Source organism: Bos indicus x Bos taurus, chromosome 1 (genome assembly GCF_003369695.1).
Source record: "Bos indicus x Bos taurus breed Angus x Brahman F1 hybrid chromosome 1, Bos_hybrid_MaternalHap_v2.0, whole genome shotgun sequence".
Taxonomy (NCBI): Eukaryota; Metazoa; Chordata; class Mammalia; order Artiodactyla; family Bovidae; genus Bos; species Bos indicus x Bos taurus.
The window spans coordinates 134,748,933-134,891,234 of record NC_040076.1 but is presented as its reverse complement, the minus strand read 5'-3'; the positions used below and the strand labels follow the sequence as shown (position 1 = coordinate 134,891,234).

General features: G+C 48.0%; 1 protein-coding gene and 1 pseudogene across 1 annotated transcript; both read right to left on the bottom strand.

Moving 5' to 3' along the window:
- Positions 1 to 38,799: 38,799 nt before the first annotated feature.
- SLCO2A1 (solute carrier organic anion transporter family member 2A1) lies at positions 38,800 to 128,164 on the bottom strand. Its single transcript, XM_027545666.1, has 14 exons — positions 127,739 to 128,164; positions 82,495 to 82,632; positions 77,584 to 77,746; positions 61,315 to 61,542; positions 60,192 to 60,290; positions 57,375 to 57,511; positions 55,124 to 55,202; positions 54,467 to 54,631; positions 52,804 to 52,993; positions 51,033 to 51,198; positions 48,341 to 48,504; positions 44,186 to 44,250; positions 41,651 to 41,774; positions 38,800 to 40,771 (listed from the first exon to the last, which is right to left on the bottom strand). Exons 1-14 carry the CDS (start codon positions 127,832 to 127,834, stop codon positions 40,651 to 40,653), a joined length of 1,935 nt encoding a protein of 644 aa, XP_027401467.1. The 5' UTR covers positions 127,835 to 128,164; the 3' UTR covers positions 38,800 to 40,650.
- Positions 110,970 to 114,064, bottom strand: LOC113895030 (annotated as a pseudogene).
- Positions 128,165 to 142,302: the final 14,138 nt, after the last annotated feature.

Below are 142,302 nucleotides of genomic sequence, written 5' to 3'. Positions count from 1 at the left end.
GCAGGGAATGCAGGCCCCTCTGGGCACTCTAAGCCTCTGCGTCAGCTCAGTTGCTTACCAGCCCCAGCAGGCTGACCGTGGGCCAGGATGCACCGTGGGGCTCTGTCAGAATTCTTCCAGTTTAAGTGACAGAACCCTGACTCCAGCTACTTCACACACAGTGACGTGGGCTGGCTCAGGTAGCGGGAAGAGACAGTGGCGTTGCTCACAGAACGTGGTCATTGTGCTGTGGGACTCCTTATTTGGAGTCTTGTCCTTAGCCTGCCCTGGAGCAGACAGGCTTTTTCCAGGTGGCAAAAAAAAAAAAAAAAAAAAAAGAAAGAAAGAAAAAAATGAAGTGTGGCTGCTGTTACACTCAATTTGGCAATCTCACTGAAACAAGTTTCTTCCACATGGCATCCTTGTGTTCCAGTTTTTAAAATTATGTTAAGCTTCCTGTTGAGGCTGACAATGTATATCTAAGTTGTAAAGAAAACCTGTCGGACTTTCCTGGTGGTACATGGGGTAAGAATGTGCCTGCCAATGCAGGGGGCATGGGTTCAATCCCTGGTCAGGGAAGATTCCACATGGCGCAGAACAGCTAAGCTCATGTGCCGCAACTACTGAAGAACTCTGTGTACAGAGCCTGTGCTCTGCAACAAGGGAAAGTACCACAATGAGGAGCCTGTGTAACGCAACTAGAGAGTAGCCCCTAACTCCACAACTAGAGAAAGCCCACACGCAGCAGCAATGAAGACCCAGCACAACCATAAATATATAAAATGTAAAAAAAGAAAGAAGAAAACCTGTCACTCAGTTCAGTTCAGTTCAGTCTCTCAGTCGTGTCCGACTCTGCAACCCCATGGACTGCAGCATGACAGGCTTTCCTGTCCATCACCAACTTCCAGAGCTTAATCAAACTCATGTCCATCCAGTCGGTGATGCCATCCAACCATCTTATCCTCTGTTGTGCCCTTCTCCTCCCACCTTCAATCTTTAACAGCATCAGGGTCTTTCCCAATGAGTCAGTTCTTCACATCAGGTGGCCAAAAGATTGGGGTTTCAGCTTCAGCATCAGTCCTTCCAATGAATATTTGGGACTGATCTCCTTTAGGATGGACTGGTTGGATCTCCTTGCAGTCCAAGGGACTCTCAAGAGTCTTCTCCAACACCACAGTTCAAAAGCATCAATCTTTGGTGCTCAGCTTTCTTCACAGTCCAACTCTCACATCCATACATGACTACTGGAAAAACCATAGCTTTGATTAGGCGGACGTTTGTTGGCAAAGTAATGTCTCTGCTTTTGAATATGCTATCTAGGTTGGTCATAGCTTTTCTTCCAAGGAGCAAGCGTCTTTTAACTTCATGGCTGCAGTCACCATCTGCAGTGATTTTGGAGTCCCCAAAAATAAAGTCTCTCACTGTTTCCCTTGTTTCCCCATCTATTTGCTATGAAGTGATGGGACTGGATGCCATGATCTTAGCTTTCTGAATGTTGAGCTTTAAGCCAACTTTTTCACTCTCCTTTTTCACTTTGATCAAGAGGCTCTTTAGTTCTTCTTCACTTTCTGCCATAAGGGTGGTGTCATCTGCATATCTGAGGTTATTGATATTTCTCCTGGCCATCTTGATTCCAGCTTGTGCTTCATCCAGCCTGGCAAAACATACAGCCTTGATGTACTCCTTTCCCAATTTGGAACCAGTCTGTTGTTCCATGTCCAGTTCTAACTGTTGCTTCTTGACCTGCATGCAGATTTCTCAAGAGGCAGTCCTTAGGTGTGCCTCCACCCAGCTGAAGCAATCAAGCATCACAATGTTTTGAGGCCTCTGTTGTTTCCCTCCACTGCATTCCGGTCTCTTCCTCCTTCCCCTACGCAGAAATACAGAACCCCAGCTGGCTTTTCTTTTAGTTTTATCACATTTTGATGTGCCCTTCAGGAATATTTTCTTTCATTTGCATCTTTTGAACTTTTTCTAAGGAATCAAATGACATGTTTTCTCCTATGACTTGCATTTTTCTTACATTATGTTCCTACAATTCGTCTGTGATAGGTATCACAGAAGTCCTTTCATTTTCACTGTGATTTTGTATTCCACTCTATGGTCTAATTTTAAAATCATTTTCAGTAAAATGTGTCCAGTTTAAAATGTGAAATACTTTCAGATTCACGATAACATCTTACATAGCCATAGTACACTAGTAAAACCAGGAAATTAACAGTGAAAAGTGCACCCAATTTTCCTTCTGCTACTACAGATAATGCTGCTGTGAACATTCCTCATGTGTCTATTGATACACCTGTGAGTTTTTCCAAGCTGTGTACTGAGTAGATAAACTAAGGTATAAAACCAGGAATGCATTTAACATTATGCCAAACTATTTTCCAACAGTCAGTTCAGTCAGTTCAGTCACTCAGTCATGTCCAACTCTTGGCCATCCCATGGACTGCAGCACACCAGGCCTCCCTGTCCATCACCAATTCCCGGAGTTCACTCAAACTCACATCCATAGAGACAGTGATGCCATCCAGCCATCTCATCCTCTGTCATCCCCTTCTCCTCCTGCCCTCAGTCCCTCCCAGCATCAGAGTCTTTTCCAATGAGTCAACTCTTCTCATGAGGTGGCCAAAGTACTGGAGTTTCAGCTTTAGCATCATTCCTTCCAAAGAACACCCAGGACTGATCTCCTTCAAAATGGACTGGTTAGATCTCCTTGCAGTCCAAGGGACTCTCAAGAGTCTTCTCCAACACCACAGTTCAAAAGCATCAATTCTTCAGTGCTCAGCTTTCTTCACAGTCCAACTCTCACATCCATACATGACTACTGGAAAAACCATGGCCTTGACTAGACGGACCTTTGTTGGCAAAGTAATGTCTCTGCTTTTGAATATACTATCTAGGTTGGTCATAACTTTCCTTCCAAGGAGTAAGCATCTTTTAATTTCATGGCTGCAGTCACCATCTGCAGTGATTTTGGAGCCCCCCAAAATAAAATCTGACACTGTTTCCACTGTTTTCCCATATCTTTCCCATGAAGTGATGGAACCAGATGCCATGATCTTCGTTTTCTGAATGTTGAGCTTTAAGCCAACTTTTTCACTCTCCTCTTTCACTTTCATCAAGAGGCTTTTGAGTTCCTCTTCACTTTCTGCCATAAGGGTGGTATTATCTGCATATCTGAGATTATTGATATTTCTTCCGGCAATCTTGATTCCAGCTTGTGCTTCTTCCAGCCCAGCATTACTCATTATGTACTCTGCATATAAGTTAAGTGATCAGGGTGACCGTATACAGCCTTGACGTACTCCTTTTCCTATTTGGAACCAGTCTGTTGTTCCATGTCCAGTTCTAACTGTTGCTTCCTGACCTGCATACAAATTTCTCAAGAGGCAGACCAAGTGGTCTGGCATTCCCATCTCTTTAAGAATTTTCCACAGTTTGTTGTGATCCACACAGTCAAAGACTTAGGCTTTCCAATGGTAGTCCTCAGCTCATATAGCTCTATCAGTTCAGTTCAGTTCAGTCACTCAGTCATGTCCAACTCCTTGCGACCCCATGAATCGCAGCATGCCAGGCCTCCCTGTCCATCACCAAGTCCCGGAGTTCACTCAGACTCAGGTCCATCGAGTCAGTGATGCCATCCAGCCATCTCATCCTCTGTCGTCCCCTTCTCCGCCTGCCCTCAGTCCCTCCCAGCATCAGAGTCTTTTCCAATGAGTCAACTCTTCGCATGAGGTGGCCAAAGTACTGGAGTTTCAGCTTCAGCATCATTCCTTCCAAAGAACACCCAGGACTGATCTCCGTTAGAATGGACTGGTTGGATCTCCTTGCAGTCCAAGGGACTCTCAAGAGTCTTCTCCAACACCACAGTTCAAAAGCATCAATTCTTCGGCACTCAGCCTTCTTCACAGTCCAACTCTCACATCCATACATGACCACAGGAAAAACCCTAGCCTTGACTAGACGGACCTTTGTTGGCAAAGTAATGTCTCTGCTTTTGAATATGCTATCTAGGTTGGTCATAACTTTCCTTCCAAGGAGTAAGCATCTTTTAATTTCATGGCTGCAGTCACCATCTGCAGTGATTTTGGAGCCCCCAAAAATAAAGTCTGACACGGTTTCCACTGTTTCCCCATCTATTTCCCATGAAGTGGTGGGACTGGATGCCATGATCTTCGTTTTTTGAATGTTGAGCTTTAAGCCAACTTTTTCACTCCCCACTTTCACTTTCATCAAGAGGCTTTTGAGTTCCTTTTCACTTTCTGCCATAAGGGTGGTGTCATCTGCATATCTGAGGTTATTGATATTTCTCCTGGCCATCTTGATTCCAGCTTGTGTTTCTTCCAGTCCAGCGTTTCTCATGATGTACTCTGCATGTAAGTTAAATAAGCAGGGTGACAATATACAGCCTTGAGGGACTCCTTTTCCTATTTGGAACCAGTCTGTTGTTCCATGTCCAGTTCTAACTGTTGCTTCCTGACCTGCATACAAATTTCTCAAGAGGCAGGTCAGGTGGTCTGGTATTCCCATCTCTTGAAGAATTTTCCACAGTTTATTGTGATCCACACAGTCAAAGGCTTTGGCATAGTCAATAAAGCAGAAAGAGATGTTTTTCTGGAACTCTCTTGCTTTTTCCATGATCCAACGGATGTTGGCAATTTGATCTCTGGTTCCTCTGCCTTTTCTAAAACCAGCTTGAACATCTGCAAGTTCACGGTTCACATATTGCTGAAGCCTGGCTTGGAGTATTTTGAGCATTACTTTACTAGCGTGTGAGATGAGTGCAATTGTGTGGTAGTTTGAGCATTCTTTGGCATTGCCTTTCTTTGGGATTGGAATGTAAACTGACCTTTTCCAGTCCTGTGGCCACTGCTGAGTTTTCCAAATTTGCTGGCATATTGAGTGCAGCACTTTCACAGCATCATCTTCCAGGATTTGAAATAGCTCAACTGGAAAACCATCACCTCCACTAGCTTTGTTTGTAGTGATGCTTTCTATGGCCCACTTGACTTCACGTTCCAGGATGTCTGGCTCTAGATGCGTGATTACACTGTTGTGATTAGCTTCATCTACATTTTTCATTTTCTTCAGAAAAGTCTGGACTATTCTCATTCTCAGCTCTTTGCTATTATATGCAAGTTTTAAAATCTTTTTAAAATTTGAAGTTTGGTTGATTTACAGTGTTTCAGGTGTACAGCAAAGTGATTCTGTTATGTATATTATTATATGTGCTTTAAATTAAAATTTTAATTTTGAGATCATTATAGATTCACAACAGTTGTAAGAAATAAGATAGATCCTGTGTGTCATTTGTCCAGATGCCCTCAGTGGTAACATTTTTCAAATCTATAGCATCATATCACAACCAAGGTTTCGACCTTGGTCCAGTCAAGGTGCAGAAAATTTTCATCCCTGCAAGGGTTCTTCTTGAGGTCCTTTTATAGCCACACTCACTTTCTCCTGCCCACCCCTTTCCTTGTCTCTGGCAACTGCTAAACTGTTCTTTGTCTCAATAATTTTGTCAGTTTAAGAATGTTATGTAAGTGAAATTATACAGTATGTAAACTTTTGGGATTGGCGTTTTTCACTCCCCATAATTCCATGGAGATTCACCCACGTTGTGTCTATCACCAGTTGGTTCCCTTCCACTGCTGTCTGGTATTCCATAGTAGGGATTACCACCGTTCATTTACTGCTCGCCCATGTAAGAGCATCTGGGTAATTTCCAGTTTGGGGCCATCACAGATAGAGCTATTATCAGCATTCCTGTATAGGTGTCTTTCTTCTTTTTTTTTTTTTTTCTTCCCATTTACTTGTTTTTGTGTGAATGTAAGTTTTTATTTCTTTGAGATAAATACCAAGGAGTGTCATTGCTGGGTCATATGGTAGCTTCATGTTTAGTTTTTTTTCTTTTGAAGGAACAGCCACATTGTTTTCTGATCAGCACCTCTTTACATTCTCATCAGCATCATGTGAGGGATCAGGTATTTCCACATCCTTACCAACGTTTGGTTTTATCACTATTTTTTTAAGCTATCCTGTGAGATGTGTAGAGACATCTCACTGTGTTTTAAAAAAATACTTATTTATTTTTGGCAACATTGAATCTTAGTTGCAGCACCCGGGATTTTCATTATGGCATGGGGGATCTTAGTTCCTGACCAAAGATTGAACCCATGTCTTCTGCATCAGAAAGTGGATTCTTAACTACTGGACCACCAGGGATGTCCCCTCATGTGGGTATTTTTTATTTTTAATCCCCATGCTTTTTGTTAAATATGTTTTTAACAATGAAACAAAGATGAATATTTTTAATGATAAAAGGTACAATTCACAAAGAAGATAGACATCATAAACCATTAGACACCTAACAACAAAGAAATAAAGATACATAAAGCAAAAACCAGAAGATATATAAGGGAGAAGAAAAAACATATAATTATAGTGAGACATAGTAATATTTCTTTAAGAATATTTTATCAAGTGCAGAAAAATTAAGAATAAAAGCATCTCTTTTTTAAAGTAAAAGAATGACTTTATTCATTCACTAAAATATTCATTTGGAGATTCTTATATAAAATAATCTTTATAAATATATTTTTTAGATAATAAAAGAAAAATATTTTTATGTGAATTAATTATATGTTTTTTGAATGTATTTATTTTTAATTGAAGGATAAGTGCTTTACTGAATTTTGTTGTTTTCTGTCAAACCTCAACATTAAAAAGCCAAGGGATATATATACTCCCCTAATAGAAGCATCTTGAATGATATCATAATAATTTAAATATAATAGATTTCTATTTATATTCATTTATAAGATGGTCAACACTGAAATCAGATTGATTATATTCTTTGCAGCCAAAGATGGAGAAGCTCTATACAGTCAACAAAAACAAGACCAGGAGCTGACTGTGGCTCAGATCATGAACTCCTTATTGTCAGATTCAGACTGAAATTGAAGAAAGTAGGGAAAACCACTAGACCATTGAGGTATGACCTAAATCAAATCCCTTATGATTATACAGTGGAAGTGACAAATACATTTAAGGGCCTAGACCTAATAGATAGAGTGCCTGATGAACTATGGACTGAGGTTTGTGACATTGTACAGGAGACAGGGATCAAGACCATCCCCATGGAAAAGAAATGCAAAAAAGCAAAATGACTGTCTGGGGAGGCCTTCAAATAGCTGTGAAAAGAAGAGAAGCGAAAAGCAAAGGAGAAAAGGAAAGATATAAACATCTGAATGCAGAGTTCCAAAGAATAGCAAGAAGAGATAAGAAAGCCTTCCTCAGTGATCAATGCAAAGAAATAGAGGAAAACAACAGAATGGGAAAGACTAGAGATCTCTTCAAGAAAATTAGAGATACCAAGGGAACATTTCATGCAAAGATGGGCTCAGTAAAGGACAGAAATGGTACGGACCTAACAGAAGCAGAAGATATTAAGAAGAGGTGGCAAGAATACACAGAAGAACTGCACAAAAAAGATCTTCACGACCCAGATAATCACGATGGTGTGATCACTGACCTAGAGCCAGATATCCTGGAATGTGAAGTCAAGTGGGCCTTGGAAAGCATCACTACAAACAAAGCTAGTGGAGGTGATGGAATTCCAGTTGAGCTATTTCAAATCCTGGAAGATGATGCTGTGAAAGTGCTGCACTCAATATGCCAGCAAATTTGGAAAACTCAGCAGTGGCCACAGGACTGGAAAAGGGCAGTTTTCATTCCAATCCCAAAGAAAGGCAATGCCAAAGAATGCTCAAACTACAGCACAATTGCACTCATCTCACACACTAGTGAAGTAATGCTCAAAATTCTCCAAGCCAGGCTTCAGCAATATGTGAACCGTGAACTTCCAGATGTTCAAGCTGGTTTTAGAAAAGGCAGAGGAACCAGAGATCAAATTGCCAACATCCGTTGGATCATAGAAAAAGCAAGAAGTTCCAGAAAAACTCTATTTCTGCTTTATTGACTATGCCAAAGCCTTTGACTGTGTGGATCACAATAAACTGTGGAAAATTCTTCAAGAGATGGGAATACCAGACCACCTGACCTGCCTCTTGAGAAATTTGTATGCAGGTCAGGAAGCAACAGTTAGAACTGGACATGGAACAACAGACTGGTTCCAAATAGGAAAAGGAGTATGTCAAGGCTGTATATTGTCACCCTGCTTATTTAATTTATATGCAGAGTACATCATGAGAAACGCTGGGCTGGAAGAAGCACAAGCTGGAATCAAGGTTGCCGGGAGAAATATCAATAATCTCAGGTATCCAGATGACAGCACCCTTATGGCAGAACGTGAAGAGGAACTAAAAAGCGTCTTGATGAAGGTGAAAGAGGAGAGTGAAAAAGTTGGCTTAAAGCTCAACATTCAGAAAACGAAGATCATGGCATCTGGTCCCATCACTTCATGGGAAATAGATGGGGAAACAGTGGAAACAGTGTCAGACTTTATTTTTTGGGGCTCCAAAATCACTGCAGATGTTGACTGCAGCCATGAAATTAAAAGACGCTTACTCCTTGGAAGGAAAGTTATGACCAACCTAGACAGCTTGTTAAAAAGCAGAGACATTAGTTTGTCAACAAAGTCTAGTCAAGGCTATGGTTTTTCCAGTAGTCATGTATGGATGTGAGAGTTGGACTATAAAGAAAGCTGAAAAATGAAAGAAAGAAAGAAAGAAAGCTGAGTGCTGAAGAATTGATGCTTTTGAACTGTGGTGTTGGAGAAGACTCTTGAGAGTCCCTTGGACTGCAAGGAGATCTAACCAGTCCATTCTAAAGGAGATCAGCCCTGGGATTTCTTTGGAAGGAGTGATGCTAAAGCTGAAGCTCCAGTACTTTGGGCACCTCATGCGAAGAGTTGACTCATTGGAAAAGACTCTGATGCTGGGAGAGATTGGGGGCAGGAGGAGAAGGGGACGACAGAGGATGAGATGGCTGGATGGCATCACTGACTCGATGGACATGAGTCTGAGTGAACTCCGGGAATTGGTGATGGACAGGGAAGCCTGGCATGCTGTGGTTCATGGGGTCGCAAAGAGTCAGACACGACTGAGTGACTGAACTGAACTGATGTATACAAGAGCTTTTCTACTACACTTGATAAAGACTTGAGAAAAAAAATTAAAAAAAAGAAGAAGAGATGGAGAAATTGGAAAACATAAACTAAATGAAATGGGAACACTGAATATGAAATAGAAAAAGTGAAATAAACTAGATGAAAATAAAGGATTCTCACATATGAGAACTGGACCATAGTCCAGTTGTTTTTAAACATGGCTACTCTTTAAAAACATATCCAAAGCTCTGGCAAATAAAATAACACCTGGGCAATTGTATTTTCCAAAAAGTTCCAAGATAATTCTGATATGCATCTGCATTTTAAAGTGATTATAGGTTTTTCTATTAAATGGTAGTTTTGGTGGTATAGAATTCTATTATTTACCTGTTGACCAGTCATGATACAATGGTATTAAGTCAGTAATAGTTACATAATCACAGTAGTGAAAGATATTTATCAGTTTTCACAATCAATAGCCAGACCCTCCACCAAAAAAGGTAATTACAATTGCAAGCCATGATGATTAACATGATTAACCTAACAATATAAAATAATTACATACAGTTTGAGGAGGTCAAGCAGAGTGATGTGGTTAGTGGAAGTGCATACATGCACCTGTTTTCATCTGCTCAACCAGTCTCTGTCTTTTAGTTGGTGCACTTAAGCCATTTATATTAAGATAATTATTGTATGTATGATCCTTTTACTGTTTCAATTGTTTTGGGCTTATTTTCTGTAGGTAGGCCTTTTTCTTCTCTTCTTTCCTGCCTAGAGAAGTTCCTTTAGCATTTGTTGTAAAGCTGGTTTGATGATGCTGAATTCTGTTAACTTTTGCTTATCTGGAAAGCTTTTGATTTCGCCATCAAATCTGAAGGAGAGCCTCACTGGGTAGAGTATTCTTGGTTGTTGTTTAGTCGCTCAGTCATGTCCGACTCTTTGCTGCCCCAGGGACTGCAGCATGCCTGGCCTCCCTGTCCCTCACCATCTCCCAAAGTTTGCTCAAGTTCATGTCCATTGCACTGGTGATGCCATCCAATCATCTCATCCTCTGATGCCCTTTTCTCCTTCTGCCCTCAATCTTTCCCAGCATCAGGGACTTTTCCACTGAGTTGGCTGTTCAAATCAAATGACCAAAATACTGGAGCTTCAGCTTCAACCTCAGTCCTTCCAATGAGTATTCAGGGTTGATTTCCCATAAGATTGACTGATTTGATCATGCTGTCCAAGGGGCTTTCAGGAATCTTCTCCAGCACCAGTGTTCAAAGGCATCAATTCTTTGGTGTTCTACCCTCTTTACAGTCTAGCTCTCACAACTGTGTGTGAACACTAGAAATACCATGCTGCTGCTACTGCTGCTAAGTCACTTCAGTCGTGTCCGACTCTGTGCGACCCCATAGATGGCAGCTCACCAGGCTCCCCCATCCCTGAGATTGTCTAGGCAAGAACACTGGAGTCGGTTGCCATTTCCTTCTCCAGTGCATGAAATACCAAAGCCTTGATTATATGGACCTTTGTCAGCAAGGTAATATCTCTGCTTTTCAACACACTGTCTAGGTTTGTTACAGCTTTCTTCAAAAATTAGAGATACCAAGGAAACATTTCATGCAAAGATGGGCACAATAAAGGACAGAAATGGTATGGACCTAACAGAAGCAGAAGATATTCAGAAGAGATGGCAAGAAGATACAGAGGAACTATACAGAAAAGATCTTCAGATAACCCAGATGACCCAGATAACCATGATGGTGTTATCACTCACCTAGAGCCAGACGTCCTAGAATGTGAAGTCAAGTGGGCCTTAGGAAGCATCACTACAAACAAAGCTAGTGGAGGTGATGGAATTCCAGTTGAGCTATTTCAAATCCTAAAAGATGATGCTGTGAAAGTGCCGCACTCAATATGCCAGCAAATTTGGAAAACTCAGCAGTGGCCACAGGACTGGAAAAGGTCAGTTTTCACTCCAATCCCAAAGAAAGGCAATGCCAATGAATGCTCAAACTACCACACAATTGCACTCATCTCACATGCTAGTAAAGTAATGCTCAAAATTCTCCAAGCCAGTCTTCAATAGCATGTGAACCGTGAACTTCCAGATGTTCAAGCTGGATTTAGAAAAGGCAGAGGAACCAGAGATCAAATTGCCAACATCTGTTGGATCATAGAAAAAGCAAGAGAGTTCCAGAAAAACATCTACTTTTGTATTATTGACTATGCCAAAGCCTTTGACTGTGTGGATCACAACAAACTTTGGAAAATTCTTCAAGAAATGGGAATGCCAGACCATCTATCTGCCTCCTGAGAAATCTGTATACAGGTCAAGAAGCAACAGTTAGAACTGTATATGGAACAGCAGACTGGTTCCAAATTGGGAAAGGAGTACATCAAGGCTGTATATTGTCATCCTGCTTGTTTAACTTATATGCATGCAAAATGCCGGGCTGGGTGAAGCACAAGCTGGAATCAAGATGGCCAGGAGAAATATCATTAACCTCAGATATGCAGATGACACCATTGTTATGGCATAGAGCGAAGAAGAACTAAAGAGCCTCTTGATGAAAGTGAAAGAGGAGAGTGAAATCGTTGGCTTAAAACTCAACATTCAGTAAATGAAGATCATGGCATACAGTCCCATCACTTCATGGCAAATAGATGGGGAAACAATGGAAACAGTGAGAGATTTTATTTTTTGGGACTCCAATATCACTGCAGATGGTGACTTCAGCCATGAAATTAAAAGATGCTTGCTCCTTGGAAGGAAAACTATGACCAACCTAGACAGCATATTAAAAAGCAGAGACATTACTTTGCCAACAAAGGGCCATCTGATCAAAGCTATGGTTTTTCCAGTAGTCATTGATGTGAGAATTGGACCATAAAGAAAGCTGAGCACCAAAGATTGATGCTTTTGAACTGTGGTGTTGGAGAAGACTCTTGAGAGTCCCTTGGACTGCAAGGAGATCCAACCAGTCAATCTTAAAGGAAACCAGTCCTGAATATTCATTGGAAGGACTCATGCTGAAGCTGATGCTCCAATATTTGGGCCACCTGATGAAAAGAGCTGACTCATTTGAAAAGACTCTGATGCTGGGCAAGATTGAAGGCAGGAGAAGCAGATGATAGAGGATGAGATGGTTGGATGGCATCACCGACTAGATGGACATGAGTTTGAGCAAGCTTCGGGAGTTGCTGATGGACGGGGAATCCTGGCATGCTGCGGTCTGTGGGGTCGCAAAGATTCAGAAACAACCGAGCAACTGAACTAACCCCTGCCAAGGAGCAATCATCTTCTGATTTCATGGCTGCAGTCACCATCCACAGTGATTTTAGAGCCCAAGAAGAGAAATCTGTGACTGCTTCCACATTTCCTGCTTCTATTTGGCATGAAGTAATGGGGCCGGATGCAGTTCCTGGGTACAAAAATGACAGAATGATCTATTTGTTTCCAAGGCAAGCCGTTCAGCATCATAGTAATTCAAGTCTATGCCTCTTCCACCAATGCCAAATAAGCTGAAGTTGATCAGTTCTATGAAGACCTAGAAGACCTCCTAGAACTAACACCAAAAAAAGATATTCTATTTATCATTGAGGACTGGAATGCAAAAGTAGAAAGTCAAGAGATAATTGGGGTAACAGGAAAGTTTGGCCTTGGTATTATGGTTTTCCAGTTTGTGGGTCACTCACCTGGAGGGTATGGGACTTGATTTTATCATGATCGTGCCCCTCCTGCCATCTTGCTGAGGCTTCTTCTGTGTCATTGGACATGGGGTAATTTTTTTTTGATAGGTTCCAGCATTCTCCTGTCAATGGTTGTTCAACAGCTAGTTGTGATTTTGCTGCTCTTGTAGGAGGAGATGAGTGCACGTCCTTCTACTCAGCCAGAAGCCCTCACTGTGGTTTTTAATCTGCTTTTCCTTAATGGTTAGTAGTGTTGAACATCCTTTCATGTACTTATTTGCCATCTGTATATCCTCTGAAATAACTGTTCTTGTCTTTTTTCCGTTTTTAAATTGGATTGTTTGTTTTTTACTGTTACATTTTGAGAGTTCTCTGTATATTCTAGATATTAGTCCACTGCCAGATATATGATCCACAAGTATTTTCTCCCAGTCTGAAGCTTGTCTTTTCATCCTCTTAACAGGATGTTTTGCAGAGTAAACGTTTTCAAATCAATAAGATGAAGCCCACCTTATTGATTTTTTTCTTCTAAGAACTGTGCTCTAGCTGTCATGACTAAGAACTCTTCACTAAGCTCAGAGTCCCAAAGATTTTCTATGTTTCCTTCTAAACATTTAAAAACAGAGACTTCCCTGGTAGTCCAGTGGTTAAGACTCTGGGCTCCCAATGCAAGGGTTGAGGTTCAATCCCTGGTCTGGGAACTAGATCCTACATGCCCCAGTGAAGAGTTAGATGCTGCAACTAAAGATCCCACGTGGCACAACTAACACCCAATGCAGTCAAATAAAATAAAATAAATTAAAAATTTTTTAAGTTTAAAAATAGTTTTATGTTTCACACTTCAGTCCATGATTCAGTTTGAGTTAAATTTGTGTGAACTATGAAAAGGAAATGGCAACACACTCCAGTATTCTTGCCTGGGAGAATCCCAAGGACAGAGTAGTCTCACAGGCTACAGTCCATGAGGTCGCAAAGAGTTGGACACGACTGAGTGCCTGAGCACATGAGACTTAGGTTGGAGGCTTGTTTGGGGGATTTTTTTTAATCTATGATGTCCAGCTGATTCAGCACCTTTGTAGTTCCTCTATTGAAATTTTTGACCCTTTGTCAATGATCGGGCTTCCCTGATAGCTCAGTTGGTAAAAAAAAAAAAAATCCGCCTGCAATGCAGGAGACCCCACTTCGATTCCTGGGTCCAGAAGATCCTCTGGAGAAGGAACAGGCTACCACTCCAGTGTTCTTGGGCTTCCCTTGTGGCTCAGCAGGTAAAGAATCCACCGGCAATGTGGGAGACCTGGGTTCAATCCCTGGGTTGGGAAGATCCCCTGGAGAAGGGAAAGGCTATCCCCCCCAGTATTCTGGCCTGGAGAATTCTATGGACTGTATAGTCCATGGGGTCACAAAGAGTTGGTCATGACTGAGTGACTTTCACTTTCCCTTTGTCAAAGATCAGTTGGGCTTTGTTATTGTTGGGGAAGGGGTGAACATCTGGACTCCCTAGATGGTCTTTGTTGACACTGCAGGCAGGAGGTACTCCCCTCCGCACCCCCAGTGGGGACAACAAGCCCAGCTCCCACCTTGGCCTTGAACACCTCGAACTAGCTTAGCAATGATAGAAGTCTATACTCACCACTTGGACTTTGCTGGGGCTGGTAGCTGGAAGTCAGAGGCCCTCACAGTTTTCTCTGCAGTGTTTAACTACAAGTTTTCTATATTACTAGGCTGCTCCTTTCCTGCTTTATTGACTAGAGAGGGCAAACTTTGGTTCAGGTTTTATTTTCGTCTGTGCTCAGTGGCATTTCTGAGTCACTAGTTTCTTCAGCTCCAAATTCAGGACATATGCGATAACAAGAAAACCCAGGGAACGCATCACTGTGTCTTCCTCAGGTCCCAAGGTCCAAAGCTTGTCTACCTTCTTCTACCTTTTACAGTTTTCTTATGTTTGGGTTTTTTGTAATTATCTAGTGTATTCAATTGTAATTATCTAGTGTATTTAGCAGAAGGAATAGGGAAAATTACGTTTACTCCATCTTTCTACTAACACATTTTAATGTAAATTTTTGTTGAAATATATTATGCATGCATAAAAGTCAACAAATCACAAGTGTACAGCTTAATGAATTTTTGAAGAGTGAACATACCTATCAAAGCATCACTCAGATGAAGAAAAGGAATATTACATATATATGTGTGTATATGTAACTGAATCACTTTGCTGTACACTTCAAGTAACCCAACATTGTGAATTAACTATACTTCAATCAAAAAAAAAAGAAGGAAAGGAATCTGAGAGATCTCTGTAATGCCCCTTCCAGGCATCATTCTGCTCCCACAAAGGAAAGAACTAATCAGATATTTCAGCAAAGATTGGTTTTGCCCATATGTAAACTTTGGAGAAGTGGACCCTATGTGTACTCTTGCATCTCTGGCTTCTTTCATTAAATACTGGGCTTTGGAGAGTTGCCATGGTGTTCCATGTAGTAGCAGTTGTTTCATTTTCGAGGTTGTATAGTGTTCCAGGGTGTAAATATATCAATTTATCTATCCATCTATTATAAAGGGATATTTCCATTGTTTCCAAAGTGTAGTTATTACATATATCAGTGTTATGAAAATTCTTAGATGTGTTTTTTTGATGCATATATGTGCCAAATGCACATGTATATTTCCTCTGGCTTAAAACTCAACGTTCAAAAAACTAAGATTTTGGCATCTGGTCCCATCACCTCATGGCAAATAGATGGGTAAACAATGGAAACAGTGAGAGACTTGATTTTCTTGGGCTCCAAAATCACTGCAGATGGTGAGTGCAGCCATGAAATTAAAAGACGCTTGCTCCTTGGAAGAAAAGCTATGACAAACCTAAACAGCATATTAAAAAGCAGAGACATTACTTTGCCAACAAAGGTCCACCTAAGTCAAAGCTATGGTTTTTCCAGTAGTCATGTATGGATGTGAGAGTTGGACTATAAAGAGAGTTAGGCAGTGGGAGGATTTATGAAAGGTTTGCCCACAATAAAAATATCAGGCCAATGTCAGAGGAGGTCTAAAGCAGTCCAAATATGGGCAAAATTTCTGCCTCGTGGTCTGTGGCTGTAATCTTTGTGATGATTCACCAATAAAGAAGAGATCTGGTACTGTAAGTTTAGAAGGTTCAGTTATTGGGGAGATTGTTAACAGGGGGCCCCATGCTTAGTAGGGTATATCTTAAGATCCACAGTAGCTATTGTAAGAATGTTCATATGGCTGAGAGACAGAGTATGAGCTCACTGACCTCTTTATTGCTGTCATGGAATGCTGTGATCTTCTCTTGACAATGGGAAAACGGAATGAGATCACAAGAGAATTTGAGGATACTACTCCCTGTTCTGTGGAAGGTATGGGTTACAGAGTTATCTGTGACTGGATAAATTGACACCCTGGTTGGATGAGTATTTGAATTAATAGAAAGGATGAGCAGATCCATGAGAGACAGAATGGACTGATTTTTGAATGAGTGGCTTTGTGGATGAATAGATGAATGTCTGAAACAGTAGATATAATTATGTATGAATCTATGTACTTGGATGGATGTTGGAGTAAATAAATGTAGATAAATGGATAGATGAATGGAAGGATGGTGGGTAAACTGACAGAGAAAACGGGGTTAGATAAATGGCTACATATATATGCATGTAAGTTTGAATCATATATGTTACATATATATGCATATAAGTTGTGTGTGAATGGAGTGATGAAGAAGTAGATAGATGGGTGTTTGATGGATGGATGGGAATAACAGATCAGAGCTATATAGCTGGGAATGATGATAATGAGCAAGTGTATAAGTGGATGAGGGCAGCGGATAATGGATGGATGACAAAACGGTGAGGTTTGAAATTAGGCCTGTATTTGCATCTTGACTTTGCATCATAGTTGTGTGGCACTAGGTAAAAAATTTTAATTTGTGTAACCCTTGGGAAATTTTTAAATATTCAAGAAAAAATAAATCACAAGTGAAAAACTCAAGGGGAAGTATTATTGAAAATAAATACTTTTGAGAATAAAACCATTCAAGAAATAAATATCAGGGAGGGATTAAGGTCTTATTTGAAGTTAAATGTTTATAAATCAAAATGATTTCATGAGTGAAGAAACTGTGCTGAGATTTGGAAACATTTAACTATGAAATAGTAGTAGTATAAAACATTTTACAAATTACAGTTACAAACTAAAATATCTGCTAGCACCACCTGGAAAACTCACAACTAAAATATAAATACTATTTATATAATCATATAATATTACAACATGGGGGATAAAAGGCTCTGGATCAGATGACCTCAGCTTTCACATCAGAGAGTCCAATGATAATGCCTACATTGAAGTATGGATTGTAAAAATGATTACCCTCATATCAATATGTTTTTTTCCTCCAAAATCTATTGTTGTCAGGATGGGGAACACAGGTATACCTGTGGCGGATTCATTTCAATATTTGGCAAAACTAATACAATACTGTAAAGTTTAAAAATAAAATAAAACAAAACAAATCTATTGTTGTAATTACAGAAGCATCTTGTACTTTTGCAAAACTCTTTTTATTTTTTTTAATTAATTAATTTGATTTTTTGGCTGCGTTGGTCTTCCTTGCCGTGCATGGGCTTTTCACTACAGTGGCTTCTCTTATGGCAGAGCTTGGGCTCTGGGCACGTGGGCTTCAGCAGTTGAGGCACACAGTCTCAGCAGCTGCGGCTCACAGGCTCTGCAGCTCTGGTGAGTGGTTGTGGCACCCAGCCTGTGGGATCCTCCCAGAAGAGGAACAAACCTTGCATCGCCAGGTGGATTCTTAACCACTGGACCACCAGAGAAGTCCCTACAGAATTCTCTTGAAGTGAACAAACACTTATTTGAAATTTTATCATTCTTTCATGTTCATTTTGATTTTTTTCAAGTTTTAACTACAAATGAATTCAAATGCAATAACATTACAAAAACATATTTAAAAAATCACGTTTATCAAAATACTTAAATATATCTGCATTTGATCTTAGCCAAAAGGTTGAGAAACAATAAAATATTTCAGTATATCTATTTAGCTTTTCTTGAACACATACATGGAATGATGTTTAGAATGATACCCTCCTAGTGTAAATACTAATTATTTATGAGCAGTGGCATTTAATTTTTTTAACCTCTATGCAGTGCTTGAATAATTTATAATAATATGCATTCTTTTACAAAACTCATACTTGTTTTCCTTTATATAAAAGAGAAATTTTAAAAAAATTAATGTTCTGCTTATTCAAATTGTTTCATCACTACCTTAAGTAGTTTATTTGTAGGAGCACCCTGCAACCTTCTAACTCTAGGCTTACTGTTAATTCTCTTTGGAATGTAACCTTTAATCTCAGGATGCAGAAATGCTATGCTGACTTTATATGTTTGTTAGAGAAAAGTGTTATTAAGATATTTATTATAAAAATTATTGCAAACTGTATTTGTGGTAGGAAGATAAATTTGCTCACAATCCTTGAAAAGTAATCATTGACTATGTCCCCTCTGACCCTGTTATAATTAACCTGAGAGTATATAAACTAAGTAGAGTCTATGGAGAATAAGAAATTTAATGGTAAGCTTTCTCTTCTAAAAATACATAGGAATATTCACTTTTAAATAAAACATAGAATCCGTTTTTGACAATCATGGATTCATGGGGAGTGGGGGTGGATGGAGCCAGCTCCCCAGCCTGCGGCTCCATCAGGTCTGGGTGCACAGCAAACCCCCTAACCAGCTCAAGGCTAAGAGGTGGCTCATTATGTTTTATAACCACTAAGTCGTATATAGAAAGGAAACGCCTGCCAGCTAAATGGGTTGAGAACCAACATTTTCGAAACTATCACGAGGAAGTTTTCTTTAAGAATTTAGGGTTCTGGCTGAGATGTGGTATACTAACTCTCTTTGGCTGCTGTAACAAATGACACAACTTTGGTCAGAATTTTTTATAACCAACAGAGAGTAAGAGAAATTTATTCTGACAGTTCTAGAGGCCAGAACTGGGCTGAAACTAAGAACTGGGCTGGGGCAGCCCGGGTGGGGGTTTGAAGAGGGGGGTGCGTGGGGCAGTGCTCCCAGAGGCTGAGGGGAGAATTCAGTCCCTGCCTCTTCCAGCTGCTGCTGGCTGCCTGCTTCCCCTGACTTGTGGCCTCTGCATCACCGTCTCTACCTCCATGTTCCACTGCCTTCTCCTTTTCTGTGTGTCATCTTCTCTTCCCCTCTCTTAAAAGGACACTTGTGATTGCATTAGGGTCCACCCAGGTAATCCAGGATAATCTCCCGGTGTTAAGATTCTTAATTACAGCTGCAAAGATTTGCCATATAAAGTAACCTTCACAGGCTCAGAGGATTAGGACGAGGATGTGGGGGGCCATTTAGCATACCACACAGCCTAAGACGGAGAAACAGCTAGCAAAGTTTTCCTCTTCTCACACTGTATAAATTAAGGACTCCATCTGAAAGCTATGAATGTGTGAATTTACTCTGATCTAAATTGTGAAACCCTGACCTGGTAGGTTTCCATCTCTGCCCCAGACCAAGGCAGAGGCCTGGCTCTCCTCAGCGCTCCCTTGGCACCCACTGGCCTCTCTTCCCTGAAGTTTCTCTGTGCAAGAGGATAAACCCTCACTCTGAGAAGACGCCTATGCTGGTGCTCTGAGTGTTTGCTCTTCGGGGCCCTGGGTGAGGACCGGAAGTCAGAAAGCAGTGTATTGATCCAAAAATGGCCACCCTAGGGCTTGTTTCCACAGGAGTCTGTTCTGACCACATGTGTGTCTCCTTCCTTTCCCAAACTGCCCTTGGGGTGTTCTGGGGCAGCATCATTCACACGGAAACAATGGGGCCCACAATGAAAAGGGGACGCTTGCTGTGTGTATCTCAGGATGTGTAGCGTCTTTCTGGATGTGTGCCCTCTGCTTTGCACCCCACGAAATACCCAAACTTGATGAAGTCCCGGCAGCACCATGCTGGTTGGGAGGGTCTCCTGTTGCTCTCTGGCTGCACCATGGTTACAGCTCTGTTTCTTTTGAAAGTGTGAATTATTTGTGCCATGAACATCCCAGCACAGGGAGGTGGTAGGAGAGAGGAAGGGGTGTCTCCATGGATCCTTACTCAGCACATATCATCATGGTCCTATGAGGTTACCCATCCAAAGACATGGAATAGGATTCAAGGGGAATTCAGACAGACAGTACAGTGATTGGTAGATTCCTGACTCGTTGCCTTAAGGATCAATGAAACTTTCTGTTCAGTCCCCCTGCCCTCCCCCTTGCCCTCCTTTGCAATCTCATACAAAGGCCAGCGGAAGAGCGTGATTTTCAAATTCTAAAATGTGTTCAAGCATATTAAATGAGTTAAGAAAATTCATGGTTAGAGAACTGAACTTTATAAAATAAAAACTTTGTTCTTAAAAAAGGCAGATTTTGAGAATAAAATTAAACTATGTATTAACAATTAAGATCCCTTATTATAAAATTAATTAATTAAGCTATTAATTAATTATTAACAATTTAAATTGTTAAACAATCTAACAAGTAAATAATGTGCTCTGAAAGAGAGAACAAATGTATGCATATATTTTGGGGTAAAAAGCTATTAATTAGAACATCATAACTGCCAGATGAAGTTTAAACAATAAAGATTAAAATTTTTTATAATTCATGCTGAATGTTAAAACTGATAATTCAATTTTTTTCCCACCTAATTTGTTTTCTCCCCAGTCAGACAGTACAGACTGAGAAAGCAGGGAATAAAAAAGTCACTTATTTTCTTCATTTTTTTAAGTTACAAAAAATAGCAGACTTTTGGCTTGAAACCCTCTCTGTCTAAAATAAGTTGCAGAGCAGGTGGTGCTGTGTAACATGAGAATACTGGCCTTCATTTAAAAAAATCATAAATACAAAGGTAAATTGGTGAAACTTTTACAGTTGGAAATGCTTTCCATTTGAAGCACATCAATACAAAGACTATTTATTTAAAAAGATAGTAACATGTTCAGTTCAGTTCAGTCGCTCAGTCGTGTCCAACTCTGCAACCCCATGGACTGCAGCACACCAGGCCTCCCTGTCCATCACCAACTCCCAAGGTCTAGTCAAACTCATGTTCATTGAGGCAGTGATGCCATCCAACCATTTCATCCTCTGTCGTCCCCTTCTCCTCCCGCCTTCAATCTTTCCCAGCATCAGCGTCTTTTCAAATGAGTCAGTTCTTCACATCAGGTGGCCAAAGTATTGGAGTTTCAGTAACATGTTACTGTATAATAAAACCATGAGTGTTGATTTTAATACAGAATTTACCAAAAGGCCATAATTAAATAAAACCTTGGAAAATCAAATCTTAGATGTGAGTTTTATCCCAAGGATGACTCTGTGTCTCATCCCTGGGTCAGCAGTACAGTTATGATGGATCCCAACAGAGACAAATGCCTGCTATTTTGACACTTTATACTGTGAATGATGATACACAGATGCATATGAAACATAACTGTATGGCTCAAGAATTATCACAAAAGAATATACCCACCAGGCATTCAAGAAGCAGAACATTGCTACAATCACAGCAGTTTTCCTCACTCCTTTCCCAGTTACTAAGCTTTCCTTTCTTCCCAAACATAAATGCTTTTCTGACTTACAACAGGCACTTTCATTTGAGTAGTTCTGGAAGCCCTGTGTATGAATTCTTTTGTGTCTCAGTTTTTCACTCAATTAAATGTTTGTAAATTCATCCATGAAGGTATATTAGTTGCTATATGTGTTGTGTCTGTATGTGCTCTTATATATATATGGCGGGTTTTCCAAGTGGGGTTGTTATGAATGATTTTATTATGAAACAGCTTGCCTGTGCCTCCTGCACAAAGGCGGTATCTTTAAGTGGGTATATACCTAGGAGTGGGGTTCTGGGTCAGATGATATGCATGTGTTCAACCTCAGTAGAAAATGCCAAAATGCATTCAAAACGATCATACCAATTTACACCCCCAGCAGCAACATATGAGAATTCCTATTCTTACTGATCCCAAAGAAAGGCAATGCCAAAGAATGCTCAATCTAACAATAATTGCACTCATTGCACACACTAGTAAAGTAATGCTCAAAATTCTCCAAGCCCGGCTTCAGCAATATGTGAACCGTGAACTTCCTGATGTTCAACCTGGTTTTAGAAAAGGCAGAGGAACCAGAGATCAAGTTGCAAACAACCTCTGGATCATCGAAAAGGCAATAGAGTTTCAGAAAAACATCTATTTATGCTTTATTGGCTATGCCAAAGCCTTTGACGGTGTGGATCACAATAAACTGTGGAAAATTCTGAAGGAGATGGGAATACCAGATCACCTGACCTGCCTCTTGACAAACCTATATGCAGGTCAGGAAGCAACAGTTAGAACTGGACATGGAACAACAGACTGGTTCCAAATAGGAAAAGGAATACATAAGGCTGTATATTGTCACCCTGCTTATTTAACTTATAAGCAGAGTACATCATGAGAAACGCTGGGCTGGAAGAAGCACAAGCTGGAATCAAGATTGCCGGGAGAAATATCAATAACCTCAGATATGCAGATGACACCACCCTTATGGCAGAAAGTGAAGAGGAACTCAAAAGCCTCTTGATGAAAGTGAAAGAAGAGAGTGAAAAAATTGGCTTAAAGCTCAACATTCAGAAAACGAAGATCATGGCATCTGCTCCCATCACTTCATGGGAAATAGATGGGGAAACACAGTGGTAACAGTGTCAGACTTTATTTTTTGGGGCTCCAAAATCACTGCAGATGGTGACTGCAGCCATGAAATTAAAAGACACTTACTCCTTGGAAGGAAAGTTATGACCAACCTAGACAGCATATTGAAAAGCAGAGACATTACTTTGCCAACAAAGGTCTGTCTAGTCAAGGCTATGGTTTTTCCAGTAGTCATGTATGGATGTGAGAGTTGGACTGTAAAGAAGGCTGAGCGCTGAAGACTTTATGCTTTTGAACTGTGGTGTTGGAGGAGACTCTTGAGAGTCCCTTAGACTACAAGGAGATCCAACCAGTCCATCCTAAAGAAGATCAGTCCTGGGTGTTCATTGGAAGGGCTGATGTTGAAGCTGAAACTCAAATACTTTGGCCACCTGACATGAAGAGCTGACTCATTTGAAAAGACCCTGATGCTGGGAAAGATTGAAGGCGGGAGGAGAAGGGGACAACAGAGGATGAGATGGTTGGATGGCCTCACCGACTCATTGGCCATGGGTTTGGGTAGACTCCTGGAGTTGGTGATGGACAGGGAGGCCTGGGGAGAAGGCAATGGCACCCCACTCCAGTACTCTTGCCTGGAAAATCCCATGGACAGACGAACCTGTTGGGCTGCAGTCCATGAGGTCGCTAAGAGTTGGACACAACTGAGCGACTTCACTTTTACTTTTCACTTTCATGCATTGGAGAAGGAAATGGCAACGCACTCTAGTGTTCTTGCCTGGAGAATCCCAGGGACAGGGGAGCCTGGTGGGCTGCCATCTATGGGGTCGCACAGAGTCAGACACGACTCAAGTGACTTAGCCGCAGCAGCAGGGAAACCTGGCGTGCTGCAGTTCATGGGGTCATGAAGAGTTGGACACGACTGAGCGACTGAACTGAACTGAACCGAAGCAACACTTAGTATCACCAGTCTTTTTGACTGTAGCCATCCTGGTGGAGATGTAGTAAAACCATGTTGGAGTTTTACTTTTTATTTCCTGAATGACTAATGATATTCAGTTCAATTTAGCCACTCAGTCATGTCCGACTCTTTGTGACCCCATGGACTGCACCATACCAGGCTTACCTGTCCATCACCAATTCCTGGACCTTGCTCAAACTCATGTCCATCGAGTCAGTGATGCTATCCAACCATTTCATTCTCTGTCATCCCCTTCTCCTCCTGCTTTCAATCTTTCCCAGCATCAGGGTCTTTTCCAATGGGTCAGTTCTTCACATCAGGTAGCCAAAATATTGAAGCTTCAGCTTCAGCATCAGTCCTTCCAATGAATATTCAAGGACTGTTTTCCTTTAGGATGGACTGGTTGGATCTCCTTGAAGTCCAAGGAGATCCAAAGTCCAAAGTCTCAAGAGTCTTCTCCAACACCACAGTTCAAAATGCATCAATTCTTCGGTGCTCAGCTTTCTTTATGGTCCAACTCTCACATCCATACATGACTGCTGGAAAAACCATAGCTTTGAGTAGACAGACCTTTGTCAGCAAAGTAATGTCTCTGCCTTTTAATATGCTGTCTAGGTTGGTCATAGCTTTTCTTCCATGGAGCAAGTGTCTTTTAATTTTATGACTGCCATCACCATCTGCAGTAATTTTGGAGCCCAAGAAAATAAAGTCTCTCACTGTTTCCATTGTTTCCCCATCTATATGCTAAGAAGTGATGGAACTGGATGCCATGATCCGGTTGCTGTGATGTCCGGTTCTAACTGTTGTTTCTTGACCTTCATTACAGATTTCTTAAGCGGCAGGTCAGGTGGTCTGGTATTCCCATCTCTGAAAAATTTTCCAGTTTGTTGTGATCCACACAGTCATAGGCTTTGGCATAGTCAATAAAGCAAAAGTAAATGTTTTTCTGGAACTCTCTTGCTTTTTCTATGATAAAATGGATGTTGACAATTTGATCTCTGATTCCTTCTTCTTGTCTAAAACCAGCTTGAACATCTGGAAATTCTCAGTTCATGTACTGTTGAAGCCTGGCTTGGAGAATTTTGAGCATTACTTTGTTTGCATGTGAGATGAGTACAATTGTGTGGTAGTGTGAACATTGTTTGGCATTGCCTTTCTTTGGGATTAGAATGAAAACTGACCTTTTCCAGTCCTGTGGCCACTGCTGAGTTTTCCAAATTTGCTGGCATATTGAGTGCAGCACTTTCACAGCATCATCTTCCAGGATTTGGAATAGCTCAACTGGAATTCCATCACCTCCACTAGCTTTATTCGTAGTGATGCTTTCTAAGGCCCACTTGACTTCACACTCCAGGATGTCTGGCTCTAGGTCAGTGATCACACCATCGTGATTATCTTGGTCATGAAGATCTTTTTTGTACAGTTCTTCTGTGTATACCTGCCACCTCTTCTTAATATCTTCTGCTTCTGTTAGGTCCATACTATTTGTCTTTTATTGTGACCATCTTTGCATGAAATGTGTTCCCTTGGTATTTCTAATTTTCTTGAAGAGAGATCTAGTCTTTTCCATTCTATTGTTTTTCTCTATTTCTTTGCATTGATGGCCGAGGAAGGCTTTCTTATCTCTCCTTGCTCTTCTTTGGAACTCTGCATTCAAATGGGTATATCTTTCCTTTTCTCCTTTGCCTTTTGATCTCTTTTCTCAGCTATTTCAAGGTCTCTTCAGACATTTTTGCATTTCTTTTTCTTGGGGATGGTATTTCAAGGTCTCTTCAGACATTTTTGCATTTCTTTTTCTTGGGGATGGTCTTGATCACTGCCTCCTGTACAATGTGACGAGCCTCTGTCCATAGTTCAGGCACTCTGTCTATCAGATCTAATCCCTTGAATCTATTTGTCACTTCCACTATATAATCATAAGGGATTTGATTTAGGTCATACCTGAATTGTCTAGTGGTTTCCCCTAATTTCTCCAATTTAAGTCTGAATTTGGCAATAAGGAGTTCATGATCTGAGCCACAGTCAGCTCCCAGTCTTGTTTTTGCTGACTATATAGTTTCTGCATCTTCTACTGCAAAGAATATAATCAATCTGATTTTGGTGTTGACCAGCTGGTGATGTCCATGGGTAGAGTTTTCTCTTGTGTTGTTGGAAAAGGTGTTTGCTATGACCAGTGTGTTCTTTTGGCAAAACTCTGTTAGCCTTTGTGCTGCTTCTTTTTGTACTCCAAGGCCAAACTTGCCTGTTACTCCAGGTATCTCTTGACTTCCTATTTTTGCATTCCAGTCCCCTATGATGAAAAGAACATCTTTTTTTTGGTGTTAGTTCTAGAAGGTCTTGTAGGTCATCATAGAACTTCAGCTTCTTTGGCATTAGTGGTTGGGGCATAGACTTGGATTACTTTGATATTGAGTGGTTTGCCTTGGAACCAAACAGAGATCATTCTGTCATTTTTGAGATTGCACCCAAGTACTGCATTTCAGACTCTTTTATTGACTATGAGAGCTACTCCATTTCTTCTAAGGGACTCTTGCCCACAGGAGTAGATATAATCGTCATCTGAATTAAATTCACCTGTTTCAGTCCATTTTAGTTCACTGATGCCTAAAATGTCATGTTCACTCTTGCCATCTCCTGTTTGACCACTTCCAATTTGCCTTGATTCATGGACCTAATATTCCAGGTTCCTGTGCAGTATTGTTCTTTACAGAATTGGACTTTACTTCCATCACCAGACACATCCACAACTGGGTGTTGTTTTCGCTTTGGCTCCATCTCTTCATTGTTTCTGGAGTTATTTCTCTACTCTGGTAGGATATTGGGCAACTACTGACCTGGGGAGTTCATCTTTCAGTGTCAAATCTTTTTGCCTTTTCATGCTGTTCATGACTAATGATATTAAGTACATTTTAATGTATTTGTTGGCATTCGGATATTCTTTTTTGAGAATTATGTGTACAAAGTCCTTTGCCCATTCCTCTGTTGGGTGTATCTGTTTCTTATTTTCTGTATAGAATCTGGATACAAGTGTTTTATCTATTATATAAGTTGGAAATCTCTTTTCTCTGTGGCTTGCTGTTTTACTCTTTTAATGGTGTTTTTGATAAAAGAAAGTATTGAATTTTCATGTAGTTCAATTTATCAATCTTCTTTTATGGTTAGTGATACTTGTATTCTATGTAAGAGATCATTCCTGTGTTTTTCTGCCTCCATTTCAACTTTGGAAACAGGTATTAATAGTTTCTTATGAAGTTACACATAAACATACCCTTTGATCTAGCAATATTTACTCCTAGGTTTTTCCCAAAGATAAATGAAAACATAGATCAATAAAAAGATATGTGCCCAAATTTTCATAGCACTTTTACTCATGTTATTCTTGTTTGGTCACTAAGTCATGTCCAACTCTTGGCCATTCCATGCACAGCAGTGCACCAGGCTTCCCTTGTCCTTCACTATCTCCTGGAGTTTGCTCAAGCTCATATCCATTGAGTTGGTGAAGCTGTCTAACCATCTCATCCTCTGCTGCCCACTTTCTCCTTTTGCCTTCAATCTTTCCCAGCATCAGGGTCTTTTCCAGTGAGTCAGTTCTTTGCATCAGGCAGCAGAGTATTGGAGCTTCAGCTTCAGCATCAGTCCTTCCAATGAATATTCAGTGTTGACTTCCTTTAGGGTTGACTGGTTTGATCTCCTTGCAGTCCAAGGGACTCTCAAGGATCTTCTCCAGCACCACAATTCAAAAACATCAATTTTTCAGTGCTCAGGTTTCTTTACGGTCCAACTCTCACATCAGTACATGACTAATGGAGAAACCACAGCTTGACTCTATGCACCTTTGTCAGCAAAGTAATGTCTCTGCTTTTTAATATGCTGTTTAAGTTTGTCATGGGCTTCCCTGATAGCTCAGTTGGTAAAGAATCCACCTGCAATGCAGGAGACCCCAGTTCGTTTCCTGGGTTGGGAAGATCCACCGGAGAAGGGAAAATCTACTCACTCCAGTATTCTAGGGCTTCCTTTGTGGCTCAGTTGGTAAAGAATCCACCTGCCGTGTGGGAGACTTGGGTTCGATCTCTGGGTTGGGAAGATCCCCTGGAGAAGGAAAAGGCTACCCACTCTAGTACTGTGGCCTGGAGAATTCCATAGACTGTATAGTCCATGGGGTTGCAAAGAATCAGACACAACTGAACAGCTTTCACTTCCTCCTCCTCCTGGGTTTGTCATAGCTTTCCTTCCAAGGAGCAAACATCTTTTAATTTCAAGGCTGCCGTCACTGTCCACAGTGATTTTGGAGCCCAAGAAAATGAATCTGTCACTGCTTCCACTTTTCCCACTTCTGTTTTCCATGAACTGATGGAACTAGATACCATGATCTTAGTTTTTTGAATGTTGCATTTGAAGCCAGCTCTTTCACTCTCCTCTTTCACCCTCATCGTGACTCTTTAGTTCCTCTTTTCATGCTGCCATTAGAGTGGTATCATCTGTGTATCTGAGGTTGTTGATATTTCTCCTAGCAATCTTGATTCCCGCTTGTGATTCATCCAGCCTGGCATTTCGCATGATATACTCTGCATATAAGTTAAATAAGCAGGGTGAGAATATACAAGGCTTGGCATACTCCTTTCCCATTTTTGACCTAGTCCAGGCTTCCCAAGTGGCGCTAGTGGCCAAGAACCTGCCTGCCAATACAGATGATAAGAAACTTAGCTTCCATCCCTGGGCCAGGAAGATCCCCTAGAGAAGGAAATGGCAACCCACTCCAGTATTCTCGCCTGGTGAATCCCATGGACAGAGGAGCCTAGCAGGCTACAGTCCATGGGGTCACAAAAAGCTGGACACGACTGAAGAGACTTGGCACACATGCGTGTGGCTTCATGTCTGGTTCTAACTGCTGCTTCTTCACCTGCACACAGGCTTCTCAGGAGGCAGGTCAGGTGGTCAGGTATACCCATCTCTTTAAGAATTTTCCAGTTTGTTGTGATCCACACAGTCAAAGGCTTTAGCAAAGTCAGTGAAGCAGAGTCTATGTTTTTCTGGAATTCCCTTGTTTTTACTATGATCCAATGAATGTTGGCAATTTGATCTCTGGTTTCTCTGCCTTTTCCAAATGCAACGTGTGCATCTGGAAGTTCTTGGTTCACGTACTGTTGAGGCCTAGGCTTGAAGGATTTTGAGAATTATCTTGCTAGCAAGTGAAATGGGTGCGATTGTATGGTAGTTTGAACCTTCTTTGACTTCGCCCTTCTTTGGGACTGGAATGAAAACTGACCTTTTCCAGTCCTGTGGCCACTGCTGAGTTTTCCAAATTTGCTGGCATATTGAGTGCAGCACTTTCAAAGCATCATCTTTTAGGATTTGAAATAACTCAGCTGGAATTCCATCACCTCCACTAGCTTTGTTCATAGTAATGATTCCTGAGGCCCACTTGACTTCACACTCCAGGATGTCTGGCTCTGGGCGAGTGACTACACCACTGTGGTTATTCAAGTCATGAAGACTTTTTTTGTATAGTTCTTCTGTGTATTCTTGCCACATTTTCTTAATATCTTCTGCTTCTGTTAGGTCCTTACTGTTTCTGTCCTCTATTGTGCCTATCTTTGTATGAATGTTTTCTTGGTATCTCCAATTTTCCTGAGATCTCTAGTCTTTCCCATTCTATTGTTTTCTTCTATCTCTGCATTGCTCACTTAAGGCTTTCTTATTTCTCCTTGCTATTCTCTGGAACTCTGCATTCAGATAGGTATATCTTTCCTTTCCTCCCTTGCCTTTTGCTTCTTTTCTTTCCTCAGCTATTTGTAAAGCCTCCTCAGACAACCACTTTGCCTTCTTGCATTTAGTTTTCTTTGGGATGGTTTTGGTCACCACCTTCTATACAATATTATGAACCTCTGTCTATAGTTATTCAGGCACTCTGTCTACCAAATCTGATCCCTTGAATCTATTCATCACCTTCACTGTATAATCATAAGGGATTTTATTTAGGTCATACCTGAATGGTCTAGTGGTTTTCCCTATTTTCTTCCATTTAAGCCTGAATTTTGCAATAAGGAGCTCAGCCTTATTGCAAAAACAAAACAAAAGCAAAAAACTGAAAACAACTTAAATACCCTGTTCATTCATGAATTCTAAGTCACTTCAGTGGTGACTGACCCTTTGGGGCCCCATGCCCTGTAGCTTGCCAAGTTCCTCTGTCCATGGGATTCTCCAGGCAAGAACTGGAGTGGGTTGCCATTTCTTCTCCATAAATGCCCAGGTGAATGGATAAATTATGGTATGCTCATGCAACAGAATACTAACCAGCAATAAATAGAAGAAACTATTACATATCCACAACCACATGAATGCCTCTCTGAAATATGATGCTAAGCAAAAGAAGCCCTACCCAGAAGACTATATGAAATTGTAGAACAAGTAAAGTTATCTGTAGAAATAAAGCAGATCAGCAGTGACTGGCATGAGGAGGGAGGATGGGTTAGGGAGGTGAGGGGAGTACTGGTGGAAGGGTATCAAAAAGCTTTCTGGCAGTTGTGGAAACTATGTATCTGGATTCAAAATTCACTAAATGAATTCATAATTCATTTAAGTAGGCTTAAAATGAGTGCTTTTTGTTATATGCAAATTACATATCAGTAAAGTTGACTTTTTTTTTTTTAGAAAAGCTTATTTTCTACTGTCTTCAAGTTTTTGGTCTAATCACTAGAAGGCTGGATCATCAAAAAAGTAAGAGAGTTCCAGAAAAACATCTATTTCTGCTTTATTGACTATGCCAAAGCCTTTGACTGTGTAGATCACAATAAACTGTGGAAAATTCTGAAAGAGATGGGAATACCAGACCACCTGATCTGCCTCTTGAGAAACCTGTATGCAGGTCAGGAAGCAACAGTTAAAACTGGACATGGAACAACAGACTGGTTCCAAATAGGAAAAGGAGTCCCTCAAGGCTGTATATTGTCACCCTGCTTATTTAACTTATTTAACTTATATGCAGAGTACATCACGATAAACGCTGGACTGAAGGAAGCATAAGCTGGAATCAAGATTGCCGGGAGAAATATCAATAACCTCAGATATGCAGATGACACCACCCTTATGGCAGAAAGTGGAGAAGAACTAAAGAGCCTCTTGATGAAAGTGAAAGTGGAGAGTGAAAAAGTTGGCTTAAAACTCAACATTCAGAAAACTAAGATCATGGCATCTGGTCCCATCACTTCATGGGAGATAGATGGGGAAACAGTGGAAACAGTGGCTGACTTTATTTTTTGGGGCTCCAAAATCACTGCAGATGGCGATTGCAGCCATGAAATTAAAAGATGCTTAGTCCTTGGAAGGAAAGTTATGACCAACCTAGATAGCATATTCAAAGCAGAGACATTACTTTGCCAACAAATGTCCGTCTAGTCAAGGCTATGGTTTTTCCAGTGGTCATGTATGGATGTGAGAATTGGACTATAAAGAAAGCTGAATGCTGAAGAATTGATGCTTTTGGACTGTGGTGTTGGAGAAGACTCTTGAGAGTCCCTTGGACTGCAAGGAGATCCAACCAGTCCAACCTAAAGGAGATCAGTCCTGGGTGTTCATTGGAAGGACTGATGTTGAAGCTGAAACTCCAATACTTTGGCCACCTGATGTTGAACAGCTGACTCATCTGAACAGACCCTGATGCTGGGAGGGATTGGGGGCAGGAGGAGAAGGGGACGACAGAGGATGAGATGTTCAGTGGCATCACCAACTCGATGGACATGGGTTTAGGTGGACTCCGGGAGTTGTTAATGGACAGGGAGGCCTGGCGTGCTGCAGTTCATGGGGTCGTGAAGAGTCGGACACAACTGAGCGACTAAACTGAACTAAACTAAACTAGAAGGCTGGAGTGCTGTTAAGTGAGATGGGAAAGTCAGTGAAAGGATGTCTGGGGAGAAATATGGGCATTCTGTTTGGACTTCATCCTCCAGTGGGCCCAATCAGGCACCTGCAGTCACTTGTCCCTCACAGTTTCTCCCAGACAGTCATCTATCCGGCTATTATTTCTCAAACACAACTTTTTGCTTCTGGACTGGCCCTTTCCAACATTCACCCAGATTTCCGTGGCTTGGCTTGATTCTTTAAGGGTGTGGATATGTGTGGAAATTTAAATACCCAAAGGGGCTGAGCAGGTGATGTGGGGATCCTCAGTAACCCTAAGAATACAGGGACCAGCTCCCAAGATTGTCTCTATTCAGCTGCAGTGACTTGTTGTAGGACTTGAGTGCTGGTCCAGGTTTTTTCAAAGAAAAAATCCCAAGATTCAAACTCTCTCAATGTTTGCGGATAATTTAAAAACGTGTCAAGTGGGCCAATTAGACCCCATGTGTTGGGCCCACAGACAGCCAGTTCCCAACATCTGCTCTTTAACAAGGCACATTCTGGTGCAAGAATCTACTCCAGCACGTCTCACGCTAACTCCCAGTACTCTGGGCAGCTCGGCCTGGCTCCAGGGAGGCGCCTGGGAGGCTCTTGCTGCTCACTGGTCCTGCCCTCCGCTCTGACCTGTTGGAGCCCCTTGGCTCGGATCTCCTCCTGTGCCCGAGCCCCCCAGCAGCCACAAAGACAAGAAGGAGGCCATCTTCCTAAGAACCTACCTGTGCCAGCCAGGCTCCCTTTCCCAAGTACAAAGCAGCCCCAGTGGCTTTTGAAACTCAGAAATCGGGTGGCATCTTGCCTCTTAAAAACCTGTTGGTGGCTCCCCATTATCCACAGCAGCATCCAGCCACTGAAGGAGGTGTATACACAGTAACCCTCCCTCTAGAGCTTGCCTCCCACTACACTCCACCTCCAGCCATTTGTAACTGTGCTTCCTCCCTGCTGCCCTCCAGGCAAACACACCTCAAGCATCTCACCTGTGAGACTCCAAGCCTGAAGTTCCCTCTGCCCAGAACACCTTCATTCTGAGGCCCCTGCGCCATCCTTGCTGCCATCCTTCATGATGCAGCTGGAGTTCCCCTCCCTACTGATCCTTACCGCACTAAGAAACTGGCTTCTATCACCTTTGTGATATCACCACACATACCTCTCCCCTCTGCATTCTGATGCAGGCATCTGTCTGCATCTCTCCTCCATGGCACTGTTGCATCTGGAATGATTAGCCAATCTCAACCACACAGTTTGTGTGCCTTCTTGGATATGTCTTGGTTATGCTTTCCTTCCCAAACCGTAAATTCCCCCAGGGAATGGGTTCTATTTGTCTTGTTCACTGCCTGCCGCCCCCCACCCCCACCCCCACCCCAGCACCTGCCGGATGCTAGAGTCTGCGACAGGATGGGCAATCGGCACTCCTTGAGATGGACAGGGCCTGGATCTGCGGTTTCTCTCTGATGCCCGCTTCTGTTTCAGGGTCAGGTCCCACGAGGTGCTCTGGGAGCCAGCGGGAGGAAGGAGGGATGGGAGGATACCTGAGCGCCCTGCAGCCACAGAACGATGGTTCCCAGGCGGCGGCTCCATGGGAAGGCTGTGACACCCTCCCACTCCCCTTCCCCCGCCCACCGCACTTTGGAGGGCGTAGGGAAGCAGTGTGTGCTCCCCGACCCTCTCGGGCTTCCTGGTACTTTTTCCTCTTCCTTCCTCGTTCTTGAATGTGTTTATTACACTCTCGTACAAAAAATACAAATAAACAGACCAAACGGTGCTTTATCGCGCGGCGCGGGTGGGACATCTTCTCAAGGACACGCAAGGCTGGCGCAGGCGGACTCAGACTGCGGACAGATTCGCGGTGGCCAGGATCGGTGGATGCACGCTGGGGTGGGGTGAGCGAGTGGACGCCAGGGCGGGTACGCTGGGCGGCAGGAAGTGGGGCTAGTTGGCGGCGGGGTAGGGGAGCGGGGGCGCGGGGGCGCAGAGGACGCGCCCAGTGGGGATGCAAATCCGGTCTTCCTCGCGCCCCTTCCACGCCCGGGCCGGTGTGGCGGGTGGCGCCCCCTGGTGGCTCCCACGAGATGCAGCTCTGCAGACCCCGGCGCCTACCCTGGTGCCTGCCCAGCCCGCCTTCGGCGGAAAGGAGAGACAGGAGGCTCTGACCACAGTTGTTCAGACACGCAGATGACCCCACCCTTATGGCAGAAAGTGAAGAAGAACCAAAGAGCCTCTTGATGAAAGTGAAAGAGGAGAGTGAAAAAGTTGTCTTAAAACTCAACATTCAGAAAACGAACATCATGGCATCCGGTCCCATCACTTCATGGCAAATAGATGGAGAACAAGAGAAACAGTGAGAGACTTTATTTTCTTGGGGTCCAAAATCACTGCAGATGGTGACTGCAACCATGAAATTAAAAGACACTTGCTCCTTGGAAGAAAAGCTATGCCCAACCTAGACATCATACTAAAAAGCAGAGACATTACTTCACCAACAAAGGTCCGTCTAGTCAAAGCTGTGGTTTTTCCAGTAGTCATGTATGGATGTGAGAGTTGGACCGTAAAGAAAGCTGAGCACCAAAGAATTGTTGCTTTTGAACTGTGGTGTTGGAGAAGACTCTTGAGAGTCCCTCGAACTCTCCGCAAGGAGATCAAACCAGTCAACCCTTAAGGAAATCAGTCCTAAATATTCATGGGAAGGACTGATGCTGAAGCCAAAACTCCAGTACTTTGGCTACCTGATGCGAAGGACTGATTCATTGGAAAAGACCCTGGTGCTGGGAAAGATTGAGGGCAGGAGGAGAAGGGGACAACAGAGGATGAGATGGTTGCATGGCATCACCGACTCAATGCACATGAATTTGAGCAAGCTTCGGGAGTTGGTGATGGACAGGGAAGCCTGGCTTGTTGCAGTCCATGGGGTTGCAAAGAGTCAGATACGACTGAGTGACTGAACTGAACTGACCACAGTTGGCTATGCCTCAGGTTCCTCATGGGAAATGGCATGACAATTGCATCTCTTTGGTGATGAATGAAGGTGCAAACTTATGTGAAGCTCTTAGGGCAGAGTCTGGGTGCTCAATACCCTGAACTGCTAAATGCTGGGCTGCAGGAGCCCTTCTGGAATCTCAGAGTGAATAGAGAGGAAGCTGAGGTCAAGGAGCCAGATAAGAAGAGTGTGAAACACACCTCAGATTTACCCAGTGGGGACCCAGGGGAGAGCTTCTGCCTCTTCTGGACTCAACTGCTCCCTCTTCTGTAAGTTAAAGTCAGTGAAGTGTAATGAGGGCCAAGGTTTAAACAAATGTTGGGCCCCGTCTGGAATCTCTGAGGTCACGTTATGGATCTGGTGTCTGTAGAAGGGGGTTCCTGTCCTACCGCACATGCATGGACCACAAAAGGGAGAAGCGGGCAGCAACACACTGGGGACCGCATGGACGTTCCTTTAAATTAGCTGCCATTTTGTGCCCTGAGACTCAACCTTTCTGACTCCCAGCTCCAAGCCTGAGTTTCTAGGGCTTGGGTGGGAAGACAGGAGACGAGAGGGGATGAGAGGGCATAGAGAAGCTTCCATCCCACCCTGGGCTGGGGCAGCCTTGGAACTCTGGCCAAGAAGGGGACTGCAAATGGGCAGTTCCTCCAAGCTCCAGAGGCGGGACTTCCTGGGAACTGGTGGGCAGGCTGGCATGGCTGGGGTGTCAAGAGGACCACACCTGGAAAGGTGAAAGGGCCCACTCGGGAGCCTCTTCCCAGTGTAGACAGAGTCCAGGAGGGGGCCTGAGTTAGGAGGACCTTCCTGGGATGTGTTGGCTGAGGCTTGAGGCCCTCTGTCGGGCCCAAGTGGGAAGAGGGGGGCCTGGGCACTGCCCCAGGAGCCAGAGGTGACCCCAGCTCTCCTTCATGCACCCTATGTCCAGTGAGTTCTCAGAACTCCTGGAATGTCTTCTCTTGCACCTTGCAGTTTCTTGAAATCTAGTCCATCTTGTAAGGATGGATCAAGCCCCTTCTCTGATCACTTGGTTGAATGTGCTCTCAGCCCTTGCACCTAATTCTTGCTTCTAATTATGTGACCTTGGAGGTTAGGAACCATATGTGCATCATCTTTTGTCCTCATCTACATCGGGGACTAAGTGAATAAATAAATAAGGCACAAGTGACAGCTGGGAGGGGACTAGTCCTACTGGCCTTTCAGGGCTGGTGGGAGCTCTGGCTGAGATTCCTCCACTGAGGATCGACTCACCCTCTCTTCCTCCTTAGGGCCTTTCTCTGGCTCTTCAGCCTCCCTGAGTCTTTGGCCTTTTGCCCCAGCAAGTCTCACCCCAGGAGACCCCTCTCCAAACCCCACATCTCCCTCTGCCACTACACCATCCGCTTCCTCTGAGCCAACCTCCCTCCTCATCTCCTCGTTCTTCTGCAAACTGCCTGCAGGTTCAGCCTTGCCTCAAATTAATCTCCTCGCCTTCGGGGACCCAATGTTCATGTCGCCGCCTTCAGAAAACTTTCTTCTGGCTGCACCCCCTCCCCCAGCACCTGGCAAACTTTGCTTACGTGTTGCAGTGAGCACCTGTCTCCATCTAGGTTTGCCCCCGTGGTGGAGGAGCCTAGAGCTTGTCCATCATATCTGCTTTGTCTCTTCTGAGCTCACAGAAGGATTATCTTTCCCCATCTCTGCGGCAGTTAGGCAGCAACAGCAACTAGTTCTGGCCAAGGGGCAGGAAGCGGAGGTGAAGCGTGTAGCTTCTGTGCCAGAAGTTTACTTAGCGGTGCAAGATTTTCAAAGACTCCCTGGCACTGCCTCATCTGCCGTGGCAGTGTGTTATGTAAAGGAGGTACCGAGCCACTGCCCTGAGAGTCGCCCAGACTGACGGTGGACTTTGGGTGAGCAAGACGTGAGCTCTTGTTGCGTCATGTGACAGTTGGTGAGATTTGTTTGTTTCCCAGCACAGCCAAGCCTATCCCGAGTTCCCAGTTAAAGGAGTTTGTTAAATGAGCGGATGGTGTTGTGAGCTGTAAAGATCTGTGTACATTTTGGCCACTGTCATCAAGCTGAAACAGGTGCCCGCGGGGCAGGGACTTCATCAAACTGCGGTGACCCCCTGTGTGGTGTGGCAACAACACGGCAGGGTCAGGGTGGATCGCAGCGGATGAGTGGGCAGGGTGTGTCCTGGGAGAAAAACTTTCTCTCACTTATAATTTGCCAAGGGCTTGCCCACAACCTGTATACATATTTAATCTCTGATGAAAGGTTACAAGGAATCCTGTGCTGTTGGCAGGAGATGGACATTTCTCCCAGGTATTTAATTCTTGTGGTTGTAAAAAGATAGTGTTTTTCTGTTGGATTCACAGGTTTTTTGGTTTGTTTTCTTTCTCTTCTCTCTCTCTCTCTCTCACACACACATAGCCCCTGTCAATCTCTGGGAATCTATAATATAATATTTTAATAACAGTTTGATACTGACCAGATTCAGCCCCCAGATTAACTGTATCTCTCCATCTTTGGAAGCAGCTGGAGAAAATCACAATGTCGTTTTGTTTCCTAAGCAAAACCCTGCTGACTCGTCACCAAGTGGGGGTGTCTCCTTGAAGGTCTGTCTGCCTGTAGCTCTTCCAAGGCTTTTTCTCTTTAAAACCTTTTCCTCTTTGTCCCTTTTCTCTGTGACTCTCTTTAAACTCGTGGTGCTATAAGGCTGACGTGGTCCTGCTTAATGAACAGCTATAATGTTCTTGTTACTTGAATAGAAGGTGGGTAAGTGAAATATTACCTTTTCTCTCCACCTCCATTAACAACTTTACTTGGCCTTCAGTAGATTTCCCCACCTCTGTCTTGTGGTCCGGTGGACCTCCATGGGAACTGACTCAGTAGGGGAGCTGGAGCAGAGAGGGCTGGACAGCCTGATTGGAGTCCAGGCCCAACCAGTTTTTATTTGCATAAAGTTGATCACATGGTTACTTCCTTAATTTCAGATTCCTCATCTTCAAATGGAGCCTTAAGACCAATCTGGCCTCCAACATGCGGCTGTGGCAAAGATCACCCAAAAGGGCTTTGGGCCAAAAGATGATTTATGGAGATATGGCATTTAATTCTACTGCATTTTCCCTCTCCTGTGCCAAGAAGGCTCAAAGAAGGATAAGACAAAAAGGTTCCTGCAGACCCTTCCTTCTCTGGCTTTTTCATCCAGCCCCTGAAGGGCTGGCAGGGGAGTGGTTTTCCTAGACTGGATGGGGGTGGAGGGGGCATCACTGGGGTACACAGGACCCTAGTCTTGGGATCCAGCCTCTGCAGAGTTTCCAGGCTCAGGGGAGAAACCGGGCTTCTAGGGGCCTCAGACCAGGAAAGGACCAAAAACCCACAGTGGCAGGACCCAAGGACATGTGGATGGCTCTGAGAGCCAAACCAAGGCTGACTGATGTTGACTTTCCAGCCAGGCAGCACCATGAAGGCCTGAAGTCAGACACAACCAATATAAAGAAATGACTGTGCCGCATTTGCACTTTCAGGCTTGCAGAGGGAGAAGTCCACTCTCAGGACTGATAGAACCTAATATAAATGTGGGCTCTTGCATTGTTTTCCATGTCCACTAGCCCCTGATTGGAGCCACCCAGGAAATCAGTCACCTCCACTCACATTTGAGCGGACCAAAGGCCTATTGTCAATTTCTCAGTGGTCCAAGCCTAAGTGGGCATCCCTAAGGCTCTGATGACCCTCACACAGGGTTTGACAACCACCCACATCAGCCTCACACAAAGGACCTGTTAAAAATGCCACTCCTGGTTTCCCTTCAGCCCCATATAAATAGCAGCTGGGGCAGGGTGGAGAGGGTTGCGAATCTGCACTTTATTTTATTTATATATTTTTTTAAATTTTATTTTGTTTTTAAACTTTACAATATTGTATTGGTTTTGCCAAATATTGAGATGAATCCTCCACGGGTATTTTATTTGACTGTGCTGGGTCTTAGTTGCAACACGTGGGATCTAGTTCTCTGACCAGGGATCGAACCCAAACCCCTGCATTGGGAGTGCAGAGTCTTAGCCCTTGGACCACCAGGGAAGTCCCAGAGATCTGCATTTTAACGACATGCTCTATGAGAGTCCAACACTCAAGGAAGCTTGTTAAGCTTTGCACCTGAAGGGAAATGAAGGTGATACCATTACAGGTCCTGCAGGCAGATTTGCTGTAGGGTAGTTGTACTGGCTGTGACCAAGTGATCAGTGATGACTATGATATTAGTTCCACATCATATCATGGACTTAGCTGTCTGTGTCTTACCCCACTTCTGCATATAAACTCAAGGGCAGGGATCAGAGACTCTGAGAGCCCAGCACTGTGGGGTCTTGACTGAAGGGACTTCACTGAAAGGACAAGAGGCACCTGCTGCTTCTCTGTACCAGCATGATAAGTTGGGAGTCGCATTACCTCCCATCCCCATGGTCTTAGGCCCCCAAGGATTGGGCAAGGGACAGTCTCTGGCCAGAACATATAGGTTCTGTCTGCTCTCTAGCAAATATACATGACAGTACAAATTCATGACCAAGTTACATTATATTAATAGAAATATCAAAATAGAAAAAAGGCTTGGAATAGCAACCATCTTCTAGAATCTGAAGGCTGGCATTCATTGTTCATGAGCTCGGCTAAAGGCAGTGCCTTCAGAATTTGGTTAAACTGCAGAGAGAAGAACCAGGGTTAATTGCAGAGAATCATTTTCCAAGCATGACCACTGAAAGGGCTGAAACTGGCTTCTGAGGTTGCATGGAGCTTCCCTTCCTGAGTGAGATCTGTGGAAATAGAGCTGGTGGCTTTGGAATCAGGCTGTCTGTGTCACAGTGTCAGTAGCTTTCACAAAGACTTCAGACGATGGCACTGTGGCCACTGAGGTTCCATCATATGAGGCCTTTCCAGAGGTGGCTTCTGGAAGGGTCTTCTAAGAGCAGTGGCACTCAAGAGATCTGCATGTGACCATGACCAATGTCCAGCAACTCCAGAGGACATGGTAAGTCAGCTCCCTATACAGTAAAGGCCAGGAGCAGACTCAGTATGCTGAGGCATGGACGGTCAAGGTTCTGTTGATAATCTCCAGGTTCTTGCTGTGTGTCCCTCCCCGCCCAGTGAGCCTGCTCTGGGAGGCAGCCTTAGTGTAGATGGAGGGCAGGGAAGCTCCAGGGAGAACCATGCCCCCCCAGTGCTGCCTTGCACAAAGTTGGTCTCCAATAAACATTTGTGGATGAAAGGAGTCCTTCGTTGGCTTCTGACTCTGAACCTCCACCCAGGGCAGCAGTACCTCTCAGCCCAAGCCCAGGGAAGGCACCCACCTCACTGGAGGCAGTGAGAAGAGGCTGAGAAAACGCTAATAAGCACAAGCATGTTCAAAACCAGGAAAGTCAACCTCTCAGGCCTCTACTCTGTGGGCTACAGGAGACCAGACAGCTTGACGGCTTTTGACATTCGCTGGACTTCCTAACCTGATTGCTGACATCCCTGACAGCCTCTCTTTACTCCACGACCCACAGGCTAAAGTCCAGATGGAGAAGCCCATGTGAAGCCACCTCATCTGCACCCGAGTCAGCTTTGGGGAGGGTGGTCCTCCCATCACTCTGAGATGAGGAGTCCTGTCTCCCCACTGTGGTGTGGGGGCCAGGTGTCATGGCCATCCACAGCCAGCCACAGGTCTTCACCACCATGTGACTTTCTTAGTGTGAGACATACTCCTGGAAAGACGGAGATAAACCTACACAGAGCTGGGTACAGAAGAGTCTACAGTTAACGTGAACACCATTTGGATGGCCTGTCTTCAGGTGTTAGTCCGAGCTCTGGTCCTGAGCGTGGGTAGCTGAGAGGACCCACTGGCCATACTTCCCCATGAGAGCTTCCAAAGCAGCCTCTTGGGCAGGAAGCGAGGATCGGAGGGGAAGCAAGTCGGTCCTCCTAGGCTCTGTGCTGGTGTTGAACCCAGATACAAAAGGGACTGCAGCCAGCCTCCCCTCCCCTAGCCTGGCTCTGGTCAGTAATAACTCACTCCCCTCCCTCTTTCCTCTGGGCAGATACCCAGAGGTCTCCCCACAGAGAAACCACAGAGCTGGTGAGGGACCGGCGGGGCTGCGTCAGTGAGCATCCCCATCGCGCAGGACGAAACTGGGCTTGTGGGGGCCTCGCCCAAGGGGCCAGGAGAGACCCAGCCCTCCAGCTCTGTGCCCATCAGGCCCCTGGGCACGCTGGGGGTGCTCCGGGAGGAGGAGACAGGGAAAGCTAATGGTGATGGGGTTTTCTTTCTCATTTATGAAACAGAAAGGAGGCACCGTGGTAACGTTAGTAAATATGGGCAGGTATGGGGGCAGGTCCGCTCTCAGGAGCAGGGCAGCAGCTGAGGCCGAGGGTCAGATGAGGCTGGCCGCCTTCTCCTGCACATTGTACTCTTTGTTCTTCTTCACCCGCCAGCTGATGAAGATAAGCAGCACCGAGCCCAGAGCCTTGTAGGCCACCTGCAGGCCCAGGTACCTGTGAAGCAGGAGGCAGGACACGTGAGGGGTATGGCGACTCTGAGGCCAGGGCCACTGAGCAGAGCAGAATCATTGTCACAGTGACCCGGGGTCATGTGTCATCACCACTCAGGTAAGGATCCGTCCCCAGCTGAGTGGGAGCCACCTTCCTCATCCCTTTTGTACACAAGCCTAGAGAGGCTTGTAGGACGTGGGAGCTACATGGGACTCCCAGTCCAGTGCTCCTTGTTGCCACCTTCCTTGGTGCCCCTCACCCCCCAGAGGGCCAGTGAAACACTGCAGCACCAGCCATCTGGGAGGGTGCTGTGTCCCAGCACAGCCAGGAAGGGGGCCTTCTCCCTGCCCTCTTGGTCTGCCCTCCTCCTGGACTTCTATGCCCCTCCCACAGCATTTCCAGACCCCGTCCAGGCCCCTGAAGCCCACTCTCCCCACTTTGTTTGTGACAAGACAGCAGGTGAGGTGGCTGAAGGGGTGCAGAGCTCAGTGGTGCTGCAGCTGGGCTTGGTCCCACCTGCCCTTGGTCTCTGCCAGGAGCTATGATGGGCCACCTCTTTCCGAGCAATAGGAGGCTGGCCTGGCATCATTGTTCCACAGCCATGACCTCTTCCTTTAATAACCCTCTTTGTGATGCTGTCCCTCTCGAGGGCCAGGGGGGCCTGAAGACGGGGGCCAGGACACATCAGAGCAGCCTCTGGGTCTTGTTACTTGGATGGCTCTCTGTGAGCCTGACTTGCTGGTCAGTGGTGGCCCCCACTCCTGCCCATGGCAAGTTCCCCTCCAGCTCTCCCTCGCAGGCCTGAGAGCCTCACAATTGCCACTGGAGTGATGACCGCCCTTTACTCGGGCCTGGGGCCTGGCGCATCGTGCAGGCTCTCACCTGTTCCGGAGAGCATTGTTGTCATAGTAGACACAGGCCCCTCTCCTTCCCGAGCACTTTGCGCTCCACAGGATGCAGGAGTAGTCAATGGTGAGGCCATAGAGGGCTGGAGACGGCAACCAGGCTAGCATCAGCAGGAAGAGAGTTGAGAGAGCTCAGGTCACTTGGAGCTGTCAGCAGAGGCACCAGGGCAGGGTGGGGAGCCAGGTGCCTGGGGCCCCTACACAGCTCACAGGCATGAGAACAGCTCTGCCCCAACCCTGGGAACCACAGTGACTTTGGAAAGCAGACTAGCTTTCTGTGAAGCCTGAATTACTCTTTCACTGGAGGCTCAGAAGAGAAGAGGGACCTGAGCCATCCTTCCAGGACAGTGAGCTGCAGGTGTCCCCTTGTACCAGCTCAGACAGGTACCAGAGTTCCCACGCTTGGGATTGCTGGGCTCACCGGGTGGCAGGAGAAGGCTCTTGAGGACACCGACTCCTCAGGCCCTCAGGGCAACCCAGAGGCAAGCAGGTGCCCTCATTTTAATGGGGAGGAAGGTGGGCTCGGCTGGCTCACCTTTGCATAGCCAAGCAGAGTCAGGGCTGGACTTGGAACCCTAGTTCTCGGAGGTTCGAATCCCGCGTTCTTCCACAATGGCAAGCTGCCCTTAGACAGCAAGCACCACCTCCAGGCCCCCAACACCCTGGGTGTTCAGAGCCTCTGCCCCAAAGCTGAGTGCTGAGAACTGGTCCAGCAGGGGCCGTGCCCTATGGCTGCTGAATATTCAGGTCAGTCCTGCATCCTTAGCTACGGGTCTAGACAGGGGCAGGCTTGGCCAGATCCACACCCCGGTCAGGCCACCCCATTCTCAGACCCACTGAAAACAGCCTCCCAGACTCTGTTTAGGGCCCTGTGAGAAGCTGCTTCTGGGGGGAAGAAACAGGCAATGTTCTGCTTGTGGCTCTGCTGTGAAGTGGGGACCTTTAAGAACCAGCCTCTGTATCAGACCTGCTTGCTCCCAAATCTCCAGGTGAATGGGGAATGGAAGTTGGCCACAAGGAATGACCTTCCTAAATGATGTTCCCTGAATAGAAATGAAGTCCACAAAAATTTCTAACTAAGTTCCAGTGGGTAATTTGAAGCTGGCCAAGTCCTTTTCTCTACCCAGGGTGGAATTGCATTCTTGGGTGATGAATGGATCCCTCCAGCCTGCAATTTCTATCTGTGATCTCACATTGAGTTATCTGAGCTTGAATGAAAAAAACAAAGGCAGCAGGTGCTTTGAGCACAGGAGGGGGTGTTTTCACAGTGGTGGGAAGAAGCAGGGCGAGGTGCTCCAGAGCCTATCCTAGCTGCTGTTGAGCTGGGTAGAATGTAAGGTTTCCTTCCCAGTGGAGGTTTCAGAGCAAGTTATAAATGATAAGTTATAAATGGAAAGGCACTGTGGTGACAACTGTGCCTCTGCCATTAGGACAGGGTAGACCCTGGTGCTTTGTGTCCTCGTAATATAGGCCAGAGGAGCAGAGTCTCAAGAAGGGGGCTTTCGGAGCAAGTGGCCAGAGACCAAGAAACTCCACTGACAGAACTGGCTCACTCCTCCTTATCCCACACTCACCCAACTTTGGTAGGAGAGGGCCCCCGCTGGTTAGGCCCAGGAGAGACATCACCCACACACCCCAGGGTGATCATGGAAGTTGCTACAGAGTGAAGCGCAGCCAGGCTCCCGAATAATAATGCACTGCAGGCTTTTCAGGGATTTCAGCATTTAAGGTCAGAAAGTGCACTCTGATGCCAACTGAAGTCTCGTCACTGAAGTCAGCATATTCCCCACTGCAGTGGGAACCCCCAGGGTCCTTAATAAATCCCTCCTCCATCAGTGCCTTTATTTCCTGTACCTGTCACTGCAAGTCTCCATATGAGTGCCTTGTGTTTAATCCAGTGCCTGGAGGCAGCCAGAGGGGACAGTCCAGCATGAGCAGTCTGGGAAAGGACCTGCAGCGTCCTCATACCTGGGGCGAGCTGGGTGCTTGCAGATGCCTGCAGACAGCGCATTCACAGCCAGTCCTGATCCCTGGGCACAGCGCCCTTCCTCCTCGGGCTCTCACTGCTTTGGCAGGGTTTGCCAGCAGAGGGCCCCCCTTTGCTGAATAGAGGTAGGAGGAGTAGATTTTGTAAAATGGAAGGGAAGCCAGGGCTGGGCTCTGCTGCTGTTCTGGCTGCGGCAGGAACGCGAGGTTTTATTCCTACAGTGAATTCTTGGAGAGAGATGAAAAAATACCTACACTCAGCATTCTATTAGGCATTCGCAGCTGTGTCCACTTTTCCTTCTTACACAGTTTTGTTTGGAATTAATGCCATAGATGGAAACTTTCCTAATCTCAAGTGATGCGGAAACAGTCCATATGGGATTTGGCATTTGCTGTTGTGCTTATTATGTACAGCTTCTTATGACAGAGATGAGATGGGGCTTTTCCCCTCCGCACCCCACACCCCACAGCCCTCTGATTTCCCTTAATCTGGGGCCACCAGGAAGGGGGCGTCCCTGATACTCACCCAGCAGACGCATCAGCAAGAACTGCACTCCGATGGCGAAGGACTTTTCATCCTGGTTCACCACACTGAAAAGGCAAACAGGAAATCAGCCGGGGCAGGACTCAGGGCTGAGCCTTCCCTCTGCTGGTGCAGTCAGCCTCAGGGCGCATCAGACCTGCCCTCGAGAGGCCCCCCTGGCTTCCCCTGGGCCCTGTGCTCCTATTGTTCCTCTGGTGGATCTCACAGTGTGATCATTGCACCAACAGCATCATCAGCATCCCCTGGGAACTTGTTAGAAATGCAGATTCTCAGGGTGCACCTCAGATGAAGAAGCAGATGCTCTGGGGGTGAGGCCCCGCCCTCTGTATTGTAAGAAGCCCTCTAGAAGATTCTGTGCACACTCAGGTTTGAGAACCACTGGTCTCTGTGATTTTCAGGGCTGCCCAGAGCTCCCTCCAAGAGGCAGAGGACAGAGCATCTGGGAACCAGAGGATACTGAAGGCTGTGTTTATGGCAACAGGTCTGAATAGCTCTGGTGGTGTTTTACAGCAGTAGAAGACAGCCCTGATGCAAAGTGTAGCCAGAGCCCCTGGGCTGAGGGCTCCTTTGAGCAGCTAACAGAATCCTCCACTTTGGGCTGGGGCGGTGGGCATGTGACCTGTGTGGCCTTGCCGGGCTCCACACTCCGAAAGGCCCCATGTTCGCTTCAGTGCTCTGCTGTGGCTGGCTTGACATTCTTGATAATTTTGGAACCAGGAGCCTTGCATTTCCATTTTGCACTGGGTCCTGCAAATTATGCAGCCAGTCCTGCCCCCGCCCTTCTTCCCTCTAGAGGAGGAAAGCACTTGCCTGAGGAAGGAGACTGAGAGAGGAGAGGGAGGCTGTCTGGAGGAGGAATTGCTGGGCCCTGCCATGCCAGCTAGGCAGGGAGAGGAGAGGAAGGCCCCCATCCACGACATGGGGAGTCAGGAGTGGGCCAGCCAGGGCACCAGGCTTCCATGTGCCCTGAGTGCACACTCCTGAGTGGGAGCTGGTTGGGGGAAAGCATTCAGAGCTGAAGGGAATTCAGATCTCCACACACATATTGTTTTATTTCCACAGTTCTGCTAGCAAACTGGAAAGGGACCATCTTTCAGCTTCTCAGAATCCCCACTGGGGTGAAGCAGGGGAGAGGTACCCACTGGGAGCCCCCAGTGGAAAGTGCCTCAAATCCCAATCTAATGGACACTCCCTTTATTGAAATAAGTCCCTTCAATGGGCCAATCCACAATAGATGGATTTGTTTTGGTCCTTTGCTTCCATGTTTTGGTCCTTATCTCTGGATAGACTCTCCTGGTTTCTCAACTAAATGGGACTTGGGAACCCCAAACTGGCTTCTAACAGAGAGTTTGAGTTCCTTGTGATCTCTGCCCCTTCACCCCTGAACTAACACTGGCTCTCTGACCTCTGTCTTGTGATACATTATTGGCACATCTTCACTCCCAGACTGTATTTCCATGCCTGCTTGAGGGCCATGAGTGATACAAATAAGGTTTGGGCCACGTACAACATTGGCTTTACCCCTCACCTTCTTTGCACTACATAGCATCCATTCTTTCATCTTTCCCAGGGGAATTTATCTTTAAATTATTTGGGGATACTGGGGCCTCTTCTTCAATTTCACTCCAGCTCCTGACCAAACTTGGAGGGGATAGATTTTTCTAAAAAAGCCCACCCTGGGGTTCAAATGGTGCTTTCCCTCCACTACTTCCTCATCCCTGATGAGTGGCAGTCCTCTGGGAGGCAATCTAACAGCAATGCCCTTCTCCAATGTTTGGGGGCTTCCCTATGAAATTTCTTTATTCTATTCCCTCTCTTTGTCATGGCCACCCACATACCTTTCTCAGAATTACTGGGTCCACTGTGGTCCATCTGACCTGGAGTGCAAGAAGGGACCCACACGCAGGGGCCTTGAGTGAAAGCATGAGTACTTGGAATGCACAGATGCAGAGCGGTAGAGGAGAGGGTGGCGACGGTGTTGAGACAAGCAACCTACTCTGAGCACCCCTACACATTCTCGTGGAGTATGCTAAGAATGTAAGGGCCTGACTGTGTGCTTCCTGGGTCATTTCCCAAGGGTGTGGTTGCAGTGAACAGACCTAAGGCATGAGGTAAAAGCTGCTAGACCTGCTGCAGGCTTGGTCTATAGAAGCAGTAGCTCTCCCAAGCTCAGTGCTCCTCAGCTGTGCCCTACACCCACTGCAGTGACACATACACCTGAAGCCCTCCACGTCACCCAGTAGGACATGGGGTCACAAATAAATGATGCAGCATGAGCTTCACATTGCTTGCTGTCCTGTGAGCAACAAAGTCCTTTGCCTTTGACCTAGGAGTCTTCCGGCTTCTGCCAGCATCCTTATGAAACAGTAACAGAAACAGGAGCTCGGTAGTTTGCAAGCTAACTTGTAAATAGGATAAAACCCCAGACTCCTCAACTCCTAGTCTTCTGGGGAAACTAGCTGTTGATAAGAATAGTAATAATAATTTGGTGGTAATAATTCTTCCAGTAGTCATGTATGGATGTGAGAGTTGGACTATAAAGAAAGCTGAGCGCTGAAGAATTGATGCTTTTGAAATGTGATGTTGGAGAAGACCCTTGAGAGTCCCTTGGACAGCAAGGAGATCCAACCAGTCCATCCTAAAGGAAATCAGCCCTGAATATTCATTGGAAGGACTGATGCTGAAGCTGAAACTCCAATACTTTGGCCACATGACGTGAAGAACTGATTCACTGGAAAAGACCCTGATGCTGGGAAAGATTGAAGGCAGGAGGAGAAGGGGATGACAGAGGATGAAATTGTTGGATGGCATCACCGACTCAATGGAAATGAATTTGAGTAAACTCTGGTAGTTTGTGATGGACAGGGAGGCCTGGTGTGCTGCAGTCCATGGGACTGCAAAGAGTCAAACATGACTGAGAACTGAACTGAACTGAACTGAATAATTTGGTAAATATTGATAATGAACCATTATGCAGAGCAAAGCAATTTACAACCCCCACATGAATCCTTTGAGGCCAATATCATTAATGCCCTTTCATTCATGAGGAAGGGCTTCTTAGGTGATACAGTGGTAAAGAATCTGCCTTTCAATGCAGGAGACACAGAGATGTGGGTTTGATCCTTGAGTGGGGAAGATCCCCTGGAGTAGGAAATGGCAACCCACTCCAGATTCTTGCCTGGAAAATTCCATGGACAGAAGAACCTGGCAGGCTATGTCTATGGGGTTGCAGAACTGGACACAACTGAGTGACTAAGCACACACATACATGAGGAAATTGAGACTTGGTGAACTTGACAACACTGAAGGACATTTAGCCAGTTTATGGTAGAGCTAGGCCTTTGACCCTGGACCGGGTCTTTCAAATCCTGTTTTTCCATCTCTGTTGCCAGACTGATAAGGACAGGAGGGAGGTAGGCAGGGGTAAGTTATGCCAACTTGGTTGAAACCTTATTTTCTCCTTTCCAGAGGGTGAGGTGAATGGAGGGTCATTTCATGTCAACACCTCAGGGGCAGCTTGGTGTCACTGTAACAGGACACCTGCCTTGGCCTGCCGCCTGTCCTGCCCTCCCTTCTGACCTGGCTCCTAGTACACCGGGGCTTTTCTCATTGTCATCCTTTCCACAGTCCTTATTCTGTCTCTGGAACTTTTCTCGTTTTCCTTCTCTGATTTTATGCCTCTAACTGAATTCTCCTCCCTCCTCTCTGTTCTTTGAGAGTTAAAGATAGGTGAATCTACAGGTGTGGAGTCAGCGTGGAGCCTGGAAGCCTGGAGGGGTCACGTGGCTCAGCCGGCAGGCTCCGCCTCCTCTCCAGGCCCCGCCTCCTCTCCAGGCCCCGCCTCCTCTCCAGGCCCCGCCTCCTCTCCAGGCCCCGCCTCCTCTCCAGGCTCCGCCTCCTCCTCCCTCCTCATACAGGATGGAGAGGCAGAGACACCCACCAAATGAGGCTGCAGTATGGAACTCCACACGGGCTGGCACCAAAGCCCTGACACTGGCGCACTAGTATTATCTCCCTGCATCACCCCAAGAATATCTCATGTCCGAGGACTCAGAGGACCAGGAGAGGCAGGAGAGCTGAGAAGGGGGCAGCTGGACGTTAAGTGAGGGGAGCGTTGGGAAGGAGAGGTGCACTCACCGCAGCACCATCATGTAGAGGGGGTTGTGCGAGATGCAGGCTATGAGCGCCGCAAAGGAGATGAGGAAGATGGTTGGGAGCAGGAAGTGGGCGCAGGAGACGGGACACGGGCCTGTCTTCGCTGAACCAGATCCCCTGTTAACGCAGCTGCAGTTCAAGTAGATCTTGGAAGGAGATGGAGGGGAACAGGGGAAACCTGCTGTTATTATTTCGAGTCCACACACTTTAAATGCCTGCTCCAACGGTCACCCCTCTGCCCTCCCTGGGGACCTGGTGATGCTAGATGCAGAGACTGGAGAAGAGATGAGGTGGGGATTTCAGGTGCCCCGGGGATCTCGCTTCTGATCACTGGGCAACAAACAGTGTTTGTTTCACCAAAACCAGTCGTCCGTTGTGCGCTGGACTCCTCCTGCAATTACACCACGAGGGGGTCTGCAGGATCCCGCTGCCAGGTATGGTCCACCAGTTGCGGACCTGGGTTTGGGAGGGCCCTCCTCTGGGCCAGGCCACCTGCTGCCCAGCAGTAGTGGTTTTCTGGGTTTTTGTTTTTGCTGTTTGTGTGTTTATTGCAGGGACATTAAAGGAAGATAAAAATAGGAGGAGATACCAGTGGGAATGGACTTCCCAGGTAGCTCAGCTGGCAAAGAATCTGCCTGCAGTTCGGGAGACCTGGGTTCAATCCCTAGGTTGAGAAGATCCCCTGGAGGAGGGCATGGCAACTCACTCAGTATTCTTGCCTGGCGAATCCCCATGGACAGAGAAGCCTGGCAGGCTACAGTCCATGAGGTCGCACAGAGCCTGACACAACTGAGCGACTAAGCGCAGTGCAGCACAGCACCAGAGGAAACACAGTGAAATCCACTGAACTTTCTGCCTGAGATAAATTCCTCCTTCCTCTAAAGGTCTCTGTCTCAAGTCTATAAATCCATACAGCTCAACATGGTTGTACAGCTCACCTTGGTGGACCCTGTCTGTCAGGTGGCTTCATCTTCCCTCTCACATCATCTGATGGACCAGCCTATGGTCCAACTGCTTTAAGTGTCAAAGCCATTAGAGGGCAGAGATTGGAACTAATAAACTGGTATGCTTCCTTCTCCCAAGGACTGGAACTATGGACCTTCTTTACTTGGGCTGCTGGGAAGCTCATAATTAAGTTGTATACAATGTTGCTGCTACCTTCCTCAGTCTGGATTTTTTACACATATATTCCCTTATAATTTGCTATTTTTTTCTTGATATTATGCTGATGAACCTTGGTCTTGATGTGGTTGTGCTGTTATTGGAAACTTGTCAAGATTATTTCTGGAGGTAGACAACTCAGAGGTAAGTAAATAAAGATAAGAAAACCACAGAAGCCACCACAGGCTCTTCCAACAAGAAGGCGACTGAGAAGGCATCTTGTCCAAGCTCCTGGTCCTTGCACCTCCTAGAACCATGCTCCTCTGCCAGCGGAGGTGGCCATGGAAGCAGCTTTGCCTGTCGTCTCAGGGAAGATGGCTAGCCTTGCCCATGCCCTCCACACAGGTTTAAAGGAACAGGCTGCATCCTCTCCCTAGGGAGCTGCATAGACTTCTCGTGCTCTTAGGATAAAGAATGTCCAAGTCTGAAGCCTGAGCCCTGCCTGCTCCCAGGCCTAGCTGGGTATGACCCTCTTCCACACCTTGTGCCAGCCCTAGCCTTCTCGCTCTTCCCATTTGCCAGATCATTCATGCCCTTGGGTCTTGCTCTTGCATTTGCTTCACTCCCAGGTCTTCATAGGGTTTTCTTCCTCTGGTGGTTCAGTCCTAACGTCACCTCCTCTGGGAGGTCCCCAGATATTCTCTGTCTCATTAAGTCTCTTCGTGGCATGGGTTACCTTCTAAAAACACTCTTGTGCCTTTATTTGGTGAATACAAGTTCATGAGGGTGGGGACATGGGCTGATGGGTTCCCCACTGAATCCTCAGCACCCACGAATGTGTCTGGTGTTCACTACGTGTCTGTTGAATAACCACACAGACAACTGGAGTTGGTTTGCTGCTGTCTGATCTGGGGAGGCAGGGAGCACTCTGAGGGCCGGCCAGGACCTTGCCAAGTGAGTATCGTGAATGTGAGCTGTGTGAGTGGGAGGCTGTGGCTGGGAGACACCTGATCTTGCACAGACATGCCCTGGGCTGAGGCAGCACCCTGGGTTCTAGTCCCAGATCTGCACCATGAATAGCTACAGCCTTCAAGCCAGTCGTGTGGCCACAGCTGAGAGTGCTCAGAAGGGTTGAACCAAAGGGCCTCCTTCACCACTTCCGGCTCTAAACTTCCAGGTCCACATCACAGAGGCCCTCTGTCCTCAATCTATGTGGGCCTGTCCATATGGCTTTGCGACATAACAAGGTTGCAGGATGCTGGTGTGCCCAATAAGGACCCATCAGGGTGAGACTGGCAGGCTTTAGCGGAAGGAGTGCTCTGACTTGTTTCTGCTTTGAGCATTGTTAGGCTTCAGGAATGTGAATTCATTGGACATTGGCCAGTCTTTAATTGACTTTGGGCTATAAGCATCTGATCATGACCCTAGGGTATGGGAGGTGGAGAAAAGGTGGGTGTGGCCCAGAGGCCAGGATGCTGGGAATGAGTGGGGTGGAGCCCTGCCCATCCCAAGTGGAGGAGCAGGCTGTCAGAGCACACACTAGGCAGAGACCTGGGGCCCCTCCGGCCCTTACCGGTTGCTTGAGAGCTATGGAGCTGAAGTTGACTTCACTGCAGCCAGCGTGGCACGGGGAGAGGTATTCAATCCCATCGTCTCCACAGACCGGGTGGAAGACAGAATCTGGGCACGAGCAGCCCTGGCGGCAGGGGAGAGGTTGTGGACGTATAGAACTTGATGTGCTGCCAGCAAAACAGGAAATGGGAATCAAACAAAGCAAGACCAAAGGAAAGCCTCGCCACTCCAGCCCAGCGTGACTTCCCTGCCTGGTTAGCGTGCTTGTGCTTCTCTGTTTGTCTTGGGCCAGCGCCACCCAGAGATCTGAATCATGTCTACTGGAGCCAAGGGTCAACTTGGCCGGTGTTCATGGCACCTCTGCTTCTTCTGCCAGTAGGAGCCCAAACCTACCAACTAGTCATTGGGAATGCTTGGTTGGCAAATCCCCCACTGCAGAAGGGGTCGAGACGAACAACCTGCCAGGACTCTGATGAGAGAGAAGGCAGATGCTATGGGAAAGTCACAGGTGATATTTCCCTTCCTTTCTCTTTCATGTGGGCTCGGCTGAGGCCCCTTGAGGTCATCTAGGGTCTCAATGGCTCCTGTCTCTGGGTCTAAGTAGCCATCGCCCAGGTTACTGCATCCACCTGAGCTTTAACCCAGTGGTTTCACTGGCTGGTCACACCAGTCTCTCCGCCCTCCATATCCAATATTCATGATCTCCTCTGGGAAGGGTGGGGGTTAGGGGCTGATAAACCACAGTTCAGAACTTTGCTAAAATAATTATTCCAGTGCTGGTTAACAGTAATGGGGCATCTCTCATGCTCCAGGCACTGTGCCTTAGGGCTTTTCATGCACTGACACCACAGTAAATGTTCTGATAATGATGCTCCCTTTGTGGATGAGAAACCTGAAGTAAATTTCCCCAACTAGGAAAGAGCAGCACCAGACCTCGGACCTGGTCTGATGACAAAGCCCTGTGCTAAACACCCAGGAAAGCATTCTTGGCCTCTGTCAACCACAGCCAGAAGAGAAGTACAAACTGGGAGTGGGCCAGCGTGTGGGGAGGGGCAGTTCCATCCTGAATAACACTACCCTCCTTCATACCCTCTGGAGACAGGAGAGGTCCTTTCACAGGCAAGGATAAAGCACCAAAACTGAAAAGTACGCTATCTTCCGGTATTGCAACCTCACTGGGCAAAATCTAAAAGAAGAGGTGTGGAAAGGTGGCTCTGAGGGAAAAAAGCAAAAAAGCACATCCCCTCCTTGGCTTCAAAGCCCTTCCTGAACATGAAGCCAAACTTAGAACTTAAAACCATGTCACTTTATGCAAGCCGACAGGTATCCTTTACCTGCCCTCTTCCTCACCTGCCCTAATTTTTTAAGTCTGCCATCACTTTCATTGTTCTTCTCCAAACCTTTTCAAGTCTCTGTCTCTCATCTTTCCTCAGCAGCTCAATAAGACTCTGTAATTCTAGCTGGTAGAGAGCAGATGCTAAACATAGCTATTTCCTGGTTCCTGAGGCTCACAGCACTACAGATTCATCTTGAAACCAAACAAATCAGTTTCTATTGCTTCTTAAAACGCAGAACGCTAATCCTGATTGCTAGTGGCCCACTAGCACTCTCTGATTTCTTCTCATAATTGAGCACACTAAGACCTGGCTTTCTCAGTCGCCACATACGAGATCAGATCAACAAGGGAAAAGGAGAGAGGACAGTTGAAGAAGCAGAAAGAAGATGTGGCAGCCATCTGCAGGTTCTGGACTCCTCACCCTCGCTCCCCTTACCTCGGGGGGTAGACCTCCGCCACGAGCGGGGTGGAGCAGCCCATGAAGAACAGAGGGGCACAAAGGATCATGGAGATGATGATGATGGTGGCAGCTACACGGGGAATGGTTTGCAGAGAGAAAGCACAGCGCTTCATGAGGATCCCTCCAAGCAGCATCCCCAAGGCCGCAGCAGGGAGGTTCACAGCACCTACAGACAGAGAGAAGCTGGTCTGGGCGCAAAGGCCTTGGAGTGCTAATGTGGACCACCGAGAAGGGGGCATGGCTTCCTGAAGGGACATTCAATATGTTTAATTGCAACAGTAATAGATGACATTAATTGAGCACTTACTGTTTGCCTGGCATACTGACAGAGTTATCTTGACATGGAGGATTGCCCTGCCGGTGCAAACAGTAAAGAAAGAAGTGGGACCCTTACAACCAGAGATGTGGGTTGAATATGCATTTATTAGAAAGTGAAAGTGTTAGTTCCTCAGTCATGTCCAACTCTTTGTGACCCCATGGACTCTAGCCTACTAGGCTCCTCTGTCCATGGGATTCTCTGGGCAAGAATACTGGAGTGGGTAGCCATTCCCTTCTCCAGTGGATCTTCCTTACCCAGGGATAGAAGCTGGGTCTCCTGCATTGCAGGGAGATTCTTTATAGTCTGAACACCAGGGAAGCCCAAAGAACTCTGTGCGGGCATAGTTGCATCCAATTCTTTGTGATCCTGTGGACTGTAGGCAGGCACAATACTGTCCATAGTACTCTCCAGGCAATAATACTGGAGTGGGTTGCCATGCCCTCCTCCAGGGGGTCTTCTGGACCCAGGAATTGAACCCAAGTCTCCTGCACCTCCTGCATTGCAGGCAGATTCTTTACCCGCTGAGCCACCTGGGAAGCCCTTATTAAGCCTTTCATTACCTGGCCCTTTACTGCACTGTAACCACAGGAGGTTAGCAAGGCTCTGGTGGTGCTTCCTGCTTGATGTGCTAGTCAGAGGCCAAAGGCTAGAAGGGTGAAGTCACAGCCAAGAGCCACACAGGAGGTCAGGGGTCATGCCCTGACCACCCTGCCACATCCACATGGTCAAGTTCACCAGTGAATTGGCCCCCATCATTCCCTTGGGTACTTGATGGGACTGCATCAGTATTTTGCAACCTCAGCTGCCAAAAACACACGTGCTGGATGCTGGCACCCTCTGCCAGAGATTCTGCCCTCACTGCTCGAAGGTGGGGCCTGGGCATCTGTATTTCTTAAAGCTCTCCTGGGGAGCTTAAAGTATAGGGGCTTGAGAATCACTGGGCCCCACAGTCCTTATCCAGGTGAATGTCTTCAAGCCCTTGGAGAAGAAAAACACCCAGCGGCATCTTGCCTAGCCCCCAGCTCAATCCGTGCTCTTTCCTCTCTTGTCCTTGATGATGTCAGAGCCTCTGGGAGACAGTCAGGCTTTCAGCCCCTCTGACAGGGAGGAAACAGCCCCCAACCTCCACCCACTCCTGCCCAGAATTATAGGGGCCCAAGAAATCTGCCAAGAACATTCTGGATTGCCAACCAGGAAAAATGTCCTTAAAATCCTTTCTCCTGGGCAAGAACCCGCTGGCTCCTGCCCTTATCCGGTCTGGTGGCGCACCTCCCTGGATGAACGGGGGAAGGCCCAACTGCGGCAGCCCTGGGGACTTACCGATGAGGAAGTTGGCATAAGCTGCGGAGGCGCCGTACTGCTTCTCCAGGAACTTGTTGAGGAACGTAGAGAGGCCGGCGATGACGGAGGAGAAGGTGCACTGAGCCAGGACTACCAGCATGAAGAGTGGGTTCATCAGGAGCCTCAGGAAGATGCGGGGGAACCCTGTGGACAGACTGCTCTCAGGGCTGCGCCTCCAGGCAGTGGTCACTGGGCTCCGCAAGCCTGACCTCTGCCCTTCCTGCCCCCCCGGCAGTTCCCCTCTCTTCCTCCGGACAAAAACCCAGGCCCCAGGCTGCTCAGTGGCCAGCTGGGGACACAGAGCCACTCAGGATCCACTCAATATGCTCACGGGCTAAATAAAATGAGGACAGGCCTGGAAGAAATCAGGTGGCGGGTGATTACACAGGACAGCCGCATCAATGTGAAGGGAAGAGAGAGGAGGATGTGAGCCAGACTGTGAGGGCGGGGCTGCCTCTGCCTGATTTTGGGTCTCCTGCTCTCTGCAAAGCAGCAGTCGGCAGAACCTCTCATGAAGCGATGGGCCAGTGTTGCTCTTACTGCCACTCACCACACCCAATCCCACATGGGCCAGGTGACCCTAGACCACCCCCACCCCAAGCCAGCCCACCCAGGACTGCCAGGTCACTCAGTTACTTTTAATGAAATCCACCAGGGATCTTCTTGACTTGACCTCTTCCATATTCCTTGCTTCATCCACCATGGGATGAGTCCTCTGAAGGCAGCAAAGGGGGTGAGTGTTAACGACATCCTTGAATGTTAACAGGTTCCTTACAGCCATCTTTCCCAGGCCCTTGATCCTTCTGGTCTTAGTGGCTCACGGCAGGGCGGTGCTCAGCCACCCTGGAAGTGCATGGAAGGGTGTCCAAAGCAGTCACCACATGCATGTCAGTGAGCCTGGTGCTTTGGCCACTGGCCAGAATGCATCCACACTAGGGCCTCCCAGATATGATTTCATATCTGTGCATATTATTTCATGTCTAACTGTTGGCTGATGCCAAGAGGCATGAGTGAACATCAGCCTTTGTCTGTCTGTCATGGCTACACTTCTTCCTTGTCCTCAGGTTCCAGGAGCTATGGGCCTCTGGGACGCTCTGGTCTATAATGACCTCTGTTCCCAGCTCTCTCTTTCAGTCTCCTCTGTGGAGTCCCTTCGTTCTTCTGGCCCAAAGTTGGATCCTGTCCAAGGCTCCGACCTGCCTCTTGGCCTGCACTTTCTGTGCAAACCCCCTCAGTGAACTCGCCTTCCACTTCTGAACTTGTCAGCTGCAGCCCAAGGCCCAGCTCTGAACCACTAAACAGATGCAAGGCCCCCGAGCTCAGACACTGTTGGGATCCCCCAGCAGACTCATCACCAGGTGCAGGCGCTCCCACTTATGTCATGCTTCCTCCATGGTGGGCCCCGTGCCCAGCATTCTGCATACACTGTCCCATTCCTCACAACCTCCTCCTCAGATAGGTGCTCTTATCTCTGGTACTTTTGTATTTATTTTTATTTACTTATTCGGCTGTGCCAGGTCTTAGCTGCGGCATGTTGAATCTTAGTTCCTAGACCAGGAATCACTGAGAGCACAGATTCTTAGCCATGGGACCCCCAGAGAAGTCTCTATCTCCAGTACTTTAAAGTAGAGGAAACTTAGGAGCAAGAAAACTTGCCTAGGATCTCTCAGCTAGTTTAGAAGTAGCAGAGCTAGATTCAGACTCAGGTTTGTCCGACTCCAGCATCCTGATGATGTGCTGCCACACTTTGAAATTCTTCTTCAAGACAAGTTGAGGCCGTCTATCCCTGCCCCACCCCCGCCCCGGCCAGGCCTAGATTTCACCCAGTCTCACACACCTTATTGCAGAACGTCCAGCTCAGCCTCTGGCTCTAAGCCTTGGCACAAACTTCAGCTGCTCACGGCTAAGTCCTTCTGAGCAACCCCTCCGAGGACATCTGTACTGCCCTGTTCCAGGTGCCTGGCAGCCAGGGCCCTGGTCCTCAGCTGCATCATCTCCACACTGGCTGCATCACGTCTCCAGGCTTCATTCCTTCCCGACTCCCCGGCCACAACCCCATGTAGTTGTCACCCAAGTGGGCTCCAGTCACTTAGAACTTCACGAGATCAGAACAAGTTTCAGATCCTTCAGGCTAATGTCAAGGCCCCCACTCAGACTTCTCCCCACTGCTTTCCAATCTCATCCTTCCCTGATTTCTTTCCCCAACAGATATGACTGGAAGATGCATGCAGGTCAGTCTGCTCAAAGTATGCTCCACTCTCAGCCCAATCTCACACTCTTCAGCACTAGGAATGTCTTTTTTACTCAGTCCTTTAGGATTAGACATGACCAGCCCTATTACATGCAAAAGTCAACGGCTCCAGGTCACATATTCAGTTTTTATTGACTCTTAATTCTTTATCTCACTTTACATAACTCAGAACTTCCCCCAGACTATATTCCCTGGAGCCCTCCTAATCCCTGAGATGCTACCATGGTCAGGGAACACATGAAATCACATCTTTGGGAAATTCACAAGCACGCTCACCTTTCAAAGCCTCTGAGAAGTCCTGCATCAAGAAACTTGATTAGATTTCACCCAGAATTAACTTACTGAAACTTCTCAGCTTTATTATCTACCCCTCCATACCTCCTGGTGGCTCAGATGGTAAAGAATCTACCTGCAGTGTGGGAGACCCAGGTTTGATCCCTGAGTCAGGAAGATCCCCTGGAGAAGGAAATGGCAAACCACTCCAGTATTCTTGCTGTAAAATTCCATGGATAGAGGAGCCTGGCAGGCTGTAGTCCATGGGGTCTCAAAAAGTCAGACAGGACTAAATGACTGACACAGTACCTCCTTTTAGGAAACTCTTACAATAGGTAGAATTGTGGGTTCTCAGAAGCTTACCTCCATTTTTGTGGGTATTGCTCGAGGAAAGAAGAAGAAGGGGAAAGAAGTGACAACCAAACAGGCAGAGGAAATGAGCAGGCCCAACCACCAGGCTCCTATCCATCGGGGGTCTCCAGGGCTCAAGTTAACCGAAGCTGAAGAGAAAGCACAGGACACAAGTATTTGTTGGATGAATGCATGATCTCACTTTACTCATCAAGGGAACTAGCACCTTGGTCAAGACAACATCCGCTCTTTCTTCCCAGAGAACAGAGGCCTGTGGGAGGATCAGCGAGGTTAACCTTGCCCTGCAAGCACCATTTCATTGGCCAGTTTCAAACCCATGCATTCCTGGTTTCCAAACCTGCACTCTTAATAACTGAGTGCTCTGCCTCCCACTTTTGTTAACCCCTAAAGAAGGAGGCCTCGCAATTCTTAGAAAATCAAAAAACCACCATGAACAGAGTAGGCTCTTGGGTAAGCAGATGCTTTCTCCTGTGCAGTCTCCCATCCACATCCAAGGGTCTGCTGTTGTGTTTCTCTTTGTAAGTAAAGAAGCCACATGGGCATGCAGGGAGAGAGAAGAGGGAGAACACTGTCCTGGGCCCTGTCCCTGGTGGACTGGGAGCTCAGGGGCCAGTCTCTTTGGGTAATGAAGAGCTAGGACCCAGCTCAGGAAGTGCCAATGAAGGGCAAGCATGGCTTGACCTCGAGCAGACAGCTCCTCCAGCTTTGCCCTTTGATTTGAAGTACAGGTGGATGACACTGAGCAGATGACACTGTGGTCTGACAGTCCCAAGGTCAGGAGTCTGTGGTGTCTGGCAGCATGATCGCCCACATTCTTTGTGAGACAGGCAGGCTCTGATCTGAGTGCCTGGCACTGGGGTGGGGATGTTATTTCTGAGGGTCTGGCAGACCTGCCTTCCAGCCACATCAGGCCTGCGGGAATTTCCATACCACGCACACACTCCCCGTGCATTCCCTGTCTTGACTTTGTCCAGATGGTTTCCTCTACCTGGGAAGGCCTCTGCCACCAGCCACCACCAGCTGTGGAATTTCCACTCACATGGGATGGAGACACACATCATCTCCCTGGGAGGCCCTCCCTCATCACCTCATGCAGAAGCGCTTTTCTGGCCTTGGAACTGCCAAAGCACTTTGCCTGTCCCTCTGTTACGGTGCTGGCCCTCTCTGCCTTGCAGAAGGCTGGGGGGTGTCAGGCAGGCTTACAACAGCCATATGCCCTTGTAGGATTCATCCCGGGGTCGGCTCCCTGAATGGTTAACTCAGTACATGTGCTCTTGTCTGTGGATTGTATTTTCTCATCCTGAGATAGAGAGGCTTAATCCATATCATTTTGTTAATAGCTCACTTCTGTCAGCCTCAGTATATATCGGCCATTTTTAAACATCACAGCAACTTTATTTCACTATCATTAGCCCCATTTTACAGATGAGGAACTGAGGCATAGGAAGATGAAGGTTTGTGCCCAAGATCAGTGGAGGTGGTAGAATTCAGCTAGTAGAGGTGGAACCAGGATTAGACACAGGTTCCCTGCTATCTGTGTCCACATGGTTAAACTCTGTTACACTCTTCTGTGTGGGAGTCATAAGCCATGTGTATATTTCACATACTGCTTCTTCCTTTCCCTTAAAGAAGTCTTCTCAAAAAATTTTAAACAATCAAAGCCATCTTAGAATCAAAGAATTATAGAGTTATTTTTAACACCATGACCTCAGAAGGCAGCTGTGATAGCAACACCTGAAGCCCTGCCCAGGTCGCAAGGTTTCCCACTGCAGAAAGTATGTTTTCTTAGGGAAGAAAGTGTGTTTTCATGAGGTACCATTTCATGCCAATCAGAATGGCTGCAATCCATAAGTCTACAAGCAATAAATGCTGGAGAGGGTGTGGAGAAAAGGGAACTCTCTTACACTGTTGGTGGGAATGCAAACTAGTACGGCCACTATGGAGAACAGTGTGGAGATTCCTTAAAAAACTGGAAATAGAACTGCCTTATGATCCAGCAATCCCACTGCTGGGCATACACACTGAGGAAACCAGAAGGGAAAGAGACACGTGTACCCCAATGTTCATTGCAACACTCTTTATAATAGCCAGGACATGGAAGCAACCTAGATGCCCATCAGCAGATGAATGGATAAGAAAGCTGTGGTACATATACACAATGGAGTATTACTCAGCCATTAAAAAGAATACATTTGAATCAGTTCTAATGAGATGGATGAAACTGGAACCTATTATACAGAGTGAAGTAAGCCAGAAAGAAAAACACCAATACAGTATACTAACGCATATATATGGAATCTAGAAAGATGGTAACAATAACCCTGTGTACGAGACAGCAAAAGAGACACTGATGTATAGATCAGTCTTATGGACTCTGTGGGAGAGGGAGAGGGTGGGGAGATTTGGGAGAATAGCATTGAAACATGTATAATATCATGTATGAAACAAGTCGCCAGTCCAGGTTCAATGCACGGTACTGGATGCTTGGGGCTGGTGCACTGGGACGACCCAGAGGGAGGGTAGGGGAGGGAGGAGGGAGGAGGGTTCAGGATGGGGAACGCGGGTATACCTGTGGCGGATTCATTTCGATATTTGGCAAAACTAATACAATATTGTAAAGTTTAAAAATAAAATAAAATTTAAAAAAAAGAAAGTGTGTTTTCCTCAGCGGCAACTCCCGCTCCATGATAAAGCCTGGCCCTGGAGAGAGGAGGCACATGCTGTCTGCTCTCCACTATCTGAGGCCGGCTGACAATTGCAGGTGGGAGGGAGGGAGTGGGGAGCGAGGGAGCCCTGGCACACACTCACCTGTGTCCACCCTGCCATAGTCTACAAAGATCTGCAGCATGACCGAGCCCAGCAGGTACCCGAAAGCTGGTCCAAACACGGCGATGGCAAACAGGATGGCTGGAGAGGGGAGAGAGAAAGGCTGCTGAGGGGTGTGAGAGGACTGAGGGGGGCACCCAGGCTCTTTCCCTCACCGAGGGGTTCCCGGGACATTCCCCAGTCTGTCCCCTGGCCCTGACAAGTCCACACCTGTAGCATTTCCCACAGACAACGCCAGAGCCACTCGAGACCCTGGAAGGTGTGGAACCCAAGCTGCTTCTCCTCTGGCTAGATGCCAGAGCGATCTGCTTGCTGGGAGAGAAGCGGCCTCCTGGGCATTTACAGATGAAGGCCCAGGCGTGGGCTGGGGGCAAGGATCCTTGCAGGTATGATGTGGCAGCCGTGGTGGGAGCTTGTGGGCCACAGAGCCTCTGGATGTGGCCTGTCTGGTCTGGGCCCTGAGGATATGCTCAGTGTGGCTTGTTCTAAGGGAAGAATTTGGTCATTTGCTATCTATTTTGGGCTTCCCTGGTGGCTCAGATGGTAAAGTGTCTGTCTGCAATGTAGGAGACCTGGGTTCGATCCCTAGGTCAGGAAGATCTTCTGGAGAAGGAAATGGCAGCCCACTCCAGTACTCTTGCCTGGAAAATCCCATGGATGGAGGAGCCTGGTAGGCTACAGTCCATGAGGTTGCAAAGAGTAGGACATGACTGAGCGATGTCACTTTCACTTTATCTATTTTGCATGTTTTTCTATGAGGCCAACTTGTCCTATGGGTGGCTCAGAAGACACGTGTGCTGGCCGGTGCCTGGTCTGGAAAGCAGTGGTGCTGCTCCTGACCAGTAGCTTGACCCGATACTTGACCACGTACTGCTGGTCAAGGAGCTGCCCTGTTCCTGGCCCGGGACCAAGGGGTCATGCAGATACCCTCGGGGACTCCCACGGCTCCAGCACCCAGAGACCGTGGGCCCTGTCCTTCTGGTGAAAAGCTGCAGCCTGGGCTGGGACTCAAACAAGGTGCCTCAGGTCCCCAGACCTCTGTATGCCTTGGCTGTGCCATGTGAGGACCCGCCCCCAACCCAAGCCCTCTTCAAGCCTGACTCACAGATGTACAGGGGCGAGTTGTTGGGCTCCGAGAAGTCATCCACGTAGGAGATCCCAAATGGCTGGATGGGCACCGTGCCGATGCCTGCCAGTAGCTGGGCGATCACCATCAGGCCCCACATGCTGCTGGTCTCCTTCTGAGAGTCCTGGGGGCTGCTGTGGCACTTGCTGGGGGGCAGGCCCTGCCAGGATTTCTGACAGAGCTCGGTCTGGAGGTGGCTGCTGTTCCCTGCAATGGGAGAGCACACACCCGTCACCGCCACCCTGGTGTCCTGCTGTGGCCTCTAAACCCGGCCTTTCTCCCAGGCCTTCTTGGAGTGGTTCTAGAAACAATGGTGAGAGGAGGGGAGAGGCGGACTCCCTGCTCTAAGGGGACCTAGCCCGCATTGGATGGGAGAGGCATCTTCCTCTTCTCTGGGACCATTCTTTCCCCTGTCTGGGTACTGGCAGGGGGGTGGTGTTAGTAACACGAAGCTTCGGCCCTGGAGGTAAGGCCATCCAGCGGGGAAATGGGGAACCAAGATCCACATCCAGGCTTGTGGGCCTTCAGCGCCCCTGTGGGCAGCTTCAGGCTCAGGCCCCCAAGATGTGTTTTCTCTTTAGCAAGACAGAAGTCATTCTGTACCCCAGAAGACGGTGTCGCCTCCAGCCTGGAAGGCTCCCAGGGGTCATGACTCCCAGAATTCTCCCTCTTGGATAAGCCACACATTGGGTCACACTAAGGAGCCCTACTGCCAAAGGCATTGAACGTGCTACCCAGTCTGGCCAAGGATCAAGAATTTGGGATGCTAAAGGGATTTTGACACCCTCTGGTTCAAACTTCCTGTTCCAGATAGGGGCTGAGGCTGCACCCACAAGAAGAGCCAGGCTGCACCTACTGTGAGGGCCCCAGAGGCCCCATCGTGGCCTGTGGGCACCAGTGCCCATGGCTTTGGGGACCTGGCCAGGCTGGCCTGCTGTTCCCATGCGCTGTTTCCAATTTGGCCCACACTAAACAGACAGCACTGCCAGCTCTCCAAGGCCCTGAGGGCTCCTTTCCACGAGATGCCTTCTTTCCCAGCCTTGAAGAGGCCAGTGGAAACCACTAACATCCCTGACCCTGCTCCGTAGGGTTCAGTTTCACTCTCATTTGTCTTTTCAGAGAGGACATAGCTCCGAGCTGGGTGGACCTCAGAGTCCCGTGGAGAGGAACCATGAGGGCTGTGGACAAGATCAGTCCATCCTCCTCGACTCTGCCTGGTGCTGTTGAGCTCAGGGCTGCTCTGGGCGGTGGGGCTGGTGAGGGGTCTGCCCTCCTCATCTCATCTCCCCTCCTCTTCACCAGACACACATGCTTCATCCAGCCAGGCCTCCCCATCTCCCTTCCTCTTCACTGGAGTTTGTGTTGAACACGTGTGAAAACTGCTGGCTTGGGGGTCCCCTCATCAATCAGGGAGGCCTGCTCAGTAAAAGCAAAGGAGGCCAAGATGTCATCTGGTCAAGGTCGTCCAGACCTGATAGTAGCTGCACGCAAGGAAGCTCTGTGCACCCAGCCTAGCGCCCAGCCCCTTTGGTTAGTGTCCCTCCATCCCATCCATTATCCTGCCTTTCAGTGCAGGGTATGGGGTTTGGGTAGAGTGGTCCAACCACAAGGGTAGGTGGGAGACAGACTCTTAGAGGGAGGTAGCTTTGCTGACATGGGAAGGAAGCTATAACATCTTGTAGATTCAAAAACTACCTAGTAGTTTGGAGAAGAACATGATCCCTAATTTGTAAAACTTATGTGATCTCGTTGAATATGCAGAGAAAAACTGGAAGACCATGGCTGTTCCAGGGTGATGGGATTGTGGCATCTTTGCATGCATGTGTGTTTGCCTCTGTGTACTTTCTAATTTTTCTATAAGGAACACATGATGCTTTTGAAATGAAGCAACAGCGAAAACTTTTCAATTAAAAATATTTTTCATAAAAAGTATATAGCCAAACTTTAACAATCATTCTCACTTCTTATTTCTTGGTTCCAGAGCTGTTGCCCTGGGCCTGCAGAGGTGTGCTTCACACCAGAGCCAAGTTTCTCTGACACCCATCTTCCCCGAGGCCTCTCCTTGGTGGAGTGCTGGGCTCTTCTCTGAGTTACATGCTCTCCTGTAAAGACCCAAATTCCAGCACCAGAATTTTAAAACTTCCCCTTACTGCACAAGCAGACACTGCCAAGGCTGTGACGTACTTTGTGTCCCGCCTAGAGGTTACTGGCCCATCTAAGTGGCTGCTTTGGGGCAGAGCTGGCATTTGAACCCATGTGTGCCTGATTCAAAGTCCTTAATGAAATCAAGTCTGAAATGGCAGCTCTGAAAAGATCCAACACAGGTTTTGCAGGGATGGGGGAGGCAGGTCTGGGGTGATTCCTCTGCTCCTCCCTAGTTACATTCAAGCACATAAGCCCTCTGATCTCTGTAGGTGGCTGGGAACCTCCTCCCAGAAAGAGGTATCCTGGGAAGGGCTGGCTGCTGGGAGTTCTGCTGAAATCCGAGACAAAGAGACAAAACGAGCAGAGTATAAAGAGTGAAGAAATTGGTTTTGGTGAAATTAGCCAAACACGGAAAGGCAAATACTGTATGATCTCACTATACATGGAATCTAAACTAGTCAAATATATAGAAGCAGGGAGCAGAATGGTGGTTGCCAGGGACAAGGGGAAGGGAAAAGGGGAGGCTATGGTGAAGAGTAAGAAGCTTCAGTACTGTCAGAGAAGTTCTAGAGATCTGCTAGATGGCATAGTGCCTATAGATAACAATACCACACTGTAGACTCAACATTTACTTACAGGGTAGATCTTAAGTGTTCTTAACACACACACGCACACAATAATAATTATTATTATTAAAGGAAATTTGGGGACATGATGGATATGCTTTGACGGTGATGACAATTTCATGGGTGTATACTTAAACTCATTAAGCTTTATATATTAATATGTATAGTACTTTACGTGTCAATCACATCTCAATAAAGGCATTTTTTTTAAAGAAAGAAAAATTGATTTTAGCCCTAAGTAGCTGTGTGATCTTAAGCAAGTCTCTGACCCTCTCTGAGCTTCAATTTCCCTTTAGGCAGAGACCATAATGTGGCTAGATAGGGACAGCTCCTGTGGGTCACTAAAGGGCTAGAAGGCAATAGTTGCAGAAGGGAGCAGGCATGAAAAGTCAGACCCGCTGGTCAGTCAGCATGGCTGACAGATGTGCTGGCCCCCTTGTAGGAAGGCTGGTATGACCCAGCGGTGCTGCAAGGCTTGACTCTCACTTTAGTCTGGAAGCACAAAACTGTGAAATGTTCCTGCTGAGAAGGAGGAAAGCCCTTCACTGCCCTCAGGAACCCTGTCACCAACACTACCCCATGTCCAGCTCTCAGAACCAGAGGTGTGGTTCTGGCAGACTCATGCCCACCCCCAGGAGGAGGCCCAGCTGGCCATGGACAGGCAAGACCCACAGATGTTGGAATGGCTGGATTGGGGGCCTGGGATCTGGGTCCTAGTCCTGAATCTGACTCCCTACATCTGTGACCTTGACTTTGAAAGACCTCAGAGGATTCCAGGGAAAGGGCCATGCACAGAGGTGGGTGGTTGCTGGTGAGCTCACAGCTCACTCTGGGCCCTCAATTTGGCAGCCACTGGGACACCCCAGCTGATGAGCATTTACACACGGTGGGCTGTGCTAATCTTTAGAAAAAGACCCCACTACCCTTCTCAAGACCATTTGGACAGGTTCAGGAATGAGGCCAGAGCAGGCCGCCTGACCTGGGCCACCTTCTAACCCAACTGGCCAGGTGCAGCTCTGTGGTCACTCAGTCGGCACACACACCCTGCTCACCTCCTTCTGCCAATTTTGAGCTGAAGCATGTCTAAAGGACTGATAAGTAAAAAAGCTGCCACCAAGTTCTCAAATGGGCATTTGTTCTTAGAAGATTCAAACAAATTTCAAGTAGATTTTGCATGAGGAAATGAGCAAAGTTTGGAGTTCCCTAAAACCATGGGCTGTTATCACTTGCAAATGTGCTTGGCTAAGCTGCCTGTCCCTGTCTAGGTGTGACAAAAGCTCCCTCTCAGTGTTGTCTTATCAGCTATGGGGTGGCAGGACCAGGCCTCCCTTTTGTGCTAGGTGGCAAATGACCACACCGGGAAAGAGGTGCGAAGCACTGGCCCCTGCTCCTAGTGCAGCCACTGAAGAACCACACCCAGGCCTGTCAGCTTCCGTGGACGATGCCTGCCTCACTCTTGGCTATTCAGTTACTTGGTCAAGCGTGACTGGGGGCAGGCACTCTGCTGGGGTGACTGAGACAAGCCCAGGAGCTGCCATTCCAAAGCCTCTGACTGCTGTGGGACACTCATCATCAAAGAAGCAACCACAATATTGTCAAAATATTGGTCAAATAAAAATCCCATTGAAATACCACTTGCCACCCTTTGAAAAACAGAAAACAAATGCTGGGCACTGCTGGTAAGAATGTAAAATAGCGCAGCCACTGTGGCAAATGGTATAGTTCTTCAAAAAGTTAAAAATTGAACTACCATATTATCCAGCATTTACACTTTGGGTAAATAGTATTTTACCCAAATACCACTCTGGGTATTTGCCCAAAAGAAATCAAAGCTGGGACTTAAAGAGATATTTGTACACCAATGTTCATAGCAAGATCATCTGCAATAGCCAAAAGGGGGAAATGATGCAAATGTCCATCAACGGATGAATGGATAAACATAATGTGACACACACATACAGTGGAATAACACTGAGCCTTATACACCTGCTCCGTTGCAAATGAATGAACCTTGAAGTCAGGCTCACTGAAATGAGCCTGACACAAAACTACAAATATTGCATGATTCCATTTACATGAGGACCCTAGACTAGATAAATTCATAGAGACAGAAAGCAGAATGGTGGCTGCCAGGCAGGGGCTGGGAGGAGGAGGAAGAGGGAGTTAGTGTTTAAGGAGTACAGTTTCCGTTGGGAAAGATGCAAACGTTCTGGAGATGGATGGTAAGAATGGTTGTACAATAGCATGAAAGTGTTTAATGCCCTGAACTGGACACATTAAAATGGCAAATTTTATGTTATGTATAGTTTACCACAATAAAAAAATACAGCCTGGTATCCACTGAGTTGGGCTCCCAGGTAGCAGTAGCAATAAAGAACCCACCTGCCAATGCAAGAGATGTGGGTTTGATTCCTGGGTTGGGAATATACCCTGGAGGAGGGCACAGCAACCCACTCCAGTATTCTTGCCTGAAGAATCCCAGGGACAGAGGAGCCTGGAAGGCTACAGTCCATGGTCACAAAGAGTCGGACATGACTGGGGCGACTAGCATGCACACTCACATCCACTGAGCTGGAAAGGAAAGTGTACCAGGGAGCATGTGGGGGAGGCGCCAAACCCAGGCTCACTGGGGAGAGGATTTGGGAAGGATTCCTGGAGGACATGGGCTCTGCACTGAGAAGACTCAATAGGAAGAGACAGAAGGGAAGAGCGCAGAGGTTTGGTGGGGTCAGTGTGCAAACACAACTACGGTGAGGCCTGGCCAGCCCTGGAGGGCTGCTGTGTCCCATGAAGGGGCCTGGATTATATCCTAATGAGAACCCAGAGGGTCATGATCACGAAGGGGAAATTAACCAGTGTTCAAGACCCATGTGGAAACAGCGGAATTGACCCAGCCAAGAGCTACTTGGATAGTAAAACAGGTGAGGCTGCGTGCTACGTGAGAGGCAGGCAGGGGTTGCTGGTCCAATCCACGGCTGTGAGCACAGGATTGCTCAGCCCAGGGTGGGTGTGCAGCAGATACACAAGGCCAGGCTTGTTGTATGGGAGCAGGAGCCTGAGAAACAAAGGGCCAGAGAAAAAGTACTTCTTTTAAGAGTTCTTGTTTTTAATTTTACTGATTCTTATTATTCAACTAAAGTCATATTCATTAGAACATTGTTGCTGGCAAAATTATTTTTCTGTGAGCCATTTAACAGTGATCAAAGCTCATAAAAATGTTGACTGGCTTATTAAGCCTTTACATAGCATGTTGCACGGTACACCAAGGCCACAAAAGTCCTCATGAAATTTCACCTAATGAAGTGTCCAGGAAGCAAAATTCTCTGGGGATCTTTTAACTGTTTTACATTAACTTTTAGAATGTTAGATTACCTGTCAGAAACTGCCTTTATTAAACATGCGCATTTTCAAAAATAGTCAATCGGCCCCAGTTAAATCCAAGTCTACCGAGTTCCTCTTGGAGCATTCTGCACTCCAAATTGATTCAAGGTCTCCCAACAAACTTTCTTTTCCTTATGCCAGCCCTAAATGGGGCCAGCCCTAAATGGGGCCACCCCACCCTGACCAGGCTGTGACACAGGTGAAAGGGAACGAGAAGTTCCTCCACCTGGGAGCACCACCCTCAGGAAGGGAAGCGGCAGCTGTCTGTCCCGGGGGCAGGGTGCCCTGGACCCAGGTAGAGTGGTGTGTGGTGGTGGGAGAGACCACTGCTTCCTGACTTATTGTGGAAAAGGTGTCTGCATCAGAGACAGAATGTGGGCCTTCCAAGAGCCCATGCCTGGGCCTCCCTGCAGTGGGCAGCCATGGCCAGCTCACTCTGGTGAAGACAGTCTTCTAGAAGTTAAAATATTAGGCTCTTCTCTTAAAAAGAAGACAGTGATGGAGTGACAAGACCTCGTATCAAGACCCTTTGGCAGAACTGGGGGGCTCAACTTTCTGCAGCCCACCCCCTCCTCTTCCCTGGAGCGAATTCAGGAGCTCAGCCCATGTGAAGAAGCAAGAGCAGCCTCTCTTCATTTTTGGGGCATTTCAGCAAAGGCCAGGCACCCAGTCTTCTCCACTGACTTACAGAACCTCATTGCCCTCCTCCTCCTCAGACCTGCCCACCGTCAGATCCTGTGATAAGGTCAGAGAAAAGCCCACCAATTCCAGCCACAGTCTCAGGGGCTGCCTGCCTCCAACTTGAGGGGCCTGGGAAAGGGAAGGAGGGAGGTGTGTTCATTAGCTGACTGTCAGTCTATTTCCCATCTTCCCTGAGGCCCACTTCTGGAAGGCTCAAGCTTATCAGAGCACATTCTTCTTCCCACAAGACACCAGAGATCTCGCTGTGCCAGTTATCACAGGGCTGCGAGATGCTAACTTGAAACAGGCCGGGACCTCTCCCCTCCTTCAGCTACCCCCCATACCAGCCCAGCTGCATGCCAGTCAACCCTTTGACTCACCCCACAATTTAAATACACAGAATTTCAGCTCTAATTTCTAAACAGCTCCTCCAGTTTGGAAAGAGGGGACGTAGTAGGGCTACCTTCCTGGAGCAGGACCCACAGAGATGGGCGGATCTGGGCAGACCAAGGTCTGGCCTCTTCACTGTTCAAGGACACACAGTCCAGTGTGGCCAGGCTGAGGTAGTAGGCTATCAAGGGTCTAAATAAGAATCTCTGCACAAAAATCCAGCCCTGGGGCTATGAGAGGATGCCAGAAGGTTTGAGCAACACAGGAAGGCCATGGCAGGAGCGGGCTTTCCTCTGACTAATCTTTCTTGTCATTCTAGTAGAGGAAAGAGAGAATTCTTGCCAGGAAACAGGAGGGCAGCACCTTTAGAGCTACCCATTACCTCCCCACTCAGAAGGGGGCACTGCTGGTGGGTGAGTAGGGCCAAAGGAGGAGGAGGTTAGCAAGACCTCAGAAGCAGCCCATAAGAGTACAACAGAAAAAGGCAGTGGTGCTTCCGGAGAGTTTCCTGGAAGCACACCCAATGTGCCAAGCTTCACTGGACTATCAGTAAGCTCCTGGACCCTCATTCAGAATGTTCCACTCTGAAGGACCTATTTCCTCATCCTCCTAAATTCGGCTACTCAACAGTTCTTCCTGGAACTCTGGCAACACCCACCAGGAGGCCTGGAACAGGCTGTCCAAACTCATGATGGAGATCTCCAAGTCATTTATAAAGTGACCTGTTTGCAGAGCAGAAGTGGCTGGGTTCCTTGTCAATCCATCATGCCCCTGTGACAACACGTGTTCTTTTCCAACTAGACTAAGCCTCCCCTTAGACAACAATTCCTATGGGCATGTGCCTTCTGACTTTCATTTTGGGAATCTAAGAGAAAACATTAAGAGAAAAAAAATTAAGATAAAACATTCTTCTGCACCAGCAGAAATGAACAGAGTTGGGGTTGACAGCCAGAGTCACATGCTTGAGCAGTGCAAGGAATCGTATTTTGAAATCAGACAGACCAGGTTCAAATGGGAATTCTCAGAACCTTAGTCTCTTCATCTCTGAAATAGATATAGATACTAACATCGACTTTGTAATCGTCTTATTCAGATTAAAACTAATAACAGTAACAAAACCTGGGATATGGTGATTACACAATAACATCAATTTTCATTCAAAGTTTCAAGCCAGAAACTTTGAGAAATTCAGACAGATGAGAGAGATGTCAGAACTCTTGAGACAGGCATTGTTGCCCAGGTTTTTAAGACTTGGGAACTGGGTCCAGAAACCAGAAACAAGTAAGATCAGTGCTGGTCACTAGAAATGAATGGATATAATAAAGGAGTTGAGGGCAAGTGGGTTGCTTGCAAGGATTCACATCCATGCAGGGAAAGAGTGAGCTTAGGGGAGTGGAAGAAGAGGGTTCCTTTGCTCTGTTCTCAAGACTGGGTTTCCAAGGCTGAGACTGAGGCTGGACACCCTTTCCCACACAGCTTTTCAGTACTAAAGAGGCCATGGGGAAATGCCTACTTGTACTGAGAAGGCCATAACCAGCGAGGTCGGTGTGAGAGGGCAAGTCCATTATGCACAGGGTGATGCTGCAGACAAGGGGCGTGCCTCCAGCCTGTCACCCCCCTCCTGCACACCCACCTGCTCCTGAGGAACTGCCATCAGACCAGGGAAAGAGGAATTGCCTGGGTCATCTTGCATCAAAATTGTTTCTTAGTGGATAGGAAGGGAAGAAGACACACCTGACGGAACAGGAGGGAGGCTCAGAGCCATTTAATTTTAGTATTCAAAGAGAATGCGTGCTTAATTTGCACACTCCCAATTGGGAGTGAAGCAGAATTTATTGTTCACAGATTTATTAACAGGCTGATGAGGAGCAATTTGAAGGGGAAAAAATGGGATGAGCTGAGCCAACATGAGTTCATCAAGAGCCAGTCATGCCAAACCAACCTCATTTCCTTTGTTAATGGGGCTCCGAGACCGGCAGGAAGCCGTAACACGGTGTTACTTGACTGGAGGAAGCCTTTTAACAAAGCCAGTCATGATATCCTGACTGATATACAGACTAGATGCAGACGCGTGGCTGAGCGTCCTCTGGGGAGAACGTCTCAAAGCGTGCCCGGTGCAGGCACGGACGGGCCAGGGTGACCTGGAAGACAGTGGCTCTCGGGTCCATCGTGCAACTCAGCCCTGGGCACGGCTGAGAACAGCTGACATATTTGTGAATGACATGAATGGCCTGAGGCTGGTATCAGTGGTTAATAAGACAGTCCAAAGGTTGAAAATTCAAAATTAAGACCCAAGGTTATGAGGAGGGGCTCCAAACAAAGGGACTGAATCTAAGGGAGTCCATGGGGGCTGCTATACCAAAGGGTCACAGCCTGGGCAGCTTACAAACAGCAGAATGGTTTCTCACAGTTCTGGACACAGGAAGCCCAAAATCAGGGTGCCGGCATGCTGGGGTTCCGGTGGGAGCTGGACTGCTGACTTTCTCTTGCAATCTCACGGGGCTGAAAGAGCCAGCCAGCTCTCTAGCCTCTTCCACAGAGGCATGGACCCCACCAGGGGGCTCCACCTCCATGAGCTCCCTGCCTCCAAAAACCTGACTGTTCTTGGCTGCTTCCCCCTTTAGATCTCTGAGCCTTACTTACATTCCCTGACGGAGGCCAATCCAAGCTCTGGGTCCTGCAGTCCTTTTGTTCCCTTAGAGAAAGAGCAGGAGCTCCTCCCTGTGTCCCCTGGGGGGTCCTCAGAGGCGGCCTCGATGGTTTCTTCAAACCATAGTGCTTTGCAGGACAGGGGCTGGCACCCTACTTCTGTGGGGCCATCCCCCTGACAGTTTTCCTGGGGTGATCACAGCCTCTGGAATAGTAACCAGTCTTCCTTTCCAGTCTGAGTGTGGACTCTCCTCAGGAAACCACCTCCCTGCCTTGGGTGGGCCCAAGACAGACAGTCCACAACGGGTCCCTGAGAGGCCCTCTTCCCAGAGGAGCCAGGACGCAGGGTGCAGCCTGGCTCACAGGCGTCCCTCCCCTCCCCTCCAGACCCAAGCAGGCCTATACCCCCAGCCTCATTCCTGAGCAAGTGAAGTGATGAACAAGCCTCCAGGGGAGGCAGAGTGACGCTCAGGTCTCTACTGGGGCCTGTACTGGAGACCCAGAAGAACAAGGGTTGTGACTCTGCCACACAACAGAGGCAAGCACTCTCCGGTCAGCTGCTGGGGCTATCTCTCAGAGAGGCCCGTTCTCTGTGGCCCCAGCTCTTTTCCCGGCCATCCCCTGACAGGCAACACAGCAGCCTGGTGTTTTCTGTCGTGTCTCCACACTCATTTCTTGTCCTTCCTATACTGTGTATTGAAAATGTGTTCCACATCAAGTCTCATTAGCTTCGTTGTGCTCATCAGTTCGGGAATATTTTCCTCTCAGTTGACTTAATAACACTCATGTGTTTTGTGACTTTCCCCTCGTTGTTTTCTCTTCCTTTTCAGGTTAAATAGCTCCAACTGGCCAGCCTGTGCGACCATACACCCACTTACACCCCGCAACACACATGCTGACATTTATGTAAGTATAGGACCCCAACCCCTGCCAGGCTGCTCCCCCACGTCCATCCCTGTCTGCACCTCCACACCCACAAGACCCCCACCCTCTCCACACCTCTGGTACACACCCACACCCCCACACACACACACACATGCACTTCTTCCCTTACACACCCACCTCTTCCACGTACAGCCACCTACCACCACAGAGAACAGCCTCTCTTACACACACTCCCATACACCCCCAAAACACACTCCTTCCCCACCACGTCCCTCTCACCCCATGGCCAGATGCTGCCCCTTGAACAGCCCTGAGCTCAGCATCCCTGAGCAGTTCCCTCAGTGCCAGGACCCTGCGTGGCTCTGGGGTTCAGTGCCATGGGTTCTGCTCCGGGGCTGAGCATCCTCCAGTGAAGGGGCTCAGTCACTCAGGGGCCTGAGGCTCCTGTCCCCAGGCCTTCCCACCACCCTCCTGCCACTTTTGATGAACAAGCATGGGTGAGGAGCTGGCAACTTCACAAATAGGGGACTAGAAAGCAACTCTTCCCTTTCTTTTCTTGACCGCTCCAAAAATACCATCGACTCCCCCGACCCCACAGTTCCCACAGGAAACCCCCTCCCGTGTGCATCCATTGTCTGCGAGGAGCTGACTTCCCTCTGGCCTTGGCTCAGGACCTCTCCCAGGTTACACCTACTCCTCCCAGACACTGGTTTCCGAAGACACTTCTGTCTCCCGGGGGAAATGGTCTCCTGTTGGCCTGTCTCCCACCTATCCCAACTTCTCCACGCATTCCAGAAGTGGTCTTAGAGGCTTTGGCTCGGTGGCTAGTCTTTTCTCTAAAGGCGCCAGGCATATTTCCGGACCCCACTGACATTTAGAAAATCTAAACACTCAAAAACGTCTGCATGGCCTTTTTAGAATTAGCAATTAGTTGTTAAAGGTCTCTGCGATTCCCACAATGGCTCCATCTCTAATTTGTTTTTCCTAAAACACTTTTCATTTCCCATGTCCATTTCTGGAGCAGCTCTGCTCCAAAGGGAAAGAATCAGCAGGCAACACATGATACCAGGTCCAGGGGTCACTGCTGATGAGTAAGAGATTTCACATACCACATCAAGGGCAGGCAAAGAGAAGTGTGCTGAACAGCTACTGTGGGCCAAGCACTTTATCTACACAATTTAATTTTACTTTTGCCCTTAGAACATGCTGAAAAGTGGAGAAATTTATTGTTCCCACTTTACAGATTAAGAAACTGAGGCTCAGAAAGGTGAACAGCAGCTTGCTTGAGGAGACTTAGCACCTACATGGCTTAGCTGGGATTTGAAATTCTCTGTTCTCTCTCCCCATTACCAGGTACCTCCAACTTAAGGGTCTAGGAACGGATCAGAACAGCAGCCTAAGCTTCAGGAAAGAGAAATCCTATGGCCTCACATGTGAAGGTGTGGCAAGGATATGCCCAGGAGGGGCCGTGCTCCAGCTAGAGCAGAGGACGGATGGACGGTGAGGACCAGGGAGAAGCTGCAGTCAGATACCCTAAGGATGCCCAGCCTGTTGGCCGGGAGCTGTCAGACACTCCATAGGAAGCAGGCGCTTCCTCATTTGGAACCCTTGTTTACCCAGCATAATACATGTATTGTCCCCACCACCGCTGGTTATAAAGGCCACCACTGAATAGTTGCTGCATGTGCCAGCCACTGGGCTAAACTTAGAGCACACATCCTTCAGTCCTTGCAGCCGGGCGAGGGAGACTCCATTTTATACAGGGAGGTACTGAGACTTAGCTGCGAAGGAAGTGGCCCAAGGCCATGCTGTTAAGGGGTCTCAAAGCCCAGCTTCGGATATAGGACTGTCCAGACGCATGTCACCCTTCAGGGTGGTGCATTTAATGAAATTCATTTGTTGTTGATGTCTTGCATAGTTCAAAACTGAAGTTCCCATAGGAATACATTTGAAGAATCATACTTCAAAATTTTCCCATGAAGTGAAACTTTATAAATATTTTTGCACATATTAGCATAGTACATGCCCTCGCTGCACTGGCACCCACAGCCTCAGCTAGGTCCCACAGTGTGGCTCCTGGGCCAAAGTCCTCCTTAGCCCGAGCCCCTGGCAACATGAAGATGCCCTGAAGGTAGCCCAGCCCTGAGCACTTCCAGCTGCTGCTCTGATCCCAGCCAGCATGAGAGGGACTGTGTCCTATTGTTGCAAATAGAATCGACACAAACAAAAACACAAGGACCTCACTCTCTTGGCCAGCTTTTCCTTCCTGCAGGTTGAGAGGCAAGTCTTGTTCTTTCCTCTCTCCCTAGAGGTGGGCTAAAAGCTGGAGTGTTTGCCTAGGAGCAGGGAGGATGGTGGTGGAAAGGACCCAAGCCACCTGACCATCCCTAACAAGGGGCAGAGGGGTTGCTTTCAGAGCCCCGCCCATCTCCACCCACCCTCTTTGGTGGCTGCTCTGTGCGGAGCCATTGCCCTTGGTATATGGCCCAGGCTAGGGGAGGCTGGGGGAGCCCGCCCTAGGCTAGGCAGGCCACCGTGTGGCGCCTGGCAGGATGCCCTCCCTGCAGCCTGGCCCCAGCGTCTGGGGCTCCCCTGCTGATTTCGTTACCCCATTCTTCTTGCCGATGGGGAAGGACTGGGATCTTGCATTGGAGCGGGCATGGCACAAGGCTTTCCGATGTGGCCAGCAAATCCTGACTCTCCTTCTGAGCTGGCCTCAGATCTTTTGTCTAGATCAAGGAGAGGGAAAGAGCTTAGACCCCTAGGCTTGGGTCTGTCTTCCTCTTGCGCCTACTTGAAGCAAGACTCAGGCTTATGAGCTTTAAGCCATAAGCCTTTAAGACTCATGTCTCCTGCCTTGGAAGGCAGATTCTTTACCACTGACCAACCTGGAAAGCTCACTCATCAGCTGTAGAGTTTGCTAAATCATGGTTCGTTGTTAAAATGTAAGGGTAACAGTGCTGCACTCAATATGCCAGAAAATTGGGAAAACTCAGCAGTGGCCACAGGACTGGAAAAGGTCAGTTTTCATTCCAATCCCAAAGAAAGGCAATGCCAAAGAATGCTCAAACTACCGCACAATTGCACTCATCTCACACGCTAGTAAAGTAATGCTCAAAATTCTCCAAGCCAGGCTTTCGCAATACGTGAAGACTGAACTTCCAGATGTTCAAGCTGGTTTTAGAAAAGGCAGAGGAACCAGAGATCAAACTGTCAACATCTGCTAGATCATTGAAAAAGCAAGAGAGTTCCAGAAAAACATCTCTTTCTGCTTTATTGACTATGCCAAAGCCTTTGACTGTGTGGATCACAATAAACTGTGGAAAATACTCAAAGAGATGGGCATACCAGACCACTTGACCTGCCTCTTGAGAAACCTATATGCAGGTCAGGAAGCAACAGTTAGAACTGGACATGGAACAACAGACTGGTTCCAAATAGGAAAAGGAGTACGTCAAGGCTGTATATTGTCACCCTGCTTATTTAACTTATATGCAGAGTACATCATGAGAAACACTGGGCTAGAAAAAGCACAAGCTGGAATCAAGATTGCCGGGAGAAATATCAATAACCTCAGATATGCAAATGACAGCACCCTCATGGCAGAAAGTGAAGAGGAACTCAAAAGCCTCTTGATGAAAGTGAAACAGGAGAGTGAAAAAGTTGGCTTAAAGCTCAACATTCAGAACGTAGATCATGGCATCTGGTCCCATCACTTCATGGGAAATAGATGGGGAAACAGTGGAAACAGTGTCAGACTTTATTTTTGGGGGCTCCAAAATCACTGCAGATGGTGATTGCAGCCATGAAATTAAAAGACGTTTACTCCTTGGAAGGAAAGTTATGACCAACCTAGATAGCATATTCAAAAGCAGAGACATTGCTTTGCCAACAAAGGTCTGTCTAGTCAAGGCTAGGGTTTTCCCAGTGGTCATGTATGGATGTGAGAGTTGGACTGTGAAGAAAGCTGAGCACCGAAGAATTAATGCTTTTGAACTGTGGTGTTGGAGAAGACTCTTGAGAGTCCCTTGGACTGCAAGGAGATCCAACCAGTCCATTCTAAAGGAGATCAGTCCTGGGTGTTCTTTGAAAGGAATGATGCTGAAGCTGAAACTCCAGTACTTTGGCCACCTCATGAGAAGAGTTGACTCATTGGAAAAGACTCTGATGCTGGGAGGGATTGGGGGCAGGAGGAGAAGGGGACGACAGAGGATGAGATGGCTGGATGGCATCACTGACTCAATGGACGTGAGTCTGAGTGAACTCCAGGAGTTGGTGATGGACAGGGAGGCCTGGCGTGCTGCAATTCGTGGGGTCGCAAAGAATCAGACATGACTGAGCAACTGAACTGAACTGAACTGAACAGTGATGCATACTGCATTCACAGACTGGCAGACGCAGTGTCAACTATCCCCAAAGTGACCTACGAATTTAATACAAGTCTAATCAAACTTCCAGAAGGTTTTTTTTTTAACATATAGACAAGCCGATTATAAAATTTACATGGAATGACAAATGAATAAGAATAGATGAAGCAATTCTGAAAAAGAATAGTGTTGGAGGAATCACACTACCCAGCTTTCAGACTTCTTTGTAAAGCTACAGTAATCAAGAGTGTGGCAGTGACAAAGGAATAGACACACAGACTGATGGAACAGAAGACAAAGTCTAGAAATGGACCCTTACACATATGTCCAACTGAGGGCTTCCCTGGTGGCTCAGTGGTAAAGAATCTGCCTGCCAGTACCGGAGACAAGAGTCTGAACCCTCGTCCGGGAAGATCCCGCTTGCCATGGAACAACTAAGCCCATGCACCACAACTATTAAGCCTGCGCTCTAGAGCTTGGAAGCCGCAACTGCTGAGCCTCCGGGCCACAGCTACTGAAGCCTGCACACCCTAGAGCCTATGCTCTGCAACAAGAAAAGCTACCGCAATGAGAAGCCTGCACACCACAACTAAAGAGGAGCCCCCGCTGCTGACTGCAACTAGAGAAAGCCCATGCAACAAGGAAGACCCAGCACAGTGAAAAATAAATTAAAAATGTGTCTCTTATTTTATTTTTAAAAAATGTCCAACTGATTTTTTATAACGATGCAAAAAATATTTAATGGAGAAAAGAGAGTCTTTTTGACAAACGATGCTTAAAGGATTTAACATCCATATGCAAAAAGAAGAAAAACAACCTTATAAAAAACTAACTCAAAACGTAAATGTGAAACTATGAAACTTATAAAAACACAGGGTAGAAGTCTTTCCTGACTGGAATGTAGCAAAACATTCTTAAATGTGCACCAAAAGCACAGGAGGATTGAGGGGGTGTCTCACTAAGTTGGCAGGGGGGCTTCTGGGCAATGGATACCACTCTGAGCTCTGCTGTCCTATCCCACCAGAAAGTTTCCTTGGCTTTCCTCCCCAGACTGTATCTGACAGTCAGAACACACAGAACTATGTACCCTCATTCCCTTGAAGCAGTAATGGGAGGCCACTTACCCATGATGGTCTTGGTGTATTGGTAAGGCTCTGAGAGGAAGTGTGGGAGGGTGAGGATAAAGGCCCCCAAAGCTAGCAGAAGACCCCCAATGCCAATCAGCCTTGGACGGTGCACCCGGCTGCCAAAGTAGCTGACGAAGATGATGAGGACGGCGTTGCTGATCTGCAGAGAGAGCAGAGGAGCCGAGTGAGACACAGGCTATGTCCTCACCCACCCATAGTGGACCTGACCAGCAAAAAAGAGAGGCAAGAAGCTGCCTGGTGTGACCTAAGGGCTCAAGCAGAGCTCCTTCTCCCTGTTGTCAGAAACCCTTCCCAGCCTTAGCCTTCTAGGCCAGACCAAAGGAAGTATCTAGAGACCACGGGAAGTTCAACCATCTTAGGGCCAAACCTTTTGGGGCCAAATTCAAGAAAGCCTCCTATTCTGGCTGGCTCCTAGAAACAGTGCATGTTCTCTAACTAAAGTCCCTAAGGACTCTGATTTCATAGTCAGAATAACCACCAAGCAACATGTACTATCTCATTTCAGCATGCAGCAAGACATTTTGCAGATGGCACAATTGGGACTCAGTATATTAAGTAACTTGCTGTGTCCATGAGGTCAAGAGGTGGCTCAAACCAGGATGACCTGAGTTTAAAGTGCCCTGTCTTAACTGCGCTGGTTTATTGCCCCTTGCAGAAGTGGGTTTCTGCCCCAGAAGCTCTGCTTCTAATCAGCCCTGGCTCTCCCTGGGTTGGTTTCCACTTTTGTGAATAAGGGATGAGGATTAAAGTGCCCCAAGTCCCTTCCCAACTGGAAACACCAGTAACTCAAGCTGGTGCTCCCTGGAAGGCGTGCTCTCTGAGCCCCACCAAAGAGGGGAATCAAAGGCCCCAGCCTGGGGAGCAGGCTCCTCAATGGTAAAAGAGGGGCTGGCAGATCTGACCTTGACTCCAAGATGGTCATCTACCCCAGAAAGTAAGTTCGCCTGAGCCAGAGGAGCCCTGGATGTCAGCACGCGTAGCACCCGCCCTGTCCATGCCACAGTCTCCTTCTGGCTATTAAAGCAGGTGCCCCTGTCTCAGGAAATAGGGACCAGAGGCTTGGTATGTGGCTCTTCCCATGATCATCAGTGACCTCCTCATTGCCAAGCCCACTGGCTAATCCTCTTCTCACTTGATCTCTCAGCACCTTTTGATTCAGTTAACCACTGCTCTCTTCCTAAAACCCTCCTTTCACTGAGTTTCCCTGACACCACCATCTCCTAGTTGCTGCCCCTGGCTGCTCCTTCTCAGTCTCCTTGGCTGGTTCCTTCTTGCCTCTCTGATGTCTCAACTCTCTGAGCTCAGTCTCCGCACCTCAGCTCTTGTCTTGGGAGCTCAGCCAGCCCACAGCTTTCCTTGTTCTGTATATGCTTCTAACCCCCATAAGGAGATTAGAAGCACATTTCTACAAGTAAATGTCACACTTATCATTAGAATGATATTTGAGCAGAGATTTTTTTTTCTGTCTGTTCATTCCTGTCTCCCCAGCACCTAGAATGGTGTTTGACACACATTTGGTGCTCATGAAAGGTTTGTTGAATAAATGAATGGATGACGGAGTAAATGGTAGGCTTTTTCAAGAAGAGGAAGGATTACCCAGGAGACCCCTCCTGTGTGGCCAAGAAAAAGAATGGTTTATGACACACAGAGAAAGGGAATATGAAGGTGGGTGAGGAGGCCTAGCCTGACTCAGAAGTTGCGCCAGTTCCCGGCCAGATGTGGTTCTAGGACATTCTGTAACCAGTACCTGGAAACAAAGCTTTGTTATGCTTCTTAGATTTTATTCCCTTCTTGTTTCCCTATCATTTTGCAGGAAGTAATTGTAAATTTCAGACCATATCAGCTAAGCTAACTGAGGCTGACTTGCAAGGTTTTGGAGAAGAATGGTGGAGGGCCCCAAAGGGAGGCTCAGGAAGGACTGGGGGGCGCCCAGCCCTAAGCACTGAGAGCAGACTTGGCTGGCTTCTTGGAGGGACCTGGGCCTCTATGGCTCTTATGACTGGCTTAAGCCCTTGGTTCCCAATCTTCCCTTCAGCAGTGGAGCTCCTTTGAAAAAAATTACTTTCCTTAATACAAAAACAAAAGAAGCAGCAGCAGCAATTCTAGCTGAGGAGAGGAGGGGCTCTGCAGCCCAGGCCACATCCCTCAGCCCTGACCTGGCACCAGACAGCTCTGTGGGCTTCCTGTCAGAGCATTTGTAACACATCCCTGCCCATTAATGTCTCAGAACAAAGGGACCCAGGGCAAACCACAGCGGGCATTAAGGGCTACTGTAGGTGAAGCTGATGCTTCACTGGCAGATGCTCACATCTTCCCTGCCAGCCAAGCCCCTCCTGCTGCCGGCCTGGTCCAACCAACCCTGTCTCCCCTTCCCCTCACCGCTGGGCCTCACTGGCTTGGAGACTGGCCTGCAGCGTGCAGGCTCCCACCTCTGGAAGCTGGCTGCACACTCCAGGCGATCAGATGGGTTTGCCTTCCCCTCCACCAGGCCTTTTCTTTCTCACACCCCTCATGCTTCTGATAGGCAGCTGCCTTTTGGTCTGTGGTGCCTCCAATCCCCCTGTGGCTCAGCTGGTAAAGAATCTGCCTGCAATATGGGAGACCTGGGTTCAATCCCTGGGTTGGGAAGATCCCCTGGAGAAGGGAAAGGCTACCCACTCCAGTATTCTGGCCTGGAGAATTCCATGGACTGTGTAGTCCATGATGTTGCAAAGAGTCAGACACAGCTAAGCAACTTTCACTTCACTTAGCCTTCAATCATGTGCGCAAGCAGCTACCAAATCCTGTCTTTTCTTCTTTTGCAGGATCACCAGGGCCCTCTTCTCCCCTAGCTGCTCAAGCCAGGCTTAGTGAAGGCCTCCTAGCCATCTGACTTCAGGATGCACCGTCTTCTACCTCAGGTGTCTCCCAGGCTCCTCTCCAGAGGGTTCATCTTCACTGACTATACACCCAGCCCTGACTCTGTTCAAGAAGCCAGGCCAGTTCCTTGCTGCCCATCCCAATAGCTGGGAGCCTCGAGCTTGACCATGAAGCTCCGTCTTATTTGGCTGCCCTCTGCTCTCCCAGTAAGACCCCTACTTTCCTAGTCTGTTTTTAAATGCTGGGGTCAGAATCAATAGGATTGGGACTTCCCTGATGGTCCAGTGGCTAAGACTCCATATACTCCCAGTGCAGGGGGCCTGGGTTTGATCCCTGATCAGGGAACTAGACTCCACATGCCACAGATAAAGATCCCTCATGCTGCAATGAAGATCAAAGGGTCCACATGACACAACTAAGATATGGTGCAGCCAAATAAGTAAATAATAAATTTTTCAAAAAATTTTAAAAAAAAGAATCAATGGGATTGTTGAAGACCCTTTGGCTGAGTTCCTATCCTACCTACTCCACACATTCACCCATTCACTTGCCTTCAACACACACAGATACACATCCAGACACACACAGATACACAAGTACACACAGACAGATACACAAATATACTCACAGATCACAGACACACACAGTCATACACAGACACACACAAAGACTCAGACACATGTAGAAACAGATATACACACAGAGAGATGCACATTTTCATACAAAGCACACACACAGGATTGTTAGGTTCAAGGAATTAACTTTCTTATATTTGCTTCGAACAATGCCCATAGGGATATCTAAAACCTGATTGTTGAAAAACTCATCTGAGTTTGGGAAAGAGAAATTAGACATCCAGAAAACAGTGAAAATATCACGTGGGCCTGGGAGCTCAGAGGAGGATCTGAGGCCCATGAGGCCAGCAGGCATGACTGATGGGTCCCAGGGCTGCATGTGTGCAAGGGTGTGCCCATCACAGTGGAGGAAGTCCAGGGAGGCAGAGCGCGCATGTCAAGAGAGGCAGCAGTAGAGATTCCAGCAGTGTGTCTGGGGACTAGCTTTTGAGCAGAGCAGGGCTGGTGGACAAAGGGCAGGGCGGGGGTTGTAGAAGAGGGGCTTTGGGGATCAGAGGGAGGTCTGGGGTGGTGGCCGTCAGACAGACCTGGGCTCTGATCTGGTGTGGCCACCAGGATCGGGTAGGCTTTCTGCCTAAAAGACATGACCTCTGTGAAGGCAGTCCTCCTGTGAGGACTGCAGGGGGATCTGCCCTGGGGTGGTGGGGAGGGTTCCTGAGGGGCTCTGCTGTGAGCGCCTGGGGGGGCACAGGACTGAAGGGTAAAGGGGCATTTCCAGCAGGGAGCTGGCTGGGGGATGAGCTGGCCGGAAGGTGGTGGTTAGGGGCTGCTGGTAGACCTCCCGCCTTCTTTTCAGCTCATTTCAGAAGCTGCCCATGAGAGTCCCTGCGTCGGCCTGAATTTCACTAAGTCAACAGAAGACCTAACTGCATTTGGGCTCCTGGGAGGGGGAGGCTGTGGCCTCCACCCCAGAACAGTGGGCCTCATGGAAAGGAAAGACAGGAAGTCATAGACCTGTGACCCCGTCTGGGAGTCAAGGCCATTGAGTTGGCCTCCAAGAGCTGCTCCCCACCTGCATCCTGCGGCTCATCTTCCCCTGGATGGGGATGGACGGAGGCCATGTAAACTGGTAGGTGGTCGCAGAACTCAACCAGAGGCACGGAGTTTGGAGGCAGCAGGCCTGCACACCTTGGGCAAGCCACTGACCTTGTTGAACCCCAGTGCCCTCACCTGTTGGAGGAGGTGCAGATCACCCACTCGCAGGGGAGTGGTGAGGAGGTCAGGTAACTCTGGAGGCTCTCAGCTCAGTGCTTGGTGCCAGGGGAAGTGTATCTGGCTGTCTCCATCCCCCGTGTGCCCCCTGCCCTGACCTGCTCCTCCAGAGCCCCCTGCTGGGTCCCGTGAGCACAGTGATGCTTGGGTAGGTTCCGATGGACTCGAGCATCCTGCTTACCTCATTCAAGCTGGAGATGAAGCCTGACGAAGAACTGGAGAGGCCAAACCGCTTCTCGATGGTGGTGAGGCTGCTCCTGAAGTAGGCACTATACAGGAGCTGGCAGAGCTGCAGGAGGCCATGGCACAGCACGAACACCTGGGAGGAGACTGGGCAGTGAGGCCGCTGGACAGTGAGCCCTGCTGCCCACTTCTGCTCTCCCCTCTGGGGCACAGAGGCCCAGCAGCCTGACCCATTCCCTCCCTTGTTCGTTGGGAACACGTTCTCCATCAGGTGGTCCCAGTGAAATGCTGTCATCCTCAGACCCGTTTCATCTCTGACCTTGGTCAAGGCATGGCAGTCATTCCCATCATTTCAGCCATTCTTTTCACACAGCAGGAAAACCGCAGGGTTGGAGAAGCATCCTTAAAGGTCTGACTGATCAGATTTTTCTCTGATAGCTCTGCCCTTCCTCCTGGGTCCCATGAAGGTTGAGGGTCCCCCTCCCAGCCCATTCATGTCACAAACAAGCAGGGGGGTCACATTGCTCCACACCTCTTGACTGGGCCTCCATTCCCCTTCCCCATCGACACCCATCCCCCCAGACTCCCTTCTCATACCCCAGTGAGGCTGCAGGTGGGCTCTCACCCAGGCCGATTCAGTGAACACACCAGCCCAGCTTGCTACCACCTCTTCTTATACGAGGTGTTTGTGCCGATGCTGGCTCCTCCTCTGGATGAAGATAAAGGCCTGGGAAAGGCATCCCACCCTGTCCCATAGGCCTGGTCCTGTGGGTGTGAGTAAATGTGACAAGCAAATGTGCTTTCCGTGGTTGACCGGGGCAGATACACAGTGGCAAGGGTGGAGAGGGATCGTGGCATCTGGAGTTGGCTGCACGCTCAGCGCTCCTGGGTTCTTGGCTGTTGGGCTGAGAGCAGGCTCGGAGCCCCAAACCCCCTGGAGGTGCCCCTTCTGAGGACAGCACTTGTCCTTCAGGGAAGGGTGGGGTGCCAGTCTGTCTCCTAGTCTGCCAAAGCTCTTCCCTCGCTGGAAGGGCTGGCATCTCAGGAAAGCAACAGGGATCCACCCTCATTTCTATTTCCTTGTTAAGCCAAGCCAGCCATCCACAGGGGCCCCACTCTAGGCTTCGGGGTCAGAACTGACGTCTCCTCTCCAACCTGTCAATGTAAAGCCTCTGGAAGCCCAGGGTGCAGCCCAAGCTGCCTGCTCATACATCCAAATCAAGGTGGCCAACACACCACAAAACCAGACACTTGTCCAAGCACTGCCACTCCCCTCCTGGTCTGCCGTCTTTTCAACCCATCTCAGAAGCTGCCTGTGTTGGCCTGAATTTCACTAAGTCAAGGGAAGATCTAACTGCACCTGGGCTCCCGGGAGGAGGAGGCTGTGGCCTCCACCCCAGAACAGCGGGCCTCGTGGAATTTACACTGTCCCTCAGTGATGCAAATCAAAGTTAGAGGGAAGAAGGATGGGCTGAGAGGTCAGAAGCCAGGATCAGCTAGGAGACACTGAAGCCAGGGAGAGAGGGCAGAAGCAGTGCTGGTGGCTCAGCTGGTAAAGAATCTGCCTGCAATGAGGAACTGGGTTCAGTCCCTGGGTTGGGAAGATCCCCTGGAGGAGGGCATGGAAATCCACTCCAGTATTCTTGCCTAGAGAACTCCCATGGACAGAGGAGCCTAGTGGGCTACAGTCCATGGGGTTGCAGAGTCGGACCTGACTGAGGGATGAAGCACACACAATCTCTACTTGGTTCCCTAGCAGTCTGAGGAGAGAAAGGTGAGGATGGTGGAGAAAAAAATCTGTCTCAGATCTTTTCCTGAAAGATACGTCTTTGCTTTTTCCAGTAAATACAAAAATCCCTTCAGACACGACGTGGAAGACTCCACCTAGAGCTAGAGGGCACCTTTCTCACTTCACACCCCAGCAGAGCCTACTGCACTGCCAGCTTTCACTCACTGCAGCCCTGTCGGGTTGGGGTCCCTTACAGGTGCCCCAGTGGAAGTGCTGGTGTGTATCTGAGACCCCAGGTTCCAGTGGACTCAGCAGATGACGAGGAATGAGATCTGTGGCTTCAGGGGAAGGAAAGGTGGGCAGAAGTAAAGAGACTGCCGGGTAAAGAGACTGAAGTGAGTAGAAGGTTTCAGTGGATTTCTGTCCAGAGCTGCTCAAGGTCACAGCCATCTGCCTCATGGGTGGCAGAAGGAAGCCTGTCCACTCACCACCCCTGCCTCCTCAGGGAGGCTCAGCTCTGCTTCTTTTCGTGTACTGGAATTCTCCACATTTTGTGATAAAGGCACTCTGGAAAATGATCCAGTCTCTCTTACGAATGGGGAAATAGAAGTTCAGAGAGGGAGAGAGGCGGGAAATCCTAGCGCCTCAGAGCTGGGGAGACCAAGGGCTCACGAGGGCAGGAACCTGCCATGGCTACTCCGTTGTGTGAGAGGCAGGCCCAGAACCGGGCATGCCAGGCACCTGGAGAGCCTGGCACTAAGCCCGCAGCACCTGCTACGTCCAGGATACAGGCAATTTAGTCTTGGATGCCTTACCAGATTATCTTCTTCTGATTACCCCCTGAAGGTTAACGCCCCCCAACCTGCCCCACTCAAATTGTCTGTAGTCACCGTCCCTGGACAGTGCCCTTTCTGTGCATGTGCACTGGAAACCCCCTTTGTGGTGCCCACATCTCAGACTATGCTCCAGAATGTCCCCCAGGGTTTTTACACTCAAGGGCATCACACGTTGTGCTGGACGTGTCCATATGGACATTCTCAAACCCCTCCCCCAGACTAATCACTTCCTAAATAGGGTCCAATGTCCTCCCCCCAGAAACCTCTCCAGTTTTTCCTTCACTGCCCATCATGTTTGCTCAGTGCCCTAAGCCAGAAACCGGAAATCCTCCTGGATGCACGGTCCTCACCTCTGACATTTGGTGCCACTGTGATTTCATCTGGCGCCTCTTGCATTTGACCTGCCCTCACCTCCAGATTATGTCTGGCTTCAGGCCCTCCCTCTCTTATCTCCGCCAGATTCCTTCAACAGCCTATCACAGATCTCCTGTCTGCCGCCTTCCAGTCTTCCATCTCATCACTCCAGGAAGAGCTTTATCAAACAGCAATGTGAGCCAGTTACACCCAGATTAATACCTCTCACTGGCTCCCCACTTTTCACAAGATGAAAACCAATGCCCTTTGGAGAGTCATCCATGATGCTACGGGTCCTGGACTCTGACTGCCTCTTTTCCCTAGTCTGCTGGGTGGATCATGTTTTACAAAGATGGCTACACCAATGTCTCCTGTCCCACATACACCCCTTACAATGTGACAATCACATTCATCCATCAAGAAGTGGCATCTGCATTCTCTTCCTTTCAATATGGGTCAATCTGACCTATTTGCTTCTGAAAAAGAGAAGGAAGCAGAAGTGAGGCTCTGTGACCTCTGTGGCTAAGTCTTGAAAGTTAATAGTGAATCCCCCAGCTCTTTCATGGAAACTTAGACTCCAGACATCACACTATAAGGAAGCCCCTCTTCCCTACTCATGGGGGAATCCACATGGTGATGTTCCAGCCTATAAATCCAGTTAAAGTTTCAGCCTGTAGCCAGCTTAGGATTCCAGCCTTCAATGACAGGTGAGCTATGCCCACCAAGCCTTCCACAGAGGGCAGATCCATGAGAAAACTAAATGTTGCCTTTGTTTTAAGCACTAAGTTTAGGGCTGCTTTGTTATGTACACTAGAGCTAGAACCTCTTGTCCTTCAAACTTCATCAAGGTCACACACTACCCCACAGCACACACGCACTGTCTGCATCTCTGCTCAGTCTTTACAAAATCATCTTTCCCATCTCTGTCTGGATAACCCTTCAATGCTTCCCTTGCCCAGCACAGGGCTCAGCTATGTGTCCAGTTCAAAGTAGCTTCCGAAAGTCCTGGCACCTGATGCTGACTTCTGCGCAGAGGCTTCCGGATGACTTGGCATGTGACTGGCATTCAGGGTGGCATCCAGAAGAGGGCTGAGGGCTGTCAGAGCAGCCTGGGAGAGACACTGAGGGCTGGGCCAATGTCCAGGGCAGTGGGGAGGCAGGGAGTGGCAGCTTAGAGGCTCCTGCAGAGGTTAAATTGACAAGGCTCTTGTTCTTGATTTGAGGTGGAAGAAAAGGGGCAGAGTTTCCAGCCTGAGGGCCAGGAAGGGGTCAAGGCTGTGCGTGAGACGGGGGCCCAGGAGGAAGTGCAGATGGAGAGAGAGGACAGGAGTTCAAGTTTGGAACACCCAAGTTACTGCAGATAAAGTTCAAAAACACCAGTCTCCCTCTAAGCAAATCAGTAATGAATTAACAGGACTGATTGATCTCTACTCGAGCAGCTGATTGGTGGCTCAGACAGTAAAGAATCTGCCTGCAATGCGGAAGAACTGGGTTCAGTTCCTGGGTTAGGAAGGTCCCCTGGAAGAGGGCATGGCAACCCACTCCAGTATTCTTGCCTGGCGAACCCCCATGGACAGAGGAGCCTGGTGGGCTACAGACCATGGGGTTGCAGAGTCGGACCTGACTGAGGGATGAAGCACACACAATCTCTACTTGGTTCCCTAGCAGTCTGAGGAGAGAAAGGTGAGGATGGTGGGGAAAAAAATCTGTCTCAGATCTTTTCCTGAAAGATACGTCTTTGCTTTTTCCAGTAAATACAAAAATCCCTTCAGACACGACGTGGAAGACTCCACCTAGAGCTAGAGGGCGCCTTTCTCACTTCACACCCCAGCAGAGCCTACTGCACTGCCAGCTTTCACTCACTGCAGCCCTGTCGGGTTGGGGTCCCTTACAGGCGCCCCAGTGGAAGTGCTGGTGTGTATCTGAGACCCCAGGTTCCAGTGGACTCAGCAGATGAAGAGGAATGAGATCTGTGGCTTCAGGGGAAGGAAAGGTGGGGAGAAGATGCGGGTAAAGAGATAGAAGTGGAGAGAAGATTCCAGTAGATTTCTGTCCAGAGCTGCTCAAGGTCACAGCCATCTGGTTTCACTACTGAGCTTACATGGACAGAACTGAGGCTACTGGAAGTTATCAAGTGCCTGCTCCATGGCCTGGAGAAGGCAATGGCACCCCACTCCAGTACTCTTGCCTGGAAAATCCCATGGACAGAGGAGCCTGGTAGGCTGCAGTCCATGGGGTCTCGAAGAGTCGGACATGACTGAGCGACTTCACTTTCACTTTTCACTTTCCTGCATTGGAGAAGGAAATGGCAACCCACTCCAGTGTTCTTGGTTGGAGAATCCCAGGGATGGAGGAGCCTGGTGGGCTGCCATCTATGAGGCCGCACAGAGTCGGACACAACTGAAGCAACTTAGCAGCAGCAGTAGCAGCTCCATGGCCAGTGTAATATGGAGCAGCAAACACTTGACACCATACAGGGCAGATAGAAATCCATCCCTTGTGAGACTATGGGGCTTATGAGCATAAGGAGACGGACTGGTGGGAGAAGGAAAGCTTTGCTCAAGGGGTTGCAACCCATCCTCCACTACCATTTAGACAACATGGTGTCGTGGGATTTGATAGTTGGGGTTTGGGACTCAAACAAGCTGAAGCTCACATCCTGACTCTGTAATGAATGGTGTGACCTCTGACTATGTATTTGACCCTCTGACAGCAGTTTTCCCACTGGCAAACAGGAGCTTTGACAATACCTGTTCCTGCTGTCTTGGGAGGTTTGCATAAAAGGGTCTGTGTTTAAAGCCCTAGAGACCTGCTTGACCCACAGCGTGTGCTCCACATTCTGGAGAGATAGCTAATAAGCCCAGGCTTCCACCTCTCACTCCTCCTGCCCAAATAATTGAACCTCTCTGTTGCTTTCCCATCTCCTGTGGCATGAAAACTCTAGGACAGAGTTTCCCACAATGTGTTAGGCAGGTCACCACTTGTTTGAGATGCCCCAAGTTGAAAGGATTCCCAGGACAAAAAAGTTTGGAAAATTTTGCATGCTACCATCCTTCCTTGTGGATATTTACAGTTCGTATCAGAATATTAAAGTCTCTAAGAAAACCTTCAGTAAAGACTTGCTTTTAGCTTTGTTTTACCCAACTTTCTCCATGGCTTCTTTAGCCATGTGACCCCCTGTATATATATGAAATGTCTACAGACTCTAGCATTCTGCAGAATATAGTTTATGGAAGGATTCCACATCCCTTTTAAAAGTAGCTAATGGTAGAATCTGGGTCTTGAGATTTCTTCACAAAAGGAAAAGAAAATAAATATCTATTACATGGCTGTATTATCTTTTTAAAATAGCCCACCAGCATTTTCTGTCTCCTCAGTCCACTTTTTTTTTCCTTTTTATAGCGTTATTACTTCCTAGGAGAGTGAAAAAGCTGGTTTAAAACTCAACATTCAAAAACTAAGATCATGCCATCCGGCCCCATCACTTCATGGCAAATAGATGGGGAAACAATGGAAACAGTGACAGGCTTTATTTTCTTGGGCTCCAAAATCACTGCAGATGGTGACTGCAGCCATGAAATTGAAAGACACTTGCTCCTTGGAAGAAAAGCTATGATAAACCTTGAAAGCATATTAAAAAGCAGAGACATTACTTTGCCAACAAAAATCCGTCTAGTCAAAGCTATGGTTTTTCCAGTAGTCATGTATAAATGTGAGAGTTGGACCATAAAGAAGGCTGAGTGCTGAAGAATTGATGCTTTTGAACTGTGGTGTTGGAGAAGATTCTTGAGAGTCCCTTGGATGGCAAGGAGATCAAACCAGTCAATCCTAAAGGAAATCAACCCTGATGTTCATTGGAAGGACTGATGCTGAAGCTGAAGTTCCAATACTTCTGGCCACCTGATGCGAAGAACTGGCTCATTAGAAAAGACCCTGATGCTGGAAAATATTGAAAGCAGGAGAAAAAGGGAACAATAGAGGATGAAATGGTTGGATGGCATCACTGACTCAATGGACATGAGTTTGAGCAAGCTCTGGGAGTTGACGATGGACAGGTAAGCCTGGTGTGCTGCAGTCCATGAGGTCGCAAAGTGTCAGATACGTCTGAGCAACTGAAGTGAACGGAATTGCTTCCTAAAATTACATCACACATTTATCACTTATGGTCATCACCCCACCAAAATCCAGAAGAATTCACAGAGGAAAAATGATGTGTGCTTTTTAAGATGCCATGTCTTCTTGTCTGGAACAATGCCTAGTCCTTAATTGGGGCTCATTCATTGTCAAGTGAATGAATAGGTCTTTAAATAGTCTAACTGATGAACTCTCTTCCAGAATATATGTCCATCAGAGGAGCCATTTGGGAAGCTGCAGGTTTGTTCCAACGGTCTGTCCTCAATCATTATAAAATTCCCCTTCAGCATTGCTTTTAATCAGTCTAAAGGAACTCATCAATCATTTAAAATCTGTGCACTTTATTATGTAAAGTGAAATGAAGTGTTAGTCACTCAGTCGTGTGTGATTCTTTGTGACCTCATGGATTGTAGCCCACTGGGTTCCTCTGTCTATGGAATCCTCTAGGCAGTAATACTGGAGTGGGTTGCCATTCCCTTCTCCAGGGGATCTTCTCAATCCAGGGATCAAACCCAGGTCCCTTGCATTGCAGGCAGATTCTTTACCATCTGAGCCACCAAGGAAGCCCTATAATATGTAAACTATACCTCAATAAAGTTGATTTAAGGAAAATTTAATTTCAAAATGATTTGCAACCAGCAAGGTATTCAAAATAATCTTCTGAGGCTTTGAAGGGAATTCCACAAACAGTTTTTTTTTTTTAAACTATGAGCGTTGGCAGTGTCATTGGAATAAATCTGTTAAAGAGTTCACTTTGAAACCATCAAAATCCAAGTAGATATTTAAATGTGTGTGTGTTAAAACTATACAAGTCTTCAGGCACATCTTGTAGAAGGAAGTACGAAGGGAAAGTTAATGCAAGGGAACAACATTCTTGCAGGGTGTGGTGGACAGGAAGCTCTAAAACATCTAACTGTTCACGTTCACAGCTCTATTCTTTTTCCAATCTTAACAAACATGGAGAGGAAATTCAGACAGGAAGGAAGCAGAGAGATTGGAGTGGTCATGAAGATCTTTCTAACAGAGATGACTCTTTTTACCACCTTTGCCAAAGAGCTAAGAATGGCTGAAAGATGCTGAGACACCAAGTGAAGGTTCAGAGTGGAACCCCAGGCCCCAGCCAAACTGCAGAGCTCTGTGTAAGTAAATAATCAGACTGTGAGGGTAAACTGTTAGGACAGACAGTGACACCCTTAGAGCTCGGGATGAAAAGAAAAGGTCAAAGTGCAGCCCAGCCATTGTTTCTTCTGCTATGCAGGTTCATGACATTCTTTTCTGAACTAAACAGAGAACTATGATCTGAAGCACCTACTTGGAATTATAGGGACACTAGAAGAATTTCTGAAATGTGGTCCTCACAGGATTACTACCCATCTAATCACTGACTCTGCTGTCAACCAAGTCTGATTTTGTCCACATGCATCCCGATGAAGGCAAAACTCTAGAAAATTCAGCCGATGCCTTAGGCTCACCAGGATGTGATGTCTCTGAGATAGTTTAACACACTTATGGGAACCAGGAGTGGGAAGAAAGCCATTCAGGAGCAGGAGATGGGACTGGACTGGGACACTGGCTGTGACCTCCCAGTTTAGATCAAGGATGTTCCCATCCTTAAACAGCAGATGTCAGTAGTCTAAATGGAGCTATTTGGAAGGAAGGAAGGAAGGAGGAAGACTGAGAAGAAAGAGTAAAGAAGAGCTCAGGGAAACCTTACTCTGGCCCAGCCCAGCAGTGCAGGCAGAGCTCAGAGGATGGCTGATCACAGTTCTCCTGTCAGAGAGGAGTCTTAGAGGTACCACTTGCTTTAGTCCCTCCAACCTGTGTGGGACAAGATCTGGCCCCAGAATCCTTGTTGATCCTCCTCACCAGGTTGAAGTGGACTGGAGCAGGGAGGCAGGAACAGCTGGAGGCTCGCACATCCCTTGGGCAGCACCAGAGCTGCCCAGCCACAGTGACAACCCAGCTGGGTTTGAGCCACATTGCCATTCAGAAGCCCCTTTTCATGGTCAGCTGGGATCCCTCCTACTTAATCACAAATCCACTTACATTTATTTTCACTTTTTTCTTTTATTTTGAATTCAATGTATCACATGCACATTTTTTTTTTTTAAATTGTCATGTGGAAGGACTAAGAATGACAAGGCCAGCGCTATGCTCAACTGTAGGCTACCTCAAGTACTACAGTCCAGGGACATACTCTTTTTAGTGTTTCTGTCGATTACATCCACATATCTCAAAATAATATTCTTGTTTTGCAATTTCTTGATTTATCACTTTTGACTGTGTGCCACGATAGAAGAGGATTTAGCTCACTTATTCAGGTCCCCTCTCTCTCCCTCTTCCCCCCAACTTTTAATAGTTCTATCAGTATTTATATCCTTATTGGATATAAATACTTCACTTTGTGGCAAGCAAGCCTGGAGCCAGCAGTGGGGCTTACCCTCTGGGTGCCCACCCACACCAGCTGACGATTCCTCAAGGCATGGAGAGAAGCCTAAGGTAAAGGGCTGTGCTGTATTAACCCCTCAGGTCCAGCTCCACTTGTCTGTCATCTCTTCCTTCTTCCATCCCTGCCCACTCTGAACCTGCAGCTCTCCATGACTGTGCCAAGTTCCAAGTCCAGGGGCTCCCCCACTGTCAGCCCCACACATGCACTTCAGAGTCCACTCTCCTCCACTTTGTCTCATCTATCGATACTTTCCAACCACTCTCCATCTTACTGAAATTTTTGGGGTGTTTCATCCACTCATAATTCCTGTACTTTTCTTTTTTCTGTTATTAGTTCTCATAATTTTTTAATTCATTGCTCTTATCCTAACGAGGGTATTAGAGATGAAGGGAGACAAACACATGCTGAGCCTGCCATCCTGAATTATGAACCAAACCCACCTCCTGATGCTAAGTCCAGTAAACAAATTAATAATTCTGTCCTCACTTTTTCAAAGGGAAAAAAAAGGCATATGTACTTGTCAGGGGCCTAAGTAGTCAAGCCAAGAAGTGTGCCCAGGCTCTTCTCCAAAACCTTCCCTCCCTCACCCCCTAGGATACTCGTGCATCCTGACACCTCATTCATTTGACTAGGATTTTCCAAAGTGGTCAGTCTATCTCCAACAGAAGTCACATGGCTGGAAAGTGGTGCTGGCTTAGGGTGTCTCTCCATCTCCACCTAAATATTTCTATTTTTTTTAGTGTCTTTACTCTCATAGCCCATTCTCAGTCCTGGTTGGAAGTTCACCCAATGGATAAGATCTGGGAGGTGAGACTCCAGGCTCAAGAGGTCCTAATGCAATAGGGACAAAGAAGGAAACTCAGAAAAGGTGACTTCCGGCTGTTTCCAATGACCTCAAAGAGGCAGCATCTGAAAGGAAAGGAGGTCTGTGGGTTGGCTCCTCTGAGCTGGAGGGGAGAGGGGAATCTTGCCCCTGTCCTGCCAAGAAGGGAAGCAAAGCAAAGATGGGTCATGGAGTGAAGGCCTCCTTCAGCCCCATCCGCCTGCTTACCCTCCTGTACCTTCAGCAGGGTGTGACTTTGGATCCAAACCATGGTTCAGTGGCCCCAAAGGGGAATATGTCTTTTAAGAAGTGATTCAGGAAATCAGGTACATTCCCACGTGGGAAGAATGCCTGAACAAGATAAAGCTCAGAGATTCAAAATAGCCAGCCCAGGGTCCAAGCGGGAGGTAGTCACGGAAGGTACCTGTAGTAGTATCTTTCGTATTATCATAAACTAGACAAAGCCTTTGATAAGACATGGTCCTGGGTGCTCTGGGAAGTTTGAAAATCAGAACAATCTAAAAAGAACAACACAGATTCCCCTCACGGCTTCCTTGTTCCGTAAAAAGGGCAGTGGCCAGTCTGGAGAGCTGAGACTCTGATTCTGCCCATCGGGGAGGCCCCTAGGCGTCTCTGCCCAGCACCCTCTCACTAGCTTTTGCTCTCCACACCATGACCTTACTGTCTGGCAGGTTCTCCTCATGCGACCGCAAACGGCCATCGGAGGTCTGTGGGAGCTGCTCTCCGGAGGACTGGAGCTTCAGTGGAGGCCGGGAGTCCACCAGATGCCACAGCAAGCCCAGAGGACCACAGCACTTCAGTGGTCTCTCCCATGGGTCACACTGCTTGGTGGGGGTGTGGGGTGGGCCAAGGACCTCTCCAATCCAGATCGCCAAGGAATTGGGTTAGATCAGGATCTTCCAGCCATTTTTTAGTTTAGTCCACTCGCTTAGAAAAAAAAAATCTCGCCTAAAGGCCTCTAGGTAAGAGAAAATTGAACAGGACACTGCAAGCCCCAAGCCACATAATTCTCTAGTTTTTGTTGTTATTGTGACTAGCAGAGGCCTTTGATAGGACTGAATCCTGAGGGCCCTTGGATGTACAAAAATCAGCACTATCTATAAAGAAACATGTGGATTTCCGTGGCAGCGGAAGGGACACTGCAGTGATACCAGAAATCTTCAAACACTTTTGGCTGCAGTTGATTTCCTTTGGCTTTTCCCTGGTGGTGACTGTCTGAAGCTCAGCCCCAGCCACGAGGAAGTCAGATGTCTAGACTCTCCTGGTGGCATTTGTGAAGGAGGATGAAAGAGCGAAGGGCGAGAGATGGCCCAAGGTGACCAGGACATGTGGCGTGGGCTTCAGAAATCGTAGATTTAAAAAAATTCTGGAAGAGATGAAACATGAGCACACAGACTAAATGAATTTAGTCTGTGATTTAGTCTTTAGATTAACTAGAACCATGGTGCTCAAGGGTTCCCAGAAAAATAAAAACTTTGAAACAAAATTATCATTGACATTTATGTAAGTATGTGTCCAAATTCTTCTCTAGAAATTTCCAAAGTCACTTTTATTTTTTAAGTCAGAAAAGCTTTCCTTCTTGGAAAACAAGTACCATTTGTCTTTTTTTGGAAGTTGGCACAAGAGTAATTTGTTAGGTGAAATAAGGCGCCATTCGGGAAACTTTGAATCCATTTGTGGCAGGAAAACACCACTCATACTGTATTAATATAGAAACTTCACCTATTTTATATTCTTCCTATTCTTTGTAAAACAAGATGGGATGTTAATATTTTCCCTCACCTCCCTGAAGGGTTTGCAGATTAAGCCCTTCCCTTCCTGCTCTCAAGGAAGGGGAAGTGAGTTTTTCAGAGAGAAAGTAGGGTGTGGAAGCATGTATTGGAAGAGCCCAGGATCCTGGGAAGCTGGCCAGGAAGGAGGGACCCCTCTGCCCAAGAAGGCTGGTTCACGGCCACAGGGAAGCATGAAGGGCAGTTCTCCTCACATCACCTTGTTTGTGTAATGATTAGTTTGTCTGCTTGTTTTTGATCTGTATCTTCTGCATCTGGCTGAGTATCTGGCACATGCTGCTGCTGCTGCTGCTGCTGCTAATTTGCTTCAGTTGTGTCCGACTCTGTGTGACCCCATAGACGGCAGCCCACCAGGCTCCCCCGTCCCTGGGATTCTCCAGGCAAGAACACTGGAGTGGGTTGCCATTTCCTTCTCCAATGCAGGAAAGTGAAAAGTGAAAGCGAAGTCGCTCAGTTGTGTCTGACTCTTCGTGACCCCATGGACTGCAGCCTACCAGGCTCCTCCGTCCATGGGATTTTCCAGGCAAGAGTACTGGAGTGGGGTGCCATTGCCTGCTCCATCTGGCATATAATAGATGTCTAATAAATACCTGCTGCATACAGTGAATCCTCATACCCCTGAGAGGCAAATACGATTCTGCTGGTTTAAGGACGAGGGAGCTGAGGTTCAGTTAAGCTTACAAAATGCTCTTATCATACAGTTGGTAAATGGTAGCACCCAAGGTATGCCAAGTGACACCATCATTCTGCTCCACCCAGCACCCTGATCGCATGAGAGTTTGGGCAAAAAAGGCACCACTGAAGCTGTCTTCATCAAGATAGCTGGTTACCTAACTGCCAAACCCAGTGCCAAATCCGATGACAGGTTTACCTGAGTCCTGCAGCACCTGCCAGTCTTGTTTCCCTCAGCATCTCTGATGCCATTGCTTCCCGAGCTCATGCAGTCTCTGTAAGTGTTCCTCCGTAGAAATTCCTGTGGGAGCTCTTTCTGTTCCATCCTTAGCCCCGTTGTCTGTCTCTCTGCACACACACACACCCCATGGGCATCCTGCTCATCCACCAAACAGCTCACCCTCGTGGCATGCCAAAGCCTCCAGTCCATGCTAGACTGCAGACCTCCCACCTCAACCCCCTACTTCCCACACAGTTTGACTTTACTCCCAACAACCAGTATCTGAAATTCAAACGACCACGTTACCCTACACTGCCTCCTGCGGATTCACCTTCAAACCAAGGCTCCAGGCCATGCTGTGTCTCCGCCTCCACTGCCGCCCTCTATCCAGAGGCTGGCAGGCCCACCTGGCCACTACTGGTCAGGTGGGTCTATGCTTTCCTGAAGCCCACTCCTTCCTCCTTCCAATCGATTCTCTAGCCAGCAGCCAGAGTGATCTTTGAAGAATGGATAACATTCACCACAAAAAGGCACAAGTCAGCTTGATACAGTGCCAGAGGGACAGCACGCAGACCGAGAAACAGAACATTTCTAGCTTCCCAGACAGCCTCCGGCGCCCTCTCAGTGAGCTTCCCCTCCAGGGTAGTGATCGCCTGTCCTCTAGCAGCTCACGTAGTTTGCCGGGTTTGTACTTTACAGAAGTACAATCGCATGGAGTGTCAGCGTGATCTTCTGAAGATGGAGATCAGAGCCTCTCATGACCCATGAAAAATCCCTCCAGTGGAATTCCACCAGCTCAGATCAAGATCAAGCAGAGCACCCCAGCCTGCAGGGCCTCCCTGTTCCAGCTCACGTCCACCTCTGGCCTCGCTGAGCTTCCCGCCACCACGGCCTCTCCTTGCGTACTACCCTAGCTACGGTCTGGGGTAACAGGCAGTAAAATTTGTAGCTGGCTGGAAAACTCATCACCTGTGTGAGATGACGTGTTACCTTAGAGCTTCTGGGGGTGGGGCCCATTCTGTCTACCAGGGTCTGGGGCAGGGGGCTCTTCATTCCCACCGCCTCCCTTGTTTAGCCTCTACTCACATATCTATATGATGGTGAAGAATGTCTCTCCTGTCACACATTCTCCATTCTTCCTTCATGGCCCTGAGCCCAGACTGCAATTACAACGACCTTGCGTGTTTGGGGCCCTATGGCAATCCTGGCATCCAGCACAGAGCCGTCGCCAGCCAGTGGGCGGAGGAGGGAAATGACCGCAAAGCACGGCTGGCTACTACTTTATGAGAAGGAGGTGATCTGCTTGGCAAATATCTGACGATAAACAAATCAACGGGAAAGAATGAACTTCAGGGAATGTAACCACCGGTTACATCAGCACCTGTAAGCCATGAGTAGGAAGATGTAAAATTATTAAAGCAGATTGTGAATTCCTTGAAGATATAGGGTTTTTTTTTTTCCTTTTCTCCTTCTATTGTGCCCATTTATCTCCCAAGGAGATAAATCAATTACTTAGCAAATTCTTGTTAATTCTTTCACTGTCAGCAGGGTGACACCCAGGGCCAGCTGCACATCAGAGCTCCCAAACATCTCCATTTGGAAAAATGAAACCCTGGACTCATGGTCACCTCTTGCCAGGCTTTTTAACAGAAAGACTGGAGTCACACTGAGCAGTGAAGGGGGGCAGGTCTGGGTGTCCCCCCGAGGCTGCCGCACGAGGAGTTTGAGGTTCTATAGGGAATGGTAGGTGCCCCAGCAGGCCGAGGAAGGAATCCTCGCTCAGGGAAGCCCTGCCTGGAAGCCTGTGCTCACCCTCTCAGAGGCCGCCGAGTTCCTGATAAACCACAGCACACCCCGCCCAATTAAAGTCACTGGAAATCTGAGAACCAAGCTTGAAGAACCTGTAATAGAGTCAAAGACAGCAGACACGCCTGATACAAGAGTGGGCCGGCTGCCCACCAGGACAGGCCAGGACATGGGCGTGCATGGACGCCAAGACTCCGGGTCTGCTCATTGTCACTGTCCACCTCACTGGCTGACCTGATGTTAGAGCGCCTCCTGAGGCTGTAGTGTTCCAGAGCCGTACACAGCAACAGAAAGGCATGCTCCCCTGTGATGGGCCACCCCTGGCAGCAACATTCTCCTGCATAGAAGCATCTTCACGCCCCATCCTGCTCACTCCAGCATTCCCCTGCCCATTCCCAACCACAGTGGTCCTCACACATGCCCATTTCCTTCCAAGACCCCATCAATCTGAAAGTGACAGCAGCCCCCTGGAAACTCCAGCCCGCCCCTGCCAGCAGGACAAGATGTTCAGGGCAGATGCCCCAACACAGCACAATTGCTACACTTTGTGGCATGACTTCCTTCTGCTTTCCTGGCTGCTAGTAGAAGCATGGCAGGAGGAAAAGGCTTTGTCAGATGCATCAGGAGGATGACGTGTCCTTTGTAAGTGCTGAGCACAAATCCAGATCCCACCCTTGACCTCCTGGAGATCCCCAGAGGGACGTGGAAGCTGATGGTCTCCATTCCCTACTGATTGATGACAGTCAAAATATCAAGGATATGAACCCAAAGGAACCACGCTACCTGCAGATAACTCTGGCAGGGAACCCAGAATATCTGTCGCCATCATGCCCCATGGGCCTCCACTTCCCCTCCCCACAAGCCCCTCTCCCCTCCAGTCCCCCGTGTGGTCCCCCAGCATCTTTATGATCTTTATGTCCCCCAGCATCTTATGATCTTCATGACTGATCTTACCTCTCTCTTCACCCTCTGCCTCTGCTAGGGACACTTTCTATGACCTGTGCTGTCCCCAGCCTCTTTGCTGGATATTATGGGCTGAATTGTGTCTCCAAAGAGATATGTCAAAGGCCTAACCCCTGGTGATTGTGAATGTGACATTACTGGAAATAGGGTCTTTGCAAATATAATCAAGTTACAATGAGGTCATCCTGGAGTAGGGTGAGCCTTAATCCAATGACAGGCGCCCTTACAAGAGCAAATTTGGATCCGGAGACACAGGACACTGGAGGCAGAAGACACTGGAATGATGTGGCTACAAGCCAAGGATTTCTGGCAATCACTAGAAGCATGCCTGCAACTCCCTTGGTCCTCTTCACTCTGTTCAATGACAGAATCCTGTCCCTCTGGCCCAGATGTCCTCAGCTGACCCTACTAGAAACCATCTTTAACCTCTCTCGGGCCCACTACATTTCCTTCTCCAGCTTCAGAGAGTCTGCACTCACCCACTCTTCAGGTGACTGAGGAAGCAGGTTGCTTTCTTAGCTGTTCATGTCCCTCCCAATTCACCCAGCTGTTTTCTTAATTCTTTTATTGCTCATGGTTTTCCTTTGTGGACAAACACCATGACAGCCAAAGCCTCCTATGCCTCTTCCCCTCCCACCCTTGTTTTGATTGCCTCTGGGCTCCACTCCCCTGACCTGGGTGTCTCCTTCTTATCCCCAGGCTCTCCCACATTCTCTCCATTCCTGGAGGGACCTGACTCACGTTCCATGAGAATTTTCCCTAAACGTGTGGACCTCTCCTCTGTGGAAACCAAGTAGTTACAGGAAGCCCATGTGGAATGGAGGGACCTTCCTTGTCTCCACAAAGTGAAACTGCCTCCCCTCCTGCCTTTCGAAGCTGTCTTGCAGGGTGTCCTGCCGCCTTCACTGAGGGCAAATTCTCACAAGTAGCAGGGTCAGTCTTCAGGCATTTCTCCACAGGCCAGAAACGTCTACCCACCAATCTGTCTGGACCTTATGAAGGACCGAACTCCAGACTGATTGGCTTTTCTAGACTTGCTCTAAACCAGAGCCCACAGCCTGCAAACCTTTAAGAGGTCTCCTGGCTCAGCAGCCCCAACACACTGAACTTGTATCTACTCTTTGAATGTGGTCCTTTTCATCCAGGTTCAGAGTCCTTGTGTATGCTTCCTTATGCCTAGAACATTCTCCCACCCCTTCCCTTGCCTCCTTGCTGGCCTGATTCCCCTTGTCAAGCTCTGTTTGAACATGGCTTCCCTTATTTAGGCTACTCCCCTGCTGACACATCCCCTTAGGAAGCTGTGGACCTCTCTCTCTGACACCATCACAATTGTGACCCCAGGGCCATCATGGTTATACAGCAGATCAGCTCCCAAAGACCTTGCTTAGTTCAAAAAACACACAAGTCAAGACTTAACCTTCATGGGATGCCGTGTCTCCTTATGAAAACTGAAACGGTGCCTCCCTCTGGCAAAGGTGCAGACACAGTCTACAATTCCCTTGGTCTATTTGCTTTAACAAATCTTAGTGCGGGCTAGAGGGGGCAGGGGATACAGGGGTACATTATTGCTAATTTCTCCCAGAAGGAACACTTGAAGTAATGTGATAAGCAAATGTTTATTGAATATCATTATGGGTTAAGCAGGGCTCAACCCCTCTAGAGCAGTTTGTAAATACGATGAGGTATGTGTACACACATACACCACCACACACACAACACCTTACATCTTTCCTGAGAAATCTGTAGGCATGTAAAGAAGCAAAAGTTAGTATCAGACATGGAACAACCAACAAGTTTAAAATTGGGAAAGGAGTATGACAAGGCTGTATACTGTCACCCTGCTTATTTAACTTATATGCAAAGTACATTATGCAAAATGCTGGGCCAGATGAATCACAAGCTGGAATCAAGATCACCAGGAGAACCATCAACAAACTGAGATGTGTAGATGATACTATAATGGCAGAAAATGAGGAGGAACTAAAGAACCTCTTGATGAGGGTGAAAGAAGAGAGTGAAAAAGCTGGCTTGAAACTCAACATTAAAAAAAACAAAAAACAAAAACTAAGATCATGGCATTTGGTCCCATCACTTCACAGCAAACAGAAGGGGGAAAAGTAGAAGCAGTGACAGATTTCATTTTCTTGGGCTCCAAAATCATTGTGGATGGTTACTGCAGCCATGAAATTAAAAGATGCTTCCTCCTTGGAAGTAAAGCTGCTGACAAAAGTCCATATAGTCAAAGCTATGGTTTTTCCAGTTCAGTTCAGTTCAGTCACTCAGTCGTGTCCAACTCTTTGCAACACCATGAATCGCAGCACACCAGGCCTCCCTGTCCATCACCAACTCCCGGAGTTCACTCAGACTCACGTCCTTCGAGTCAGTGATGCCATCCAGCAATCTCATCCTCTGTCATCCCCTTCTCCTCTTGCCCCCAGTCCCTCCCAGCATCAGAGTCTTTTCCAATAAGTCAACTCTTCGCATGAGGTGGCCAAAGTACTGGAGTTTCAGCTTTAGCATTATTCCTTCCAAAGAAATCCCAGGGCTGATCTCCTTCAGAATGGACTGGTTGGATCTCCTTGCAGTCCAAGGGACTCTCAAGAGTCTTCTCCAACACCACAGTTCAAAAGCATAAATTCTTCAGCACTCAGTCTTCTTCACAGTCCAACTCTCACATCCATACAGGACCACAGGAAAAACCATAGCCTTGACTAGATGGACCTTTGTTGGCAAAGTAATGTCTCTGCTTTTGAATATGCTATCTAGGTTGGTCATAACTTTCCTTCCAGGGAGTAAGCGTCTTTTAATTTCATGGCTGTCTCCCCATCTATTTCCCATGTTCCAGTAGTCATATACAAATGTGAGAGTTGGACCATATAGAAGGCTGAGCACTGAAGAATTGATGCTTTCGAACTGTAGTGTTGCAGAAGACTCTTGAGAATCCCTTGGACAGCAAGGAGATCAAACCAGTCAATCCTAAAGGAAATCAACCCTGAATATTCGTTGAATGTACTGATGCTGAAGCTCCAATACTTTGGCCACCTGATGCGAAGAGCCAACTCACTGGAAAAACCCTTATGCTGGGAAAGACTGAAGGCAGGAGGAGAAGGGGGAAGCAGAGGATGAGGTGGTTGGATGGCAACATTGACTCAATGGATATGAGTTTGAGCAAACGCTAGGAGATGGTGAAGGACAGGGAAGCCTGGTGTGCTGCAGCTCATGGAGTCACAAAAAGTCAGACATCACTGAGTGACTGAAAAACAACAACCTGTAGCAGAGTAGAGGCAGGGAGGCCAGTGAAGGATCTGGGGACAAGACTGAAGGAGTCTCCAGTCAGGGTGTGTCAGTAGACCAGGGGACGTCAGCAAGGGAGAAGGTTATGACCTGATGACTAAGGAGAGGTGGGGGTGGGGTGAGCATCTGAAGACCAAGGAAAGGGAAGCAGGGGGCTCCAAAGACAATGGGGAGCAGGGTAAGTGGTGGGAAGCAGAGTGGGCTGTGGGGCAGGGAAAGACCCAAGTGCATATTAATGGAGCCATCCCTGGTTTCAGGAGAGCTGCAGGTGCCCGTAGGGAAAAAGAGCCTCACTTCTGACAGCTATTGAACCCCACACCCCGGAAGAAAGAAGATCCCTTCGGGACCATATAGAATCCAGGGACTAATCCCTAAATTAAAATGGTGACTCAGTAGCCACTATTTGGGGTCTTGAAATCAATCCCCTTAGGGCTTTATGTTGACAGTCTTTGAGCAAGAAGGCAGCTGTGGGAAGATGTCTTGTCTGATTATCTCTGTTACCTTTTGTTCCACGAGGGCAGAGCCTCGTGCCTTGTTAGACTTCACACGGATGCATGACACCATCTATGGATGGAAGGTTTGCCTGCAGTGGAGCCCCAGGGATCTCTCCTAACAGAACGTCACTAGCTAAATTTGCAGAAGAATCTGGAGGGAAAACGGGCCTTTGATGAGGCTCTCTGGGACAAGGGAATTCTGACTTGAAAGATAAAGGATCTGGTGCCTGACAGAGGCGACCTGATTTCTAACAACATATATGATTTGATCCAAGTCCAGTCTTGTGTCTAGTCTTTAAATGGGTAAGAGTCTGCTTGTCTGGCCCCCTGCTCCAGGGGTGGGCAGCTTTGTCACTGAAGGCTACATCCGAATGCAGGTGGTCAGCACATCTGCTTGGTCTTCTTTGGTCACCCCTGGCCAGCACAGTGGCCCAGGATATCTCTGCCCCAGAAGGAGCCTCTATTCCAGTTCCCCTCTCTCCACCACTTCAATTTATCTCCGGCCCTGTCTGGACTGAGGGCCTCCCCTTCCACGGCCTCACCTCTTGGACTCCTATATGCCTCCACTTGCCCTCCGCTTTGTCTGCCTTCCTCCCCACTCCACTCCTCAGATCAGCAAGGAGCAGGGGAAAGGGAGAAACACTTGCAGGGTCTGGAGAGGGCAAGGTAGAAGACACTGGGTGGGATCCAGCCTTCAGCTGATAGGAGAGGACCATCAGCACTGCAGAAAATGCTGAAAACCTTTCTTGGAAAATTTCCTCGGGTGCTAGGTTGGACTGAGAGAGGAAAGGAAACTCTTACGGGAAAGGTCAAGGCAGGAGGCCAAGCAAGGCATGCTAGCCTCCTTCCCATCAGAAAGTACATTATATAAAAGCAATCGAACATCCTTCCCTGGTACCCGCACCCTCAGCCGCTTCCTCCCACCTCCGCCGCCCAGGGCCCCAGGGAGTGCTCAGGGGAGTGGGCCACAGGGACCTCCTCTGTCGCCCTGTTGTCCACAGGGGTCGTCCAGGGTATCAAGGTCTTTTCTATGACGTGAAATGTCCAGTCTAAACACAGGAAATGAGGGCAGGAGCAAGAGCAAGGGGGAAAGCAAGCCAATTTCTCAAATTCCCTGTTTACCTACAGTAAGCTTTAAGCTATAAATATCACTAGTTAGAACACCCCTGATCTTGACCTCCGAGAAAATTTGCCATTTCCAAACCACCTGTGGGAAGAAAGAGGTTAAAATGGAACTCAGCCTCGCACAGCATGCCTGTGTACCCAAGCTCCCCTGGAGATTCTCCCAATTCCAACACGTGGCCACCATGCTTGTCAAGCCCAAGAAGGCTCTGTCCACCCCACCCTGCCCTCCCCAACCTCCTCTCTCCACGGTGTGCCCTGGGAGGCCTCCACTGGCCTGCCTGGAATGTTCCCCAACGTTCTTCCCATCAATTACGACTCCACATTAGACACATTCCTGGCAACCATTTCGGTTTAATACGGTTACTTCCCATCAGTCACTTTAACGAATACTGTGGGGACAAGACTACCACAGCTGCCTCAGTGAGGCGGAGCAGAGGTTCTTGAACTTCAGGGCACACTAGAGTGGCCTAGAGGGTTTGTTAAAGCGGTGTGCCCCACCGCCAGTTTTGGATTCAGTAAATCTGCAATAGGGCACAAGAACTCACATTTCTAACCAGCTCCCATGTGATGCCAATGCTGCTGGTACAGGGGCCACACTTTGGGAACCATCGCCTCAGATTCAAGTAGGTCCCCCTGAACTCTAACCCAAATCCTTCTTTCCAGCATCTCCTTCCTGGAGACAAGGCCTAACCTCTGTAAACCCATTACAAAGGAATGAGGGCAAAACTGAGAGGCACACCCTTGATTCCTCTGCCCTCCCCTTGGCCATCTGCCCATCTGGGTATGGGGTCTGTTTGCATGCTAAGGCTCTGTCAGCACTGTCATGGCAGCAGCCAGGAGCACCCCACAACTAGCTCTGACTGTGCACTTCCATTGGCCTCTCAGCTCCTTGGAACACCCCCGCTGCCTCGCCTGGAGCTCTGGATGGCAAGTGCAAGGCAATGTGGTTTCATCATCTACATGTGCTCTCTCCCAGCAGGTTTCAAGACTCCTGAATGAAATCATCAATAAGCATCTGTAGATGGAGAAAGATTAGCTAAGTGAATACTTGACACCTACAAGCCGCAGCCTTGGGGGCGGCAGACATGAGCTCACCCCCTTTCCAGTATCTTGACCAACTCATGTCTGCAGCCCAGGGGGCTATGACTGCAGCAGCAGGTCAAAGATGAACACCAGTGGGCAGAGTAGGAAGGGTCGTCAAGATGTTAGTGATACACTGGGGGTCTGCTCTGTGGAGGGGAGGGAAGCACAGACTGATGATGGGATTTTCACTGTGGGAAGGAGAAAATGTCATGCCCCATTTCAGGCCCCCTTGCAGAAGCTCACCCCTACGTACCCATTCCTCCCATCAGTGATGTCAGCAAAGCCCTCTGCAAATCTCTCCTTTTGCAGGCCTATTGCCCAGGGGTCCTCACCTCTCCTCCCTGCTGCCACATTCTGTTCCATACTTGTCCTGAATGTCACTGCCCTTTGACCCTGTGACAGCATTTAGATGTGTCCATTTGGCTACGCTACAGTCTCCAGTTATTCAATCAAACATTAATCTAGGTGTTGGCTGTGAAGCAAGTTTGCAGCTGTAATTAAAATATATAATGAGTTGACTTTCAGGAAGATTATCTTAGATAACCTGGGTGGGCCTGGTTTAAATAATCAGAAGACATTAAAGGCACAGTGGAAAGAGAGAGAGATTGACTCCCCTCAACAGGAGCTTTGGCCCAATGCCTGTGATCATCCTTTCCTGACTGCTTGCCCTGTGAATTCTGGGTTTGCTTATTCAGCCCCCACAATTGTATAGGCCAACTCCTTGAAATAAATCTTTTAACGCATATATCAATACATACGTATGTGTGTTTGTATCTGCTATTGGCTCTGGTGTGATTAAACCCTGCAGTAGACAAAATAATAGCCTCCCAACCCCTATATACAGACACTGTGCTTAGTTGCTCAGTCGTGTCTGACTCTTTGCAACCCCATGGACTGTAACCCACCAGGCTCCTCTGTCCATGGGATTCTTGAGGCAAGAATACTGGAGTGGGTAGCCATTCCTTTCTCCAGGGGGGAAATTGTAATTGTAGATCAGAGAAATGATGCTGCTGAAGAAAGAGCCCAGAAGTGAGCTACTTCCCTTTTCCTGAGTCTGGGTAGGAGACAGAAGTAAGGGACTCAAGTCAAATCAGCCTGTTAGTCGCTCAGTTGTGTCTGACTCTTTGCGACCTCATGGACTAGGGCCCTCCAGGTTCTTCTGTCCGTGGAATTCTCCAGGCAAGAATACTGGTGTGGGTAGCCATTCCCTTCTCCAGGGGATCTTCCCAACCAAGGGATCACGCTAGGGTCTCCTGCATTGCAGGCGGACTCTTTACCACTGAGCCACCAGGGAAGCTGGTGCAGGGAAGCCATACATGATGCGTATAGGGATACTTTCTTTTTGTAAATTCCTGTTAGACATTACTATGCTTTTTTTTTTTTTTTTTTTTGAGGTACTATATGTCTTATTAATTCTGGAGATTTTTTGGTCATTTTTTTCAATACTGTCTATTTCACCTATTCATTCTGTTCTCTTCTTTGGGACTCATTTCAGACTTAAATTGGACTTTGTTTTTACTGTTTCCATGTGTCTTAAACTGCCTTTTATACTTTTCACTTCTTTTTTTCTTTTAACTCATGAAACTATACTTTATTCAGATCTCATTGGGTTTTCTCATGTCCTTTTTCTGTCCCAGAATCCCAGCCAGGACACCACACCACATTTGGCTGTCTGGTCTCCTTAGGCTCCTCTTGACTGTGACAAGACATTCAGATGTTCCTAGTTTGGAGGAGTATTGATCAGATATTTTGTAAAATGCTCTTCATATTGGGTTTGTTGATGATTTTCTCAAGGTTAGACAGGGGATATATTTTTCAGGGAGGAAGACCACAGAGGTGAAACGCTCTTCTCACCCTATTAGTTAAAGGTATATATTTTCAAGATAACTTATCACTGGTGATGCTAAACTTGGTCACTTGGCCAAGGCTGAGCTTGCCAGGTTTCTCCTCTGGAAGCGTCACAGTTTTCACTTCTTTATTCCTCTGTGCTGCGTTCAGGTGACTCTTCAACCCTGTCTTCCACTCAGTATCATTTAGTGCAGATGTCATGAAGTTAAGGACTTCAAATTGGGAACTTATCTACTCTATTAATTAACCAGTCATCGCATCTAACCTACTACCTAACCATTCACTTTTTACTTTCTATAGCTATAGAATTTCTATGTGTTTCTCCAATCTGCTTGTTCCTTTTTTATAGTGTTTGTTCTTCCCTGGTGTTTTCTATTTCTTCTTACATTTCTTTAAACATGTCAGTATATATTTATATTTATTGATCGGCTCCACTGGGTCTCCGTTGCTGCACGTGGGCTTGCTCTAGTTGCCGGGAGTGGGCCTACCTCTAGGTGCAGTGTATGGGCGTCTCTTTGTGGTGGCTTCTCTTGTGGTGTATGGGCTCTAGGGCACATGGGCTTCAGTGGTCGCTGCCCACTGCTCAGTAATTGTGGCTCCCAGGCTCCTAGAGCTCAGGCTCAGTTGTTGTGTTACACGAGCTTAGTTGCCACTCAGCATGTGGAATCTTCTCAGACTGGGGATCAAACCAGTGTGCCCTGCATTGCATGGTGGATTCTTAACCACAGAACCACCAGGGAAGCCCTCAATATAATTTTATAGTCTCTTTCAAAGTGTACCATTATCTCAAAATCTTGAGGTGCTAGTCTTCCTCAATGATATATGATGTATGTGCTGTCTGTGGCTTATGGTGGGTCATTTTCTGTGTGACTGTTTAGCGTAAGCTCCTCTTCCATGAGCACAGTCTTCTCTTGGGATACTTTTGGTCTGGATTGCAGAAGTATCCCTCCAGAGTGGTTTTCCTCCATGTCTACCAGATAGCAAAGAGTTAGCACCAGTCCAGAACCAATTTCTTATGCTAATTTACTTGATTAGAGATCCCCATACTGTGTGGATAGTATACATTCTGCTTCCAAGTTCACGTGGCTCAGACATGAGGTTTTGATTTCTCAGAATTGTTTCACCTAGAGATCCAGTTAGAGATATGCCTCTTGCCTCTAACCAGGTGGTGGGCAGAGTTTTTCTGGTTACTTTCTCATCAAGGACCCAATTTCATGCATGAGTCTGTGTGCCAACACCCCATGTCATATTTGGTGCCTGTGAGATTACTAATACCCAATCTCTATCACGAGTTTCTTGAGAGTTTCTTTACACAGTTTCCCCTTAATCCCTGCTACAGAGTCAGCAGATACACTGTTCTTTACTTCCTGCCCCTGAAGATTTCACTTCCTTTCTTATAAGTTCAGCTCTGTATTCAAATATTTGATGGTATTCTATTGTATCCAGAAACTCTAATTATTTGTAATAGGAGGGTCCCATGTTACGTAAACCTGTCATATTGATGAAAACCACAATTCACTAGAGTTGCCTCATCTTACTGCAACTAACAAGAGCCTTTGGAAAGGGGTTGTTTTATGTTGAATAAACCTGTAAACAAACAAACAAACAAAAGCCTTTGGAAGACAGGCACCTTCCGATTCACATTCGTGTTCCCCACGCAGAGGTTAAATAGCAGAAGCATGAAGGTGGCATGTTAGAGTTCAGAGTACATGACCCCAGATGTATTGAGCAGAATCCAGCTCTGTTTCTACCTCCTCCTTCCTCACAAAACCCAATTATTTCCCGTCTTATTTGACACACAACTTTGCATCTATTTGTGAATCTGCCCACTGTTTATGTCTCTCAGGAGGGCTTGGTCCACTCTGTTTTGTTCATCATTGTACCTTCAATGGTTGAGCCTAGGTGATCAATAATTACGTATTCCATGAAGCAGAGACATCACTTTGCTTAAAAAGGTCCATATCATCAAAGCTATGTTTTTTCCAGTAGTCATGTATGGATGTGAAAGTTGGAGCATAAAGGAGGCTGAGTGCCAAAGAATTGGTGCTTTCAAACTGTGGTGCTGGAGAAGACTCTTGAGAGTCCCTTGGACAGCAAGGATATCAAAACAGTCAATCCTAAAAGAAATCAACTTTGAATATTCATTGGAAGGACTAATGCTGAAGCTGAAGCTCCAATGCTTTGGCTACCTGGTATGAAGAGCTGATTCATTGGAAAAGCCCCTGATGCTGGGACAGGTTGAGGGCAGGAGGAGAAGGGGATGACAGAGGATGAGATGGTTGGATGGCATCACTGACTCAATGGACATGAGTTTGAGTAAACTCTGGGAGATAGTGAAGGGCAAGGAAGCCTGGCATGCTGCAGTCCATAGGGTCTCAAAGAGTCAGACATGACTGAATTACTGAACAACAATGAATAAATGAATGAATGACTGCATTTCAGGCAGCCGTCCTGACACCATTCCTGGCCTCAGAGTTCTGAAACCCCTGCTGTTTATGACATTAGCAGAGTGCCAGCTTGCAAAGAGTGGTCACCAAATGACTCAGGGCTAACCAAAATGATTGCATGAAAGCCCACCCAGGGATGTCACCACATCCTTCCAGGTATAAAACTCCAGACTCAGCACTGGATCCCGGGCACCCCTGAGCAGATGCTGTCCTGGCCTCTGTCCTCACCGCTCAGGCCCACTCTTCCTAAATGGCACAGAGCCCATCAGGTACACTCACTTCCCTAAGACGTTTGGCCAACCCTTAGGACTGGATTCCCAAGCTCTAAGCCAGCCTTTGGGAGTGGGCACCAGAACAGCAGAGAGGCCTCCTGGACAGAGACACTTCTCAATCTTCCCAGAAAAGAAAATGTTCCATAGGTTTGCCTCTCTTTAAGAACTAAGGTATTATTATCTTACTTCACCTCCATCCCTGAGGAGCCATAAAACAACAACAAAAAAAATGCAGTGGGAGGACTTCCCTGGTGGTCTAGTGGTTAAGAATCCATCTGCCAATGAAGGGGACACAGGTTCAATCCCTGGTCTGGGTAGATTCCACATGCCATGGGGCAACTAAGCCCATGTGCCACAACTATTGAGCCTGAAAGCCACAACTAGTGAAGCTCGTGTGCCTAGAGCCTATGCTCTGCAACAAGAGCAGTCATGACAATGAGAAGCCCTAGCACTGAAACTAGAGAAAGCCTGCATGCAACAACGAATACCCAGTGCAGCCAAAAAAAAAAAAAATTGCAGCAGGAACAGTGACTGGCATAGGAATGGTCCTTGCAGACAACCCCATCCCCTGGCTGCCCTCCTGGCCGCATCCTTGGTCCATCCTCGGGGACCTGGAGAGCAGGTCCCTCCTCACATCTCATTTCGCAGACCACAATGACAGACCTCACTGCACCAGGCAAAGGTGGGTATGAGGGTATCATTACAAACTTCAGGGCTTTTAATTGGTAGTTTCTTCTAATTATAAATGCGGGACACATTTATTGTAAAAATATGGAAAACACAGAATGTCACAAAGAGGAAGAACAAAACCATTTATAGGCTTCCCACTCAGAGAACTACCTTTGTTCAGGCATATCCTCTTCACTCCTTATGAACTGTACATACATGTTTGTGTATTAAACTTACAGGTTGACTCATGGGACCCAAGCTTTCCCGGGACAGGGAGGATGGAGCAGCAGCGAGTCCAGCAGGGCAGCGTCCCAACAGCAGCCACGGCCCTGAGGCTCACTTGTCCAAGTCAGCGACAAAGTCCAGGGCTGCAGATGGCCCACTAGCAAGGCCAGTTCTACATCACTTTGGCTTGGCCATGGGTGGGTGGGATGTGGGGGTGCAGTCTAGGGTACAGGCAGGGATCCACAGGAGTGTTCCCACTGGCATTAGGGCAGATGCCCTCCGTAAGGGTCTCTGTCCCACTCCCTTGTGATAAAGTCAAGGAGTGTGGTCCCAGCAAGCCCCTCGTCTACTTGCTCCAGAGAGATGTTGCCCAGCTGGAGCCTGGAGAATGGACCCAACGACCTTTCCAGGGTTCTTCCATGCTTGGCAAGGATTCTCCGTAAGAGCTCCCAAGTCAGGGAGAAGTAAGAGAAGACGGTGGAGAGAAGGCAGCTTGTGAGTAGGCCTTGGGCTCCTGAGGGCATAACAAACTGGCAGGGCCTGATGGGGTGAGGATGCCCATCATAGGAAGACTTTTGCTGGTTCCAGGAAATCCCAGGCCCACCAGCCTCCACAGGGCCTGAGACCCCCTTGTGAGTGATGACCAGAACCAGTGAGGTTCTGATTACAGCTCTGTGACCCGGGACAAGAGCAGTTGGAGGCCACATCTGCCCCTCAGCAAGGCCCACCTTCAGGGCCAAACAGGTTTTTAAAGAGGGTATCCCAGGCCCCTGGGGCTTTCTGTTTCAACCCAGTTAGAAGGACCTGTGGGAGAAGGAAGATTGCCCTTCTATCAGACACAGTGAGGAAAGTGACCAGGAAGAGGGGCTCTGCTGGATTGGCTCCAGGGGATAGACATAGAAGGGCAGACATGACCCCACATGGGAGAGAGCTGCCTACTGCCTGTGGGGCCACAGCTGTTGGGCCTGCTTGTGATGTGGTGAGGTCCCCATCACTGGGGCTGTGCAAGGACATTGCCAGGAAGATTCCAGCCTCTTTGAACACATGAGCTTTCGCATCACTTTCAATTCTGAAATTCAGTAATTCTGAAAAGGGCAAAGGGCACTGTGTTTCCTTCATATATATATATATATATATATAAATATAAATATAACATTTTAACATTTAACAGAAACTATATATAATATTTTTATTGCATCTTACATAAGATAGCCACAACAGAAATTTACATAGTTTAGAAGCAAGATGGATGGTTAAGAAGGGCCCAGTCCTGTGGGCTATTTTCTGAGGCTATAGGTCAGAGATCACTGAGGAGAGGAGCTTCAGATTACTCGATTAGGGAAAAGGTGAGGAAAGGCTAAAATATAGGCTGCTAGACAGAGATAACGAGCCACTGGGATTATCGCTATCCCAAGACTTGGGAAAGAGCATTACAAAAATCCCTTTCCCCTTAGGCACAGCTCCAATCTCGGCAGCTATGACAGGAATCACCTACTCTCTTCCTTGCCTAGAGTGGGAAAACATCACAATTTAAAGACACTATTGGCCCCTGCCCCCAACATTTGGTTAGACTATATAGCATTCAATAAACCAGAAGAAAAACAAGGTAGCCTGGCTTGTCCTTTAGTGAGAGAGGGTCAGAAATACTGCCTTAGAGAATGGGAAATACAAATCCCCCAAAGTCAACTGGTTTCCAAAACACAGTATCAACTGACACGGGTGGGTTCTGGACACTCTGAGACAATGGTTGCAGAGGCTGTCTCAGAATTTTGAGATCCCTGTGATCAGCACCCATCTCCAGCAATCTGCATGTGGCCCAAAATGTCCACTGGACCTTCAGCAATTTCTTTCACCAGATGATCTTCAAGGGTTAGTGAAGGGTCAAAACGCAAGGGTGAGGGAGGGCACTGCATACCATCACCCACAGCTCGGGCTTATACGTCTGAGGCAACTTGAAATGCAGTGGGCAGCAAAAAGGAGCCTCAGAATGGCTGATGGGAACTGGTTTGTTGCACGGTACCTGTTCACACCCCTGGCAGCATTGAAGAGAGCCTGATCTGTGCCCTGACATACAGAAGTAAGGCAGTGTCCGGTCACTGGAATCCACAAAGACCAAGCACCTCTGAATGGAGCAAGTGGTATGAGCCTGTCAGGCAGCACTGTGTGCGGCCAGCTTTCTGCGCTCCTTCGGCTTGCCTGTGTGGTAAGGCTTCCACTCCACAGCGCTGACAATACCACTGAAGACATTTTAGATGCTTTAACTTCTCTCGTTCTTTGGCCAGAAGTCTCTCCGGGCCACTCACGAGACTACCTAGAGCTGCATGTTCCACTTTGTAATTATGTAACATTGCTTCTTCTCTTTGAGCAGATGCTGAAGCCATTTAAACTGGTCAGTACAGTTCAGTTCAGTTCATTTCAGTCGCTCAGTCATGTCTGACTCTTTGCGACCCCATGAATCACAGCACACCAGGCCTCCCTGTCCATCACCAACTCCCGGAGTTCACTCAGACTCACGTCCATCGAGTCAGTGATGCCATCCAGCAATCTCATCCTCTGTCGTCCCCTTCTCCTCCTGCCCCCAATCCCTCCCAGCATCAGAGTCTTTTCCAATGAGTCAATTCTTGGCATGAGGTGGCCCTTAAAGTACTGGAGTTTCAGCTTCAGCATCATTCCCTCCAAAGAAATTCCAGGGCTGATCTCCTTCAGAATGGACTGGTTGGATCTCCTTGCAGTCCAAGGGACTCTCAAGAGTCTTCTCCAACACCACAGTTCAAAAGCATCAATTCTTTGGGGCTCAGCCTTCTTCACAGTCCAACTCTCACATCCATACATGACCACTGGAAAAACCATAGCTTTACTAGAGGGACCTTTGTTGGCAAAGCAATGTCTCTGCTTTTCAATATGCTGTCTGGGTTGGTCATAACTTTCCTTCCAAGGAGTAAGCGTCTTTTAATTTCATGGCTGCAGTCACCATCTGCAGTGATTTTGGAACCCCCCAAATTAAAGTCTGACACTGTTTCCACTGTTTCCCCATCAATTTCCCATGAAGTGATGGGACCGGATGCCATGATCTTTGTTTTCTGAATGCTGAGCTTTAAGCCAACCTTTTCACTCTCCACTTTCACTTTCATCAAGAGGCTTTTTAGTTCCTCTTCACTTTCTGCCATAAGGGTGGTGTCATCTGCATATCTGAGGTTTTTGATATTTCTCCTGGCAATCTTGATTCCAGCTTGTGCTTCCTCCAGCCCAGTGTTTCTCATGATGTACTCTGCATATAAGTTAAATAAGCAGGGTGACAATATACAGCCTTGACGTACTCCTTTTCCTGTTTGGAACCAGTCTGTTGTTCCATGTCCAGTTCTAACTGTTGCTTCCTGACCTGGTCAGTGCACAAAAATTGCAAACAAATAAGCTTCTCACGCATAATCAAGGCCACTTCTTCAGCTATGTAGACGCCAGCACATTCGAAATTTGGCTGGCCTCACTGCAGCTACATTTTGGAGTCTAAGACCCAGCTCTGTCCCAGCATGTGAGCTCAGCTGGCACAAGAATGCTTCACCCACAAGCCCTGGACTGGTCTTCTTCGCTTGAGCATGAAGAACCAGGGCATTCCCACGGGCATGTTCAGCACAGAAGGACACCCCATCTTTCTTCTCAGGCTTTAGGGCAGCACTGGGACATCTTTTTCCATTTTTCGCCTCTTGCAAGGCGCATTCTTGTCTTCGAGGATATGCTGAGCAAAACTCCTGCCCCACCAGATAAGGTTGCGAGCATGGGCGATGAATGAGTGAACAGCACAGGGGCTCTTGAGCCCTGGGCACTGGGGTGATCCTCACTCGATCGGTTAGCAACATGTGGATCTGCATCCTGGTCATACCGAAACCTCTGCCGCTGCGCCGCTCCATTCTGGTGCTGTGTTTCTATAGCTCAGGTTTATCATTACTTGTATGGATTCTACACAGTAAGTTTAAAATGTTGTACAAGTCATAACGGGCAACGAAGGCAGGGCCAGACCGGAGGACTTCCACGTACAAACAAGAGGGAGAAGTGGGCCCTACCACCCGTCTTCTCCTGGAAGCCTCCAGTTCCTTCCTGCCGTGAGGCTTATTTCCATCCTGGGTACCATCCCTGACCTGCCATAGTCTCCTCTCCCACCCTATAGTCAGGGGCTGGAAGTCCATTCTTGTAAAATGTCACAGCAAGGGAGGCAGTGGGGTGACCAACTTATCCCCATCTGCCCAGAACATCTTCAGTTTTAAAACTGAAGGATGGGGAACACTTGTACACCCATGGCAGATTCATGTTGATGTATGGCAAAACCAATACAATATTGCAAAGTAATTAGCCTCCAATTAAAATAAATTTATATATATAAAAAAAACTGAAAGTCTACATGCTGGGAACCCCCTCGGTCCTACACAAATTGAGGCCATGCGTCACACTGAGAGGCAGGGCGCTACAGATCATTGTTTCTTGGAAACATGGGGGCCTCTTAGGGAGCTGAGTGAAACCAGTGACGTCTGGGGACGTGCCTCCACCGTAGACATGCTGTACAGGCTTGTGAGCGAGTGATGCTTAGCTCCCCGCAATTCCCTCAAATGCACTGTGAATAGAAGGCAAAGCAGGGCAATTTCATAAGGGCCTGGACTCTGGCAGGAAGGACTTCTAAAACAGTTTAATTCATCCTGCAATCTCTCAGGCAGCCAGTGGGGCAGGACCAGTGTGGCCCTTGCTGCCTGCTGTCTGCCCCCAACCAGGCACCCCCTCTCCCGAAGCCCATGGGGCCTCATGCACCCTCTAGCCAGCTCCTCTCCTGGGGTGTCCCATGGGCTCAGCCCAGGAATTGCCTGCATCTGCACCCCATACCTGTCCCATTGACATTTCCTAGGTATCGTTCCCTCCATGCCCAACAAGCTGGCTGAGTGAGTTAATCACATAAACCAGTTCTAACTTGAGGCCTGGGGTATCATTTCCCAAACTTTACCTGGGGTCACATCTGGACGACCTGAGCCAAACATGGTGTGGCTTCCTGGAGCATCAGCGTTACTACAACATTTGGAGGTAGACACAACATATTATTTGGAAGCACACAGATACATTGTGTGGGAGAAAAATATAAAATTCACTTGATTCTAGGATAAAATGTCAACTACCACAGAAATGTAATAATCACTGTTAGTTAAACCACATCTCCAGAGCCCACCTTCATCCCCTTGTCCTCCTCCAGTGTGGAGATCTGGTCACTCCTTTAGAATTCAGGGCCAGCCACTAGCTTACTGAAGTTCCCCTGGTGCCATCTGCATTTTAACTGAGGCCTTCTGTGCTCCAGGCCAGCACCTCCCAAGGGTGTTGGATGGGACACACTTCAGAACATATATAGTTAAGGCTGATGTTTGGGTAAACAAAACTCATCATCGGGACTCTCAGGGTCCTAAAGGACTTGGGTACACACTAAATCTTCAAGAAAGGGTTAATGTTCCCACATTTGTAGAGGCAGAGGTCAACCCTGTAGGGGTCAGTGCCGATGCTGACCAGACTGAGTGTCCCACAGGTCACAGTCCTCGGGTTACTGCCCCAGCTGGTGCTCTCTGCTCAACCCACAGCCTCGGTTGCACCTCCACCCAGCAAGGTGACGAGGCCGGGGAGATGGTGAGAGGGCTGATCACTGCACAGCATCATCCCATCCATCCAGCCTGCAGTGTAGTCTGAGTCTCTGGGCCTTGGTTTCATCCATCACTCCTGATCAAATTTAATCCATTCCAGGGAATCAAGGTCCTCTAAACAAAGAGAGCTGGGATTAATTGCAGACAACCCAACGAGCCCACATCCTCCTCTTTTGCCAGGTTTCAGAGCAGGACGGAGGCCAAGAGGAGCAACCCCACGTCCAAGGAGCAGTGGCTGCGTGGGCGCAGGAGGGCCGAGAGGAGCTACTCCACATTCAAGGTCAGGAGGGGCAGCCCTGGGGAGATACCCCTCATCCAAGGTAGGAGCAGTGGCTGCGCTTTGCTGGAGCAGCCATGAGGAGATACCCCACGCCCAAGGTAAGAGAAACCCAAGTAAGAGGTAGGTGCTGCAAGAGGGCATCAGAGGGCACACACACTGAAACCATTAGCACAGAAAACTAGTCAATCTAATTACACGGACCACAGCCTTGTCTAACTCAATGAAACTAAGCCATGCCGTGTGGGGCCACCCAAGACGGGCAGTTTAGATGGTGGAGAGGTCTGACAGAATGTGGTCCACTGGAAAGGGAATGGCAAACCACTTCAGTATTCTTGCCTTGAGAACCCCATGAACAGTATGAAAAGGCAAAAAGATAGGATACTGAAAGAGGAACTCCCCAGGTCAGTAGGTGACCAATATGCTTCTGGAGATCAGTGGAGAAATAACTCCAGAAAGAATGAAGGGATGGAGCCAAAGCAAAAACAATACTCAGTTGTGGATGTGACTGGTGATAGAAGAAAGGTCCGATGCTGTAAAGAGCAATATTGCATAGGAACCTGGAATGTCAGGTCCATGAATCAAGGCAAATTGGAAGTGGTCAAACAGGAGATGGCAAGAGTGAACGTCAACATTCTAGGAATCGGCAAACTAAAATGGACTGGAGGGAGGGAGGAGGGAGGAGGGTTCAGGATGGGGAACACATGTATACCTGTGGTGGATTCATTTCAATATTTGGCAAAAACCAATACAATATTGTAAAGTTTAAAAATAAAATAAAATTTAAAAAATAAATAAATAAATAAAATTAAAATAAATAAATAAAAAGGAGCTATTAGGTATAAATAAATAAATAAATAAAATGGACTGGAATGGGTGATTTTAACTCAGATGACCATTATACCTACTACTGCGGGCAGGAATCCCTTAGAAGAAATGGAGTAGCCATCATTGTCAACAAAAGAGTCCGAAATGCAGTACTTGGATGCAATCTCAAAAACGACAGAATGATCTCTGTTCGTTTCTAAGGCAAACCATTCAATACCACGGTAATCCAAGCCTATGCTCCAACCAGTAACGCTGAAGAAGCTGAAGTTGAACAGTTCTATGGAGATCTACAAGACCTTTTAGAACTAATACCAAAAAAGATGTCCTTTTCATTATAGGGGACTGGAATGCAAAAGTAGGAAGTCAAGAAACACCTGGAGTAACAGGCAAATTTGGCCTTGGGATACAGAATGAAGCAGGGCAAAGACTAATAGAGTTTTGCCAAGAGAATGCACTGGTCATAGCAAACACCCTCTTCCAACAACACAAGAGAAGACTCTACACATGGACATCACCAGATGGTCAACACCGAAATCAGATTGATTATATTCTTTGCAGCCAAAGATGGAGAAGCTCTATACAGTCAGCAAAAACAAGACCAGGAGCTGACTGTGGCTCAGATCATGAAATCCTTATTGCCAAATTCAGACTTAAATTGAAGAAAGTAGGGAAAACCACTAGACCATTCAGGTATGACCTAAATCAAATCCCTTATGATTATACAGTGGAAGTGACAAATAGATTTAAGGGCCTAGATCTGATAAATAGAGTGCCTGATGAACTATGGACTGAGGTTCATGACATTGTACAGGAGACAGGGATCAAGACCATCCCCATGGAAAAGAAATGCAAAAAAGCAAAATGGCTGTCTGGGGAGGCCTTACAAATAGCTGTGAAAAGAAGAGAAGTGAAAAGCAAAGGAGAAAAGGAAAGATATAAGCATCGAATGCAGAGTTCCAAAGAATAGCAAGGAGAGATAAGAAAGCCTTCCTCAGTGATCAGTGCAAAGAAAGAGAGGAAAACAACAGAATGGGAAAGACTAGAGATCTCTTCAAGAAAATTAGAGATACCAAGGGAACACATTTCATGCAAAGATGGGCTTAATAAAGGACAGAAATGGTATGGACCTAACAGAAGCAGAAGATATTAAGAAGAGGTGGCAAGTATACACAGAAGAATTGTACAAAAAAGATCTTCACGACCAAGATAATCACGATGGTGTGATCACTCACCTAGAGCCAGACATCCTGGAATGTGAAGTTAAATGGGCCTCAGGAAGCATCACTATGAACAAAGCTAGTGGAGGTGATGGAATTCCAGTTGAGCTATTTCAAATCCTGAAAGATGATGCTGTGAAAGTGCTGCACTCAATATGCCAGCAAATTTGGAAAACTCAGCAGTGGCCACAGGACTGGAAAAGGTCAGTTTTCATTCCAATCCCAAAGAAAGGCAATGCCAAAGAATGCTCAAACTACCACACAATTGCACTCATCTCACAAGCTAGTAAAGTAATGCTCAAAATTCTCCAAGCCAGGCTTCAGCAGTACATGAACCGTGAACTTCCTGATGTTCAAGCTGGTTTTAGAAAAGGAAGAGGAACCAGAGATCAGATTGTCAACATCCGCTGGATCATGGAAAAAGCAATCGAGTTCCAGAAAAACATATATTTCTGCTTTATTGACTATGCCAAAGCCTTTGACTGTGTGGATCACAATTAACTGTGGAAAATTCTGAAGGAGATGGGAATACCAGACCACCTCACCTGCCTCTTGAGAAACCTGTATGCAGGTTAGGAAGCAACAGTTAGAACTGGACATGGAACAACAGACTGGTTCCAAATAGGAAAAGGAGTACGTCAAGGCTGTATATTGTCACCCTGCTTATTTAACTTATATGCAGAGTACATCATGAGAAACGCTGGGCTGGAAGAAGCACAAGCTGGAATCAAGATTGCCGGGAGAAATATCAATAACCTCAGATATGCAGATGACACCACCCTTATGGCAGAAAGTGAAGAGGAACTAAAAAGCCTCTTGATGAAAGTGAAGGAGGAGAGTGAAAAAGTTGGCTTAAAGCTCAACATTCAGAATACAAAGATCATGGCATCTGGTCCCATCACTTCATGGGAAATTGATGGGGAAACAGTGGAAACAGTGTCAGACTTTATGTTTGGGGGTTCCAAAATCACTGCAGATGGTGACTGCAGCCATGAAATTAAAAGATGCTTACTCCTTGGAAGGAAAGTTATGACCAACCTAGACAGCATATTGAAAAGCAGAGACATTACTTTGCCAACAAAGGTCCCTCTAGTCAAGGCTATGGTTTTTCCAGCGGTCATGTATGGATGTGAGAGTTGGACTGTGAAGAAAGCTGAGCGCTGAAGAATTGATGCTTTTGAACTGTGGTGTTGGAGAAGACTCTTGAGAGTCCCTTGGACTGCAAGGAGATCCAACCAGTCCATCCTAAAGGAGATCAGTCCTGGGTGTTCATTGGAAGGACTGATGCTGAAGCTGAAACTCCAGTACTTTGGCCACCTCATGCAAAGAGTTGACTCATTGGAAAAGACTCTGATACTGGGAGGGATTGGGGGCAGGAGGAGAAGGGGTCGACAGAGGATGAGATGGTTGGATGGCATCACCGACTCGATGGACATGAGTTTGAGTGAATGCTGGGAGTTGGTGATGGACAAGGAGGCCTGGCGTGCTGCAGTCCATGGGGTTGCAAAGAGTTGGACACGACTTAGTGACTGAACTGAACTGAACTGAGAGCAGATCTGCCAGCAAAGCTCAGATCCATCTGGCCCTACTCCTGGTTTCATCTCAATCAGCAACTTGTTAGCATGAGGTGGGAATCTGAGAACCTAAAAGGACCTCAGAGATCACTAAGCTCAGACCCAAATGTTCATGGACAAGCGTATCTGGAACTGAGAGGCATTCTGTGGCCATGGGAAGGAGGGGGTTGGAGTGAGCTGACACCTGTGGGAATTCCTGCTTTGCCACTGACTGGATATGTGGCCTTGGATGAACCTAGATTTCAAGCATGAAATGGAAATGCTTACACCTCCTTTGCGGGGCTGTTATTACGTATAGAAAAAGTTTAGAAACATATACTGAAAAATCAAATTCAAGGGAAAAGACAACCATTCAGCTCAAGCCAGAAGAAAAGCTGGAGCATGTAAATACATGAGATTCCATCCAGTTACTAAAAGCAAGCTTTGAATCTGCTCTTAACTCTTCGTAAAAGGCAAAGGAGAAGGGAAACTGAGTGGGTGATAAGATTTGGTAATCACACCATTGCAGGATGAAAGTCAAGTTTAACCTGACAGTGAGACTTGCTGTTTAGCTGCAGTAATCAGGACATGGTGGTGTGGGCAGAGAGATAAACACATATATCAATGAAGCATGATGGAAAAGCCCGAACGGACACACACAAGTATGGCCGGCTGATCTTCGACAAAGACCCAGAGGCAATCCAGTAGAGTATGGACAGTCTCGTCAATAGACAGTGTAGGAACCATTTATTTGTTCCTAACCACAGGCAAAACAATGAAACCTTGACCTAAACCTCACACCTATACAAAAAATTAACTCAAAATGGGTCACAGATTGAAATGTAAAAAAAAACGTATAAAACTTTTAGAAGAAACACAGGATTTCTCTTTTATGAGTTAGGATTTGGTGAAGAGTTTTTAGACAACAATAAAAGCAGGATCCATAAGTTTAAAAATTGATAAATTAGACTTTATTGGAATCAAAACCTTTTTCTCTGTGAAAGATTCTGCTGAGAGGATGAAAAGCTACACACTGGGAGAAAATGTTTGCAAACAATATGCCCAATGAAGGACTTGTATCTCATTTATGTAAAAAAAAGTCTCAAAACAATAATTCAAAAATCAATAAGAAAAGGGACAAAATATATGAACACATATTTCAGTGAAGACGGTATTGCTGCTGTTGCTGTTTAGTCGCTCAGTCATGTCTGACTCCTTGCAACCCCATGGACTCTGGCCCACCAGGCTCCTCTGTCTACCGTGGGATTCTCCAGGCATGCATAGTGGAGTGGGTTACAATTTGCTTCTCCACAGGATCTTCCTAACCCAGGGACTGAACCTCGGGCTCCTGCATTGTGGGCGGATTCTTTACCAACTGAGCCAGCAGGGAAGCCTGAAGAGGGTATACACATGGCAAATGAGCACATGAAAAGATGTTCAACAGCGCCAGCCAATTGGGAAAGGCAAATAAAGACCACACTGAGATCTCACTACACACCAATTCAAACAGCTAAAATACTCCTACTTCCCTGAGACCTTGCAGGGGTCACCACCCTTCTCTGGGTCCCTTTTTCATTTGGAGGAGGTTCTGGCCAGTGTTGACATTCTATTGTTGTATAAAAATGGGGTCATCCAGTTTATTTTCACTACAGAAGGCAGTGCCCTTCTGTAGGGGAGGAATTCTTTCAAAAAAAAAAAAAAAGGATAGCTAAAATAAAAAACAGTAACAACATCAAATTCAGTAGAGGAACTGAATTTCTCAAACCTTGCAAGTGCAAATGTAAAGTGTTATACCCACTCTGGAAAATAGTTTGGCAGTTTCTTTAAGAAAAAAAAATCAACAGGAAACCACCATGCAACCCAGAAAATGCACTCCTGGGTTTTTCAGTTCAGTTCAGTCAACCAGTGGTGTCCGACTCCACGGCCCCAGAGACTGCAGCACGCCGTTTCTCTGTCCATCTCCAACTCCCAGAGCTGTCTCAAACTCACATCCATTGAGTCAGTGATGCCATCCAACCATCTCATCCTCTGTCATCCCCTTTTCCTCCTGCCTTCAATCTTTCCCAGCATTAGGGTTTTTACCCTAACAAAATGAGAATTTATGCCCACACAAAAATCTATACATGATTGTTCATAGCAGCTTTATCTGTAATAGCCCCAAACTGGAAACAATCCAGATGTCCTTCATTAGGTGAATGGCTGGACAAATCATGATAACATCCATGCCTTGGAACAGTATCCAGCAATAAAGAGGAACAAACTATTGATACATGGAACAACTTGGAATGGTCTCAAGGGCATTATGCTGAATGAAAAAAGCAGTCTCAAAAGGTCACACAAATATTTCACGATTCATTTATATCATGTTCTCAAAATGACAAAGTTACAGTGCTAGAGAACATTAGGGTTGTCAGAAGGAGATCTCGGTGGCAATGGGACAGTGTTAAAGCAGAGGGATGGCAGTTCCCTGAACCTGTACACACGATCGAATGGCCTGGAACTACACTCACACAGTACTGCAATCTCACTCTCCTGTTTTTAGTCTTACATTGCAGCTATGTAAGGTGAAACCCTTGGAAGGAACCAGGTAAAAAGTACATAGGTCCTCTCAGCACCATTTTTCCTATGAATCTGTAATTATTTCAAAATAAATCCTTCTTCTACTTGCTTCCCTGATAGCTCAGTTGGTAAAGAATCCGCCTGCAATGCAGGAGACCCCGGTTTGATTTCTAGACCGGGAAGATCTGCTGGAGAAGGAATAGGCTACCCACTCCAATATTCTTGGGCTTCCCTGGTGGCTCAGCTGGTAAAGAATCCCCCTGCAATGTGGAAGACCTGGGTTTGATCCCTGGGTTGGGAAGATCCGCTGGAGAAGGGAAAGGCTACCCACTCCAATATTCTGGCCTGGACAATTCCATGGACTGTACACTCTATGGGGTCGCAAAGAGTCGGACACTACTGAGTGAATTTCACTTTCACTTTCCACTTGTTAAATTCATCACCAGGAGACAAAATGAAAACCAGGAAAGGGCTTGAGGCACAGTCACAGGAAGAAAGGATCTGAATAACCTTTGACCTCCACCCCACCCAGTCCCATAATTCTCCCTCCTCGACCCCCAACACACCCATAAGCAGAGCAAGGTGGGCCTCTCAGGGGACAGACACCCTGGAGAGAATAACATACGCTGTCCCTTGTGTCAAAGAAACAGCCCAGGAAGGAAAGCATGTCAACTCATAGGGGGATGAGGGCATTCTCTGGCCCAGGGGATTCTCTTCAGAGTCTCCCCAGGCATGGATTGCAGGTTGTGGGGATGTAGCACTTTCCTCTGGAAACTGAGAGGTTAGGCCCAAGCTGCTGCCCCACGGCTGGGGGTCAGAAGCCTCCAGACATTATGGACACAGGCCAGAACAAAGCACCCCTCCCTCACTTGGGGGGAGTCACCAGAGCCACTCAGGCCCAGCTGTGAAATCTCCTTCTTCCCACTGTTCTTCCCCCGCCTTTCACCCCCACTGACAGGACAGCCATTATTTCGCTAGGCTGGGACCCTGGGCGTGAAAGTTCGTGGGCAGCAATTACCAAATCAACCACTCCTTCTATAAGATAACCCCAGTTTGGCTCCAAAAGTTTCATTTTAAGAAGCAACAGATCTCTTTGAGGTTGCTAGGATATGTTAGCCACCAAGATTTCCCCTCACCTCCCCGACTCGTGCCCCATAAACATTGAATGAACCTGTTCTTAATTTGGAGCTTAGGAGTTCTGGATGCTGAACTGCTCCCCCTGACAATAGCTGGTGAGCAGGTACTCTGCTGCTGCGGCTAAGTCGCTTCAGTCGTGTCTGACTGTGCAACCCCATAGACGGCAGCCCACCAGGCTCCCCCGTCCCTGGGATTCTCCAGACAAGAACACTGGAGTGGGTTGCCATTTCCTTCTCCAATGCATGAAAGTGAAAAGTGAAAGTGAAGTCTCTCAGTCGTGTCCGACTCTTTGCAACCCCATGGACTGCAGCCTACCAGGCTCCTCCACCCATTGGATTTTCCAGGCAAGAGTACTGGAGTGGGTTGCCATTGCCTTCTCGGGAGCAGGTCCTCTACTTCTTAATTTAAAAATTATTTAATAAGAAAAGAAGTTTAAAAAATATAATACACACAGTAATTATTTCTAAAAACATGTGTTTATAATTTGTATTCAGTAACATTCTAATTAGCCTTATGTTACTAAAAAGCATTACATGTTAAAAAAAAAAAAAAAAAAAGAATGCTGTAAGCAAGGTGGCTCAGTGCTAAAGCATCTGTCTGCCAATGCAGGAGATGTGGGTTTGATCCCTGGGTTGGGAAGATCCCTTGGAGGAGAGAAAGTCAACACACTCCAGTATTCTTGCCTGGAGAATTCCATGGACAGAGGAGCCTGGTATTGCAGTGAAAAGGAAAAATGAGGAATGAGTTTTTCTTTCTCTTTCCTGAGAACAAAGAAGATACAGAGAACAGTGAACAGTCCCAAACTTTCCTAGTTTTTACTTTTAACTGTACCTAATCTGTGCTCTGTGACTAAGCTTGCTTTCTTGCCCCCTAACTCTGCATGTCTGTAAATAAGTTTGGTTTTCTGCCCCCTAATTCTGCATAAGCTACATTTTGCACCTATTATCCTTTGGTTCTATGCCAATTACATCCTGTATTTGGTGTTCACCTTTATAGCACTCTCTTGGCAGATCAACCCTCAGAAGTTTTTCTGTATCAGAAAGAAGGCCCAAGTAAAAATACACAATGGACCCAACTATTGGGCCACCAGACTGCCAGAGGCTACCTGAAGCCAGCCTACGGCTATTTTTGAAACAAGGCAAGAGGAAGATGACAAGATCCTAACACCTTTGTTCCTCATCACTGACCCTTAACTGCATATAAACCCCAGGCCCCTCCTCAGGAGGGATGGCACAGTTCTTGAGGCATGAGCCTACTATGTTGCCCTCTCAGCCAGCTGAGGATTAAAGCTACCTTTTTATATCCTCCAGACTCTGTCTCTGTAATTTTTATTTGGCTTCAGTGGGCAGCGAAAGACAAGATTTTGTTCACTAACACTGTGGGCTGCGGTCCACAGGGTCACAAAAGAGTCGGACACAACTGAGCAATTATGCAGGCATGCACACAAGTCAGAAGCAACAGTGACTCTCCAGAGAAAATAACAATTGTATTGACTCCTGCAGAAGGAGGTACCAAAAACTCACCCCACGCCTGAGAGTCACCAGGCTCTTGAAATGAGACCAGGGAGAATGAAGAGATCTGAACCTGTTAGCGCCTCTACACATGTGAGCTGCAGCCACTGGTTACAACTGGATGTGTCACCAGAGTCTGGGGAAACCCTTGACTGCTCGGAATAAGTACATCCAAGGTATCTCCATGTGCTTATACAGAGCTAACCAGCACCGTGCAATAGACAGGGCCAGGCACACAGGGGTTAGGGTTCGGGGCTCTGACTCCGGAGGCTCAGATTCCTGGTTCCTCTACACACCACCCTTCCTATGTATCCACACCCAAGAGACCAGCCTCACAAAGCCTTGTTTTCCTCATCACTAATGGGAACAGTAACAGTATAAAGTTGATAGAGCTGTAATGAGGATTGCATGTGGGTAAACTATTTCCATAGTTCAAGTACATTCAGACAGATCCGTTACTGTTAGCTACTATTGTTATTTTGGGGATATTATTATTATAAACGGCAGTTTCTCTTAACTATTAACTGTGTCTCACAGAATGAGGTGTAATTGGTGGAATAATAGATCCGAAATGACGTTTGTATGCTGAGTCTTGTTTGCTGAGGCAAGAACTGACCTCACAGTGATGCCAATACCAGAAAGCCCAGCATGATTTACAAAGCTGTTTCCTCTGCCTCTTTCCACATAATTCTTAGGAAGCCCTCCCCTACCAGCCCTCGGGAGGTAGGCATTGTTCATATTACCCAGTATTTTTCACTTAAGGACTCTGAGGCTCAGGAATGCTTTCCTGTGTCACCTAGTTAAGTAAGGGGATGGCATGAGGCTTGGGTCTTAGTCCCCTTGTTTCATGCCTTTTCCCAAACCATATGGTATGTGGGGTATTGCAGGAATGTCATAAAGCCTACTGGGCTTCCCATGTGGTTCAGTGGTAAGGAATCTGTCTGCCAGTGCAGGAGGATTTGATCCCTGGGTCAGGAAGTTCCCCTGAAGGAGGAAATGGCAACCCATGCCAGCATTCTTGCCTGGGAAATCCCATGGACAGAAGAGCCTGGCGGGCTAAAGTCTATGGGGTTGCAAAGAGTTGGACATGATTGAGCATCTAAACACATGCACACCTAAAGCCTATTGGTCAATCTGTCCCAACAATGAGGAACCTGGAAAAATGATGGGTCCTTAGGTTGGGTGTCCCTTGTTCCTCCCATATCACACAAGTCACAAGACATGTGCAGTCCACACCCCCTGGGAAGGTGCAGGGCAGCCACCAACCTTCTTATTGGGAGGAGGAAATCTCTCATCAAATCGCAAAGCCCCCACATGTCAGCAATGTCCCCTGGAAGAAAAGGCTTCAGGGAGTTTAACTAATGGAATTCCAGCCCCCAGATTTGCCTTGAGATATCAAATTTCCTACCTGTTTTCAAGCTGGTAAGTGAAGCTAAGTGGAAGCTGCTCCTAACTCTGGCCTTAGAATTACTATGGATTAAGAGAGGAAATGATTGAAAAAATTCTGGTTTTCAGAGATCAGAAAAACTTTTAACTGGTATGAGTCTTAAGGAGGCCAATTGGCCTGGGCCCAGGCCTCGGGCACGTGTGACTAAATCATCAGCATGTGATAAATTATCTTATTTTTATAGATCTTCAAAGAAACTGCTGCCATAAACTCATTTATTTTAGAGACTCAGGGCGGGTCTAAACAGATCAATTTCATTTGGGGATACCCTGGCTATGAGCTGTCCCTCCTGCTCCCAACACTACGAGTGGTGAAAATAGAGGACTTAGCCTCAGTCTGGCTCCCTTCTGGGCCTCTTTCTTTTCAGACCACCTGATGATTACTCTGGCCCTTTCCTCCCAATTCCTAGTTTATAAACACCAAATTTTTCCACAATTCTCTGCTGAAACCTTTCTAAACTTTCTTAAAATGATGGGACCAAAACCACACACAGTGTTCTCATCAGGGTCTGGCCAAAGGTGAGGAGATTTGAGTATTATTTTAAACTCTCTCAAAATTTCTGTCTTACTTACATCCAACCATGGAATCAATTCAGCCTAGTGTGGTATGGGGAAAGAAGAGAAGCAGGAGTGGGGAGCCCAGCTCTATTGCTAACAATGTGACCTCCAGATCCCTTTCTTTTGGACGCAAAACCAGCCCAGAGAGACCTTTATCCTCCCTTCGTGTGTTCTGGGTCCCCCTTAATTGTACCACTGGAGGCTTTACCGCCCCGAATCTGACTGTGTGACTGCCATAAACAACCTGTCTGCACCATTTGCCCTGACTCCAAGGAAACCTGACCTGGGCTCCACTACCTCCCACATCCTTACCACAGGAGGTGCATTTTGCCCTCCCAGAAGAGGCAAAAAAGCCTGAGTGTGGATTCCACCATTCCAGTCCTCTTGGACCTGTGAGTGGAGGAAAGCAACCTCACCACACAACTGCCTACACCCAGCTTTTCTTCACCCACTCCCCATAACTTGCCAGGCACCTGCCTAGACTTTATTGCATAGACCAAAAGCCGATGCTTTCCGGGGGCTAGTTCCGGACCTGGAAAGCTGGTCCAAGAGCTGCAGTGTAGGTTGCCAGCCTCGGGGGAATTCTTAACATTGCAGGCAGCAGCCCGATCAGGTAGCAGAGCCCACGCGCTGGCTGCCGCCCTCAGGGACGAGGAAAGCATAGTGGAGAATGGCTCTTCTGCCACCCACTCAAGCTGAAACGGGCTCTGATCTTCATCTCAGAGGGACCACAGCCTGTCCCCTACAAGGCGCCAGACCAGGCACTTCCAAGCCCACGCCCTTAACAAAGTAACTGTCACAGGAGCCCAAAACCGTGTCCTGGAGATGTTCTTGTTCAAAGAACTGGGCAATTCCCTACCCTAGTGCCAAGACGACCTGAATAGAGCTGGCCCAATAAGCAGGTAACTTGCATCGCCGTTTCCTACCCTGAGGAGGGCGTGTGAGTAAGCGCACGCGCACACATACACACACGCACGCATGCATACACACATGCACACACACGCATGCACACACGCACACGCACACACGGCCAGCACCGGCTTGCCTGGCAGGGCGCCCCCTTGCCCGCGGTGCGGGGTCCGCAAAGATGCGTTGGGGAGCGCAGCACCGACCGAGGGACTGCGAGGGTGGGCGCCCGCACCCTCAGCTCCTCCCAGGCGCCTGCAGCACCGACGCCGGGACCGCGCCGACGGTGCGCCCCGTGCGGCTCGGGCTCGACGTTCCCGCTTCTCCGCTCACCTTAATGTTGCTGAAGATAGAGCGGGGATTGCAGCCGGCTTGGCCAGTAGAGGCGGCGCTACCCTGGCGCGCGCCGGGCTTGGACAGGAGCCCCATGGAGGCGGCAGCACGGGGCGGGAGGCCGGGAGAGCGGGGCCGGGGCGCTTGGGCTGGGGCGGGCGGCCAGCGGGTGGCGGGCGCCGTGTCGGTGGCCGGAGGAGACTGAGCGCGAGGGTGCGCGCCTAGAAGTTTTATAAGTGGCCGCCGCCGCCGCCGATGATGAAACGCGCACTCCCTCCTCCCTCTTTCCCTACGGTGTCAAAGGCGCTGCGAGCCCCCGCCCCGCCGCCGCCGCCCCCTCAGACAGGTGTGACGCGGTGGCCGGCGGCGCTTGACCTCTTTCCGGCCGAAGTTGTCTCTGCGTCCGCAGCTGGGCTGGGACCCGCAAGGCTCGACCGCCCCTCGAGAAGGTCCCGCCCGCCGGAGGGTGGGGGCGGGGGTGGCGGGCCGGGGAGAGGGAGGTCTGCAGGGGGAGCAGCCGGCTGCAGAGCGTGGGGGCACCCGGGGCGCTGGCGTGGCAGGGTGGGCGCCGCGGGCCCGCAGACTCGAGGGGGCCAGAGAAGGGATGGGCAGGGCTACGAGGCTAGAAGACAGGAGGCGGGGGCGAGGGGCGCTGAGGGAACCAACGGGAGCCAGGGTGGTTGGAGGGGAGCCGAAGTTTGTGAAGGGAGGGGGAGCTTCCGCGCCCCTCCCGATGCGATCTGGGAGATTTACAGAGCCGGTCTCTGCTTGTTTGCACTCGCCGAAAACCTGGGCTCTCAGTTCCGGTGATGGCTCTGAGACTCGCTGAGGCTCTGTTTGTGTCGAGGACTGATTTATATTTAAACTGCTCTTTGCACTAGAGAGGGGCCGGGTAACAAAGGTGGAGAAGTGGGGGCCGCCCCGGGCTGGACCCGAGCCAAGGTAAACTGGAGGTGCTGTCAAGTGTCAGCCTGGCTCGCTCTGGCCTGGAGTGTTGCCAAGAGGGTGGGAGTCGGGAGGAGCGGTGAGAGTGGGGCCGTGGACAAACGGGGTACACCCACTGATCTCCTTTTCAGGGCTGGAATAGAACAGACGCTTAATTTTTTTTTCCCTAAGATTTTTTCCACCAAGATACATAGTGCTGGAAAGAGAAAGAAGGTGAGACTTCCAAGGGAAGGGTAAGAAGGTTCTGCCCAAAGCAGCTGCACTAAGAAATCTAGTTCTGGAGGTGTTTTTCCAGCTGCCTAATTCCTGTCATTCTTGAAGAGCCAACGTTTTCAAGCCACCCCCCCACACACACACACACATCCCCCCTCCCACCTATTCCCAGGAAAAGACGCTCCTCAATTCCCAGGGAGATTTGGCTAAGACAGGAGCCACAGGACAGATGGACCAAGTAGGTCTCTTATTTCTACCCAAGGCTTGATTGATGCCTTTCTGGGCCTGGTCTGGGCTGTCTGTGTCCAGGGGCTTCTCCTTTCCACCTGTGGCCCCAGGACCCTGGACACAACAGCACAGAGTGCTGGAGGAAAAGCCATTGGACTGTAAGTGGCTTTGGGCCAGTTCTCTCACCCACAGATCAAGAGTCAACCAGAGAGGCTTTTGGGAGCCCTGCAGCAGGCCCAGACCCAGAGGAAACACAAAACGGCAGTGGTTAGTAAGCCAGCTTGGAGAATTTGAAACACAAAAATGGCCCCCTACAGAGCACTCAGCATGTGTTGGGCACTGGGCTCTAGCAGCCATGGTGGACTCCACCAGGCATTCTGCTAGCACTCCCAGATGTGATGCCACAGAACCCCAGCATTAGCCCAACAGTTATTAGCACTGTTATAACCTGGATTCTACAGATGATGATGAGGTCAACCACAAAGACTGCCTGGAAGTCATATAGCTAGTAAGCCATGAAGATGGACCTTGCTTTCCTGACTCCAAAGTCCAGACTTATAGCACTGTACCTTTGAAAAGTTATCTATTCTAACAGCCTCATTTCACAAGTGAGACCAAGCAGTTAGCAGAGAAGGCCCAGGTCAAGGTTATGGTCATGTTAGGGCTGCATCACTAGAGCATCTTCCTCACACATTGAGTGAGGCCTTGCTGTGGTCCTCTGATAGAATCCCAGGCAGGGTCAGCCTCTCCAACCCCACCTTTTCCTCCTCCATTAATCTTGCCTTTGCCCATTCTCAGGACTAGCATCATCTTTAAAGGAAAGGTCTATTCAGATGCCCACAGATGGTTATCTGCCATCATCTACCTTTCCTAGGGGGAGTTCACCTAAATGTAGTGGAGACCCAACATTTGGGCTAACTGAAGTTGGGACTTAAATGAGTTTTACTGGTCTCTCATAACAAGAAGACGCTAGTAGGTAGTCCAGAATCATGACCTAGGTCCCTTCAAGATTCTTTAGTGTGTGCGCTTCCCTGGTTGCTCAGATGGCAAAGAATCCACCTGCAATGCGGGAGACTTGGGTTTGATCCCTCTGTTGGGAAGATCCCTCTGTTGGGAAGATCCCCTGGAGAAGGGAATGTCAACCCACTCCAGTATTCTTGCCTGGAAAATCCCATGGACAGAGGAGCCTAGAGTGCTACAGTGAATGGGGTCACAAAGAGTCAGACTCAACTGAGCGACTAACATTTTCACTTTCTTGTCCTCATGGCTGGCTCCTCTACCAGCTTCCTCTCCTAATTCCAGGGAGGAGGTGGAAGACGGAAAATAGGAAGGGGCTGTGATCACATCAGGGAAGCAGATCTCTCCTGTGCATGCTCAACTGCTGCTGCTACTACTGCTGCTAAATCGCTTCAGTCGTGTCCGACTCTGTGCGACCCCATAGAGGGCAGCCCACCAGGCTCCCCCGTCCCTGGGATTCTCCAGGCAAGAACACTGGAGTGGGTTGCCATTTCCTTCTCCAGTGCAGGAAAGTGAAAAGTGAAAGTGAAGTCGCTCAGTCATGTCGGACTCTAGCGACCCCATGGACTGCAGCCTACCAGGCTCCTCCGTCCATGGGATTTTCCAGGCAAGAGTACTGGAGTGGGGTGCCATTGCCTTCTCCGGCATGCTCAACTACTTTTCCTTAAATCTTGTCGGCCCAAACTGGGTCACACGGTCACCCATTAGAAGGAGGCTAAGAATTGTAGTTAATATCTGACTGCTTCCTTTCAGTGTCTACAGTAACCCATTTCCCCTAAAAGAACACCCTCAGCGTCTGTTTCTAAGATTCTTTTCAGATCCTGTGATTTCAGCAAATACTTCTCAGCACTAGAAAAACAAAGCGCAAGGACGGTTCCTGACTCCAAAGATTCTCAGGTCTCAGGGTGGGGAGCAAGAAGAGAACGCATCAGCATAACGTAGCGAAAGATCTGTTGCGTACATTGGCTGTGGGAACACAAAAGAAGGGCAACAAGAAAGCTGCCTGGAGGAGGTGACTTTCAAGCTGAGCCCTAGGGTCTGTAAGGATCGGGAGGATTAGAGTGAAGGAAGGTAAATCTACTCCATGATTTCAGCCTGGCTGGAACTGAGACCAGAAGACAGTGAGAGGTGTGCAGTGAAGAAGGTGGAACACCGAGTGGCATGCAATGAAGTGCAGGTCTTATTTCCAACATAATGCTGCTGCTGCTAAGTTGCGTCAGTCGTGTCCGACTCTGTGCGGCCCCATAGATGGCAGCCCACCAGGCTCCCCCGTCCCTGGGATTCTCCAGACAAAAACACTGGAGTGGGTTGCCATTTCCTTCTCCAATGCATGAAAAGTGAAAGTGAAGTCACTCAGTCGTGTCTGACTCTTTGCGACCCCATGGACTGCAGCCCACCAGGCTCCTCCATCCATGGGATTTTTCAGGCAAGAGTACTGGAGTAGGGTGTCATTGCCTTCTCTGCCCAACATAATAGAGAGCCTTTAAAGGCTTCTGAACAGAGAGTGACCATGCTGGTTTGCATTTTACTTGGGCCTATGGGGCAGCTGGGTCAGTGTGCAGTGGGGCAATCTGGAAGACATCCCAGGAGCTCTGCAGCAATGGGGATGATTCTGGGGAAGAAGGAAAGGCACAAAAGATGTTGGGCATCCAAGTGTCAATGAGGGAGATGTTAGGGATGACTCCCAGGGTCTGACTTGGGCAACCTGCATTGGTGATGCCGAGTGCTGAAGAGGGGCCCAGGAGCTGCAGCAATTGGGGGAATGTGGTGAGTCCCTGAGGCTCATTTGAGTTCAGATTGCCTGGAGTTCATGCAGGAAAGAGATCCAGCAGGCAGTTTGGCACAGGGGTCCCGTGCTCAGAGGGTATGCTGGGCTAGAGGTCGGGGGCTGGGTATCCACATGGAGGCAGTGGATAAGCCTTGAGAACAGATGTGTCTCCTGGTGAGCATGTGTTGGAGAAGTAGGTCCGGGAGCAGCCCCAGCAACACCCAGGTGGCACAGGGGGTGAAGCCAGCAAAGGAGACAGAGGGGAAGAGTCCAACATGGAGAGGAGCAAACCCCAGAACGCACGTCCGCATGTTGATAGAGCCCCAGGGCAGTGTTCTGAGGAGGAGGTCAGGAGCATGCCTGGGATGCTGAGGAGGGACGATAAGATCCAAGGATGGCCATTGGACTGGCAGTAGGACCTTGGCAGGAGTGTTTGTGATGGGTGATACGAGCAGAGGCCAGACTATGTGGCCTGAGGAAGACCTGAGAGGGAGAAAGTGCAAACAGGGGCCAGTAGAACTTGCTCCAGGGGTGCAGAGGGGAGGAGAAAAACAAAGGAGCCAAGCAGCTTCTCATCTTAGCCCTGAAACTTCCTCTCCGCCTGAAACTGGAGCAGTTACGTTCCTCTCGGGCTTTGGCTCATGCTCCTCCCCCTGCCTTGTAGCACTTGGTTTCTGCCCTTCAAGGGTGGCTCCTGTTACTATCTGTTCTGGGCCCCCATAACAACAATAGAACTAAAGGAAACTAAAGGTCATTGTGCCCATTTCACAGGTGAATAAACTGAGGCTTGGAGCTCTTTCCTAACACACTCCATGTGTTCCTCCTGCCTTTATTATCACAGGTAGCAGTGGAGACGATACGTGTGTTGCTGAGGGCACAGACCCCCGAGTCACACATAAACACCACTGCCCCTCCTCACAAGCTGTGTTACTTTAATAAAGAGGCCTGCATCACCTCTCGGTGCCTCTGTGCCCCTTCCCGGCTGTTGTAAGTGTGCAAGAGGCCGTGCTAACTTCCCAGTGCTGGTGTGGGAGTTGCTGGTGCCCAGTGGGCGCCGGTGGTTGGCAAGATTGAGCTTGGTCTCTTCTTCTAAGTCAGTTGTGAGCCCTTTGGGACAAAGCTTCTGTGTTCATTCTCTTCGCCAACCATATCCTGTAGCTTTAAGATGTTTATTAAGTGGAATTGAGCTGAAATGAATCCCAGAAAGACCCAGTGACTGGGGAAGGCCTCATTGCTCCAGAGGCCTCCAAGCCGCTACTGCCTGCATACCAGGCTCCCCACTCCCGCTGCCCTCCCTTCCACTCCGCCGCCTCCACCCCCTACCCTAGGCCTCCCTAGTCGGCCTTGTTGTCACTGTTGAGTGGCCAGGGGCCCCTTGGTGTGTTTATCGGTCCCCGGGGCCACACCCACCACTCCTGCAGCCACAGATGGAGATCTATGACAGTTTGGACTTAACTATGATTTTGGGCTAACTCTGCCTGGGTTGGGAGGATCCCCTGGAGAAGGGAATGGCTCCCCACTCCAGTGTTCTAGCCTGCAGAATTCCATGGACTGTGTAGTCCATGGGTTTGCAAAGAGTTGGACACGACTAAGCGACTTTCACTTCACTTCACTTCATCGCCCACCTAGCTCCTTGTGTGCCAAGGTGATGGGCATGGGGTGGGGTGGGGTTGGGATGGGGCAGGGGTCCCCCAATGACTACACACCCCACTAGGTGCAGGGTATCTCTGCATCCAACTGACTCTGGTGTGGCAGCCTCGTCCCCTGTGAAGCTCTGGCCACTAGTTTATATTTTTATTGAACAAACGCTCAGCGTTGACAGTCCTTGCCTCGCACTGGCACAAAGCTGATTCATTTAATCCTCAGAACAACCCAATAAGAGGAGTTACTTTTATTAGTGCCATTTCATATTTGGAGAAACTGAGGCTTAGAGAGGTTAAAATAACTTGCTCACGGCCACACAACCAGTAGGTGGCAGAGCCAAAATTCAAACCCTGGCCGCTCAGAGCAGAGTCTCAGCTCCGAAGTGCATCCCCTGCTCCCCCCTCCCCCACCAGAGGGCCCTTCAGGGGTCTGAAACCCACCTTGGGCCTCACCCATCCCTGCCCCCTCAGGACCTCCGCTGCCAGCAGCACACCAGCCTGAGTGGGGGTTTGAGCACAGCCTGGGGCCACTGGGATCCTTCTCAGTCCGGCTCTGAGGGCCCTTCACGCTTTTCTTCTCTACCCGCACCTTCCCTCCTGCGGCACCTGCAGCAGCCCACCTGGGCCTCACTCGGGGCTGACCTTGCTCCCCTCTCCCCACGGGAAAATGCAGCAAAGAGAGGGAGGGGCAGGGTGTCCCACTCCTGGGACCCCAGCTGCATTGCGTGTTACCTGTGGGACACCAGTGTTTGCTCAGGGTGGGCACACTGATGGCATGTCTGCCTTCTTCCTGGAAGGGCTTCTCACGGCCTGATGTCGTTCCAGCTCTGGGGCTCACCCAGTGCAGGTTACTTGCTGCTTTGAGAGGAGGTATGGCAGGAGATTCAGCAGAGGCAGGAAGAAGAGAGACCCCCACAGCCCTGACTCTGCACTCCTCCCCCTGGGCAAGGAGCCCCAGCTGGCCCCCATCCTCTGTGCTCCATCCAGCCAGGTTCGGGTTGTCCCCAGGCGGTGTTATCACAGCCAGTCCTCCTGTGTGATCACCAGCCAGCCTCCTGCAGCGCACGGACTTCACCTCAACCTCCTGATCCTGCCGTGCGAGGGCCCCAGGCCCATGGATCCTGTCCTATGGATGTTGCCAAGTAACCAGAAAACCAGTGCTTTGTCTCTTTGCCATGGCGTTTGTTTTTGAACTGTTTGTTAATCTTTAGGTTATAGTCTTTCAAAAATAATTTAACTGTGTTTGAACTCTACTCCACCCATCATTTGGCACCACTATTAAACCTTTACTGACTTTTCTATTTTTCCTGTTTCTTTCCAATAAGCATGTTTTCACCCAGAAAAATCACAGTGTACTATTTGGCTCCTACTTTTTACAATAAGCATTTTTCCGTGCTGCGAGGGGCTTGTCACCATTCTTTGAATGGCTGTGTGGACAGCCAGGAGTTATATAAGCCCCACTGCTGTTGAATGTTGGGGGTGTCTCTAACTTTTGTCTTTTATACACAGGGACTTGATGGATAACTTTTTGCAAAAAAACTCTTTGCCTTAGGACTGATGGCCAGCAGTGTCATTTGAACACTGCTAGATATTTTTCTCTGTGATATTCAAAATTATGCCTCCTGCTATATTTCTACCATTTAGGTCTCTTCTCCTCACCAATGACATCCCTCCTGGCTCCCGCAGAGGGTGGCCGGCCCCCAGGGGAAATGGCCCGACTTGCTGTAAAGTCCACCCAGGTCCTGGGGACCTCCTAAGGTCTTTCTTGTTTCCAGTGGCTCAAACAGAGCCCCAGAACTCAGAGAGACACCTCCAGGCTGACCCACGGGTGCCAGGTGATGTGGCTGCCTTGATCTGCAGCTCTTTCCCCTCCCCCAGCTCTGGAGAAAGAACTGTAGGTCAGAGGCCTCGGGTAGGCACCTTCCCAGAAAGAGCTGATCCGCACCTGTATGGTCCAGAGAGGGACCCCTTTTTCTCTCTGCCCTGTCAGCTTACTGGCTGTGTCGCCTAAGGCAAGTCGCTCAACCTCTTGGTGCAGCATCGGCCTCTCGGAGCTGCATGAGGAGTGAGCGGGACTCACAAGCCCTCGATACAATCATCACTGGCAGCGTGGTTGTTTTCTCCCAGCTCAGCAGTGCTCCCTCCTAGGCCCTGTTCCATCCTCAGCTGTTCCCTGCTTTTCTCCTTAGGAGGCCTCCTTTCTCCAGAAATGTCTTCCCAGAGGGAGCCTGCTGCTAAGTCACTTCAGTCGTGTCCGACTCTATGTGACCCCATAGACAGCAGCCCACCAGGCTCCCCCGTCCCTGGGATTCTCCAGGCAAGAACACTGGAGTGGGTTGCCATTTCCTTCTCCAAGGAGACCCTTAATCCAGCCCCCAATGTGGCAGCTGCATGCGGGGTGGGGGGGGTCACCTGTCACCCAGGCCTGAGGTGGCTGAAGGCATGAAAGGCCCAACCTGCCTGTCCCTAAGGAGCTTAACTGGAGCCCCCCCCTCTCCTGATGGTGGGGATGGAGTTGGGGGTCCAGGAGGGGCACCGCAGAGTGAGGCGCCCTCCCAGGTCCCCTCTCCACTCTCCCCACTGAAGCGTCGCCTCGTTCCCTCCACGTGCACTAGGAGAAGCTGGGCGTCCCGGTCCCCGCCCTGGAATTCTACCCCCCCACCACCCCCTGCCTGGGAGCTGGAGGCCTGGGCTGCAACACAAACACAGAGACATCTCCTCACCCCGCCCTCTCCTTGAATCTTCACATTGTCCACAGCAGGGTCAATCCACGGGAGCCCCGACGGAGGGTGTGCTAAGCACTTTTCCAATTTCTGAAAGTTCCCACCCAGCCTGGACAATTTTGATTGTCCCCCGGGGCACGGATCCTCCTCTGCTCCCTGTAAGGCTCTGGGTCAAGGTCTGGCCTCATGCTCCCACCTGGCTTCTGAAGGCAGTTGGTTCTTTTATCAGTCTTGCTTCTTGACCCAAATCTCCTCCTCCTGTATTTGTCCAGATCTGGGGCCTCTTCATCAGAAAGGCCTCTGGCTCCCTCTTTCCTTCCCCTCCTACCCACCAGGGCTCCAAAAGGTTCTCTGAGGCCTGCTTCTTTCTGCTCCTCTTAGAGGGAATGGGTCCTACCTGGCTGTGCACACACCCTCTGTGCTGTTTGGACGGACCCCATATCAGGTGGATTGTGAGCTTTCGGGGCAGGGACCAAGGACAAACACACAGAGATAGCAGGATGCCCCGGGAGACAGAACAGGAGCCCTGCTGTCTGCAGAGTCCCCCACCACACCTGGGATCCCCCATTGCGCTGATCACACCTTACCTCCCAGATAAACAGACCTGCGCCTTCTGGGGCACCTGACCTGATGCAGCCAACCCTTCCTCTGACAGTTCCCCAGTCTGTCCTCTGCCGCCCCCACCCTTCCAGGAAGAAACAGCTCTGATTTCTCAGCGGTAACTTTGGGGCCTCTAGAGCTCTGTGGGGTCCTTCAACTGGGCTGGGGTCCCTAACACACCCTGGCCTGTGTTCCTCGGGTGCTGAGTCACCTGATGAGGTCACTTTCCAGTGATCTCCTCTCCGTGAGGCCTCCTCCCTGGTCATGGGTCACCAGGCGGGAGCACTGAGGGGTGTGGCCCCATTGCTGGGAATTCGGGAAGAGAATGTTGATTGTTTCCGTGTGAAGCCAATGGGGGAGGAGGAGGAGGGCCACCGGGAGTGTTCGAACCCAAGACCCGGGAGATCCACAGTTCCCTCACACTGAGGTGCTCTGAGAACCTGACTCTGGCCACAGTGGCAGGAGTGATGGCCAGCGAAGTGGACATCTCCTGCTGACCCTTCCCCACATCTCCTGGTTCCCCCCTTCCCACTCTCAGGTTATGAGTGTAGGTGGGTGGGCCCCACTGGGGCAGAGGGCATGGGGCCTGGGCCTCTGCTGGAGCAGTCGGGAGAGCATGCTTTCTTCCGGGGCTGCCAGCAGTGGGGACGCCTTCCTGGATGCGGGGGTGGGGGAGGGCGCAGGTGCTGGGTGAATCTGTCCCAGGATGTGGCCACTGAAGGAGCAGGAATGTGGGACAAAGGTCACTGAGGCTTGTGACTGTGTCCCTCAGGCTCTGGGTCCCACTGGACCTCAGCATCTGGACTCTGCAGGTCTGTGAGGCAGTTGTGTTGACCTTGGCTTCCTGTTGCTCACAGGTAAAGTACGCTGATGAATCCAATAAACCAAGGTTTGGACAACACCAGGCAATTCAGAGAGCGGCCTCAGAGCCAGAATCTCACATAACCTCAAAGTTGCCTTGCTCGGCAGGTCTCGTGGTTACTACTTGGAAGAAGTAGAGGAGTAAAGGTGAGAGGTGAGTGTGGTTCGGCACCTGCGTCTTCTGAACACAGACCTCATCCTGCTGCTGGGTCCATGTGCCACGGAGCTCCATGCCATGCTGGAGTCAGGCTCTGCCCATTGAAGACACGAGGATGGAGGCTGGACTGCCCACCACCGGAGGAGACAGCCGAGCTGCAGAGGCTCCATAAACACATGGGGAAACAGCTCCGGGGGTGGACATGGTCACTAAAATTCATGCTCAGAAAGAATCTGTAATAATGAGAAACCACTATGTCATAATGTCAAATAAAAAATAGGACAAACTTATAGATTACACACACATATATGTATTTATATAATATTCACAATTTTTCAAAAGGCATAGAATTTTTTTAAGACTAAACATACAGCAAATGTTAGAAAGATGATCTCTCAGTGGTGGAAATGTGAGTTTTTTCATCTCATTTTTTCTACATCTTTCTCATTCCTTTGATAAATTTGCTTTATAATGAAGCAAATATAATAAGCTTTATTTAAAGAAAAAAACAGAAAATCGCTTGGTCACATAGCAGTTTTCCATAAGTACCATTTTCAGAATTGAAAACAAACCAGTCCTTTGTCTGGAACAACATCAGGGAAGCTACTCTTGGTTCAGTCCTGCCTTGACCACTTTCCCCTGGCGCTCAAGTTCCAGTCACTGACTTTGGCCGAAATTCACACCCACCCTGTGCCCTCCTATGAGAGCTTGGCTATTCAGGGGGCTCATGTCACACCGCTGCTTGGCAGTAGCCCCCCTCATGGTGAGCTCCAGCCCACAGCACCCTACAGGGAACTCTGGGCATTGTGCCCCTTTCGCCAGGGAGAAAATCAAGGTCCAGGGGACCTAAGAATTTGCCCTCAGTGTCAGGGCTGGGCAGAGCTGGAACTTGAACTGCAATCCATCTGATTCCAAAGTCCACACCTCTGGCCATGATGTGACACAGCCTCTATTCTAAAACCTTCCTGTTCTATACGTCAGTCTTTTGGACTCTGTGGGAGAGGGAGAGGGTGGGATGATTTTGGACTCTGTGGGAGAGGTAGAGGGTTGGATGATTTGGGAGAATGGCATTGAAATATGTATAATATCATATATGAAACGAGTCGCCAGTCCAGGTTTGATGCACAATACTGGATGCTTGGGGCTGGAGCACTGGGACGACCCAGAGGGATGGTATGGGGAGGGAGGAGGGAGGAGGGTTCAGGATAGGGAACACATGTATATCTGTGGCAGATTCATTTTGATATATGGCAAAACCAATACAATATTGTAAAGTTAAATAAGATAAAATTAAAAAAAATAAAAGAAAAAAAATTAAAAAAATAAAACCTTCCTGGGTCACTTGTTTCTTTGTCCCTTTCACAAATATTTACTGACCACCTACTATGCCCATGACACAATTATTATTTACAAAGGAGATGCAGGGAGAAAATCTGAGATATCAGCACACCCCAGCAGCTCACACTGCAGCCCTATTGTCTCAAAGCGGGATGTCTGCAGCCTGGGGATGCTGGGTCATCTTTTAAGGAGCAGGCAGAATACATCCCAACTTCTATTTGTAGCTGTTTTCTAATATTTTTTTCATTTCTATTTTTAAGCATTTATAATACATATGATATACCGAATACTGCATGTGTACTCCCCCACTCCAGTGCTCTTGCCTGGAAAATCCCACGGATGGAGGAGCCTGGAAGGCTGCAGTCCATGGGGTCGCTGAGGGTCGGACACGACTGAGCGACTTCACTTTCACTTTTCACTTTCATGCATTGGAGAAGGAAATGGCAACCCACTCCAGTGTTCTTGCCTGGAGAATCCTAGGGACAGGGGAGCCTGGTGGGCTATCATCTATGGGGTCGCATGGAGTCGGACATAACTGAAGCGACTTAGCAGCAGCAGCAGCATGTGTACTCAGTGGCTTAGTTGTGTTCGACTCTTTGTGACCCTTCAGACTGTGGCTTCTCTGTCCATGGGATTCTCCAGGTAGGAATACTGGAGTGGGTTGCCATGCCGTCCTTCAAGGGATCTTCCTCACCCAGGGATCCAACCCGTGTCTCCTGCCTTGCAGATGGAATCTTTACCACTGAGCCACCAGGGAAGCCCATACTCTATAGTGACATCCTTATAAAACATAGGTGATAACTCTTTGATTGGCATATGATCTTGTTCATGCGTCCATGTACATGAAACTATACATCACGGTGATCAGGGAAGGCTTGGGGAGAAGGTGGGAGCTGCACTGGGATGGGTTAATCTGGGCAGAGTGAGAGAAGAGGCCATCAAAGGCGACATCACAGCCTGGTGGGGATGGGTCCTGCTGACTCAGGGAATGGGATGTCGGCCCCCTCGTCCCTGCTACCTCCTTTAGGCTCAGAGCCTGCAGAGCATTGGCTGGCCCTGGCAACCTCTGGGCCCCTGAGGTTCAGCCTGTGTCTACCTAGTCCAGCAGTTAGGCTCCCACCCTGGCCCAGGACATGGCCCCAAACTCAAGGTCTTTGGAGTCAGATCCTCCTCCTCCCCTATTCCAAGAGCCCTCCATGTTTCCTCTTAGACCCAACTGCTCCCTCCATCCCACCCCTCTCAGCCCAGCCTAGCCCACCTTGAACCCTGGGTCTGCGGTCCCCACTCCCCACCTGCTCAGCCTCTGCTCCTCTGCTCCTTCCACCTGCATCCTGTGGAACTGACTGCCCTCAGGATGCACTGCCTGAGAAAAGCTGCTCATTCTCCAAAATCCAAGGCCAGGCGGTGGCCATGGGGCCAGCTGGAGGCTTTCTCTTGGGTCCCTGAGGCCACTTCCAAGCCTTTGCTCCTTGAGCCCTGCCTCCTGTAAGCTCAGACATCCAGCCCAGGCCCCCTCGGCCCCTTCCTTGCCTCCCTCCCTCCACTGGGCGCTGCTGCACCCCTGGAACGCCCACACTCTATGCTGGCACATCCCACTGCAGCTGACCTCACATTTCACCATCACACAGCGCGTTAACACCTTCGATTCTCCCATTTCTCTGTCCCCACCTGCTTCTATCTCCTTCTAGCTTAGAACCCAGAGAATTTCCAGCAAGGGCTATCCATCTCCTCGACCAAGAGTGACCAACCCTTAGGCTGCGCCCTGAGTCCATCCCCTTCTGCTCCCTTGGGCAGTAATCTGCTCCTTCAGATTTGCTCCTCTCCCTCCTGCAGCCTCAACTCTCTCTTTTGAACCTCTTCCTTCAGCAAATTTGCTTATGTGTCCATGTTTCCGACATTAATAACAGAACAATCACCTACCTCTTGGCTTCCTCTTGCCCCTGCTCTGTCTTTTGTCCTTTTTTATGGTCAAGCTTCCTGAGATTGTCTCTATTTTTCTCTCGATCCATTGCACGCTGGCCTGGGGATTACACCATCACAATGGATTGCTCTTGACAAGAGCTCCAGGGACCTTGTTAACTTATTCCCTGGATGCCTGATCCTGGCAGGCTCTCCACAGCCTCGAGCATGTACTCATGGGAATTTGCTCTCAGTCCAGTCTACACACCACCCCTTCCTGCTTCCCTTGTCCCCACCTTAACTGCTTCTCAGGCTCCCTCCTGGCATCCTCATGGTAAATACTCCTCAAACACCCAGGGGAAATTCTGATGCAGCTGGTCTGAGAAGGGCCAAGAATTTGCATCCCTTACAAGTTCCTGAGTGATGCTGCTGCTGCTGGTCCACAGACCACGCTTCAGAACCACCACTTTATAGAGGAAAGTTAGCCTTGGCCTGAGCCCTTCAGTGAATATAGCAGGCTCATCACAAAGTGGGCCCCTGCCACCCAAGCTGGGGAAGGTTCTGGCTCCACTTGGGCTCAGCTCACAGCAGTGAGGCCTTTGACATTGGCTTGAACTGACTCTTGGCTCATTTTCCAACTTACTCCTAGTCATTGTTGCTGTGGCTAAAGAACAGAACATAGGCATTGAGGGTCATTATTGGTGCTCAAAGTGGAGGTAAGTGGCAGGGATGCCCATCAAAGGGTGTTCTGCCTGCTCCCAGGTCAGACTCAGGCCTTTCTTTTCTCTGCTGCATTTTCTCTTTGCCCCATCTTTCGTGTTTTAAGAGCACATCAAGCCATACTTCTACAGAGACCTAAAAAATGTTATCTAGTAATTGCATTCAGAATTCTCCCTCAGTTTCCTCTGACTCCCTGAGCTCCATCCCCAGCACCCGCTTCTGGGTTGAGAGTCAGAGGACTCTCCAAGCAGGACAGATGTCCCCCAAAGAGGAAACAGAATGCACGTGTTCCTGCTATAGGAACATAGTGAAGTAGCTCAGTTGTGTCCAACTCTTTGCAATCCCGTGGACTGTAGTCTGCCAGGCTCTTCCCTCCATGGTATTCTCCAGGCAAGAGTACTGGAGTGGGTTGCCATTTCCTTCTCCAGGGGATCATCCCAGCTCAGGGATCG

Bases quoted from the DNA above. Each gene is read 5' to 3' on its own strand.
- SLCO2A1 (XM_027545666.1), bottom strand. From the start codon at position 127,834: ATGGGGCTCCTGTCCAAGCCCGGCGCGCGCCAGGGTAGCGCCGCCTCT. The intron at 57,512-60,191 runs GTGAGTGTGTGC...CTTTCTCTTCAG, and splicing joins CTATGGCAGGGTGGACACAG to CTTCGGTTAACTTGAGCCCT. The intron at 41,775-44,185 runs GTGAGTATCAGG...TGCTGATGCTAG, and splicing joins CTTGCTGATGCGTCTGCTGG to CCTGGTTGCCGTCTCCAGCC.